The following is a 111,331-nucleotide window of genomic DNA, read 5'->3' as shown; positions in this document are numbered from 1 at the left end:
GATCTGTGGTTGCCAAGGGTTCTGGGCAGGGAAGGATGAATAGGAAGATCATAGAGGATTTTTAGGGCAATGAAAATACTCTTTATGATACTGTACTGATGGATATATGTCATTATATATTTGTTCAGACCCATACAATATGTAACTAAGATAAGCCCTGTAGTTTGTATGAATCTAAAACTGCTGTATAAAAATAAAGGTCAAATTTTAAAAAATGCTGACTAGATTGACAAAAATCATGTCATATTTTAATTTGCATTTCATTTCTAGTAAATGAGGAAAGAACTTTATTTATTTATTTATTTATTTATTTATTTATTTATTTTATTTATTTTTTAAGGTTTATTTTTATTTATTTTGAGAAAGAAAGAGCAAGTGGGGGAGGGGCACAGAGAGAGAGAATCCCAAGCAGGCTCCAAGCTGTCAGAGCAGAGGTGGATACAGGGCTTGAACCCATTAACCATGAGAACATGACCTGAGCTTGAAGTCAAGAGTCAGATGCTTAACCGACTGAGCTACCCAGGCACCATGAAAAAAGAACTTTTAAAACAAATGCATTATTCCTTCTGAATTTTGTTTCTTAATTGCATATTTATATAATTTGCCTTATTTTTTATTGCTTTTTAGTATTTTTTTTTCAGTATCCATATTCAATTCTGTGATCTACTAGGACTTTGAGGCTTGATGAAGACTATAAGCATTCTTTAAATAAAAAATGATTAACTGGCATTCATACCCAATTTGTGAGCTAGTAGCCACTTTACTCTTTTTCTTAAAGACAGCATTTATAAAACATGACCCTGTCCAAGCTGTATCCCATGGTTGTAGTGTTATTGGTAGGGACAAGTCATTATTAGTTATTGAGGAGGTAATGTAAGGTAAGCTTCTGTTTCTATACATGTGGACAGTACTGCCTGGGGAATGATTGCACATTTGTGACCAGAGGAGTAAATATGTGAGAGCCTTGGTTTTTTAAATGTTGTCTGCCTATGCATAGCTGTTTTACTGTCTAAAGAATGCTAGAGATAGAAGATGCAGAGGTTCTATTCAACTTCATACCTCCTCAGCTATTTTGAATGTTATGACTACAGAATAACACATGACATTGTGAGCAGTAGAAAGACTACAATTATTGGCTTACACTCTAAAACACTTTAAAACTTGGTTCTTGTCAATCCATACTTTTAAACAGCTGTTTTAAAATCTTGCTATTTGTTGGTATACCTTTAAACAGCTGTTTGAAAATCTTGGTTATTTTGGGGCCACCTGGGTGGCTCAGTAGGTTAAGCATCTAACTCTTGATTTGGGCTCATGTCATGATCTCACAGTCGTGCTACTGAGCCCCATGCTGTGCTCAGCTCTGACAGCCTGGAGCCTGCTTAGGATTCTCTCTATCCCTCCCTCTTCCCCTCTCTCAAAAGAAATACACATTAAAAAAGAAAAAAAAAAATCTTGGTTATTTTCAAAGAGAAAGAATGAGCACAACTCATGAGAAATGGTGCAGCAGATAGTAGGGTGTCCTGTAACATTTTCCAAATCTGCTTTCTTTTGTAGGATACAACATTTACTGAGAATGCTAATTTCAAACTTTGTGCTAGGGCAGTATTGTCCAATAAAATTGTAATGGGAAACGGAAATGTGAATCTCATATGTAATTTAAAATTTTTTATAGCCAGACTACTATACTATATACACTATAAAATATTTCAATGTTGTATTTTAGCAAATATATAAAACTATTACTATGTCAACATCAAACCATTATAAAAATTAATGAGGTTTTTACCTATTTTTGTACTAGGACCTAAATACCTGCTTTATATTTTAAACTTACAGCACATCTCAGTTCAGAGTAGTGACACATTTCAAGGGCCCAATAAGTATACATGACTGGTGACTGGTGGCTGTTAAATGACGTGCAGAGAGTTCTAGGTTCTCAAACATGACCTATTCCTAACTTCTGATTATGCCAATAGATATGTGGAAGTTGAGAGACAAGAGTAAGGGATTGGGTTTGAATTCTAAATTCTAACAATATACCAAAATCAAAAGGAGTGGTTGGTTAATAGCTAAGAATGTAAAACCCATCATTGGTTACATATGAAATCAATAAATGATTTTTTTGTGTGTGAATAAGACAGAGTGTAATGGTAGATAATAACTGACAAGTTTTTCAGCTTTGCAGGTAAATTCTAAGTTTGAAATAAGAGTTATTCCTATTGATAGTGAAAGAAGCAAGCAGAACTCTTAATCACCCATGGTAGATGTGGGGTCAGAATGGTATGTAGATCTAAGGGAAATTAGTTAGAAGTAAGAAGTCTCAAAAATTAGCCAAAAAATATCCTTAGGAGTTTGGATCGCACCTTCATTTAATTTTCTCCAGTTCCCAGGAGAAACTAGAGACGATTGGTCCACCTTTGAGAGCTTATTAAAAACTAATTCAGATGAGTTAAATGAGTCAGTTATAATATTGCCTGAGGATTCCAGAAGAAAAATAAAATTAAAAAAAATGTTGATTTTTCCTATCTTTTAGTTGTAAACGCCACTCAAAATCACCTAATCTTTGTAAAAATTCTACATATCACAATAAGACTGCCCAGAAAAAAAACAAGTATTTTGTTTGTTTGTTTGTTTGTTTGTTTGTTTGTTTTCCTGGTATATGTTATGTAAGTATTTGTTTATGGCATTTCTTTGTCATCTTATGTTAGTGGTCCTGATTATTGTCCTCAGGTCTATGATCAACAGCAGGAAAAAGTCAAACCTTAAAATAAGGTCTTCCCAAATGTAGAGTTAAGATGTCAAGAATTAACACACATGTATCTTCTCAAGGAGATAATCAGGTAACTTCTCTCTTTGGAAATATGATTTAATGTTTCACGATATAGACAGAGAGTACAATCTTATTTGTACCAAGTAATCTGTGAGTATATTTTATTTAGTGTCCTACTAAATTACCTCTAACAGCCAGATGTTCTGGAAGAACAATTAGATCTAATGAGTGATTCTTCAAAATTTTACCAAGAGAGAACACTGAATTTCTTTTCAGGGCTAAATAAAGCTTCAGTGTAACCAAGTATTTCCTAGCATCACGAGATTTATGCAGTTACTTTTTAAATTAAGAATCTTATACCTAGAGGGGCACCTGGGTGGCTCAGTTGGTTAAGCATTGGACTTCAGCTCAGGTCATGATCTCGCGGTCAATGAGTTCAAACCCCGTGTAGGGCTGTGTGCTGACAGCTCAGAGCTCGGGGCCTACTTTGGATTCTGTGTCTCTCCCTGTTTGCGCTCTCTCTCTCTCTCTCTCTCTCTCAAAAATAACTAAACATCAAAAAAATTTTTAGAAAAGATCTCATACGTAAAGAAGCACAAGAATTATATACCATTCCTTTGACAATGTAGCTTCTTATATCTTTTGAATCTGTTTTAAATTCCATCATAGTAACCACCAATTGTTCAACTCTTTTCCAGAAACTGTAGTAGATGTGTGAGGCTTTTTCTACATACGTGGCTTCTCTGGGCATAAACAAGTCTATTTGACATCTTCTTCAGAAGGTAATGTCTATCTGCAGCATATGAGCATTCTGTAAAAATAAATCTCACTGCAGTTTAATGAAATTGTTATACAATAATGTAAGTTTTCTGAACTATAATATGAAACATTAAAGGGGTTTTCTTTTTCTTCTTCTTTTTATAGTGTACTAGAAATCTTATTTGGCCTGAGAAAATAGGATAACTAATATTTAGTAATCTTTTTAAAGTTAATCTCCTGTTAACATGTAACACCTTTCCTGGCCACTAGGGTCTCGGACTCTTCTCTAGTTACTTCCCTCCATAACACTGCCCAACTTCAAGGACAAATTTCTAGATCATTGTCTGCATCTCACTATCTTTTATAATTGTTTGGTTTCCAAAATCTTAAAACTCTTTATCTGAAACCCTCTACCTTTCCAACCTTCAAATTCCTTCGGTGGCACTGCTACTGAGCGTAGCTGCCATCCCCCACCCCACCCCACCCTTACATCTCCACCTGTCTTCTCCATTCCCTATCTCCAGTGACCTAGAAATTGAGCTCCTTTAATGGGCCATTCTGTAGCAGGCTTTGTTTTCCTGTTTATGTGGCCTGGACACAGTCATCGCTCATTTCAATTGTGCTCACTTAAGACTTTTTATTCGTTTGTTCCTCTTCACCTTTCACCACAGAAAACTTGCCATTGATAACAGGGATTGGTCCAAGAATTTTATGTGTCTCCTTGTCATCTCAGATGCTTAGGACTTCTACAGAAACATCACATAGCTATACTGATCAGATCCTTTAGGGTTATGAGTGTAGAATCTTCTGCCTTAACTGCATTCTCTCTCTCTCTCTCTCTCTCTCTGTTTTGTTTTGTTTAGGTTTTTTTGTTTGTTTGTTTGTTTGGCTTTTTGGATTTTTGGTTTTCCCAAGGCATTTCTTTGGGCAGACCTAGGGACAGGGAAGCTCTGTATCTAAAAGAAGATTTTGGGCCTCTTCATGGTAAAACATGGCTTCTATTGGCCATGCAAGACCCGGTGGGTCAGTGGGAACTTGATCGTAGAGTCATGGAGTTGGTTGGCTGCTGGTAGGCACTTGCTGGCTGCAGTCTCCTCCACCTTTATAATCTGGATCGAGAGGGCCCAGGTGCAATACCAGGTGTCCATGTTTCAGTAGCACTGGGTAACAGCACCTGCAGTGGTCAGGTCCAGTACTCTTGGTACATATTGTGAGTGCCACTGGGGGGTCATGGCACAGACAGGTGCCAAAGTTCTTGACCCACATGGGGTATTTCTGAAACACCTGTCCATAGTAGACAATTTCCCTTGAAGATATATTCATCTTCTTCAGCTGAGACACAAAGTACCAGAAGTGGGACTTGTTGACAGCATGATTATGTACAAAGATGTGCACGTGGTAGAGGAGCAGAGTATGGCATTTGGGGTAGGCAGGCAGTGCTCTATCACCTTGTACTCTCCCAGTGTGCCTGAGGCCTTTGGGGCGCACTTTCCACTCTTACTGTAGCCCACAAAAGGAAGTGTTGGCTGCATACTTATTAATGTCTGATACCTTTTTCTTTCCTGTTGGCTCCAGGTCCCTTTTTTGTTGTGGCTGCCCCAGTGTTACCAAGCTACTATCCTTTAACTTCAACAGATGTCTTGGATTATTTCCTCAGTGAGAAAACAAGTCAACAGTCATGAAATTTCTTTGCTGCCCCTCTTTACCCTCTATCACAGATTCTTCATATTCAGTGATACTAGGATTTATCTCACTTTCTCCTCCAATTTCAGAGAATGAAATACCTTTTCCTTCTTAGGGTTAGTTTTCCAACGATTTTCTTGCTATCTCTCCTTTCTATGTACTTTAAGAACTTACTTCATCAGATTTCCCCTCTCTTTCTTGGATCTGCAAACACTTCTTTCCCACAGAGCCTTTCTTAAAGCAAACTAACTGTTTACTTCTCCCTGTCATACGTAATTTCTCCTGCAACCCTACATTTTCCTCAAGTTAAATTCCCATCTCTGTCTTATTCACATTCATACTTTAAAAATGATTGATTTCCCCATCTGCTGCTCATCAATTTGCCCAGTGTAATCTGTCTTCTATTTTATCCATTTTTCTCAAATACTCTTTGGAGTATTGACTATTGTACTCTCTATTTGATCAATTAAGTTTTTGTTTTTTTGTCTCACTTCATCATGGTCACAAAGTGACATTGTTGGATCTTCGTGTTTTGTCCGAGATAACTTATATTCAACAAGAGGACATTATACCCTTAACTGTGGGTGCCAGGCCAGCTCTAACAACACCCAGGCCTTGCTGTTAGACTCAGCCCATTTGTGGCTATTAAGGGGCTGATATTCTCCTTCTCAACAACGATGATGGTGATGTCAATAATAAATGATAAATGCATTTGGTGTTTATGTTCATTCTGTTTTAAATTATTAATATATATTAAATCCTCCAGTCCTCTCAATACTACTGGATAGGTACCATGATTTTCTCCGTTTTGAAGATGAGAAAATTAAGACCCCAGAAGGGGAAATAACTTGAGCGCAACAAAGCTGGTAATATTTAGAGAAGATAGGTCAGCTATTTCGTACACACCATTGCATAGCTTCCCAGTTGTATTTGTTTCAGGGCTTGGCCTCTTATTTTGCATTAGCTTTCCTTGTGATTGATTCTCACTGGCACAACTCATCGTGTTTTATCTTCCATTCATGCTGAATCTTTCTTGCCTCCTGCCTCAAGACATCTCTGTTGCCACTGACACCCACTTGGTATCTCTAGATGAGCAATGTAGGAAAGGCAGAAGAGTTAAAAGTTTTTAGAGCAAATTTTTAACTAATGTTGTTGAGAGGTGGTGAATATTCTCCCTTTTGTCTTATCCATGGGCGATCCTGAAATGCAACAGTTAGGATGGTCTCTTAGAAGACATTCCAGCAATCAAACCATCAAGTGTGCTTGACTTAAAATTGAATGTTTGCTCTCCGTATATCTATGTCTCACTCAAATTTCTCCTCACTTCTGCTTCCCTGGAATTGTATTCCCTAAGAAACTGGCAGTATATAAACTTTTATGCCAGGTTTCACTTTTTGGAGAACCCAAGCAATCTAAATCCAAACTGTGAAAACTCCACCTAGATGGTCTACAGTCTCTCTTTCCTTATCCAGTAGAGCATAGAGGTTGACAACACTGGCTTCAGAAGGTAAATATCAATTGGAGTTTGGATGTTGCCACAAATAAGCAATGGGACCTTGAGTGATGTATTTAATCTCTCTTGCCCTTTCTTAAAAATTAGAGATAACTACTTACTTTAAATAGCTCTACCTCCCTAACAAGGGTTATGACACATTTAATAGTTTGCTGTGACTAACATACTCTTTGACATGTAACATGTAAGTATTATTTTTATTATCATTATTAATATCTTTCAAAACTGTCTTTCACCTTTGTCCTGATATATATTAATGTTAACACCATCTAACCTACCACCCAAACAAAACAAATTGTAAGGAAAGCATTGACTCTTCCATCTGCTTCTTCCATCTGTTTCAACCTCACAAACTTTCATCATATAATTGCTTCATAAATTAACGTTTGTTTTACCTCTCAAAAACCCTCTCACATCCATTCTATATTAACCTTGCTATCTTCATTTTGACAGGCATTTCCAGAATCTCACCAAAATTTGCAATAATAGTGTACTATGTTAAATGATTTTCCTTGCCTACTCTCCTTAATGCATCACATTTATTCCTTTACTTTCCTTAGTCTTTTAAAACACAGCCCAATTTCATCACTAATAATACTGCATTGTAATTGGTTACTTATTTCTCTGTGGCTCTCAAGGGTTTATCAACCTTGGTACTATTGACATTTGGGGATATATAATTATTCATCACTGGGGGTGTTGTTCTTTGTATTGTAGGCTGTTTCACAGTATCTCTGGTCTCTATCCACTAGATGACAGTAGTGCCCCCTCCCCAGTTATGACAAAAAAAAAAAAAATGTCTCCAGACTTTGTCATATGTCCCCTGAGGAGAAAACCATCCTGGTTTCGACCACTGCTGTAGAAAGTGAGTCATTTACAGACAGGGGTTATATTTTATTGACATAAGTCCCTAACACCAAGCACCAAGTTGGAAAAATGATAAATGTTTAATAAATATTTTATTAAATGAATGAACCAGTTCTCTCTTTCAAGTATTTTTCTTCTTCTTTTTTAAATCTCAGGGACCACCTTTTATCTGTGCTTCTGTAGCTTTTAGCATTTTTCTGTACATATGTCTGTTTCCCCAATTACATTGTATGATTTTCTTACATCCTTAACCCCCACAGAATGAATGGAATATAGTGGGTTCTCAATAAATACATATTCAATTATATTTAGTTAGTAAATTAATATCTATGTTTGTGGATATGTTCATACCACATGATTCTCTCATTGAAGGTCCTATATGATAATAATTGTATGTTCTCACATCATGCACTTTCCCTTTGTGACACTTATACCAGCTATAATTAACTGATCATGTATTTAATTGCTTAGTATCTATCTCTGTAGGGTATTTGAGACAGAAATCGTGGTTACCTCATTTTTCCCCCTCTCCTCTGGCTAACCCAGAACTTTATTCACAGTACATACTCAGGAAATTATAAGTCTTTGTCAAATGAATGAAGGAAATAAATTAATGCTTCTGCTAGATGAAATGGACAATATGTACTTGGAGAATTTGATGCAATATATGTATCATGGTTTATGGATGTATGTGATGAAGCATCTTTGAACCTATATTAGGAAGCTTTAAAAAGCGTCATCTTTGTCAAATTAGTGAAAAAGTAATTTGCCCCTCTAAATCACTTCACAAAAGGGAGAACTTGACGCTGTCATAAGTCAATACAGATGTTTGATATCCCAGACTTGTAATCTCCTCTTGCTCAGCATGTTCATTTTTTTCCGGTCCTAATGAGTAGCTCATGGATCTTAATTGACATATTGACCTTGAAAACTCTAGACAATGATCTCTTGTGCCAGCTTCATTATCTGTGGCTTTATTAGCCAAGGAAATTTGACAATAAAACATGAAACAATCACAATCTACATAAAGACACTATAAATCATACTTCTATCAAGTAAAAATAACCAATATAGTCCCTAACATTGTATCACACAAATACAATTTCGTCTTATATTCCAAATATAAAATAAGTAGTTTTGTTCTGCTATTGTCTGAAACTACTTATTAACCCATATTTTAAAAATCTCAACAATGAATGTTTGATAAGAATTTCACAGAGCAGAATATTGTTTAAAGGCTCTAAATTTAGTGTCTTTTGAGGAATCTTCTTGCATCAGAGGAAACCAGCATGCTATCTTAAAGAACATTAAAACCAAGAGACAAAAAAACCTCTTTTCATACATATTGCTGTGTGTTTTCTTTCCTCACCATGGTCTCCTGTTGTTCCCAGTAGGGATACCAATTTTAGGATATGCAGTAGACAGCTGTACTATAGAAGCTAAAGCTTGAAATTGTTCGGGAGAAGCTAAGTTAGGGCTTTTCATTTGGCAAGAAATTGTAAGCAAAAAATCATAGTAAACAGCCTGCAATAAATGGCCTGTAATGGAAGTACAAATTTTTTGAAAAATTATTGACTTAGAATTTTCTGATGGAAATACTATGCCAAAATAAATTTGAAAGTGATCCTAACCACAAGCAGTCATGTTAGGCACCTGTTGACTCTTCTATATCATGCATAGCTTAATGAAAAAGACCATTGTTTCTCACAAAAGTGTGTAACTGTGTTCCTGATGGGGAGTAAAATTACAAAAGTATGAAATTGTCATTTCAACTTAAAAACTACTGATATTTAGGTGACGTTTTGTTTTAGCTGAGCGCATCTCTATTATACATGTTTAGCTGAGCGCATCTCTATTATACATGGAAAATACACAGGTCTTTCTCCAGGACATAAAATGAGTTATTATGTTGTTATATTAATTGCCTATACAATCATATCCAAATTCCCAAGATAATAATGGTCAGTCCTCTATCTCCCTTTCAAACCTCACTCCCATTTGCCCCTTTGTTCCTGTTCTTGTGACTGTACACAATGTGGAAAGCATCCATAGTGTCTAAACAGGTAGTATTCTGGTTGTATTACTCCCTGTGCTTGGAATGAAGACCCCACTATTTATCCCCGGAATACTTTTCTTTTCAATACTTGCTTTTCAAATCTCAGTTCAAGCCAACACTGCCTGCTCTCTGAAGCCATCATTGAGTCTTCCAGGCAGGCTTTGCTGTTTCTTTCTCCATATACCCAACTGCTTCTATCAACTCTATTTTTCCTTCCACTCTCTTCACTCTGGAACAAATTATCAGAGATATTAGTGCTAAAATCAGTGGACTCAGTAGTGTCACTTGCCTGTGCACTGATCAGACCATATTTAGAAAGTATATTTAATTCTTGGCTATTGTAGAGCAACATTGATGAATCAGAACATGGTCAGAGAAGAAAAGACCTTAAAGCCATTATATCGTGAGCTGCTACTTATGAAGTTATAAATTGGGAATAATAATATCTGATACTGTTGTAAAATTGAACTAAAATAACACATCAAAATTCTGTTAACTTGAAAAGTAAATTTTGAGAAACACGTTCCATGCCCATTTGCCAATTTTACACTCCCTGTATTGGTTGCTCACCATCTTGAGAGAATAGACTCCCCTGTGGGCATTTGTTTCCTCTGTTTACAAATGAACTTGCAATGAAATTACTACTTTTTATTTTTTATTTATGTTTTTATTTTTATCTCCTTGATCGAATGTAAGCTTCTTCATGGCACAAATTAGTGAAATTATTTTCATATCCTTTAATACCAGCACATTAATACTAAACACACTGTACAGTCTTCAAAAGAATATGAAGAAAATCTGAAATGAGTTTCCACCAAAGGAAAACATTGTCGTTTTCTTTAAAATAGCTAATGGGCCATCATGTAGAAGACTGGTAACTTCATCACCTCCAAACGGTAGCACAAGGAAGAGTGTGGGTAGCTAATTGCACATCAGTATTGGGAGAATACTGAAAACTTCTAAAAAAGAAACAAATGATTTGTTATCCCATTATCCAAATAGTCTCTCCTAGTTGAAATATATGAAACCAGTTCATACAAATGATTAGAATATAGAAAGAATTAAAAAGGTATATACTAGAAATAAAAGCCTAACCTTATATTTCTAGAAACCACCCTTTACAGTGTTCTTCAAAAAGGTATTATGCATGTACATATATGCCTATAAGTACATCCGTAAAGTATTTTACACTGAAGGCATTCTCCCTATTCCCATTTATGTGAGTTAGTTGGTGTCTTCCTTTCTCCTTCTCTCTCCTCCCTCTCTTTCTCTTTCTCTGTGTTTGTGTGTGTAACTCCACTTCTTTATTGTCGGTATTATTGAACTTATTAAGAAAAACAGTGTTGTCATGAGCAGTCGTGTACATGGATACTTTGAAATATATCGGGAACTTTCTCTAAAGATTTAATGTTAAAAAGGAAACCAAAGAAATAGACTTTCCTGTGAGGTAACGATGTCTTCATGAGTTAAACTTTTAGAGGCTTTCCTTTTTTAAAATTGTTTAATGTTTATTTATTTTTGAGAGAGAGAGATTGACAGAGTGTCAGCAGGGGAGGGGCAGAGAGAGAGACACACACAGAATATGAAGCAGACTCTAGGTTCCGAGCTCTCAACAAAGAGCCTAACCTGGGGCTCAAATTCATGAACCAGGAGGACAGGACTTGAAAGGAATTCGGATGCTCAACCAATGGGCCACCCAGGTGCCCCCAGAGGCTTTTCTTTAAAATATTACTGCTTTGGAAATGAAGCTAAACTAAAATGGTTCCTAACAGCTGTTCATAATTCTAATATAATAACAAAATTTTGGTTGCTATTCACATCAAATAATGCTTCTCAACATTAGCTGTAAATTATAATCATCTGGAGAAATTTAAAAACAATAACAATGCGCAGGTTCCAGTCCTGATGAATTAAATCAAAATCTGTAGGGATGGGACTCAGGCTGTAGGTTCCTAGGTTCTTCTAATGTGCATCTACTGTTGAGAATTTGTGATGTAAAAGTCAAGTCATTAACATCGTTTATCAATAAGTTTGAAAACAAGAATGGCAGCAATAAAGGTACAAGAACTTTACGGAATTTATTTTCTTCTCTACTAGCAAAATGGGGGGAGCATGATAGTAATGTAAAGAACAGAAACACACTGGAGAGAACCTCAGACACTGCCAGTACAGGACTTTGGTAAATGTTAGTCATTTTCTCTGAGCAGATACTCCTTTTTTTTCAACTCTTTGAATGCTGGTTCCTTATACAGAGGAAGAAAGGGTCCATATCTGTCTGCACTCGTTCCCATTGTTATTCCTGGGTCCAAGGAAGCTGAGATGGGCATCTGAGCTTCTTTAATCAATGGTTCTCTACAAGAAGGTTAGGAATCATCTCTCTGTATCAGAACTGATATGTAGCAACGTCCATCAGAAGAGATGAGTAGGCTTCTGTCAAGGTAGATGCGGCAGGGTAGATAGAATGAAACCTGAAGCTAGGTTAAGTAATTGGGTTCTTGTTCAATAAATTGCTTGTTTGTGCTGTGTAATGAAAGATCTTTGGTGCAGTGGATGTCTGAATCCAAATACTCTTCGGATTTTCTGATGGAAAAAGAGATAAGGGTGAAAGGGATTTAATTTAGAACTATTGAAAACCTTTAAAGAGATTAGAAAAAAATGGCAAATGCACTTTCTTTTTTAAAATCAGGATTCTTTGTTACTTGTCAGCGCTGGTTATTTATTTTTTCAATTGACAATAAAACTTATTCGTTGGTTTTGGTTTTGTTGCTTTTAGTTTTTCTCCCATCAATTTGCCATCATTAAGTGACCTTTAAGATTCAGACTGTGAAGAAGATAATGGAGAAATTGTTTTCTCCCAGCCCATGTACCCTAAACCTGAATTTAGGAAGTATTAACTTTCAGGATTTCATTGGAATGTCACATCAGAATTGTAGGCACTGCATCGGTGCATAGACTAGACCTCATGTCTTGATTCAAGTGATATTTTTTTCCCCCATAAAGTCAGACCTCACTCATGTGCCTAAGCTTCTATTTAAAAAAAAAATTCTTCAAAGAATACACTTTAAAAATATATCTCATTAAAAAATTCATGTGAACAATCAGAGCAGTCTGGATATGTAATAGTGGGTAGAATTTGGTGAAATATATTAATCTCAACAATAAAACCATTCATGCATTGGGCTTTTTAAAGCATTGTCCCAGATAATTTTAATAAGTAATTATTTGAATGTATTTACTTTCTAAGGGATAAAAAAAATGTGTCCAAGAAATGAGAAATAAAATGGTCTCTTTCTTTTCATTCCACTCGTTTAACACTTGAAAAAATAAAAGGCTTTATTTGAGGAAAAATTTAGGGATACACAACTAGAAGAGGAAGGGGATTCACAACTCAGAAGGGAAAAAAAAATGTTGACTGGATAAGATCTGTATTGAAATTCCCTTCAATATATGGTACATTCATAGTGTTTTGATACTTGGGACAAATCCCAGGCATCGCATCCCCTCAGACGCTTTGTTTCACATCTCTGTGTCATACTCTCTAACCCTCCCTTCACTAGGTGATCTACGTATTCATACTTCATCTATTTTTGTTCTTTCCTCAGTTTTCCCTCTCCTTCTTTCTCTTCTCTGGAGGAACATGTATCTAATCTCCAGGATCATATTGGGAGTCAGAATTCTAACAAATAAGTGCTTATTGAAAGTAGCTTCTCTTTAGGGTTGCCTAGCATGCCACATGAAACAGCAGAACTAGGAAGTAAGAACACTGAGTTGAAGCAAAAGTTCAGCTGAAAAATTTGTTAAGTCTTGGCAGCTTCTAAGCCCTGTAGAGATCCATTTTCTTTTAGCAGAGGGTCAAAGGCAGAACAGGTGATCCAGAGCTGCACTGAAGATGGGAGTGTCTCCTGATGAAACATATCACTCTCAGATTCTGGGAGGCTGTCATGTGAGAGGCTGAATTAGAAATACTTTCAAAGAGACAACTGTCTTCTAGAGAGTAACCCTCCTTTTAAAAAAATTCAGGAGTTGGACTTCCCATTTATCTTTAAATGAGGAAGGAGACCTTCTCCATTTTCCCTAACTCTTGACTTCATTTTAGAACTGACAAGTTTAAACAAGATGAGAATCAGATTGCTTCTGCTTATCTCATTCTTTCAGCTCTAGCCGACAGTGTAATTAATGTTGCTGTAGGAAAAACAAAAAGCGTTCTTGAGGAGAACTTTTTCCTCTCTGCTTTTTGCAGGCATCATTCTTGAGAGAGTAGGTTGTCTTTTTGACATACTACTGAGGGAGGTATAACACACAGATGTCCTTGATGATTTTTTGCATGTCTGTTGATTTGTAAGTTAAGCCCAGACTACTTTTGTCTTCTTATCTTTTTATGGTGCACAGAAGTTATTAATTACCATACTGTTAAAAAAAGTAGCATCCAAAACAAAAAATTATACATACATATGCACATAGTTTCTTTTGCTGGCCTTCCCTACAACATATGATTTTCCTTAGCATGTTGGTGTTTTAATCCGTTTCTGGGGAAATTTGCTATAGAAAAGTACTAGAGTTATACTGATAGCTATCGGGTGTCTTTTATAACTAGTTCCCTCAGTTCAAGGTTACATTTTCTTACCTACACTGTCAAAATTGTTTTCAACATCATTCCTACAAATTCCAGTAGACTTCCCATCTTCTCTTGCAAGTCAGGTTTTCTCCTCAGAATCCTTCAATTTCTCTCTCTTAGTTACCAAATCAATTGTGAACGCTTTATTCTGGCACTCGGTTGTCTATAGCTAGACCCATATTTGAGTACCTATCCTGACAGTTTTATGTGCTTCAATTTCTGGTCTCTAATTAAATTATATACATGAGAATACTCAGAACTTACCCATAATATTTAGTCCGCATGGACTGCTTTTATAATCCATCTTTCTACTGTGATTCTACTCACTTATCAAGACCAAGTTTAAATGCCATTTCATCCATAACTTTTTTCTCTTCATTTATACTTTTTTCTCAGCACTCTTGCCCACCATCTACTACCACCATGGGGACATACCATAATTAATGGCTATTTTTTTATGTTTGTTCCTATACTATTGTAAATGCACAATACCTTGTGATATATGTATTCATATGTGTATCTGTCTGCCTTATAAGAACCTCAATATAGGAATATACCTATATCTATACAGTAGCATATAGAAATATACACTACATAACTCTTTGTTGGTATGTGAAATGGTTTACCTACTTGTTATAGAGAATATATACAGTTTTTTCTTACATTTATTTTTTAAAGGACAGACTATATTATTATGAAAAAAATGTGTTAAGAATTCGTGGATCTTTTCTATAGATAAACTTACATTCTGTCAAGAGAAGTCAACGCCTATTTTCAAAGGCAGAAAATTTTCTTTTTTTCTTGGTAGCAATAACGGGAAACACTTTAACCTCCTGTTTTTTAGTCCAAAGTGGAATGGTGTTATTTATCATGCATTGATTTGTTGTCTCTGAACTGACAAAGTAGGTGGTTTGGCTATTTACAGTCAGCGTAAGATGGTATATATGTTCAAGGATGCAGGTGAGTACCATTAGAATAAGTCCTTTGGGACGGCTAGTTATGTAGCAAAAGGAATATATCATACAAGTAATTAAGGATGCAAAAGAAGAATAGTATAGAAAGATATGATGGCTTTAAACATAAGTTGTCTTCTAATGAAGCCGATGTCAATCCAACCATTCTTTAGAGAAATCTATGTAGGATAAAGTTCTAAAATTTTCATTTTGTGATCGTAATTGTATTTTGAAATGATTTCTGTTTATAATGGGAATCAATATTTGATCTAGTGGATCCTCAGTATCATCCTCAGTATGATAGGATTGTTTAAGCATTTGTAAATTGGGAAAACTGAGGAATATAACAGACATGAATCCCTCACTTTCATTTTCAGCTTTTATGAAATAAAACGTATATTTATGCATTATATTTATACTTAATATTATATTCAATGTTTACCGTAAAGTTATTGTAAGTAAATTTTTTTTCCTGTTATAATTAAGGGGATATGTAGTTGTAACTTATGTAGAGTATTCAGTGAAAATACTTAACAAAATGGTCTTAGTGCATATATTCTGCATACAATTAAAAACTTCTGTTTGTATGAAATGAGAATATCCCAGGATTCATATCAGATGGCTGTAAACTACCTACTTAATGTTATGTGATTTTTCCATAAGAAGCTTATTTGGTGTTTCTTTCTTTACAGAAATATCTTTATTTTAATATGTTTTATTATAATAAAATTTATATGCTAACACTTAATAATAATATTCCTAATAAATTACTCACGCCGCCAATGCCACCTCACCACCACCGCCGCTATGACTCTCTAGCGTGTAGTTCTGAACTCTGTTTCTTGGTACAACTGCGAGGTAGGAATTGTTTGTTGGCTTTGAAACCAGGGGCGGATCAAGATGAGTGCTTGACACTTTGGTAATGATGTCATTTAGGAAAAGGCATCGGGTTTCTTTCTTAGTTTCTATTCAATTTGGAAGGCTTAGCTCTATCACTGTCATTTTCTGGTGACATGACTGAGCGTGTTTGCTGAGCCTCAGAGGCTGTGCCACATGAAAGGGTATTGGGGCGGGCGGCCCTCAGTCCTCCACCTTCCTTGTCGGGCGCTGGTTTGCTCTGCTGCCCAGTGACAGTCCTGGATGTGAGCAGTGTCCCCCCTCTGCCTTGTCCTCAAGACTGCTACATCAAGGCCTGCAGAGGGTGGGGACTTGGCCACAGGCCCAGCCCTGGGGACCTTGGCCGTGGGGCCAGTGCTGGGGTTCAGTCAGGGTCTGGCTGGCTTCAGCTGTCCTTATGCGTCCTCATGGCCAGCGCACCTGTGACAGGTGTGTGCTGTCTGTAATTTGGTTGGGGTGATGATATATGGAAATGTCCAATAGCTTGCTTTTAATGTAAGCTGTTCAGCAAGATTTTCCTATCTTACGGAAAGCCTTTTTGCTGATGCTTTTAGAGTAATCGCCGAGAGACCAAGTTTTGAATTCTGTGGCAAAATCCCAGAGAGAGGACGTGAACGTGCTCAGGTCTCTGCTCATCCCTCAGCTTTTACTTAAAAGGGCCTGGCTGTCACTTCTTGTTCCTATTTACACCTGATTTCTCCCAAAGCGGGGGAGTTGGAGATGGAGAGAGGGAGCTGCGGTGTTCTTAGAACGCGCACCTGTTGGGGCAGCTGGGAGGCTCCGTCGGTTAAGCGTCCAATTCTTGGTTTCGGCTTAGGTCATGATCTCATGGTTCACGAGTTCAGGCCCCACGTCAGGCTCTGTGATGACAGCGTGGAGCCTGCTTGGGATTCTGTCTCTCCCCTGCTCACACACACATTCTCTTTCTCAGAATAAAACAACAGAAACAGAAAGCAAGCATGTGTCGTGCTCAAGAGGAAGCTCCAGGTTTGGCAGGCTTCTCACTGTAAGGTCTGAAACTTTCCTCAAAGAGTCGTTAAAAACCATTTGTGAAGCTGAAGAGCCTGGTTTAGTTGCTTGCCACTCAGTTTTAGCCTCTTGACAGGAATCCGGTTTTCGCTGGCATCTTAGTGGTTCAAATTCGACAGATTCTATTTTTTTCCCTTTCAGGCTGATTTCAAACTGATGTGTGATAACGCGATGACCTACAACAGACCAGACACCGTGTACTACAAGTAGACCAAGAAGATCCTTCACGCAGGCTTTAAGATGAGCAAAGTAAGAAACCCGCGGCAGCAGGGAGCCACAGAGACGTGAGTTCCCCTCTGTCTCGATGCCTACACAGAGCCCCACCCCCACTGACTGACATGCTTCCACCAGTCCATCACTGGCAGTGGCGCGGAGCTTCTGCTCTAGGGTACACATCCCAGGCCACCCTCCCCTCCAGGTAAGCTCTCTCTCTCTCTCTCTCTTTGCTCCTGTGCCAGCTGGAACGTCTCCTTTAGGGTTGGTGGAAAGTGCTGGATCTGTTGATCTAAGTGTGGGTGTCTGATGGATTGCAGCCAGCCTGTGATTTGTTTTACGTGGCTGCCTCACTGAGTCCGGACAGGACGTCTTGGCCATCCAGAGTGGCTTCCCAGATCTGTCCCGTGAGCCAGGTTGCATGTGTCACGCATCTAGGACCAGTGCCTTGTACCTGATCGGCCTGTAGGTGAGGTGAGGGCCACTGTGCCCTCTGGCCCGTCCCCCTCTGCCAGCCCCGAGTGCTCCCAGCCAGTCGGCCGCGCCTGTGGTGCTGACTCCCACCTACACCTGCCTCGGTAGTGCCATGGGAGCCCGCTGTTAGGCCAGGCGAGGCTGTGGCTGTCCACATCCAACCCATCGCCATGGCGCCTTGGCTGCGAGGCAGAGGTAAAGGCCTGCTGCTCTGTCCTTTTTGATTCTAGGAGCGGCTGTTAGCTCTGAAGCACAGCATGTCGTTTATGCAGGACATGGATTTTTCTCAGCCGGCAGATCTTCTGGGCAACGAAGACACAGCTTTTGAGGAGCTCGTTCCTGAAGCGGCACCTGTACAAGTTGAAACTGCCAAGAAATCCAAAAGGAAGTAGAGAAGTTATCAGGTATCGGGAAATGCACCTCAGGAATGTGAGTGAGGGTGAGCCTGTGCTGGCGCCCGTGTCTGCGGAGTAGCTCGTGGACCCCCCCCCCCCCCCCCCCGCCACCTGCTGGAAGGAGCCTGGTCCCCAGAGGCTGCGTGTGAGCTCTGGTCTCAGGTGTTTCCAGGCAGCTGGCCGGCAACCTGGACCAGCCGGGCCTTGTCACGCTAACGGACCTAGGGGCACAAGGGCTGGACCGCCCCTGCCAGCCATACGCAGGCTCTGTTCCAGGTGTGACACTGCTGTTCCCATATGTGTGTTGCAGTGATTGTTGGCCCTTCACTCTGAAGAAGTTCCCTCCTATGCAGGACACTTGTTGGTGGCCTGGCTTGGCTGTCCCTGAGCGGGGGACATAGCTGGACTGTGTTAGGCAAGTGACACGCTTTGGGGGGGGGGCTTCATTCTCATCATACCCGGCCCCCCAATTCCTGCAGCCATCCACCCTGGGCCGGGGCGGGGGGGGGGGGGGGAGCTTCTTGCAGGCTTGGGATCTGCAGGCAGAATTTGCTCCCATAGCTCCTTGGATGGAATCTGTCCATATGCTTCTGGAACCTTCCACAGGAGAGACCACATCCCTTGGGTGCTGCACCCAGCGACCCTTGGCTGTTCAAATAAAGCTCTTCTCTTGTGGGGTCTGAGGCCACCTGCCGAAGCCTCGGGATGCCCCTTTTGCCTCATGACCTGTGCTCCCTGCTCACCCTTGTTTCTGGTGTCTCCACGCTCCATGGAGCTTTGCCTCTTTTTCCAACGGTGCCTCGAATGACATTGTGAGTAGTGAGGTTGCCGTCAGGTTGCTCTTAGATCGACTCAGGTGTGCAGCTGAGACACGAGACACCTCCAGCGGCCGTTCGGGTCTCCCTTGCTGTTCGTGGAGGCCTCGCGTATTGCTGCAGTTACAGCCATGAGGACAGGGCCAAGGAGTACTTCGTGCCCCTGCTCCCAGCCCATGGTGACCTTGGGGAGTGGTAGGGACTGACCGTGGTGAGGTGGGAGCAGCACATGCCCCGGTGACGTGTGTGGTGTTCTTGCCTCGCAGCTGCACGTTTGAGCCGGAAGGAAATGCCTGCAGCCTGACTGACAGCACGGCAGAGGAGCACGTGCTGGCCTTGGTGGAGCACGCAGCTGACGAGGCTCGGGACAGGATCAGCCGGCTCTCACAGGGGGCAAGGTAGCGTCAGGGGTGTCTGGGCAGAGCTCGTGTCCCGCAGGCTCTCTTTGGGTCCTGTCACCAGCTCCATCTCTGGGGTGCCTCGCGAGCAGGACCCTCCCAGAAGTGGCGTGTGTTACAGGGTCGCTGCAGGCAGGCTCGCCCCGTAGTGGGGATGTTGCCCACCGGCGGATGGACGTCAGGCCTGCCAGTCATCTGCTCTGCAGCCTCCCTCCTCTCCTGGTTGCTTGTGTCTCTGTACGCCTCTGCAGGACCTACACGAGGCACAGGCAGAGCGTGGAGCCTTCTAGCTGTCCTCCAACCTCAGCTCCCTGTCCAACACCTCCCCCTCCAATAGGGACCAGCACCACCTGGGTAAGGTGGCCCCGGGACTTTGTGGGCTGCTCCCTCTGCAGGGTGCCCCTGCCCCTGGGGCGCTGAGACCGCCCTCCAGTCGGGCAGCTGCACGGGGCTGAAGCGTGTGAGTGGAAGTCACTTGGGGTTAGGAATCGTGGGGAGTGGCCGTGAGACATGGCCGGCCCTGCGTCATGAGGAGCCCCAGCTGGCTACACCCCAGGGACCTTGGAAGGGGCAGAACGAGCCTCAGACACTGAGTTCAACTCGGGGAACGTTTGTTTCTTTCTGCCATTCCCGTTTTTAGTCCTAACACAGAGTGTCAACGAGTGTGTCGATCCTCCGGGGCCCTGAGGGGAGAGCAGGTGGCCTGGGGCCTTCTGTGTTTACTGAGACAGAGCGGGCAGGTGTGTGGGCCCCACAGGGATTTCAGTCCCACCAGGAAGGGAACCAAACGCTTCCTGGCTCCTTGAATTTACTCCCTTACTTCCCCATGCTGCTGTTGTAGTTCCCAGATAGAAGGTCGGGCTCGCGAAATACGTCTTGACGTTGTGGGCTCGGGGGTGCTCGTCCATGGTGGAGGTTTGGCTGAGTAACAAGCGGGCTCTATGGCTGAGTTGTGGTTTCACTAACCGCCATCACTAGGACACGTTTTCGGCCTGGTGTGAACCGCGACGTGTGTGTGGATCCACTGTGTGAACACCTGTCTTTCCCACAATTGCAGGAAGTCCTTCTGGCCTCAGCATCGGGGAGCAGCCAGAGGTGACCCACGACCCATACGAATTTCTTCAGTTTCCAGAACCTGCAGCCTCTGCAAAGAGCTAGCCTTATAGATAGACTTCCGTTAGTTTTTTATTTTTTTATTTGTGTGTACAGAGTTTTTGTCGTGAGACAGAGACTTTCGTTTTGTCCCCTCTGGCGTGCGGGAAGCAGCCCCGGGGAGGTGGGGAGGTGTCTCTGGCATCATGTCAGCCACACGCGGATCCCGTGTTTCTGTGGGTAGCCCCGTGAATCCTGGACAGTGGACAGCACACATACAGGTGTGTGACCGGGTGGGGTTGAGCCGTTGTACTTTGTCTCTTGAGCTTTGAGGGATCTGTAAAGCTCCTCTCTGTGGCTGGCCGGGACATACCATCCTGCCCCAGCTTCCTTCCCGAGCACCCCCTGGGAGGCAAGAGATGCCCACGTTGAGGGTCCTGTGTGCTGTTTGCCCTGCCCGCCCTCCCCGCAGTCCCCACATTTCCGAAGCAGGTCATGGTGGGGCTGCACCCTCCTGGCCTGGGATAGGCTCTGTGCTGGGCGAGGCCTGCCTTCTGCTGGAAGCTGACACTGCCCCCTGACGACAGTGATGTGCTGTGTCCATAGACTTTTTTAATCTGGTTGTGTTTACTGGATGCTTGTTTACATTTGCAAAATGTAGAGGTCTCAATAAAATACAGAGCGATTGCATGTAATTGTTTGCAGCCCCATAGGTGTCCACTTCTTTGTTTGTTTTTTTTAATTTTCTTCAACGTTTATATTTGAGAGAGAGCACAAGAGAGGGAGGGGCCGAGAGAGAGGGAGACACAGAAACGGAAGCAGCTCCAGGCTCCGAGCTGCCAGCTAAGAGCCCGACATGGGGCTGGAACTTACAAACCGTGGGATCATGACCTGAGCCGCAGTCGGACGCTCAACCACCCTGAGCCCCCCAGGCGCCCCTGTAAGTATCCACTTCCAAGTGACTTTTCAGCAAGAACCTTTGTCACAGGAGGTCAGCAGCGTCCGTTCCGGCTGCTCACCCTCTCGCGTTTACTCTGTGTCTGGCCCCGTTCTCCGCCCGCAGTGTGTCTCTCTTACCCACCCTGCACAACTTCCAGGTGGCTTCCTTTTTGAAAACAGAATTGGAAGGGCGCCTGGGCGGCTCTGTCGTCTAAGCGTCCCACTCTTGATCTTGGCTCTGGTCATGATCTCCCAGTTCGTGGGTTCAAGCCCCATGTCGAGCTCTGTGCTGACAGTGCGGAGCCTGCTTGGGAGTCTCTCTTTCCCCCTCTGCTCCTCCCCTACTTGTACGCACGTGCGCACACTTCTTTCTCTCTCAAAATAAATAAACTTCAAAATATTAAAACAAAACAAGATTGGTGCTTCTGTCACCTCACAGGGCAGAGTGAATCCTGGGGGAAGGGGGTATGTGTGACGGAGGCAGTGGACAGCACGACGTCCCCCGGCCCACAAGTGCCACGGGGTGGGCCAGCCCTGCTACCACTGCCTGCTGCACTGGTAGGGCGCCTTGGGAACCTCAGGAGAAGGGGAGCAAAACATTGCATAGCTGAGGCGTCAGGAAGCCGTGGCAGGTGCCAGCAAAGGAGCAAGTCCCCAGGAGGACAGACCCCACGGTCAGGCTGCTCCTTCCTGGGTGTGTCACACACAGCCGTGAAGGGGGGACCTGGGGCTTGGGGCGCCTCCCTGGGCTTGCTGCCCCAGGAAGCTGGCAGGATCCAGGTCAGAACCCACAGGTGCTCTTGGTGGTCAGAATAACTGGGGGCAGGTGGCCTGAGAGGGGGAGTGTCCCTCAGAGCCACAGTGGCCACGTGTCAGCCACGGATGCATGGGAGCACCACAGCACCTCAACCATGCTTTTGACTCTCCAGGAAGGGGCTGTCTGGGCAGACAGTGCCAGGTGATGGGGGTCCAACTTGCTGCCTTTTCTGTGGGAAGCCACACTCCAAACAAGACCAGTGAGATGGAGAGTGTGCACATGTGTGAGTGTTGCACGCTTGTGCAGTCTCGTATGTGCATCTGTGTGCACATGAGTACGTGTGACATGTGAGCATATGTGTGAGCACGCGTGTGCACATGTTTATTCTGGTGCACGGGTGTGCACATGCACATTGTGCTAGTGCATGTGTGAGCACGTGTGTGAGCATGTGTGTGAGTCAATGCCCGTACACGTGTGAGCACATGTGTTGGCGTGTGTGTGTTGGTGCCTGTGTGTATGCACGTGAGTGCCAGCGCCTACCTGTCCCGCACTCCCACCTCACTCCTCCGCCATCCCTGCCCCTAGCCCCAGTGCTGATCCTTTGGGGGTTGGGTGCTTAGGTGTGTGCGCAGCGGGATTGCAGCAGGCCCGTAACAGAGCTTGTGAATGACCTTCCTGTCAGGCAGGTTGAGGATCACACTCGGTGGAGTGCTCTGTGCACCCTAAAACTAGGGGGGAGTCTGTGTTGAGGGAAGGGGACACTGGGCTGCAGTAGAGGGGACAAGAGTGGGTTGCAGAGTGGGGCCCACAGAGTGGGGCCCACAGCACAGAGTAGGGCCCATTAGAACTTTAGGGCATGCAGTTGTGCGTGGGAAAAGTCCTGGTTGTCCCGGGCGGGGGTTACGGCTCTGGTTTTTAGTCTGTTTCTTAGTGTTGTAGCTTCTGAAGTTTTTCTCATGGAGCGAAGATGTCTCTTTTGGAGGCACATTTCTCATAGGTGTGAGTGGCTGAGGTCACCGTGGCTCCAGGTCAGCCAGGAGGCCCGACCACCTGCAGACTCGGGGGACCCCTGGGGTAGTGCCTCCCCTGCCCCACTCCCTGGTGCCTCTTTCAGGGTCTGCCGAGTGGAGGGGTTGAGGCCACAGGCCCCAGAAAAAACCCCAGCGAGGGGCCAGCAGCCTGCACACAGGCGTATCTGGGGAAGCCCGTTCTATGCAGAAGGCCGAGAACTTGCTCGTCTTCATTTACCGAAAAGCACTTTCAAGCGCTGTAAAGACTAAACTTTGCCGCAGCTTGAGCTCTGCCAGTGGGAGTGGTGGCCTCACAGCCAGCACTCACATGCCGTGTCAGACGTGGCGGCTCAAAAGTGAGTGCACTGTGGGAGGCCTGCACTCTGGTGGGTGCCCTGCCCTGAACTTGAACTGTGTTCAGTTACTGGCATCTCCCACCATCCACGGCCTCTGCTGTGCCGATGGCTGGGCTCTTGGGGGTCTGAGACCCTGGTCAAGCAGCCTGTCGTCTGCCCTGGGTCTCTGGTGGCATGTTGGCCTGGCCCAGGGTAGCGCTGTGGACAGTGGTGGCTGGCAGGCCTGGGCACGGGATTCCCTGGGATGTGGTTCCAGGTGGAGGTTAGCACGCAGAGCTGTGCGGGCCCCAGCCCGGGACTGCCCACAGGCGGGTGCTGGTGTGCAGGGCCCATAAGGGGCAGCCGCTCTCCCCTCCCCCGCCCGGCCACCGGCCTCCAGCACCCTCATTCCCTGCGGCCCCTCATCCTGGGCCCCATCTCCTCTCGCCCGCCTGTGGTCAGACAAAGCTGCCAGGATCAGCGTCCCTATCATCCCCAGGGACTCTTTGCTCCTGAAGATCGCTCCGCATGGTGTGTTGGGCCAAAGGGGGTACGTGTTGAGGACGTGGAAGCCCAGGTAGTCAGGCTGGATGTAAGAATGACCCAGACCAGAAGTTGGCCCTGCCCTGGCCACGGGGGCCTTCTCTGCAGGGTGTCCCCAGCTGGCTGTGGGGGCCCCGGGCCTTCTCTACAGGGTGTCTGTAGCTGGACCCGCCCTGCCCCCCATTGGCTGTGGGGGCCCCAGGGTGGGGCCGGCCCTGGCTTTATGAGGCGCCTTGGGCTCCATCATTGCCACGGCAACTGGGCCTTTGTTGTTTCTCAGGCCTGGGCCGAGTGAGACTGTCATCCTCAGTCCTGCCTGGACTGTTAACCAGGAAGGAAGTGGAGCGGGTTCTGTCTCCCAGTGAGGTAGGTGTCTCCTGCTTCTACTGTGACCAGAGAACTCAGAAGCACAACCTGTGCGCATCCCCAAGCAGGACACAGAATGAAATAATGATTCAGGGGCTGTCAGGACCTGTGTCAGGTTTCAGAAGGTCACGTTTGCCAGGCTATGATATCATAAACACGCAGGTGCGCCCAGGACGCCCTGTTCAGAGAGCATGGTGTGACGGTGTCTGTCTGGCAGGGGGCAGGGTCACCGTCCACAGTCACACTGGGCCAGTGCAGCAGCCTCTGCTCGAAGCTTCTGTGAGTCGGCCATGTTTGTGTTGGGGACATGGAGGTGACGACGGCCTTGTGGGAGCATTGCGGCTCCAACACATCTCACACCAAAACCTGGACTAAACCCTTAGGAGTAACGAAAAACGAATGTCAGGAACTGAGCTTGGGCTAAGAGGGGACCCAGGCCCCACCGAGTCTGCCCAAGAGGGAGATCGTTAGGTTCCTTTCCTGCAGGCTGAATCCAGGGGAACAGTCCTGGCATTTGCGGAAGGAGTAGACGGGGGCCTGGCTCAGATCTGGTGGGGGTGGGGGGGTGGTTAGGAGGTCGTCTAGGGAGTGACACCAGCACAGGCTCCAAAGGCAAGAGATGGCCATTGGCGGAGGGGGTGGGGAACGACGTGGCTCCAGGCCGAGGAAATAGCACGAGAAAGGTGAGGAACGAGAAATGAGTCGAGAAATCTTGCGTGCCTATGCTGTGTGTGTGTGTGTGTTTGTGGTGTGTGTCTATGTTGCGTGTGTGTCTTGTGTGTGTGCTGTACGTGTGGTGCATGTGTATGTCTCTGTGGTGTGTGTTCCACATGTATATGCGCTCTATGGTGTATGTGTGTGGTACGTCATGTACGTGGTATGTGAGGTGTGTTGCGTGTGCACGTGTGTTCCGTGTGTGGTGTGTGAGCGTGAGCACGTGGATGGACGTGTCCGCACGGGTGTCTTGTGCACACACGGAGCCCACGTTAACTGTGCCGTCTGGTCTCAGCAGGAGTCAGGAGCCCGTGCGTTTGCTGGTAACTGTGTATTTGTCCTGGTGAGAACTGCTGGAATCTTCTGAGACTGAAAAACCGAACCAGAAGATCCAAGGGGGTGTTGGAGCCGAACACCTGCCCCACCAGGGGGCCCGGGGCGAGGCCCCTGCTACCACCTGCAGCTGTTCTCTCCAGACCCCCCGGCTCACCAGAGCCCACGTGACTACGGAGCCTGTGGGGCCCGACTTTGGTGGCGCCCACCACAGCCACTCCTGGTGACTGGGTAAGTGTGCACCTCCCGCTGCGGCTACTTGGGCCGTGTGCGTGGTTGTGACCTCACACTCATGGTGCTGTGGTCCTGCCCCAGGGACCAAGGCTGCGCTCACCCTCCGTGGAGTGTTGCTCTTGGTGCCACTTTGAGATTGGCTGCAGGGAAGCTTTCGGGGGGCCTCCGAGGAGTGCTACTGCGGTGCCCCCACACGTGCGCACTCGGTCCCATGTTCCTGTGACACTTTGGCTGTCTCTGTTCGGGTTCAAAGTACTTTCAGAACTTGAAAACTCGCTCTGTTTCAAGTTTTACCAAATCCAATGCCAGCTGCAACCTCAGTGTTTCCACATGTCAGTGATACCATTTCTGTCCTGGGAAGCCCCGTAGGATGTGGCCCACCCTTGCCTTCCTCGGGCTCCTGGGCTGACATGCGCCCTCCCGTGCCTTCCCTGTGCCCTCGTGTCCTCTCCGCACCCCCTCGTTCCTTCGACAAGATAAGTGCTGTCTCCACTGCCATCCTCCATGGCACTTCCAATTTCTCCCACGTCCCTGCTTCACCTCCCTGTGCCAAGGTCTGTGGTTACACCCTAGAGTCCAGCTCCCCGTTTTATGGGGTTTGGTTTTCAGAAGCATCCTTCCCATTGGCCGGTACTTCCATCCAAATGTTGTTTTCGTGCGGGAATTGTGTCGTTTGTAACACAGGGTGCCTTTCTGTGCTCCAACCCCCGGGGTGCTGGCCTCGCCGTCCATGTGGGATGGTCTCTGTGGTCCCCCAGGGGTCTCACTGATCAGGTAAGCCCTGCCTGGCCCCACACCCGGAGAAGAGTGGCAGAAATCCGCCCTAATGAGGCAAAGTCCGCAGGACCCTCGGCTCTGCCGGGGGCAGCTGTGATGTGGCTCACCTTCTCCAACGGACTGACACCTGGCCAGAAGTGGCCACGGCTCCCTCCCAGCCCCTCAGCTCGACCTGGGTGTCCCCAGAGTGCCCAGAGACCCCAGAAGCCCCTTGGTCAGCAGGCCTTTGTTCTGGAGCAGGATCGTCCTCAAGGGAAACTTGCAGAAGAGTTCCTGAGGATTTCAGCACACAGAAGTGTCGCGTGGTCATAGGGTCTGCTTTTCCTGCAACCTTTTCCTCGGTGTCCCTGGGGGTGGGGGTGGCCCTCCACCTGTCTTGCAGATGGATCTGTGCAGCTGGTGCCAGAGAGGGGCCCTGCGGGAAGCCAGCAGGAAACCGGCCTCGCCCCGCCACTGGTCCAGAGTGAATGGCTGGTCGTGGCCCCTGCACACCTTCCAGGTGGTGGCCTGGATCATACTGTTCATCTTGGCCTTCACCAACTTCTGTATCTTCGTCCCCTTGCTGCCACCTAACTGGAACTTGATCATGTATGGTGTATCCTTCACTGTGGGAGCAGTGCCTGCTGTCCCAGGGAGGCTCCCCGCGGGCCCTGCCCCAGATCTGGCTCGGGGCCCTGCCATGCCTACCAGCCCCCACACCTGAGTCACCCACGGGTCCGCACCCTGTTCTGCGACCCCACTCCCCCTCTTTACCCCAGACACCCGCCATGGCCACGCTGCCTGAAATCTTACGTTTGTTCTCTGTGTGGCTCACTGGCTTGGGGCTGGGGCTAAAAGCACAGGAGTGTCTGCTGCTTGCCTGCTGTCAGTGCAGGGAGAGCACGCCTGGGGTCCAGGGTCTTTGGGGTGAGGCAGGCAGCCTGGACGACAGGAAAGGGTCGCAGAGGGGTCACAGGGCTGGCTCAGAAACTGAAGGCTGAGTCCCAGGGATTCACATGGCGTTCGTTCTCAGGGTCTGGGGTGCCCCATGCAGGCCCCACTTGTCTGCAGGTCTGCAGTGGGGTGGGTCAGGCTGGCTGGTGGGGGAACCACGCCAGGGGTGCAAGGAAGACACCGATTATAACCGTGTCCCTTCTTGCAACAAGTGAGTCTGGTGGAGGGTGTTGGCCGGGCCTGGAGTGGCCGAGGCCAGAGAGAAAACCTGCCAGCTGCTAGGAGCCACACAGTGGGGACTGTGAACCCCGTGGTGGCCTTGAAAGGAGGTTCCAGACATGTCACCAGAGTAGGCTTCAGGCCAGGTAGGCAGGCATCAGGGACGCACTTGGGGCTGACGGGCAGGCCCCGTGGTGGAGCGTGGCAGGTGCAGCCGAGTGCTCCTCCCCTGGCCAGGCGGGCATCGCCAGCCTAGCCCCCTCCTCACACCTCACTCTGTGAGTGACGGACCTCAGTTCTGCCAGCGCATCCGTGCTCCGGGGGCCACCGCTGGCCAACCCCACCAGTGAGCCTGGGCGTCCCCCATGGCCTGATGTGCAAGCCTGCTGCCCCCTGCCCAGCGCCACGCAGCCCCTGATCTGGCCGGCCTCCCCCTGTGGGGCCCTCAGGGTGTCTGATCCAGCGGCACAGAGCCGGGAATGTGGGTCCTGTGTGTCTGAATGCAGCTGCCCCACTTCTAGGCCTGTGGCCCAGGGTTGGCGACGCTAGGTGGGGCCTCCAAAGCCAACATCCCACGCCCCACATCACCCCGTGTAACTTGTGTCTTTCACACACAAGAGGATGGGCAGAAGTCGGCCAGCCTTGTAGATTTCTCCACTGGTCCCCAAAACCTGCTTTGTCGGGTTTTTTAAATCCAGAATCCAGTCACAATTCACGCTTTGCATGTGGCAAGGGGTCTCCTCTCTCTGTCCCAGCACAAAGGCCTGCAGTGCCCGACCCACGACTTCCTGGTCAGAATGGCACTCTCACTGGGACTCACACCACAGCGAAACATCTCCCAGTTCTGAGAGGGAGCCCTCTCTCGTTCTGGGACCAGAAGCCCTCAGTGTCGGCAGGGGCCAGCTCCGGGGAGGTTCCTGGCCTCCTTGCAGCCTCCAGCTTCCCCTCTATCTGTATCCTAACCTCCGTCCCTGACCGTGGGTTTGTTTGCGTTCTGGGTTCTAATCCGTTGTCTCCCTTCTCCCTTCGCTGTGGCTCAGCCTGTTCTGGGGCCTTCTCGAGCTGCCTCATGTCCTCTGTGCAGGGAGCACTCTGAGAACTCACCTGCTTTTGGGCCCAGAGGGCGCCCTGAGCTCACTTGCACACCCTTTCTCCCAGGAGCCCCTGGCTGGCCCCAAGTCTCAGGTTCTGGCTGGCTTCCTTTCCCCCAGGCTCCGAAGCGCTTGGCCACCGGGGGGGCGCCAGCGTCATTCGGCGCTGCAGGGGCTGCTGCCCCAGGAGGGAAGGCAAGGTCTCGGTTGCACCTCCAGAAGACAAAGCAGAGGAGGCGGACCCCTGGTTCCCTGCTGACCTCAGAGGCCAGCTTCCCCCACCGCCCTGCCCCTGTGAAGGGCCCAGAGGGTCCCTGTGCTGAGGGATTGGCCTCTGATGTGACCCGTCTTAGTCCCAGGGCCTGCGCCATGGCCAGGCAAAACCCCTGGTTAGGTTAGCCTCAGTGACTGCAGGGCTGGTGGCGGGTGGTGGGAGCTCTGGGGGGCGCCTCACCCCTTCCTGCCGCAGAACCTGAAGGACCCAAAAGGAAGGTCAGGAGGGCATGTGTCCTGGGCTGGCGGAGCTGTGTTTACCAAACACAGATTGTCTCTAAGGGATGAGGCCTCGAGGGCAGGGCCTGGCCTTCTGCATCTGGAGACCTCCTACCCTGTCCCTTTTACTTTTGTTATTATCTGCAACCTGAGAGACACCCATAACCAGGGCATCTGAATGTGGGGGCAGAACTTTGGTGTGGTGCCCACCTGCTGACACTTCTCAGCCAAGTGGCTGATGGTGTGAACGGCCAGGCAAAACGCGGTGGCCTTTTGCTCACCCGTGTCACTCCCACGGGTGACCTGTCATGAACCTGTGTTCGTGCTTAAGAGGGCTTGCCTACCACATGGCAGGGGGCTGCCCCTCTGTTCCTGGGGAACACGTCCTGGGAGTGGCCTGGCCACGGCACCTGCAGGGTTGGGACATGTGGGGAAAATCAGGCTCAGGTCAGGGGCCTTGCTGCCTCCAGTTTGAGGCTATAGTGTAGACCACGCTGCCCCTACAATGTCTCCAAGGGCCCCAACGCCTCAGTCCCTCCCCCATACTTTGCCTGCCTATTTCTGATGCGACAGAGGAAGGGGCCTTCCTGTTGCACCTCTTGTCCTGGGCCGGACCCCTCTGCTCAGGACCTGCTCCCGCTGCCCCAGTAACCACACAAACAGTGCTTGCCTCCAGCCAGCGCCTCAGGCTTCAGGGAATAGGTGCAGGGAGATGGCATACCAGCACTGTGTTGGTGTCTCCAGCTGTGATGGCAAAGCCTGACCAGACCCCTGACCACCCGGCCACGGCCCCATACCCTGAATGGGACAGCAGAGCAGGGGAGGCTCAGGCCTTACCCAGCCCTGCAGGGTCCGGTGGCCACAGGAAGGGCCTTGGTGTCACCACAACCCTTATGTGGCACTGAGGGATCTGGTCAGTCTCGTGCCCCCGTGCAGGTCCCCCAGGGCCCGGCTGGTTCTCAGCCACCCTTCCATTCACCCCTGGCCTGGGCACCAGCTTCCTGGGCTGATCCTCGTGGCCCTCAGCTCATTCTCATCTGCCCTCCTCCTGCCCTCCTCCCCCAGCAGGGCTGGGTCCCCATCGCCTCCATGCCTTCATCTGGCAGCCTGAGCCCTGGGTCTGCACGTGGTGCCTAGAGGCTGGAGGGCGAGGGAGGAATGAGCGATTTGGGCCAGAAGCAGCCTCCCACTCAGGCTAGTGCATTGTGGAGGCAGGACCCCGCCTGTCAGCTCCAGGCTGTTCAGAGGCGGAAGCAGAGGCTGCTGGCAGGTCTGAGGAGGACCCCCCCAAAGGGCTTCCCACAGGACTGAGCAGTAGCCCCAACCCCCTGCTCCGAACCCCCACCCCTGTCAAATCCCGGCAGAACCCCGTGCACCCATGGCCTCGCCTCCCAGGCTGGGTCATTTCCCCCTACCACACCCGGGAACCCAACCTGTAAACCCTGAACCCTCCCATTCAGCACTGGTCCTGGGAAGCAGGGCAGGGCTGACAGGGAGGCGGCTTCCACCTCTTCTGTTTGGTTTCTAAGGGGACAGACAGTGTGTTGGTCCCGAAGGGGAAGATGAGGGTGGGAGCCCGGGGACTGGTTTTACCCTGGGTGCCACGGCGGGAGTGGGTGCCAGAGAGCCTGAGGGGCCTAGGGGCGAGGAGAGACAACAAGATGGGACCCAGACAGACCGTGCAGACTGGCCGTGTGAGCCCTCCCTGCTCCCCTCCTTCATTTTTTGATGATACACCGTCTTCTTCCCCCGACGCACGTGCTCTGAGCATCTCTGCTGCCCAAAGAACCCTCACGACTTCGGCACCCAGCGTGGTGGCCGCTGGCCCCTGAAGGCCTTCCCTTGCTGCCTTGGTGAAGCGCGGGGTCCACACCCTCAGGCCGTAAGCAGGCGCCTCCAGGGTCCTGCTTCTAGTTTGAGCGGGCACCTTCGCCGTGTTGACCAGGCCTGCCTGCACGTTCCTTGACACACTCACGCCCAGGTGACTGGTGGGCTTTTCTGTTTCCACTTCGTGGTCCACTTGCTTGGAATTTCCATCGATCCTGCTGAAACCAACGTACGGCTCAAGAAATACTTGAAGCCCATACCCACTTTTGACCCATCAAAACACACGCGTGTCATCGAGAACCAATATTGCCACCTGTGTGAGGTCGCCGTGTAAGTGCCCAGGGTGTGGGAGCAGGCAGCCCCGAGGGCACGGCCCCTGCCGTGTGGACCCATCCCCTCTCCGTGCTGTGCACAGGCAGGTCTCCTGCCCCGGCCTTTCTGTTTTCACGCAGCTGACCGGTGCTGCTTTCCTTGAATGACCAGCAGTGGCCCTGAGACATGCAGGACCCCTCACCCATCTAAGGGCTCAGATGAGTCCCAGCCCCCCCACCGGAACCCCACCTGGGCTAGTCAGAGCCCTGAGGGCTCAGCAGGCAGCCTGGGAGGGAGGCCTGTGGCTCAGGATGGGAGCTGGTGGCACAGTGTGGCAGGCGTGGCTGAGGGAAGATAACCCGCCTGGGGCCTGGTCTTCCCTGCCACCTGTCTCTCCTTTCTGACCCTGTCTTCCTCCCGCACAGGCTGCTCATGTGAATTCTTCCTTCTAGGAGCCAGAAGGCTAAACACTGTGGGGCCTGCAACAAGTGTGTCTCTGACTTTGACCACCATTGCAAATGGCTTAACAACTGTGTAGGGGGCAGGAATTACAGGTGAGGGGCTGGAGGGGGAGGTCCGGGAGGGAGGGGCAGAGTCCTGGGGGAGGGAGAGGGAGACCAAGCAGGGAAGAGGGAAAAGGGCATTGCAGGGGCCGGGGGTGGGGAAGGGAGGAGGGACCTCGAAGTGGGGAGGGGTGAGGTCCCGGTGGAGAGAGAGGAGGTCCTTGGCAGGGGGGAGGGGTGGGGTGCTAGGGAAGGAGAAGGTGAAAGGACTGGGGGAGGGAGGGGGATTGGTCAGGGGAAGGGGTGAGGGGGCCTGGAGAGAGGGGTCCTGCAGGCTGGGGGCCTCATGGGTAAGAGGGTGGGGGCCACAGGCAGTGGGGGGAGTCACGTGCTGTCCCCAGCACAGCGGTCCTTAACGTCTTTCTGTTCTCCTTGTCTGGCTCTGAAATGTGTTGGCCTGGAGCCCCTTCCGAATGTGGAGGCCCAGCCCCATCCAGAGGGGCTCAGGCTGAGCTGACTTGTCCTTGACCTGCTCGCTGGCCTGGACCCGGGCGCTTTCTCCTGGGAGGCCATCAGAGCACAGAGGATGTGGGTCGAGGCTGCACTGGGAGCAGGTGTTCAGTCCTGCACGGGCTTTGCCAGGACCCCATGTGCTAGGGCCCAGGCTGTGAGTGGCCAAGAAAGTCGCAGGGGCTCCCCCAGCTAGTTCAGAGTGGCCTTCGCCGGCTCATGGCGCTGCAAGGGGTTCCACTGCTCACCCACCACTCATAGCAGGTGTGCTCCGTGCAGCCTGGTCATGGAGCGTCATGGTCTGTGCTCTGTGCAGCCCAGTCCAGGAGCGTTGTGGTCTGTGCTCCGGGCAGCCTGGTTTAGGAGGGTTGTGCTCCATGCAGCCTGGTCCAGGAGGGTTATGCTCCGGGCAGCCCGGTCCAGGAGGGTTGTGGTCTGTGCTCTGGGAAGCCTGGTCTAGGAGCGTCGTGGTCTGTGCTCCGGGCAGCCCGGTCCAGGAGCGTCGTGGTCTGTGCTCCGGGCAGCCTGGTTCAGGAGGGCCATGCTCCGTGCAGCCCAGTCAAGAAATGCTCCACTTGTTCAGGCTTCAAAAGCGTTGCTGCTTTGAGCAGAAGGAAATGCAAAGCCGTCATCATTAGAAAAGTCAAATGAGAATTTGACAAATTTCGCCCTCTCCACTACAGAGGAGGAGCCCCAGGCCAGCTGGAGTCGGGTGGGGGGGGCTGCCTCCTCATGGTAGCAGGGCTCTCTTCTCTCCCCCAGATGCTCCTCTTAAGGTCTTGGTGCCACAGGCTGGTCGCCTTGAGGTCTGGTCGGCTGTCTGGGATGGGCGAGGGTGTGTGGCCCTGCCACTGAGGAGGACCAAGCTGACCGGGCCCCACAGGGCACACAGGGTGGAGTTCCGAGGTCCTGACAGTGGCCTCCGGGCACAAAAGGCTGCAGAAGTTCCTGGTGGGGACGGCTGGGCCCCAGGAGCCCTCCTATCCACTGGGCAGTGGCAGCAGCAAGGAGTGTGTGCAGAAGTGAGGGAGGGCACCATGTGCGCGGGGGTCTTGGTGAGGGCATGGCCACCCCTGTCCACGTGGAGTCCCAGACTCCCTCCTGTCCCTTCCACCGTCAGGCAGAGAAAGCAAGAGGAAATGACTACATTTACAAGACGAGTTGGCCAAAACAGTTGGCAAAGTGTGATAAGCTCCTGAGAGGACGTGCCTTCACAGGGGAAGTGCCCGGACTGGGCGCTGAGGCACCACAGACGCAGGAGTCAGAGACGACAGCGACGTTTCTGGCCCCGAACATGCAGTTGGACAGGCTTTGGCCCTCACCCTGCCGGGAGGGCCGCCTCTGGCCTGGTGCCAGCAGCACCGGATGGCCGAGGGCCTTCTGCTGCGGGGTGGGCCCGTCGGCTGGAACAGCTGCACCGCACACCACAGGCTCCCTGGGAACCAGAGCCAGGTGTGGGGCCAGGTTTGTGCCCCCTGCACCTCGGGGACACACAGGACATGTGCCCTCCAGGGCCTTTGACAAGGGGCCACAATGCAGGCTGCCCTCCACATCCACATGACCCTTTGAGGACATTCTCGTTTTAGCTCTCTGCCTAAAGATGTGTTAAAAAAACAAAAACAAACCTCAAGATGTTCTGGAAAAGAATAATGGAGTCAGATAAATTTCAGCTGGATAAAAGACACTGCTGAAGATTGAAAATGCTAAAGAAACAGTTTCCTTAAATATCACCACGGTAGAAAGCCCAAAGGAAGACCTTGCAGCAGAAGATTATTCCAAGAATTGCTGACCAGAATTTAATTTTTTGATGGTTAGATTGTTCTCTGTGTCCTGAGCACAGGCAAGAGGACAGGAGTGATTCTGGTCTAATGCCAAAGCACAAGATGTCACTTGTGCACAGAAGTGTGCACAGGCCCCGGGAGGGTGTGTGGAGATGATGCACTGTGGGCCGCTGGCCGGCCAGGCGCCTGTCCCAGCACCCCTGCTTCCCCGACCTGCTGGGCTTCCATGCTTCTGGATGAAGCACAGCACCCAGGATCCCGTGCAACATGGGGGGCAGGGGTGGTGGTCCTGATCCCGACCCGGCAGAGCCCTGGTGAGCAGTGGCGGCGTGTGGAGGAAGCTGCGGGCAGCCCGACCCGCCTGGAGCCTCCGTGTACCCACCTGGGAGCCAGGCCAGGCCCTTCTCACTGCCGCGTGGGGGTGGGAGGGGGGCACAGAAACTGGAGGTGCCCTCAGGGCATCCCCTGGGGAGCTCGGGTGCCAGGAGACAGGAAGAAGGCTGGGCCTTGGGTTCAGGGTCAGGGGCACCTTGCCCAGCCCTGAGTCTGGCTCTGCCCCCCGCAGGTACTTCTTTTGCTCTTTGGTCTCCGCCTCGGCCAGCCTGCTCTGCCTGATCAGCATCCTGCTGTACATCTTCATCCAGTACTCAGTCAACCCGGAGGTGCTGCGCACTCATCCCCTCTATGAAGGTACGGGGCGGGGGGGCCCTCTCTGGCGTTGCTTTCTCTCGGGTCACTCGTGGTGGTAGCCTCTCCCTCCAGCTGTCTTTCAGGGAAAGCTCTCCTTCTGGGGGACGTCAGTCTGGCCCGCCCCTAGCTGGGTGAGCTGTGGGGCCGGGCAGGAGGGCAGCAGTCCCCCAGGGACCAGAAGGCAGGTTTGGGGCCCCGTGCCCATCACCCAGTAGTTGGTCTTGTCAGGGAGCAGGGTGGGGCGGGAGGGCAGGGCTGCCTGGGGAAGGTGCTGGGTGGTGTGTGGCTGCAGGTGTCTGCTGAGCGGCTCCAGGAACCTGGCCTTGGGAACACATGTGCCTCAAAGGTCTGTCCATCACTGCACAACCCCGGGCCTGTGACCGTGACCTTATTTGGAGAGAGGGTCCTCCCAGATGTGATTAAGGATCCTGAGATGATCATGGGTTACCTGGCAATGTGTGGGATCCTGGATCCAGTGAAAACATCCTTATAAGAGACTGGAGGGACATGGCCACAAGCCAAGGGGTGCCTGGAGCCCCAGAAGCTGGAAGATCCAAGGACAGATCCTCCCCCATGGCCTCGGAGGGAGACGGGCCCTGCAACACCCTGACTTCGGGGCTTCATCTCTGCTGTTGAAACTGCCTGGTCTATGGCCATCAGTCACAGCAGCCCTGGACACTGACACAGGGAGAACCCCAAGCGGAGCACCTCATGTGTCTGTCCTGAGTGTTTGGGGACCTCAGCCCTCAGGGTTCAGAGCAAAGCTTCCTTTCCCGGTCCAGGCCTCTCTCCAGAGCACGTCACGGCCATGCCCTCTTCCTGGAAGGGCACCATGCCCTGTGCACCTTCATCCCAAGGCCTTCAGTGCACCTGGGCTGGATGAGCCCTGGTGGGATGGGCTATCTGACCTGCACCTGCTCCGGAGTGCATCCTGGATATTTCCATGGTAAAAGGGAACAGTGGGAGTCTCAGCGAGACCCGGCCCTGCTCAGCAGAAGAGCCGCCTGCGCTCTGCACACAACCAGCTGGAGGCCTCCGCCTGCCATCCTTCCTGACATTCCCCACACATGGCCTGAGCAGAGGGGCTGGCCGGTGACTGCCGCCTCAGAACAGTCACCGGTGGGCACTGGGGATTCCCTGCGAAGGTCCTCCCGGCCACGGGGCCTCTCATTGCCCCAACACACTCTGAAATGCGGCTCACACATGGTAAGCAGCAGCCTCAGCGCACCCGAGTTCCATAGCACGTGTCCTTACTTCCTTCCAATGTGGGCGTCGGCTGGGCCCTCGCTGCCACGCGCTGGCAGAACAGAGGGCAGCCTGGTCTCCGAAGGTGCTTCTCTCTGGGAACTTGCTCGCTCCAGAACCATCGTGGATGTGCTGCACATGAATGCCTGATGACTGAGGCAATCTCCTGGGTTTGCTGTTCCAGAAGATTCCATGGGGCTGCTTACCCGCCAGTTCCCTGGGGCACTTTGGTCTCATTGGTGGGAATTCATCAAGACATCACCGGCTAAGGGGACAAGCATGTGGCCAGCCACCCCATGGTACATCCAGCCTCATGCACACTGCGCTGCAGCCCCCAAGGCACACAGCGGGCCTGGCAGCCACTTTCCATGCCACGTAAAGGACTGGAATCAGTACCTCCCAGACTCTGTGGTGGGATGAGAGCATTTCAGCTGGATTCCATTTCCATGGGCCTGCCTGCAGATTCCTCAGTGCTTTCCTCACACCGAAGTTTGGAAGTGTCAACAGCCCTTGGGGCCCAGATGACCAAGTCCTGGAAATGTCCCAAGGCGCTGGCTACTGCCTTGCAGTTCCCTGTGAGGGCGGCTGACTGAGAACGGGGAGGGCCTGGCACAGTGGCATGGCCCTTGGGACAGGGTGGGGGTTCAGCCAGGCAGGGGGTCAGGCTCTGCAACCCGGACCCTTAGTTATCCTCTCCCAGCCTCACCTTCCAGACCCGTAAAGTGGGGCTGTGACACCCACCTCAGTCAGGGGGCTGCAAGGGCACCTGGGTGAGGTAGGGCACACACTGGGGTGGGGGAGGGGCTTCCTTGGGCTGCTCACCCTCCCCCACCTCCCAAGGAGGGGCTGGCCATGCCCCAGGTGCCGGATGCATGCATGTCTCCCTTGCCTCCGCAGGTGTCTCCAAGGACACTTGGCTGCTGTTCCTTCCTTTTTTCCCTGTAAAGACGAAGGCCCTGGTGGTCCTGGGCATTGGGGTGTTCGTCCTGCTGCTGTCTGCCCTCAGCTTCCTGCTGCCTGGATACCTGTTCATCTTCCACCTCTTCTTAAGTATGTGTCCTGACCCCCACTCCAGTCTTTGTCCCTTGCGTTCCCACATGGCCCAAGACAAGGTCTGCCGGCCCCTGCTAGAAACGAGCACATCAGACAAATGACAGGAAGAGACACCCCTAGAGGGACAGCAGGGCTCATTCTGCTCTGAGGCCTGCAGAGGACACGAGAGGGACTAGGAGTAAGTTAGATAAGGGAGCAGAACATGCGAGGCAGGAACAGGCACCATTAAAAAAAGAACAGGGGATTTAGAGAAGCACCAAGTCCTAACAATGAAACATAGTGAGCCAGCGACAGGGTATCTGCTGACCCAGCTTGCTGCAGGGACACTGGCCGTTTCCTGGAGTCCACGCGGCACTGCGTGCAGCAGGCCCCACCACGCAGTGGCCCAGGGGAGGGCATGAATTCTCTCTGTGGCTTCTGCAAGGGAGAAGGTGGCAGCGGGGGCCCTATGTGGCTGCCAGAGCGGGTCTGGCACAGGGAGTGTCCTCAGCAGAGCCAGGGCCGGAATCAGCACCCGGAGCCAGAGGTGGGTCAGCCCAGGCCCTTATCCTAAAGCTTCCACTCACTGGCCAATGGGGACAAGGGTGAATTTGGGGACAGTGCCCCAGCTGCAGCATACAGTACAGCCAGCAGGTGGCAAGCTGGGCAGGTCCAGAAGTCCACTGCGGCCACTCAGGACAGACGGATGTGAGACTGGAGAACAGGTCCACGGGACAGATGGCCAATGGGAGATCCAGGCACAGGGACCAGAGGGCCCCAACCCAAGCAACAGGGAGGCTGGTGGTGCCACACTCACTGTGGGGGTAGGGGAGGGAGATGCACACGGAGCTTATGGCTCAAGGTGCTGTTTACAGGGTATTTGGACAGCAAAGCACAGACTTCCAGAAAAAGTTGGGATATTAGCTATTGTTATAATAAACTTACCCTGCTTGAAGTAACAGAGTTATCACCTTGCAGTCTCTGTGGGTCATGGGTTCAGCATAGCTTAGCTGGGTCCACTGGCCCTGCTCGGCCACAAGGCTTCCGCCAGGTGTGAGGAAGGGCTGTGGTCTCATCCGACTGGGACCCACGTTTAGGTTCAACACCAGGGTGTTGGCAGGCCAGTTCCTGGCCTCAGTTCCCCGTGAGTTGTTGGCTGGTGCCTCCTCCCACCAGGACACTCCAGCATGAGGGGGCAGCCGGCCTTTTGTAGCCCAGTCATGGAAGTGATGCCCCTCACCTCTTGTGCAAGGCGCTGGGGCCACCCACTCTCCAAGGGATGGCGTGACACAAACACCCTGAGGTGGGGGGTAGGGGCTGCTGGGGGGCCTGTCAGAAGCTGTGGGCAGCTGGATGCCTCTTTGAAGTTTGGGGGAAGGACATCCTGACACTGCAGCACGAGTGGAGTGCAGCATTGGTGAGGGCAAGACCTCCCAGGAAGATGCACAGATGTCTGGTACCAGCAGCAGGGGTGTGGGGAAAGCCGCCTCCACACAAGCGGGGGACAGAGCATCCCAAAGACCAGGGGCCCCGGGCTGCTGTGTTGATGCCTAGTGTCGCTGGAGGGGACACGGCAGACACTCATTCAGTGCACACCGCACTCTGGCCTCCCTCCCCAGCCACATCTCCTCTCGTTACTGTCAGATGAAGGTGTTTACTCAAAACTCAGGACGAGTGTGAGCTCTGGGGAACACACAGTGTGTACTTGCCACCTGATGGTGATGGCAGCCATCCCTGCAATCCCTGCCAGAGAACTAGTGTTTTCGCGAGCATGTGGCCAGATGCAAATTATGCCCTCACAGAGGTTCTGGGGGAGGTGGGAGAACCAGTAAGAGCCAGGTGTAGTTCATCAGGAAGCCAAAGCAAACACAGACAGATGCCCTTGTACAAACCACCCAGGGAAGGGAACGGGCTCCACGCGGGTGTGGGGGCAGCCCACCTTCCGTCTGCCCTTCCAGCTGCAATTAGGCTTCTGTGGGTGGCCCTTATCCCTTTCCAGAAATAATTAGAAGCCATCTGTCCTCGTGTTTGTTGGTTTTAGGGAGAGGAGTGGGAGGATTGGTGCGTCTGCTGAAGCAGGCACAGAACCCGTTTCGTGGACGGTGCTGTCTGTTGACAGACTCGGGTCTCAGATGTCCTTTCAGTGACCTGGGGTGCTTCTGCCACAGTGCCGGAGCCAGCATCCAGGTCCACACTGGCTTTGTGGGCCTGGAAGGCTGCAGGGTAGCTGTTCCTGGGACAGGGCGCCAGCAGCCTTGGGGCTGTGACGAGCTACTGCTTGCCTCCCACAGGCCAGGTGGGCCCCGGGGTGGCCATGCAGCAGCCCCCCAGCGCCCCAGGTTAGGAGGCAGCTCCCGGCACCCTGGGGGGGAAGCCCTGGAAGACCGGGTTGTGGCCTGTGGGCCACTCTGCCCGCTTGCGTAATTGTAACTGCCTGTTTCCGCCTTTCTCCTCTCTAGTGTTCAAGAAGTTGAGCACATATGAGTATGTGACACAGAACCGCTATCAAAATATTCCAAAAGTTCCAGCAGGGAGGAAAGAGCTGTCCTTCAAAATAAGCATGCCGCAGGTATCGGGTGCCCCTCTGCTTCACCATCTGCGCTATCCAGGCCTGGGGCAGCGCCCAGTGTCACCTTGCAGCTGGAACTTCTCACAGTCCTTTGCTTCTGTGTTGGCACAATTCTCTGATTCCGTGTGTGTGTGTGTGTGCACGTTGTGTGATGCAGTGCAGGTGTATGTGTGTATGTGTATGTGGTGTGTGTGATGCAGTGTGTGTGTGTGCGCGTGTGTTTGGTGTGAGATGCACTGCATGTTTGCACGTGTGAGTGCATGATGTGTATAATGTGATGCACGTGTGTGGTTGTGTGTGCATAGTATGTGATGCAGTGCATGTGTGTGTGTGTGTGTGTGTGTGTTTAGTGTGAGATACGGTGTGTGTGTGTGTGACCGAGTACATGTGTGTGATGCAGTGCATGTGTATGTGTGCATGTGTACATGGTGTGTGTGATGCAGTGTATGTGTGTGTGTGCAGCGCAGTACATGTGTGTTTGGTGTGTGGTGTGCATGTGTGTTATATCATTTGTACGTTCACTGTCCACAGAATCAAGCCAGCAGGGCTGACTCCTTTTAGGCCCATATATTAATGCAGCTGTTTCTCATCAAAATTAAAAACATTTGCTTTTCAAACGAGCACCATTAAGAAAATGAAAACATAAGCCAAAGGCAGAAATATTTGCAAATCATATACTTGTGCCCAGAATATATAAAGAATTCAAAATTTAATTATAAGAAAAATGACCCAGTGTTTTAACTTTTTAAATGCGCAAAAGATTTGAACCAACTGTTCACCAAGGAGGATCCATGGTGGCAGATAAGCACATCGACATCACTTACCATTAAGAAAACACAAAACCACAGTAAGATACCATTACACACCCAGTAGAATGGCTATAATCAAAAGAACCAATAATAAAAAGCGTTGGTGAAGCTGTAGATCGAAAGGCTCCTACGTTACTAGTGCGGATACCAAATTATATCACTTTGATCAGCAGTTTGGTGTTTTCTTAAAAAGTGAAATGTATAGTCAGCGTTGAAGTCAGCAACCCCACTTCCAGTTTCTTAACTATTAGAAGTGAAGACACAGGTATTCTTCATGTGACAGGGGTGCTATCCCCCAGTGAGATCCTTTCCTAGGACCCAGGGACTCTGAGGCACCATTACTCAAAATTAACTAATAACTGACTTGAATCGTGTATAAGACTAAGCCCAGTGTCAACAACTTTTTCACGTTATGAATTTTTATTGCTCACAGCAAGCAGATGACCTGAGTCCGTCTGCACGTAGGTAAGTGTGTAAGCTTACTAGAGTTGTTTTATCTGTCTGACAAATACTATATGCTCTCAATAGTCTTGCTTTAAAAAGTCTTCGTTACTCCAAGGTTATACAAATACCCACATTCTTTGCTAGTGTTTTCACCAGCTTTATTTGCTTTGCATTTTGATTTCCAAGCCGTCCTGAATTTGTGTGTTCACAGAGACAGGGGCTAAGGTGGATTTGCCCAGGACCTGGTGCCCCCGGCTCCCCCAGGAGACCCTCTTCCGGCCGTGCCTCACCCTGAATGTCCAGCAGGGGAACGCCCTTGGCATTCTTTAGTTTTCATAGTTGTTGACAATTCCTCCACGTTTTTAGTTTCCGTATAATTTTTAAAATAGTTTTCATGCAGTTCTGAGAAAGGCAGAGTTCCAAGTGGAGTTACAGGAAACATTCCTTAGAGGCGGGAGCGAGCGGAGCCGCATGGTCTCAGCTCCAAGCCCTGAAACTGCCCCAGAAGTCGGTCTCCCCTGGGGGAGCGGGCCGTAAGTGCCCCAGTTCTGTGGTGCTCTCGGAAGTTCGGCCCTCGCAGAAACGGGTGGGGGGCGACTCCCGTGTTCTGGTGGAGCTGGGCAGGTCGCAGGGCTGGTGCTGGTTCTCGACCGAGGATCGGGAATCCCTCCAAAGAATCCGCTCATTCCTTTTGCATTTGTTTCCTTAGACACCCGGTAGCCATGCTTCTGGGAAAACCCGGGTCGTTTGGAGTTTCACTTGAAGCATTGCCACACTGCGGTCCTTTAGGTACAATCTGAGCACGTGCCCCTCGCCCTGTCCAGCCTGGGGGCCAGCCGCCTCTAGAAGCAACTGAGACTAACCCGTTTTTGGGCAGTCGGTGTGGACACTGCGCAGGAACTGGGGACCTCAAGTCTCTGGCCGCCCCACGCACTGCAGTCACTGCTGGTGCTCCGAGGACTGTCTTCCAAGTTCCGTTTTAGTATTATTTTGTGAGTTATACTCACAATGCTTTGTTTTTATAAAATTGTAATCACATTGTTCAACTCTTTAGAGCCCCTTTTAAAAATTCCATATATTGTGGTGCCACTGGGTGGCTCAGGCGGTTAAGCATGGGACACTTGGTTTCTACTGAGGTCATGATCTCACGGTTTGTGGGGTTGAGCCCCACGTTGGGCTCTGTGCTGGCAGCAGTGAGCCTGCTTGGGATTCTCTCTGCCTCTCTCTCTGCCCCTTCTCCCCAAGGCCTCTCTCTGTCAAAATAAATAAATACACTTAAAAAAATTCCATACATTGTGGACATAGTTAAAAGAAAAAGAAACATAATTTTTATGAATATAAGTTACTTCATCTTTGGGAGGGACCATATTCCTCATTTCTGGAATGTTATTTCTTATTTTCAATCACTATAGTGTTCCCTTCTCCAACTGGAAAGGGAGCTGCTAACCTTTGTATTGAAAGGTCGATTGTGTTGAGAGACAAGCCCTCTCAATGCGCTGGGCCATCTGTCCCAGTGGCCTCTCTTTCCTGCAGAAGTGTCCCTAGTTTGACCTGGACACTCACGTGTAACTTACATGTTAGGCAAAGCCCACTGTCAGAATGTCAGCTCCAAGAGATCAAAGAGTATCTTTAAATCACATGGCACTCTGTCAATCCCCCCAAAAGAAAAATCCACTCAGTAAGTGCCTGTGGAGTTCCATGATGTAAATCACTGGTATATTTTAGGGGAGAACTTAGTGTAGCACTCTCTAGGGTGCTTCTCTCTATTAGTAGGTATCAGACCAATTTATTGGGAGTATTTCCTCTGGACCATTAATCTGCTGCAAAAGTAGGATCACACGTGTGAAGATACTTCTTGCCTAATTCTACAGGTGTTCTGCTCAGCTAATGTCCATCAAGTGGCTTGTATTAATTTTTTATTGCTATCTGGCAAATTCCCACAAATGTAGTGGCTTGAACTAAGACTCGTCTGAAAGCGCTTGTGGGTCATGTGCCTGGCAAGCTCAGCTGGGTCCCTGATTGGTGCCTCCCAAGGCAACAGTCACGGCTCACCAGGTCAGCCCTCCCTTCTGGAGGTTATGGGGAAGAGTCTGCTTCGGGGCAGATAGAGAATGCCAGTGCAGCTGTTGCTTTCCCACTCTTGCTATGTGGCCCTTCCATCTCTAAGTTGGTAATGGTGGGTCTAGTCTCTTCATATTTTAGATCTCTCGGACTTCCTCCTTTTCCTCATTTCTCAGTTTTTAAGGATTCGTGTGATTGCATTGGACCTACTTGGGTAATCACGGACAGTCCTCAGTTTCCTACAGTTGCTGCAAGGAATGAGCACAAAGTGACAATGCCATGGTCTCCAAGGCAGGTCACTTTGTCCATTTGTAACTGAGCCCTGCTGCACACACAGACTCAAGAACGCAGTGGCCCAGCGTGGGGGTGCCGCAGCAGGAAGAAGCACCCCTGTGGCCTCCCACCGGCAAGCAGTCATAGACCTTTATGGATGGTGCTCCTGCGCCGTGTCCTCCGTTGTGCAGCCAACCCGAGGGCACACGGACGGCCTCCCAGGAGCTCCTGGCTCTGAGGCTCTGCAGATGAGCATGTCACGATGGCGGCCAGTGCATGGAGCTTTGCAGCCGTCAGCGGTGCTCTCTGAGCTCACTACACAAAGCAAGGCCCTTCTTTGCTCATGGAAGTCTGTCCTCCCTTTTGCCCCATCCCTGTAGAGAGCAGCGCAAGGAGGCCCCGCCGCAGCTGAGGTGCCCGGGTCTGCGTTCCACCATCACCACGTGTGAGGAGAGCTCCCCGCTGCAGGTGAGAGCCGCTGGGCATGTGAAAGGTCTCAGGCTGCCCCCAGAATGAGGACAGAAAACGCTTGGGATTGCTTGTTTGACTGGTTTGAAGCATTTACTCAGTACCCAGGCATGCTACTCGTATGGGAACAAAGGTGGAGGGAGAAGAGAAGAAAAACTGACAGAAAATATCCTTAACTGTAGGGCTTATAGTGTGTGTGTGTGTGTGTGTGTGTGTGTGTGTGTGTGTGTGTGTAAGGGGGGAGAAAGAGATAAATGCAATGCAATCTGGGTGTGCGAAGACTGAAGTGGCATCCGTGTGCTTTAACGAAGGGTATTGATGTCTGTGTCCTGCTGGCTTTGAAAAGCACCAGAAAATAAAATGATGGATGGATAGTCACATGGTTAAAGAGAAATATTCACAGCAAAATTTTAATGATGATAGAACCTAGAAGTTGAGTGTTTGGGCATTCTTGTACAATCCTTTCCACTTTTCTGGGTGTTTGAAATTGTCCATTCTTAAAAAAGTGTTACGGAATAACTATAGGACACAGACGTGGAGTAAGGGGTGTGTGTGTGTGTGTGTCTGTTTATGTCTGCTCTTCACAGATTGAGACTGAGGCAAGAATGTCCACCTCAAACTTCTGTTTGACATTTTACTAAAGTTCCAGCCAGTGTAATACAGCAAGAAATACAAAGACATATAGATTTGAAAATGAACCTGATTTTATTTGCAGGAAACATGCTTCTAACAAATCTGCAAAAAATATAGTAGAAATAATAAGATAGCTCAGCAAGGTGGTAGAATACAAAATGAATATAATAACCCCCATTATATTTCTGTATACTAACAATGAAAAATCTCAAAATGATATTAAGAAAACCATTCCATCTGTAATAGCATTGAAAATAATAAAATAAAATAAAACAAGCACCAAATGTGTATACTTAAAGCTACAAACTATCGATGAGAGAAACTGAACACAATCCAAATAAACGGAAAGATTTAGAATATTTGTGGACTGGAACGCAAAATATTGTCATGATAGAAAACTCCCCCCAAAATTGATCTACATAATTACCATGAGCCCTATTGAGTTTCCAGCAAGCTTTTTTCTTTAAGGAAATAGCAAGCCAACCCTAAAATAGATACAGAAATCCAAAGGACGTAGAGTGACCAAAAGAATTTAGAAAAAGAAGCAGCAAATTGGAGGACTTACTCAATCTGACTTAAAAATGAACTATCAAGCTACAGTAGTCAGGACAGTGTGAGCGGTGAGGGTGGTGTGCCCAGTGAGGGTAGACATGCAGGTCAAGGGAACAGAATAGAAAGTCCAGAAATAAAACCTGATCAGTGGGTGTTAAACAGAGGTGCCAGGATAATTAAACAGGGAGAGATGAGAGTATCTTTAATAAGCTGTGCCAGAACAATTGGATGACCATATGTAAAAAAAGAGGGCGGGGAAGAGCTTAATAGCTGCTTCTCACCATACACACAAAAATAACTCAAAATCAACCACAGTTCTGAATTTAGGGGCTAACCTATAACACTTTAGGAAGAAAACAGAAGAAAACCTTTGTGATCTTGAGGTAGACAAAGTTTTCTTTAATATGGGCACCAAAACCACTATGAAGAAAGTGGAAAATTTGACTTTTTTATAAAAGAAAGCATTTCCTGTTCAGAATTCACCACTGCAAAAATAAAAATGTAAGTCACAGGTTGGAATAAATATTTGCAAACCCTGTACTTAAATCCAGAATAAATAAACAACTCTCAACACTTAATAGGGAAAAACGGCCCCATTTTTAAAATGGGGAAAAGATTCTAATAAACTTTACCAAATAGGATATATGGGTGGCAGATAATCACCTGACAAGATGTTCAACATCATTCACCACTAGGAAAGTGCAACTAAAGCCACGGTAAGACAGTTGGAACGGCTCCCTGAGAAAGGGTACCGGCACCAGCAGCGGGAGACACAGAGGAACCGGAGGCCCGTAGCTAGGTGTGCAAAGTCGTCGGGGGTTTACAGTGATACCACTGTGGAAAGTAGTTTGACAGTTTCTTAAAATCTTCAATGTATTCTTAACCTCTGATACAGAGACCCCTTCCTGGGAAGGCTCTGAGCCACACGCACCTGAAACTAATGACGGACTTGATTTCCTACGAATAGCCTCAGTACCAACAATTTCTTCTTCTTTTTCCTTTACCCCCACAGGCAGCCACAGGTGACCTGAAATCACCCTCACACAGGTAGGTTGTAAGCTTGTTGGACTTGTTCTCTCTGAATGAAAATGGCTACGCGATCTTAAGTCAAATTGCTTTGGAAAGTGACTCATCTCTGATGGGATATTTTTAAATAATGTGACAACACAGTAGGAAATAGCTCTGTTTAACGTAACAGTACCACGTACAGCTACGCAGGGACCTTTTGCGCTCCACGTGCTTGGGGAAATGCAGTAATTCTCTCCCTGTGGACAACTTGCATCTGAACTAGCACACCAGCGTCAGCGCTCATTTATTCTGTGTGTCAGTCGGAGAACGTGTGGGGAGCGCGTCCCAGCCTCCTTTTTATGACCTCCGATAATACCTAGTTTCCCGTCGCTCCTGAGCCATGCCTGCTCATTCTGAGCCTGCGAGGAGTCACACAGAGGACAGCCCTGCAGGCACACACGCACCCAAAGTGCACCCCTGCAAAGTCACAGAAGCAGAAAGTGGCCCATTATGAAGGTCACAACCCAGGGTAAGCACACATTTTAAAACGTGCACTTGGTCTCCACTTTGAAACTGTACCAGCGTGGAAAGTCACCTCAGAACATGGAGAAATGAGAAATATGCTCACGTTAGGGTGAGGGTCTCGGTCTGCCAGGGCTGCCCTGACAAAGGACCACAAAACAGGTGGCTTAAAAAATAGAAATGTACCGTCTCACTGCTCTGGAGGCTGGAGCCGGACTCACCTCGACATGTCCCCAGTCATAGGACCTGCACTTGGCTTCTCTCCTTGGCTCGAACCTGATGCTGTTTTCCCTTTGTCTCTTCAGTTTTCCCATTTTGCCCCTTTCTGGCAAGAATGATTGAAAATTAACGAACCAGGAGGGCCTGCCTGTCCTCTTGCACGGATGCGGTCGTCAGGCCAAGGGCCTGACTGTCTTCTGGCATGGAAGTGGTCATCCCGCTGAGGGCCTACCTGTCCTCTTGCACGGACGCGGTCGTCGGGCTAGGGCCTGTCCTCTTGCACGGACATGGTGGTCGGGCCGAGGGCTGACCTGTCCTCTTGCATGGACGCGGCCATCGGGCTAAGGGCCTGTCTTCTTGCACGGATGCGGTCATTGGGCTAAGGGCCTGTCCTCTTGTATGGACGTGGTAGTCGGGCCGAAGGCCTGTCTTCTTGCACAGACTCGGTCGTCGGGCCGAGGGCTGGCCTGTCCTCTTGCACGGACGCGGTCGTCGGGCTGACCCTGGTCTCAGGTGATGACACCTTGAGCTGCTAGAGTCGCTGCATCTGAAAACCCCCCTTACAGCAATGTGAGGTCATTGGTGGACACTGTTCAATCCACTTGCACAGTTCAGTTAGCTGAGTGTCCCACGACCTACATCCCCACCATTGCTCTTGGTAATTCCTGAACATCTCTTTCCTTCCAAACCCAGGGTCTCTTCCCAAATCCCCTCCTGATCTGCAGGGGCACCCCTTCTTCCTGACACCCCCTGCTGCTCCTGCAGCTCTCCCTTTAGGTGCTCCTCCCCTGCCCTCCCGGGGTCTCCCACCATGCAGTGGACCTGAGGGGAAAGGGTGGTAAGGAGGCTGTGTGATGCTGTGGCCTGTGGTTTCCGGCAGCCATCAGTATCCCCTCCAGGAAGCAGTGGCCGTCCTTGTTGATGAGTGTCTCCCCTTCCCCCTGCCATCCCACAGAGTGAAGTTCAACCACCTGGTGCTGGATGTGCACTCAGGTCCACCCTCCTCCACCAACACGTTCATGGAGGACTCGTGGGTGATGGTAAGTGAGGCACGGCCGTGCGTGAGTGAGCCTCAAACACAGGGGTGGGGTCCAGTGCTGAGTCTAAGCTCCCCACAAGAGCAAGGGCAGGACAGTATTTGGACCTGCTTGTCTGGCTGGTTTAAGGCATTTATGGTGTCCTCCGGGGACACTGCTTGAACAGGACAGTGGTGGGAGGGGGATAAAGGGAAACAAGGCGGGCAGCACAAACGATCTAAAACACAGGGCATGTGTGTGAGCAGAGAAACATGACGGAAAAATGGGTGCTACTGGAACGGAAGCATCACACGTGTGCTTGGGTGACATGTGTGCACTCCAGCAAGCTGGCGGGATTCTGGCCAGGAAGGGCTCAGTGACCCACTTACTGTCACGGCAGAAGGGTGCCCCTGCTCATCTCCCAGGTCAGCGGGGAGGAGGGACATATCTGGTCCACTGCGTTCATTGCAGAGCCTGGAGTCAGAGCTCCGTGTTGGAGATGCTGGAGGCCGGTCTTCAGTGGGGACTGTGTGTGACTGGCCAAGTCACAGCTTAAACCGTAGCCAACACAATTATGGCATGACCCCTCCCCGCCACTCGCTCCCATCAAGCCTTCCAACAAGTACACACTTTACATGCATGGAGACCAGGCTGATGCTCCATTCCAGGGGTCACAGTGGTGGCTGTGGCAGTGATAGCATCTATTGGCGCCCCATCCCTGCCATCCCTTCTTGGGTGGTGGTGGCCACACAGCTTCTGAGTGACATGAAGGACACATCTCAAGAAGCAAAGATGTGATGACCATGTGGGTGTTGACCATGTATGACCGTGAGGGCCATGTACCCCCGCTGGTTATAACGTGTGTCCAGGCGAACATGTGGAAGCCCTCTCTCTGGTGTGTGGCTCTGGAGCTCGCCTCTAGAATGTGTAGTAGAGCAGTCTCAGGGCCACCTTATTCCCATCCTGTCTCAGGAATCCAAGGAAGCTGTGACCGTTCATTGTCACTCTGCTGGACACTTGTCATCCATCATCACGTTTAATCCCTCTGTGGATTATCTGAGATAGATCATCATCCCACTTTGATGGCTGGGCTCGCCTCTTGGTGTGCGTGGAGCTTTAGGATCCCACCGGCTTAAACCCTCCCCACCCCACACCCCTGAGGATACATTTTCTTCTGTTTTCAAAACTGTATATGCCAGATATGGTCATATGGCTTTCTAGTGCCACAGTAGTAATAGCATGGGGTCTGGAGCTTTTAAACATTTGTATATTCATTCTAAATCTTCCAGTGTTGAAAAATGCATTTCTCACTTAAGAAAGGTAGTTACCTTTCCAGCCAATTTACACAAATTACCAACACTGTCGAATTCTACTGAATTTTTAAAAAATAATGACACACACCCTCCCAGAATATAGAAGAAGGGAGACCTGTTCTGTGAGGCCAGTTCCAACCTGATACCAAAGCCAGACAATGTCATCCCAAAAGAATATCACGAGGCAAAATCCTTCAAGAAAACACAGACAGACACCATTGATTAAGTGTTAGCAAACCGAATCTAGCAGCATACAGGATTAAGTACCATGGCTATGTGAAAATTATTTGACATTATACAAAATACCAACAATAAATGACAATAATATGGCGATGTCAATTCAGAAAGGGAGTTGCCAATAAGAAACTCTTACGTGTGACAAAAAAATATTCTCAACAAATTAGGAATGAAATGAAAAGATCATCATTCTGACCTATGCAATACACCTATTAAATACAACTAACATACTTCCTGGTGAAAGACTGAGTACATCCCTCTTAAAACCGGGATCAAGGCAAGGATGTACTGAAGTTCCAGCTGGTGCAATAAGACAAGAAAAAGGAATAAAGAATAGAAAGTGAAACTGTGTTGATCACAGACAACATGATTCTAAAATACAAACAAAACAAAAAACAAAACTACTAGTAATGAAATAGCTTTGCAAGAGGCAGGTAAAGTGCTCTCCAGTAAGCTCTGGGACATTTATCTTCAGTGTTATCCAGAGCACACCTGAAATCAAATACAGTCCCTACCTGGCGTCAGGAACCTCTGCGTGCCTCCAGCTAGCTCCACAGCAAATTGCCACCACGTGGTCAAAGTAAAAATTTCTCCATTGCCTTGGCTGACCTAGAAAAGTTTTATGTAATTTGCCATTATCTGGAATGGAAACAGTTGTTAAAAAACAAATCTTTTGACTTTGTATTGTTAAAAAAAATAGCAAGTCCAATCATATTTCTGTATTTGGCAAAAATGCCACTGAAAATAATATTAGTTATTTTATTAACAATAGCATTAACAATAATGAATTTAACAAAACTGTAGTAAAGTCTATACATTGAAAGTTATAAGTCGTTGCTGAGAGAAACTGAAGACATTTAAAATAATGGAAAGATATACAACGTTCATGGATATGAACACTCAATATTGTTAAGATAGCATTTCCCCCAAAACTGATCTATGGACATAGTACAATCCCTATTGAATTCCTAGGAGGTTCTGTTTTTTTGTGTGTTGTTGTTGTTGTTGTTTTTTAACCAACAAGCTGATCATAAAATGTACATGGAAATTCAGAGTACCTAGAGTAGCCAGAACAATTTTGAAAAGAGAACAAAATTGGAAGAATTATACAATCTGACTTCAAAATTTACTAAAAAGCTATAGTAATCAGGTTAGTGTAGTCAATGGAATAGAATAAAAATTCTAGAAGTAAGCCTTCACATTTATGGCCAAGGCAATCCTTTGGGGAGAAGTGAAAATTTCAACAAATGGTCCTGGAACAACCAGATATCCATTGTGAAATAAAAATAACACCGTACTGGGAATGCAAGCTGGTGCAGCCACTCGGGAAAATAGTATGGAGCTTCCTCAAAAAGCTAAAAATAGAACTACCCTATGACCCAGCAATTGCACTACTAGGTATTTATCCAGGGGATACAGGTGTGCTGCTTCAAAGGGACACATCCACCCCAATGTTTATAGCAGCACTATCAACAATAGCCAAAGTATGGAAAGAGCCCAAATGTCCATCAATGGATGAATGGATAAAGAAAATGTGGTATATACAATGGAGTATTACTTGGCAATCAAAAAGAATGAAATCTTGCCATTTGCAACTACGTGGATGGAACTGGAGGGTATTATGCTAAGTGAAATAGTCAGTCAGAGAAAGACAAAAATCATAGGACTTCACTTCACTCATATGAGGACTTTAAGACACAAAACAGATGAACACAAAGGAAGGGAAGCAAAAATAATATAAAAACAGGGAGGGGGACAAAACAGAAGAGACTCATAAATATGGAGAACAAACAGAGGGTTATGGAAGGGGTTGTGGGAGGGGGGATGGGCTAAATGGGTAAGAGGCACTAAGGAATCTACTCCTGAAATCATTGTTGCACTATATGCTAATTTGGATGTATATTTTAAAAAAATAAAAAAACTAAAAAAAAAAACAAAAAAAAAACCGTACTTAGGTATTGACTGCCCTGAGACCCAGGTGCTGTCAAGGTCAGACTCTCCTGGGGTGTCTCCCCTCAGCCCTCCGAGTCCTCAGGCGGCCCCTCTTCTGTGCGCCTCAGTCTTGGCAGCTGCCCGCATGCAGACCTGCCACAGAGGTCAGGGCCCGCCGGTGGCCGTGTGTGACACATACCGGTCCTGAGCGGGCCCCTTGGCCAGTGTGGGCACTGGCTGTGGAGTGCGCTCCCTCACAGACCCCTTCCCTGACCCTGGGACCCTGAGAATATTTGCTCCAAATCGGGTAATAAAGAATGTGGGTTTTGTTTAACAATAAGCTCGACATTGACCACTCCATCTTGTTTCCTGTCGTGAACAATCATTTCTTCTCTCACAGGAAATAGACAACAGCCTGACTTTATCTGCCCTCGGGTGAGTCTCTGAGCCTCCTGCAGGTGCTTCCCGTGTCTCAAAGCCTTCACCATGATTCCCGAGGAACACAGTCTTTTGTGGGAAACCTTGGGGTACTGTGATGACGTGATCGAAGACAAACCAGTTTCCCTTGACGTCACAGATGCGGACTGCCCCCCGAAGGGCTCGCCATACTCCGCTCACTGGAGCTTGCGATGAGACCTCTCTAGGTTCTTCACAAGTAACATGTGAGCTAGTGCACAGGTGTAAGCGATGCCCGTCTACTTTCTGTCTGTGAGCATGTGCCGCTTGCAGAGGACACCGCGGTCCATGACCGTGTGCAGCAGTGGCAGGGCTCACCGTGTGCCAGGTGGGTGACCGCACCTCGCAGGCCCCTGGGGAGCACACGGCCTCTGCCCCTCCTGTGCCACAGAGACAGAGAGTAGCCCCTTTCACATCATGGCCCAGCTTCAAGCACACATTTTAGAGAATAAATCAGGTGTAGTGAAACACGGTGACTACCGTCCCCTTGACAAGACGTCATCTTCTCCTGGAGTATGAGTAACAGGAGGCTTCACAGCACCCGTGTCAGCGAGGTCTGTGCTGTCTCCCCTACATTTCCCTGAGCACACGGTGAGCACAGGCTCCCTCTGTTCCTGGAAGGATGGTTCTGGGGAATATTTCGCAGTTGTAAGTGTCTGAATATTGTATCCTGACTTCACAACCTCAGTAACTTTGTACCAAGTGCCCTTTAATGCATTTGAAGTAAAATTAAAAAGGGCAAGTTATTTACTTGAATGTCACCCACCACACACACACACACACACACACACACACACACACACACACACACCTCCTGCTCTGGCCCGCAGGGATTGTTGCAGAAAATGTTTCTTTGGTAACCAAAGAGTTTGGACCCAGTTGAGCAGCTAGCGCTTTAGACACCTTCCGTGGCCTGCTCCTGAGGCCTCACCCGAGTCTTAGTCCTCGAGGCCCACCTACCCAGGGCCTCCCTGGGACGTCGATCACAGGGAAACCTTGTAGGACTTAATGCAGCCTGTGTTCCTGGCGGTCGCTGGCAGACAAACTTATTGGGAGTACTTCTTTCCGGCTGTTTATCTGTCTAGGGTGTATGGTCTGCTGGTTATGTACAAATCAGCCAAACAGTGAATATATGAATAAGGGGGAGGGTCCATCATGCAGGTGAAGCTGCTTCTGTCTGGTTTTAAAGGCATTTCTGTCAGCAGAAATCCACCGGGTGGCTTGTTTTAATTTTCCGCTGGTGGTGGAAGCCTGCAGTGTCCTTCTCGCATGAACCTTCTGCATGTTTATGGCGCGGGACCCCCTCTGGCACTCAGCCTCCAGGCGCTGCCTGCTCCCGAGCCTGCAGATAAGAGGGGGCCCCAGCGGGGAGATGTCCACGGACACCGTGGAGCCTGCAGGGTCCCCACGTGCTAGCCCGCCCAGCGAGGGCCTGCTCTGTAATGTGTTCCTCCTTCCCTGCTCTGCCCTAGCCTACCTGGGAGCAAGGTGTCCTTGTCGCTATCCAGTGACTTCACCCTACACCCCACCTTGGCCGCCGGCACAGAGGACCACCTGCCACTGAAGGTGAGCCTGTGCTCAGATGTAGGGCTTGGGGCTCCCTCGTAAGCTGGGCTCAGCACCATACCTGGATGCTGGTCGCACTGGTGTTCTGCATTTACTGGGTGCCTGGGCCACTACACAAAGAGCACCGACGGTGTGTGTGGAGTAGGAGGAGAAGCGAGAGCAGATCACGCTCCTGACAGGGGCCCGTGTGTGTGAGAAGCGGAGTCCCCAGACAGGTGTCCCTAAAACAAGCCTCGTATGTGTGCTCTGGTGCCACATGCTGGTGATGGCCACGTGGTAGGTGACACAGAGCAGAACGCCCGCTGTGATAGACTCCCAGCAGTCGGTGTTTTCAGGGTGTCCTGTGTAATCCCTTCAACTTTCTGTGTGTTTGGAGTTTTTCATAATAAATGTTGGGGATAAATGTTGGGATAGAGAAGGGGTGTGTATAACTGACGGTCAACACAGAGCGTGTGAGCCACACACGGGGTTGAGTGAGGAAGCCTGCAGATGATACGCTCATGGCCCCAGGACAGGGCGTGTGGGGTGGCCTGTGTGGCCAGGCAGGAGACACAGGTAGACACAGTATGGTGGCAGCCTCACCAGCAGGTGAGTGTAGAACCCAGCAAGGCAGGGCTGTGGAGGACCCGGGTCCCACCGTCCATCCTTCTGTGTGCTCCCTTCCAGAGTGGCTCACGAGGCCACCCAGCCAGTGGGGCCTGAGTTGCTTCTGTAACAGCACGAGGCTCCAGACAATGTGCTGGAAGCCTCGGCTTCGAGCTTGACTGCACTTGAGAGGGCCCCTCAGACCCTGGTGCTCAGCCGCCCATGCACATTCACTGAACTCACGCCGTTCCCCGGGCTGGGGCTTCCTCTCTGCTCATTCTGGAACCCGCGTTTAATCCTGACACCCTGTGTGCCCCACTTCACACCAGGCCCACCCCTCTGCGGGTGACCCCAAGGCCCGTAGCTCTTAGCAGAGTCATTAGAGAAAAATGGGCGCCATAAGACACACTTGGACTTGGAGTCCACTCTGGTGTGCAAGCGTGACTGGTTCCACAGCCCAGAGTAAGTTCTTTAACCTCCTGGAGTGCCTGGGTCTGCACGCTTGCAAGATATGCATGGACTCTGTGTGGGGTCCCGAGTCCTGCTGCCGGTGTCCAGCTGGGACTGGTGCTCAGTAAATGGTAACCCCCGTCCCCCATCACACCTGCTTTGGACCTTGCTGCCCATTAATTATAATCCTCATCTGAGGACACAGACTCATCACTGATCTCTGCATTACCTGCTTCCTAAGTTTACTCAGTATTTTATTTATTTTTGGTAACAGATGAAGCATCACCCCACCCCCCCCCAGAAAAAGGCAGGGTCCTGATGTGGTCAGCTTCTGTGTGGCCCAGCCACATGTGGTCTGCTTCTGTGTATGTGGCTTGGCCACGCTCTTTGTTCTCATGTTTTCCTTTCACTTCAGTGTTTCATATCATACGTATTCCTAAAAAATAGATGCTCACAACACATCGGTTACTCTTTACTTCACAGAAAGGACATAGTGTGTATGTGATGTTTGGAATTTGGGGGAATCACCTCTCGGTCAAAACGGTGGTTCCCTGTCCCGGGTGGCGGAGCTCATTTGCCTTCCTTCTGCGACTGCTTCTTGTAACTCCCCTCTGCTGTGGGCCAGCAGGACGTGTGCCCCCGTGCGGGCCTCTGTGATGAGCAGTAGGCCATCTCTTCTACAAGGCCAGACTCTTCTACAGGGGTGCTCGGTCTGCAGTCCCGCAGAAGCATATGCATATTCAGAGCCCCGTGGGTCCGTGTCGTCCCCAACACCCGGGGCACCTAGTGGTGCGGCTGGCGGCTCATGATCCCTCCCAGCCTTCCCCTCACCACCGATGGTGCTGAATGTGCATTAGCCACGTGAATTTCCTTCTGTGGGAAGTGCTTGCTCTTGTCGTTGGCCCATTTTCCTCCTGGCCTGTTTCTGCTTTTCTTATAGATATATTTGTGTTCTTTATATATGCTTGATACAAACGCCTCATTAGTTGGGTGAATTACAGATAGAGTGTCACAGCAACTCGACTCGATGCTTAGCTGAACTCAACATTTGATGAGTCAGAGTCACACTCACACTTGTGCATATTTTATGATAATGCTTTTTGGTCTCGTTTAATCTTGAACCCAATCTTCTAAAAGACAGTCATCTATACTTTCCACTACCAATTTTCAACATTTGATTTTGAGAGTTGAGTCCTCACTCTGTGGATCATTGGTGTGTTTAGTGTGAGGTAGGGATCCAGCTTCATCCGTTCCAGGTGGGTTTCTGTTGTTCCAGCTGCTTTCGCTAAACATCAAATGGACCTTCTTTCCCCCACTGATTTATTTTTTGTATGTCTCGTATACTTTTTATTCCATACTTCCTCCACTACTGCCTTTCTGTATTTAGTTGAATTTGCATACTGTGCCATTGTGATTCCCATCTTCTTTCCTTTTGCTTATACTTTTTAGTTACCTTCTTACTGGTTACCTTGGGGATTACAATTAATACCTTAAACTTATAAGAGTCTAGTTTGAATAATACTACGTTAATTTCGGTAATATATACTCTGATCCTATACATCTTCCTACCTCTTCCTTTATATTGTTACATCTTTACACATTGTGTGCCCATTAAGAAAGATTTATAATTATTCTGTGAATTGGTCTTTTAAGTCACCTAGAGAAGAAGAGGAGTTACAAACCAAAGTACGACAATCCTGGCTTATGTCTCAACCTGTGTGGTTATCTTTCTGAGCGTACTTTATTTCATCTACTGTCTAGAGCCTCTGTTTTAGCCTAAATATCTCCCTTTAGCATTTCTTGTAGGGGAGGTCTGTTGCTCATGAGTTCTCTCAGCTTTTGTTTATCTAAGAACATCTTAATTTCTTCTTTATTCCCAAAATATGGTTTTGCTGGATTTAGAATTCTTGGTCGGCAGATTGATTTTCCTTCCAGGACTTGAAAGGTGCCCTCTGGACTCCATGGTTTCTGATGAGAAATCAGCTGTTGATCTTACTGAGGCCCCTTGTATGTGATTAACCACTTCTCTCTCAATGCTTTCAGACTCCTCTCTTTGGGTTCTGAGAATCTGGCAATGCTGTGTCTTGGTGTGAACCCTTCTGAGTTTATCTTGCTTGGAGTTTGTTGAGCTTCTTGGATGTGTAGATCCATATCTTCCATCGGATTTGGAAAGCGTGCAGGCTGTGTTTCTTCAGATACTTTTTCTCTCTGCCCCCTCTCTTCTCCTTCTGGGCCTCAGGTCCGCCAGGTGCTCTTCATTTTCCTTTGTTCCATTTTTCTCCCTGGTCCTCAGGTTGGAGAATTTCAATTGTCTTCAGCCTCACCGATCCTTTCTTCTCCTGCTCTGTTGTGAACTCTTCTAGTGAATTTTTAATTTCACACTTTTCGGTGGCAGAATTTGGTTCTTTTTTGTAATTCTATCTCTTTATTGATTTTCTTTTTTGTTCATTCGGTATTTTCATGACTTCCTTTAATTCTTCACCTTGGCTCATTGAGCACATTTAAGATAACTGACCTAATGTCCGTGACTACTAATTCAAATGTCTGGGCTTCTTCCAGGAAATTCTGTCAAATTATTTTTCTCCTTTGAATGTGCCATATTTTCCTGTTTCTCTGGATGTTTTATAATTTTTTGTTGAGAACTGTATATTCTGAGTATTATAATGTGGTTAAGTCTGGACATTAGATTCTCCCACTGCTTGGGATTGTAGATCTTTGCTTGTTGAACTGTCAGTTTGTGACTCTCCCAAGCTACTTTTGCAAAACATGTATTTGTTGTTGCAAAGTTTCTCTCATTATCTCTGTGGTCAGCCAGTGTTTTCCTTCAATGTCTGGCTGCAAATAAGGGGAATAAGTGTCCCATTAGATGCTCCCAAAGACAGCTACTGCTGCCAAGGGGGCCAGGGCAAGCGAGCCCTTGTGCCGGCCCCTCGGGACATGACCAGACCAGACCAACCAAAGGCACAACAGACAAGTTTTGGAGTACAGAGTCCCTACTGCCTGCACAGGAATGAAGGCTGTTGGCCTGTAGCCACAGGACGACCAAGGGTGGGTTTGTCGCTGCTTTGTTGACACCACTCACTCGGGAGAGTTGGACAGCATCCCTTCCCTGGTGCTGTGCACCATGTCTGGTCTGGCTTCAGAGTCTGGAATAGTTGACCCCAAAGGCTCTCTTTAGCACAGTGGTCACATCTGGTCATGCTTCCTGTTCCCTGGCTTTGTCCTCAGGTGAAGGATGCCGATGTGCACTCTGAGAACACGTGTCACCACCTCCCCACAAATCTCTACCCCGCAGGCAGGCCTCCACTGTTCCACTGCCCGGCTCCATTGTGTTTCTGTTTTCATTCTAAACAAACAGTGTGCTTCCCTGGGGCATCATTTCAGTAATACCTTGATCACCTTTGCTTCCAAGCTCCATCACCTCCTTCTGTGGGGTTTTCTTACATGTCCTGCCTCTATCAGGTTGCTGCCCACTCTGTGGCCCTCTGTGGCCGGCGCCCCCACCTCTTACCCGTCAGAGCCCTGCCCCCACCTCAGCTCCCACAACTGCCTCTGCGTTGGGTCTCCTGGGGGCCTGTCCATCTCAACAGCATTGTCCTCACGCCTGGCTTTTCTGCAGTCTGTTCCCGTTTGCTTCCTCTTCTTCAGGGAGCCATTGTTCATGAGGCTCCCCTTTCATTTCCTTCCTATTTAACCTCATTCATGCCTCAGTTTGTATCTTGACTAATTCTCAAGAGCTGGCTCTGGGAGGAGGACAAAGGCATGTACGGGTTTAGAGATCTCCTAGAGACACTGGACTTGCAGAACCTTCCAAGGAAAGTTGTGCACAGCTGCACAGTCCAGTCCCACCGCAGCCCTGTAAGTCAGAAGGAGCACCGTCCCCGGCCATTTGGCAAGAGCCAGGCTCTCCCCTGTCGTCTGTGCAGGGGATTTGAAGTCACCGTCAGCAGGCCCAGTAGCACCAGGGCAAGGGAGAAACCTCCTGCTTTCGAGAGACGGTGTGAAGACATTCGGGGCCCCTGGGTAGCCAGAACTCACCACCAGCAAGCAGATTGTGCAGAGAAGGTGCCAAGCAAGATGAGGCGGCCTGTGTTGTGTCTTCCCCCCATGCCAATGGTCCAAATAGGCTTTGCTGGCCCCCAGGAGACCCTCCTGCTCATCAGGAAAAGCACCACTTGTCTCTGTCCTGATGCGCATGCAGAGGGAAAAGCCACCCCCCCAGCGCAGCCTCATCAGCAGCCCCACATACAAGTGAGTGCTCTGAACTCAAGAGGCGAGATGGCTGCCAGTGTCCCAGAGCCCGTCATGGCTCCATCTCCAAATTGTGCTCTTGCTGCTACATTCTGTCCCCTTTGGCAGTGCGAGAGATGCCATGTCACGTATTTCCTGTTATTTCTCTGCAGGTCTTAAAGGACCAACAGGAAATGAGTTTGCCTGTGGAAGGAGACAGTGCTGAGGGCAAAGGCCCAGCTTCAGGTAAGACATCACACAGTGTGGGAGTTGACATCCACCCAAGTTTGATTCCCTAAAGAGGAAAATGTTTTCTCCAGAAAAACAAGGAGAGGGAGAAATCACCGGTGGGGAGTCAAAGGCTAGGACGCTTGTTGTCTCAGTGGCAAGGAGGACAAGCTTGGGCTCACGTAGTGTCTGCCAATGGTGCCTGGCGTCCCCACGCTAGCCCCACCACCTGCTCTGTGTGCCACAAAGCAGCAGGTGCAAGACGTGGGGCTGAACGCCCCGCTGGCAGAGTGCCGGCAAGGTAGGAGCTGGCCCTGGATGGCGTTGCTGTGGCTGCCGATGTGAGCCATGGACCCTGACGTGCAGGGGTGGCCAGCCTAATGATGGCACCAGAGCGAGGGCCACGGAGAGTTTGACTAGTGACTGGAACTAAAGGCCTGATGTGCTCTGTTAGAGGCTCAGACTCCACCACCCGCACGCTGTCTGCCGAAATGCACGGTGATTTCGTTGTTCACTCGCCTGACCCTTCCAGAGTCCTTCTGAGACGGCCCCACCTCATCTAAGGAAATGTTCACCACTCAGCTTTTAAACAACTACCTACCCTTGGCCACGATGACGCCTCCTGCTGCCACCATCACTTCAGAGCTCACAGTGCAATTCTCCAGTGCTCCTGTTTCTAGAAAAGAGGTGGAGGCTGACCTTTCAACACACCTGTGGCCGCAGGAGTCAGTGGCTCCTGTTTCTAGAAAAGAGGTGGAGGCTGAGAGGGTGAGTTTGATTTCTGCGTGATTCCAGAAAGGGCCAAAGCTGGATTTTAAGAAACATAAAATACAAGCAAGTGGCATAAGTGACAGGGAGCCTGAGCCTCAGGTCTGGGTACATGGCAGGTTGGCTCCTGAGTGGACTGACACCACGGGCACATGCATGTGCACGCTGTCCATGTGGGTGTGGTGCTTGTGGACAGGTAAGAACAAGGGGTCCTCAGCCAGGGACAGAGGCAAAGAAAAAACCCACAGAGAGCCCCGTGGGCACCTGCAGCCTATGTCCCAAGAGTCCCTGCCTCCCTGGTGAGCCGGGTTCTCACGGCCTCACATAAGGGAGAGACAGGCCCAAGCTCAGGGCGCAGCCAGAATGGAAGGCCGATAAGTCATCCTGTAAAATCGGGACTCAAATGGCTACACGTGCATTGTAGTGGTGAGCCCGGAGGAACCCCGTGCTCCGCTCCCACAAGACACAAGAATGAACCTTGGAGCCGAAAGGAGCTGAGAAAATCCCCAAACTCCTCAAGCTGAGGATTAACACCAAGTGATTCTGGACCAGCCGTTTGCAGGTGCCAAGAGGCGCTCCCCTCGCAGGAGCTGGGAAGATACCAGCCGCTCTCATCCCACATGGCCACGCCCTCATGGAGGCCAAGGACACCACCGAAAAAGACACATGTTGGGAGTTGGGCTCAAGGACCAAATGCAAAGTAACTGTGGTTGTTGTTTGGGGAAACAACAGGCAAAGGGGAAAACATCTGAAGAGAACAGAAAACTTGTTTAAATTGCATGTGTATTTGAAGAGAAACCAAATAAAACTTAGAGCTGCAGAAAATACCCCTGACGTGGGGCAGCTGACTGAGGGTTTTGTAGCACACGGGTCACAGTTGGAGTTCGTGAGCTCGAAGCTGGAACTGGAGAAGTTACCTGACACTCAAAGAAGGGACGACAGGCGGAGAGCGTGACCGGAGGTGGGGCTTGGGTCTGTGGTGTGAGCGGGCTCCCCTGCAAGGAGGGCTGCTCAGGGGGCATTGTGCGAGGCAGTGGGGCTGAGGGCCCTGCACTGCAAACCCGCACACACTCGGGTCCAATGAGTCCAGGAACAGCAAATGAGACTGTAGATATGTCGTGAGCAAGCTGGCACACTCCAGAGACAAATAAAATGCGTATTTTTAAATATTTGGCGATAAAAAAGGGGAGTCCTTCCAGGGAATATCGACTAGCTACACTCGTTGTAATGGAAGCTACAGCAGAGTGGAGTCCTGCCTGCAGTACAGGGGGCCATCAGCCCAGGGCTGCCCTCCTGGCTGATGCACGTTTTAAGGTGAAAGTGAAGCAGGCACTTCACACAGAAGTAAGGAATGTTAGGGAGTGAAAAATAGACCATTTTCGTAGCATTTTTAGAAAGCAATGTCCCTAGGAACAGACCTAACAAAAGACATGCCGGACTCATGGAGAAAATGATAAAACTTGCAGAGAGACGTTTTAAGGAGCCTGATGAGTGCGGACAGACACAGTTCACAGAGTGCGTGCCAGGCCTCCCAGAGAGGCCAGTGCAGGATGCCAGCTCGAAACCCTGCGTCTGAGATGTGTGTGGAACTGCAAAGGATCAAGAATGCCAAGAAGCAGAAAAGGAGCAATTTAGGATGTCTGGCTGGGCTGCTTCCACGAAGCTTGTGAATCAAAGAGTGGTGTCTGTGCAGAAATAAGCACAGGGCCTGGTGTGGTGGCTTGCAGGGGCCGCGAGCACATCAGTGGGCACAGGGACACTGTTTCTGGTGTGGGGCGACTGACGAGCAGGGGTGGGTAGATTGTTTCATAAACGCGGAAACATTTGGTGCCGTGTGGGAATAACACTAATGAAACCAGACCCCACCTTGTACCGTTGACACAAATTAATTCCACGTGGACTAAAGACATAATGCGTGAAGGGACAACTATACAAACTGGAAGATAATATTTGGTACTATCTTCTTTTTTTTAATTTATTTATTTATTTTGGGAGAGACGGAGAATAGGGGAGGGGTGGAGAGCCAGGGAAAGAGAGAATCCCAAGCAGGCTTAGCACTGTCAGCACAGAGCCCGATGCGGGGCTCGATCCCAGGAAACCATGAGATTTTGACCTGAACCGAGACCCAGAGTCCGATGCTTCACAGACTGAGCCCCCCCGGGCACTCCTGGTACTGTCCTTATGTCCTCATGGTGACTGAGGGTCCTTAAGCAAGATTTTCTTTAAGGCACTGTCCCTAAAGGAAGATACACAGAAATTAGATCACACCCAGATACAAAGGGAGGCTGTCAAAAATTGGGAAAATATTTGTAACACATAGCTGACAAAAATTGGTGTCCAGGACACAAAGTACTATGACACCAGCAGGAAAAACGTAGACACATGATGACTAGGCACTTCAGGGAACAGGGAACCCAGAAGACCCACAAACAAGTGTGTACCTGCTGCCATCCTCCGGGAAATGTGACTGAAAACCACATGTGGTGGGGTGAGGTCCCTGTCACATGAGCAGGTGTGAGTCTGACATCACTGAGGACTGGCACAGGTGGGCCTGGGACGTGCACGTGGCTGGTGGGCTGGGCCAGTGCTGCACCCACAACTGGTGGACAAGGCTGTCGGCACCGCCAGTCATCCTGGGTGTGGGTGGGGAAATGCCTGCCCGCTGCACCAGGAGCCATGAGCATTGCTGCTGGGTCTGAGGAGATGCCCAGTACGGGGATCCCAGCATGGGGGATAGGTGGAGGAGGGTTCCCGCTGACCCGCTGAGCAGGGCTGTGTGTGCAGACACAGATGTTCTGTGCAGAAGCAGCTGCCCTCCTGGCAAGATGTCAGGACGGACTGCACCAGGAACCTGTCCTTGGCCTTCCTTGCAGAGGGCCGGTCCTGCACCCGGGGCCAAGGACTGGGCGCGCCTTCTGCTCACCGCCCTCAGGTGCTCATGACACTTTCTTTTGCTCTGCAGGAGACGAGGAGCCCACACTGGCCAAATGGGCTGTCCACACACCAATGGCCTTAGAGATCCGGGCTCGGGAGGCAGCCCTGAAGAAACTCAGGCTCCCGCACACACTGCCCTCCAGCAGCCAGAATGTGCCGCACATGGATGTCCCCTTGGAGAGGCAGCAGGTCTACGGCATGCAGCCTGCCACTGTCATCACCACCAGGAAGCCTGCAGATGGGCAGGTGTGCAATGGAGAGGACATCCAGCTTCCAGGACAGATAAAAGAGGAGACTTGGGGCCGGGCATCGCCACCCAGCTAGGAAGCAGAGAGCCCGCTCGATGCTCAGGGAGAGACCAGGGTCAACCTGGATATCTCTGTCAGCACAACTTGTGTCCGCCCTGCCACGGAAGCCCCTGAGTCCAGGGCAGGCGCTCACCCCGACTCCCATGATGCCTGACTGGCCTGAGGCCGGCAGGCGCTCCCGCCGTGTTCATGATGCAGTGCAGCCCTCGACTCTATGCAGGCACCAGTGGCAGCCGATGGCCCGGCTTCTTCCAAGCGGAGTGCTGGGTCCTGCATCCAGAGTCAAGGAAAGAAGGGAGCCTGTGCGCACCCTGACTTGTGCTAAACGGAAAGACTTTGACCACCCCTGCGCCTCACTCCACCTGGAAGCCATACTTGAAAGCCATTCATAATTTTTCAAACACGTCCCCATCGTGCTCCAAGATTCAGGACAGACTTGGTGTGATGTTTTCACTTGTGTTACTTAGGAATGTTGACAACTGTTATGAACCTAAGTAGCCTTTAAGGAAATTCTTCAGAATTTCTTAGAAAGTTATACGAAATAATAAAAAATAATTTCACTGGCAATAAGCTTGAAATCAGTCTTGGTAAACTTTAAATTCTTGGGTTTCAAGTGGCCTTTTCAAAGCCCCTCCTGCCCCCACCCAGCCTGGGGGCCACCTGAGTCCTGGCCAGAGTGAGGCCGAGGGGTGTGATACAGAGGAGGGGATTCTGGCCTTTTTTTTTTTTTTTAAGTTTATTTATTTTGAAAGAGAGAGAGAGAGAAAGACAGCAAGCAAGGGAGGGGCAGAGAGAAGGAGAGAGAGAGAGAATCCCAAGCAGGCCCCATGCCACCAGCACAGGGCCTGATATGGGTCTTGAACTCAGAAACAGTGAGATCATGACCTGAGCCCAAACCAAGAATCAGACGCTTAACCCACTGAACCCCCTAGGCGCCCCAGGGCTTCTGGCTTTATGGTGAACTTTTCACCACAAGATAATTAGTGCTCTCATGAAAATGTAATTTCATTGCATCCTGGATTCATACAAAGTGAGAAAATCCCCACAACACTGGAGAACAAAAGTGAGCTGATAGGTAGGTGGTCCAGGGCCAGGGGCTCCTTTGAAACCAGGCCTTGATCCAGAAGCCAGAAACAGAGCTGGGGGCAAGGATCCGGGATGAATCCAGTCTCAGGCAAAAATAAACTGAGCTAAACTGGCCCAAGTTAAGAAGCTAGATTTTCAGAGCTTGAGATCAGTCCAGATAAGCTCACAACCAAAGATCACAAACCATCACACATGAGAGAGCCAAGAAACAGTAAAAGAGAATTCAGACCCCCAGAAACCTCAAGGACTAGAAATACGGGATATTAAGGAGGATGCACAAGATATTTTAATGTTGGGGCGCGTGGGTGGCTCAGTCGGTTGGGCGACTGACTGCGGCTCTGGTCACGATCTCACGGCTCGTGAGTTCGAGCCCCACATCGGGCTCTGTGCTGACAGCTCGGAGCCTGGAGTCTGCTTCAGATTCTGTGTGTCTGTCTCTGCCCCTCCCCTGCTCACGCTCTCTGTCTCTCAAGAATCAATGTTAAAAAAATTTTTTTTAAACCAAAATATTTTAATGTGAAACAGAATGACAATAAGTAAGCAAGGAGAGGATGTTCTAAATGATCAGGAAGGTACGTAAAAAGACTGAAAAGAATTTTTAGAAATAAAAAATATACTTGTTAAAACTTGGATAAGTTAAACACCAGATTAAACATAGCCAAAGAGAGAGTTCTTGAACTGGAAAGTAATCTGAAGAAGTTGTCGGAATGTGGATGCAGCCGTGAGGGCCACGTGGAGGGAGGGCTGGCAGGTGTGGAGGGCAGGTGGGCCTCAGACGCGTCCACAAAGCCCACGAGAAGGGACTTACTGTAGTGGCCGGGTCTCCCAGGACTCACAAAACACGTGCCAGTGGCGGCTTGTCCAGCCAGCTGCACAGGTGAGGAGATCTACACCTCGACCTCCTGTACGGAAGCATGGGGCACCGGAGACACTCTGACCTTAAGGACAGCCAGAGGAAAGACCACCAACAGAGGAAGAGCAGACAGACAGCAGACATTCTGGCCGTAAGGACAGAGGGAGGAAACAACTTCCACAAAGCGTGACAGAAAAGTCACATACCCAGAAGTGCTACACGTAGGAAAAAGTAAAAACACATTTGTAGATGACAGAGAACTGTGCTTACTATCACCAAACACATAGTGCTGTGACTGGAGAAGGCAGAAGGGAGAGAAGTGCGCGAAGCAAACATGGACAGGAGGCACGGGGAACAGGTGTGACATTCACCCTGACCCTCTCGTGCTTCCTGTCAGCTCACCAGGTTTTCACAGAGTAAAGACACAGATTTGGACGACACAAGTAACGAGCCTGATTCACGGGATGGCTGCGGACCCCAGGCTCACTTGTTGGGAGGTGTGTGTTCTCCCGGGGCTCGTGGACCTTTTCTAGAAACGGAGCTTGGGCTGCCCTGCCTCACCTCAGCACACTTCACCCAGGGACCCTCGGCGTGCCGCCCCCTCTGTTCCTCTGCCCCTTCACACTGTGCCGGTCTTCCGGCTGTTCCTGTCCCTTCCTGCTCACTGCCAGCAGCATTCCCCTTGTGGTCCTTATGGTTGGGGAGCATCCAGCCTCTTGCGTCTGTGGGTTATAGTTTACGTCAAACTTGGAAACATTTGGCCATTATTTTTCTAACACCTTTTCTGCACCCTTGTCCCAAGTATTCTCTCTGCTTTTGGGGGGACCCCAATTAAGCACACAGTAGGCTACCTAAAGCTGTCCCACAGATCACTGACGATCCGGGTTTTCTAATTCTCTTCTTCCTGTTTCACTTTGGGTAGCTTCTGTTGCTACATTTGTTCCGTGCCTAATCTGCCATTGGCCTGTCCAGGGTATTTTCCATGTCACACACTATAGTTTTTCAGTCCTACTAATTCAGTCTGTGGTGCTGCTGTGACTCCCATGTCTCAACTTAAATTTCAGGCCCTGTGGAATGCAGTTAGCTGTGCTAATACCTCGTATCAGTCCTGGGTCAGTCCCAGATGACTGGTCTTGTCACATGGATCTGATTTTCCTGCTGGTTTGCACCCCTGGTACTGCTACATGGAATCATTATGTTCACCTTTTGGGGTGCTGAGTATTCCTGTATTTTTATGAATATTCTTGAAATTTATTCCGAGATACAGTTAAAGACTTTGATCTTTGTGTCTTGGTTGGGGCTAATAGTCCCCCACTAAGTTGTCTCCTTCCCCTGTTGCCTCAGTCGGCACTCCACGGATGCTGAGTCTTGAGCTCGGCCTCCACACTTGCTGCACACGCTGGCCAGACCCAGCTGCATTCTCACGGGCTCCTGCGGGGCTCTGGGTCCATCTTTGAGTTCTGTCACCCTGCATGGCGCTTGGAGGCTACTACCCAGGCACTTGCTGGGGACCCTGCCACTCAGGGGTCCTGTGCTTTGCTGCCTTTGCTCCATGTGAGAGAGCACACCTAACTTCTGTCACTCTGCCTCATCTGGACGCGAAAAACTGTAACAATGGGACAGATGGTACGTGCTGCTGCACAAAGGCCCATTTTCCTCTGCAAAAGCAGAAAATGCAATCATGGAAGCAGAGTCTGCCGGACCTTAAAAGGCTCAGCTGCTGTGTCCCCAGGAGGTGGAGAGGCACTGGGATGAACCCAATCCCGGAACTCTCGAGGGGAGCACTGTGTCAGAGCAGAGGGCATGGCTGCGCTAACCAGGAGGTGCGCACGCGGTCCTGTGCATGGAACGCTGCAGAGGAACTCTGGCTTAGATTAACTGGGGGCAGATCTGGACCGTACTAAGGGACAGATTTTGTTACCATGTGGAGGCTTCCTGGGAGGCTGTGGCACCTCTCTGTCCCACGGCTGCCTTCTGACAGGTTTTCATGCACATGTGGGAGCAGCTCCTTGAAGGGCTTGGATCTCAGTGGTGGCAGATTGTTTCTGTTTTCATCACCCGATAACTTGGTGGTGGACCGCGTCCTCCCAGAGGGGCAGCCAGAGAGCCACCTTGTTCACACGCCTCCTCTGGTGCACACTCCAGGCCCAGTTTTATGATTGCAAGGATAAATTCATAAGCTAAAAAAGCAAGTTTTGGGCTCCCTGGGTGGCTCAGTCAGTTGAGCATCCAACTGTTAATTTTGGCTCAGGTCATGATGTCACAATTCATGAGATCGAGCCCCGTATCGGGCTCTGCACTGACGGTGCGGGGCCTGCTTGGGATTCTCTGTCTCCACCCCCCTCTCTCTCTGCCCCTTCCCACCTCTCTCTCTCAAACTAAATAAATTTGCATTTAAAAATAAAGATGAAAAGGCAAGTTTCTGAAGTAAGCATCACACGCACGGGCTGTGGGCGCCAGCCCTGCCCTATGCCTCTGTGTGTCCTCGTGTCAACTACCCAACCTCTCTGAGTCCCAAGAGTTGCCTGGCAGCAGGACTGCAGTCAGGGCTGTGTGTGCTGAGGACCCCAAGGAGGATCCTGAGCTCTGTTCAATACACTGTTGTTGCCATCTTGGGGGTGCTACTAACTTTTACACAAGGGGCCCCAAGTTTGAATTCTGACCAGGCCCCGTATGTATAGCTGGCCCTGACAGTGATGCTGTCTCCACCCTCCAGAAGCAGGGCGCCAGCCAGCCTGAAATGTGGGGGCAGGACCTCCGCGGGCCGTGACTCTGCCCATCTGGCCCTGAGGGTGTCCCCATCTCCCGAGGCCTTGCCTCTCCTTCCCAGGGAAAATGCTCCTTGAACATTTATGCTCCTGAAACCTGGTGCCCACCTCCGTTGGCAGATTACCCTGTGTCTATGTCAGAGCTCTAACAGGTCTTGCAAAATGGATTCAACGGTCACCTTTGGCTGATACGACAGTGGGAACATAGTGTGCAATGTTTTTCTTTCTTCCTCTTGCATCATTAGTAGTGATGTCCAGGAGAAAGCAGTGCTCAGGCCTGAGTGGGATGCAGCGAAGACGCTGTCCAGCTCCGACCTGAACAAACAGAACCCTGAGTCTCAACGAACAGACCTCTAGACGGTCGCCCATCTTCTACCAGTTTGTAGCAGAAGTAGAAACTAGAGGGTTGAAAGGAGGCATGTGGAACCCAGGACCTCTGTGGGGCTGGGGTGGGGCTGAGCCCCTAGGGCTGCCTGTCCCTGGCTCCCAAAATGTCAGGAAAAGCACGTCCTCCCCACCGTGGCCTAGTGGTCTGCGGCAGAGCCTGCACCATAGCCCCCTCTCTGGTTCGTGAGCTGCCTGTGCAGGCTCTGAGCAGGCTGGAATCTCTGAGGTGAGCCCCAAAGCTGCATCCCACCTGCAGAGTCTGGCACTTGTGATTCATGGGGCTCTGAGAGCAGGGCAGAGTCTGGAGGGGGTGTATGTGTGTGTGTGTGTGGGGGGGGGGGTCTCTCCAGCTGGGAGAGTTAAGGACAGAGCCTGGGTGGGGGCAGGGGTCTGGTGCCAGATGGACCAAGGACAGAGACTGGGTGGGCATGTGGGTGGGGGTTCTGTAGCCAGGAGGGGAGGGCAGAACCTGGGATAGTGGTTCCTTGGCGAGGTCCAAGGGAGCCACAGCAATGAAACTGGAAGAAGGGTCACACCCCGCCCCCCCGACCGGCCTTCTCTTCTGGAGGGTGTCCTGCAGGACAGACAGGGAGACCCTTACCCCAAGCCCCAGCACTGAGCAAGTGGGGCCAGCCTGGAGGGGAAGGGCAGCAGGCCTCAGCCAGAAAAGAGGAGACATTGGAAGATTTCCGGATCTGCGTGCGCAGGTAGGCAGGACGGGCCCACCTCGAGCGCAGGAAGAAAAGGGTCTCCTGGCTGCGCTGGGAATGCAACCGCTGCTTGTCCCTGGGAGGGCGGCCCTGGCTGCACCGGGGCCCAGCATGGCCTGACCGCACCCAGGCGCGGCTGCACGTTCCGGCTGCTCCCAATCTCCGGGACGAGGCCCATTCCCTGCCGGCCCTCCCTGCGCCCCCTGCGTGAGGTCCCAGCCCGCACCCCCGACCCCGACCCCACTCCACATTGGGCCACCTCGTTGGCCCGAGTCTCCGCGGAGAGGCCAGCGCCCCGCCGTCCCCCCGCCCCTCGCCGGAGGCCCGTCCGCTCCCGTGCTGTCTGCCGTGGGGATGCGGGCGAGCCTCCCGAGGTCCCGGAGGGCCAGGTGCGGCCGCCCCTAGCCCACCGCCCCGGGCTCGCCTCCTTTGCGGGGTTCCCACGCCCCTGCGCCGCGCCGGCCTTGTAAGGCAGACCGCGCTGCCACATGCCTCCGTGCACCCCGCGCGTTCCCCGGGCCAGGAGGGGCCGGGAGTGTGGCAGGGCCGGGGACGGGCCAATGAGCGTGCGGGGCGGGCCGGGCCGGGGGCGGGACAATGAGCGCGTGGGGCGTGGCGGGCCAATGAGCGCGCGGTGCGTGGCGGGCCATCGGGGCGCGCGGTGCAGGGCTGGCGAGCCCGGGGCGGCGGGGGTGCGGGAGCTCGCCGAACACCCGGTCGCCCGCGGCCGAGTCGCGGAGGCGCTCGCTGCAGTGGCCGCATCTCCGAGGTAAGCGTCCGCAGAGCTAGGTCCCGGGCGCTGGACGCAGGACCACCCACTCCGCCCGGGCCCGCCCCGCCTGCCACCTGCGCCCTCCACGCCCCCTCCTGGCTGCGGCCCCCTGCGTCCCTGCGCCCCCATCCCAAGCCCTGGGCTGCCTGGCGGTCGGTGCTGCGCGCTGAGGCCCCCGGGGGCTGCGTCGGGGGCGTGGGTCCGGGGGCGCGAGGGGTGGGGGCGACCGCGCCGCAAGGGACAGGTGGTTGGTGCGTGGGCCCCGGATGAGGCGCTGAGGCCTGTCTGGGCGGCAGCGCTTCACGCGACGAAGCCACGCCACGCCCCCCCCCCCCCCCCCTCCGGGCAGCCCCTTTCCCCGCCGCCGCAGCCGCCGCTGCTGCCTCCCCACGTCCCGCTACGGGGACGCCCGGGCCTGAGGTGGTCGCCGCCGGCAAGACCGAAGGGAATTAGGACTTAGAGGGTGTGTAATGAAGCCAGTGCCCTGCAGCCCCAATTCCGGGAGACCCGGGGCCACGCAGAGAGCTCAGAGTGAGCGTGGTCCCTTGACAAAGACCGCGCCGCCCCCTCGGGGTCCTAGGCCCCTCTCTGGTCATATTTGCTTCACCATTATCATGCCAGGTGACAGTGTCTGCCGCTCACTGTGCGACTCCAGCAGCCTCCACGGAGGGTGACACATTCACTTATCGCCTGTGAGCACAGAACCTGGCAGTCAGGATGAAGAGATCCGCTGCCAGTAGGTTTGCTCACACACCTCTGGGGAGCAGTGCCCCACCTGTGCAGCAGGACCAGAGAAACCCTTTATTCTGCGGTTTCAGTTACACAAATGCAGCCTCGAAATGAGCTGGGGAGAAAATCCATTCCTGCCACTCTGCTCATGACTATTTCGACAGGCGTTTGGTGTCTCTGAAGATGAGACACCGTTTAGGGTAAGCTGACAGTGTGGCCATCTATCTGCGTATTTAGTGGTTAATTTACCTGGCATTTTTTGGATACCGGCAGGGTCTCGGCAGGGTCTCGGGGACGCTGGATAAAGGACCCAGCTCCCATGTCCCACTCTGCAGGCCTGTCCTGACTCCCCATGGCCAGCCTCTCAGGGAGGACCCAATGGAGGTGGGGGGGAGGGGGGGGGCGGGGGGAGCTCTGCACAATCCAGGGCAGCCCCGCACTCCTAGGAGGTGATTGGTAAAGGCCAATCTGGATCCTGAGTGCCCTGGGACCACAGAGGCTTGGAGTGATGGGGAGAGAGCTTGGAACAAGCAGGAAATGGGGGTGGGGCAGCGAAACAGCGGCTTGACTGATGCCTTAATTAAGCTGGATTCTGTGACCCTGTCTCTGGTACCAGCCACTCTTCCCATCACATGGTCCAAATCACAGGGCTCCTCGAGGGTTCTGGGGGGAGGGGTGCTGGTGAATTTGTCTGCAAATTGCCTGCGGTAGGAGGGTATGTGCATTCTCCTGGCGGAAGGGTCTGCCGCTTTCCTGATTTCCAGAGGGTTCCGTGAGTCAGAAAGGTTCCATAACTTAAGTGCTACATTAGAAAATCCCTCTCTGTGAGTACAGAAGGATGAAGTGATGGAGATCATGGGAAGTTCTCTTGGCTGTATTCTTATCTCCCTGGTGCTGTTTGGCTCCTCTTCCCGAATCCTTTGAAGTCTCAGTAAATAACTGTTGTAAAAGTGTATACAAGGTTATAAATACTCATGGTGGAAAATGTGTAAATCACAGGAGAATTTAAAGAAAATTAAATCACTCATCACTGCTTGAGGATGCAGAGAAGGCTTTTAGCAGCCAGACGGTCCTCAGGGCCGCCGAGTGCTCCAGACAGGAGAGACTGAGAATGAAAAGCTTCCTCTGGGAGAGGCTGCGCTGCCTGGAAGCCAGGCCTATTTATAGCTGGTGATGTTGCTGGTGAGGCAGGAGGAGCATGTCTGGGGATCTTGGGACCACAAGGCAAGGGCCCTGCTGCACCTTGAAGTGTCAGGTCCTCTCTGGGCTCAGCGTGGCTCCAGCTGGAGGGCGGTGGGGGCGGGGCGGTGTGCCCCTGAGCCCACAGACCCTGGACCTGGCAGACACTTGCCTGTGTGTAAGCAGCAGCCTTACCTCAAGGGGGTGGGGGGATGGAGCGCACCTGCACCTGGGGCTCAGACGTGGTCTCCAGCCTTTCTGGGTGAGGACAGAGCCCTGGTGTCTGCCCTCAGCAGTGCGTCTTCAGGGGGACCCTTTGCAGCAGCGGAGAGTGCGGGGTGCGGGGTTGGCCCTGCTGGGGCCTCGGGTGAGGGTGTGGCCCTGTGTGAGCCCCAGGAGCGGCCTGTGGGGGGGGGGGCTGCTCCTCCCTCCTCCCCACCTCTCATCTGATGTGGGGTGTCAGTCTGCTTCCAAGCTCCTTATTCCCTGGAACTGTGCAATAGCACAGGACGGCCGTCAGCCGGGAGGTGTAATTTAGCATTCAAACACAGGACCTTCTTGGTGAAGAGTCTAAAGTCTTGCATAGAGTGTAAGGCAGTGACAGTTTTCTGCCTTCCCAGCCTTCGCCCCCAGCCCTCGCTTCTCTCAGCAGGGGGACCTGCCAGCCGGTCCTGGGAGGAGCACGTTCACACCGACTTATTCTTGTTTTTAATTAGGTTTGTGGTGAGGAATGATGGATTCTTACCTTTGCTCAAGCCTAGATGTTAAAACCACCTGGAGCCTTTTCCACTCCTCCTGCTGCCTCTGTGGTGGGGCGCACCCATGTGTCCCCAGCGTATGTCCCTGTGTGTCCCCACGTGTCCCTGCATGTCTCCAGCATGTCCCCAGGGTGCCTGTGTCTCTGGTTCTCTTGGCATAAGTGCAGTGCCCCCGCGTGGGCTCCGTGTGACCTCCGGCCCTGAGCCACGTTTCCCCAGATCTCTCCCTGTCACACCTGTGTGACTGCATGTCTGCTGAGCACCTGCCAGGTGGGAAGCCCCACTGCACTGGGGACAATACCCAGCAGCCGGTGCCCCCGGGTCACCTCGTGCAGTCCCCACATGCCCCGCTGTCTCACCTGCACAGGGGGGTGGGGGGGGAGGGGGCGCCAGGTGGGCAGGGTGTGGGGCGTGCAGTGCAGGTGTGGGTCTGGGCCCAGAACCGACGTTAAGTCAGGTTAAGTCAGGTGCTCCTCGAGTGTGCCTGCGGCGCTGCGTCACAAGCTGTCTGTAGAAAGCCCACCCACACCCTCCTTCTCCATCCAGGTGTACGCACTTCGTGCACTCACTGACCCTTGACCCCGCTCCCGTCATTTAATACTGTAGGACAGACTGTCCCCAAACCAGGGCTTTAAGACAGTGACCCCATTTGCTTTTGCTCATGACTCTGCCACCCAGCAGGGCTTGGCACGGACAGTGGTCCCCACCCCCTGACCTCGGCTAGGGGTTTGCTGGCCAGACAGGACCACCCGAGGCTGCCCTGCTTAGTTGAGCCTGGGTTGAGTGGCTGGCACGAGGCTCCCCTGTCTCTGTGTGGGGTCTCTCCAGAACGTTTGCCTGTCCCCTGAGGGAACAGGGGAGCCTGGTTCTTTGTCATTTGGCTGTGTCCCATGGTCCGGCCAGCTGGAAGGGCCCCTGGCTTGAGGGGCAGGAGCTGGTGGGTGGGAGACGCTCTAGGGTGGCCCCCTTCTCGGTGCTTCGGAGGACCAGTTGTGGCAGCCCCTGGGGCCCCTGGCCCTGTGCCCCTCGGCCTTTGACGGCCCCTGGCCTGCTCCCTCAGGACTCGCTGCACCCTTTCCCTGGCAGCAGGTCGCATGTCTGCGGGTGGACGGCCCCCTCGGCCGCGCGGCCCGCTGCGCCCTGGTTCTGATTCCTGCTGCTTGGTCAGTTGTCCCCCGCGTCCTCGGGGTCTGAGGCTCCATTCTCCTGACACCCTGCAGGCCCTGCCCCACTGGGCCTTCCACCCTGGCAGGGGCCCCTGCCTGCTTCTCTGGACTTGCTGCCTTTTTCTCATTGAGTTGTAGGGTCCTTTGCGGGTTCTGGAGACAAGCCCATATTTGTATCTTCTCCTACCCCATGGCTTCCCTTTTCTCTCCATCGGTGATATTTTTTGATGAACAGAAGTTCTTGATTTCAGCCTGGTGCCATCCTAGAATTGTTTCCTTTAAGGGCAGTGATTTTTGAGGCTTGTGCAGTGGATCTTTCTCTATCCCCAGGACGTCAGATACCCTCAGCCCTCACCTTGGTGAGGATTTTGCCTTTCCTACTTCAGTCCTCGGAGCGCCTGAAGGGTGGTGTCGATGCTCCGTCTCCCCTGCGTCTGCCATTTACTGAAAATATGCTCCTCCCTTTTTTCTGCAGGGCCACCTTTTCTGCAGGTCACACACGTGTGCACATGTGTTTGGGCTCTGGCGTCCCTCCCATTGTTGATTCTGTCCCATTAGTGCTGTCTTTGCTTCCAGACCTTTCTCTTGAGTCTCCATGCCCGTGGAGCAAATCTTGTCCTTTTAAAATCACTGTGTATTCACAGCCCTTCTCCCAGCTCAGTGCATCTGGATACTAGACACAAAAGTTGTCGGAGTTTTTATCCAGATTAAGTTAAGGCTGGTTAAATTTAGGGACAGCTGACATCTTTCTGTATGTAGATTCCAACCCATGTTCATAACGTCATCATTTAGGCCTTTCGTTTCCTTCAGTGGCCGAGTTTTCTGTGTTGACTGTGTGTCCTCTGTGAGCGGTGTTCCTAGGAACTTGTATTTCTTCATATTTTAAATGTTGCATTTCTAAATGCTTTTTACTGTGCATCTTTGCTGTTATGCAGAAATGAAATGGCCTTTTGTGTGTTGACCACGTATCCAGAAACACCACTAGACTCACTTATTGATGCTAATAATCGTCCTGGGATCCCTTTGGGTTTGGTGTGTGCACAACCCTAGAAACTGCAGATGAGTTTTTTTCCCTAACAATTTTTATATCTTCATTTCCTTTTCTTGCCTTACTGTACTGACATGGGGAATACAGTACTTGCCCAACTTAAAAACAAACGCTTTCAATATTTCAAGTGTGGCAGCATTTTTCAGTTTTTTTCAAGTGGCCCTTTTTCTCAGATTAAGGAGTTTCCTCTTTTTTTGATTTACTAAGAATTCGCATGATGCATAGATGCTGACTTCTGTCAGATGCTCTCCCTGCGTTTATGACGGTGGCATTAGTATGACAGGATTCTGTTGGTTAATGTTTTGTTTAGGATTGTGAAGGACAGTTTTTGTATCCATGGGCAGCTCCTCAGGTCTGCCTGCGGTGTGGAGTGACTCTGGCTCCCACCGAGGCTGGGACCTGGCTGCCTTGCCCCTGCAGCAGGGCTGTGTAGGACCCGCCCCCACCCCCACACTTGTCATTGGGTTCAGGGCCGCCAGGCAAATCAGACCTCGCCTTGATACCTTCAGCTTGATGACACCTGCAAAGACCCTTTCTCCAAACAAGGTCACATTCACAGTTCTGGGGGTTAGGATGTGGCCGTTCCTTTCTCGGGGCCACCTTTCAGCCCACTCCACTTGCCCTCAGGCTGCCTGCAGGCGCTGACAGAGACCCCTGGCCGTGCACTTGTGGGGCCAGGCGCTGGGTGACTGAGCGGCTAGAAGTTTCCACCTGTGTCCTCATCCAGCCCGTAGGGCACCACCTGCCCGGGGACATCTGTCCGGGAGCCTCAAGTCTCCCTCTGGTTCAGCCCACCAAGACCAGAGTGTAAAGTGTGGGAAACGCGGCACCCGCACCCTCAGGGCTTCAGTGTTTTCTGTGTCATGGCTGGGACTTGTGGGCAGAGCATCTTAGGACAGGTCTTAGAGAACCTGTGGCCCAGACGGTGAGCCACGGGCTAGTGTGGGCCTGGGCAGCCATCTCAGAGCCAGGGGGCCCCAGAGGGCTCAGGTGGGCTGAACCCCCTTCTCCTCTGTCCCTGCTGGTAACCCGGGGCCACCCTCCCATGCCACTCTGCTCTCCTTGGTTCTGAGGCCCTCTTTCGTGATTGGGGGTGTGCCGTGGTGCCCCTCATGCTGTGGTGTCCTCATGCCGAGGGTTCTTGCACAGAAATGAGGTCTCGGTCTGGACCCTGGGCCCCGGCGTCCCATCGGTGGGCCCAGCGACCATCCCAAGCCTTCAGCACCTAGAGCTTTTGCTGGCCTGGGCCCAGGTGTCAAGATCCGGGAGAGGTGGGAGTGAACAGCAGGGACACTGAGCAGGGGCTCAGGGAGAGCCAGAGTGGCTTCCAGAAGCTTCCCTCTGATGCGCCTGCCCCCAGGAGCCCTATCCCCCTACAGGGCCTGTGGTGTCCCTCAGGGGCCCAGAGCCTGGTTCTCAATCCCACTTGCAACACAGTGTGTCCCGTGCAGACTCCACTGCACCCAGAGGGGCTGGCGCTGTGCCTTTAGCGGAAGAGGTTAAGGCAAGAGCCCAGAACAAGATCCTGCCTTTCGTGGGCGGGTACTTCTGGGAGCCGAGGGGCTTGGCGGGGTGAGCAGCCCCCACACAGGCCTGCGCAAATAGGGAATTCTCCCTGCACGCAAATAGGGAATTCTCCAGGGAACGCTATAGGTTCCAAGGCTTCAGGACACTCCAGCCCTGTTATTTAGCAAAGAATATCTGCCTCTTCTGGGTTTGTGGCCGCAGGGTGTCCCCGTGGAGGACACTGGCTCCCCCTGTTTCAGGGGCCTAGACTCACACCGCACCCCAGCAGCACGGGGAGGCCAGTGCAGGACACCTGGGTACCAGCTTGGCAGGACCTGGCTCCTTCAAGGACACCAACATGGAGTTTCAGGAGTCAGGACAGAGCCTGGGAAGTGTGCTGGGGGACTTGGGGTCACACTGGTGGGCTCTCCCCCCTCTCAGAGCGGGGGCCCAGGGGCAGGTGGGCAGGAGGAGGGGCTGGCATTTCTCAGAGAGGGTCTCTGGGAGGCTGCTCACCTCCAGGCCAGAGGTTCCCAGGGAGATGGGGCCAGAGGAGGGGCTCATGCAGCCCCCAGGAAGAATGACAGAAGCCAGCAGCATGTGGAGGACTGGGGGATGGGGGTCTGGGTGAGCTCTGGCTTCCCTGTGGCCTGTCCAGATTCCCAGACACATGTGTCCTGCCGGCCCCCACCTTACCCCACTCTGCACACCATCCCTGGTCTCCGATTCTAGTGTAAGTGCAGCTCTTCCACAGAGCCTGCGCACAGACACCTGGTCCTGCTCACAGACACACCTGGCTCTGTTCACAGACACACCTGGTCATGCTCACAGACACACCTGCTTCTGTTGCAGGAACATCACTAACAGGGAATTCCAGTGTTCCTGGTCAGGAATTCTGTGTGCTGATGTCCATGTGGCAGCTGACGGTGGTCTGTCGGGGTCTGTCCTGTGTCACCTTTTCTGTAAGTTTTGCTTTAGGCAGTCGAGGCTTAAGGAGGTTGTTTAAAAAAATTTCTTGCAGCTCCACACCGGGTCTCGATTGAACGCTATTGTTACCAAGACAAAGCCTTCTGGCACCCTCTCCGCCCCGAGGGGCAGACCTCGGTGGGTCTGAAATACTAATTAATCCAGACTCTGTGTGCTATCCTGCACAATTAGCACCCTGACAGCCCCATGTGGGGAGCCTGGACGACAGCGTCCCCTCAGTTAGGCCTGTGTGCTCGCGTGGGGTGCAGGTGGAGGGCCCGGCCGAGGGGGGCAGAGGGCGGCCTCCTGGCCCATGCATGTGCCTATTTTGGGGTTGCTGTGTGTTCAGAGTGAGGGGCCATGTTTCCTGCAACATGATGCTGGTGTCTGGGTCTCAGGTTAGGAAGAAGCACCTTGGTGGGGCTCCCTGGGACCTGTTGGCCACTGACCGGTTCCATTCTTGCCACACACCCTGTGGCCCCAGCCAGGACGTGGCCACGGCCCGGACATGGTGGGATTTGTCCGAGGCAGGAAGCGGGAATAACAGAGCTAAGCCTTCTCCACAGAACACAGTCCAGATGCTGCCCGCCGCCGGTCCAGCACGATTGTGGGGCAGGGGCATCCACGGGAGGTCTGGTTGAGGTTGGCAGGGCCCCGTGCGTGCGGACACATCCCAGAGACACCAGGGACAGGGGCTCCCCTGTGCTGGGTCTGCCCAGGGCCCACACTCTCCAGGCAGGGGGCAAGTGAGCGTGGGCATTTGGGGTCAGCGGCGGGGTCAGGATGGCCATGTGGCTGAGGCCTTCTCTGTGGGGGCCCTCTCCTGGCCTGAGGCCATGTAGGGCCTCCACGATGGGCAGCCTGGTGTGTCTGGAATTGGGGAGTTGCTGACACTTGGTCCCTTGCTGGGTTGATGTGGATGCTGGGTCTTAGCACACCTTTTGTCCTTTTACGGTGACCTTCCCCAAATGCTCAGAAATGGTTTCAGTGACCTCAGTGGGTCTGTTTCATAGCCCATCCCCTGCCATAGCCACGATGGCAATTAGGGGTGCAGGTTGTGGGTGGGGGTGGTGGCTGGAGCCCCCAGGGACCCCGCCCCTGCCCCTCACAGGGCAAGCCCAGCCCCAGGCACCTGCATGAAGCAAGCACGCTAGGGTGGCTTTTTCCTACTTGGCCGGGAAGAGTCGGGGCCACAGCTGCCCCTTCAGGCAGGTCAGGGCCTCCCCGCGGCCCCTACAGCCCCACAGCATCATGGTTGTGCCCAGGCCCTGATAGGCGGGTGGATCAGCAGCAATGGGGAGCCCTGGGTAGGAGCAGGGCGGCCACTGTCTGCCAGGAAGGTCTGGCTTCAATTGGTCCTCCTTTTTCTGTTGTTTATTTTTTTTAAGAGAGAGGGCAAGAGCAAGCGAACGCAGGGGAGGGTCAGAGAGAGAGGACAGAGGGTCGGTAGCAGGCTCCGAGCTGTCAGCACAGACCCAAAGCCGGGCTTCGGGTACCGTTGAGACCATGACCTGAGCTAAAGTCAGACACTTGATGGACAGAGCCCCCCAGGCGTCCCACCGGCGGTCCTCCTTGGGCACAGCGTGCAGTTGGAGCTGCTGGTCTGGCCTGGGAACTGCCCCAGGTCAGGCATGATGTGAGGGCATCGCCGCTACATCACAGCCACAATGACAGCTCCCCCAGGAGCCCCCCACTCCTGCCAGCCCAAAGGAATTCCCCACAGGCCCCTCCTTCTCACTGAGCCTCATCAGGGCCTTAAGTGGCCCCTTGACACCCCACTTCCTGCCTGCACGGGCATCCTGGCCAGCCAGGCTGCCCTCTGGACAGGTCACCCAGGCCCCTGGCTTTGCTGCGGAGCGGGGCATGGGGGGCCAGTAGCTTCCTCCCACATGAATGCCAAGTTCTCCGTGATGACCCAGCATGCTGCCTGCCACCTCTTGGAGAGGTGTCCCTGGGAGTGCCATCGGTCTTGAATCATGGAGGTGCTGGCACATTTTGGCCTGAAGCCCGGGAGCTTTCCTGCTGTTGGCCCTGGAGGGACATACGCCTGTCTCTGGAGGGCTGCCCGGGCCCCCGCCAGCCCCAGTGTCCCCAGGTGACCTTTGGCAGTGGCAGGGTTTAGCCCCCTGCCCACCCTGAGTTGGGTCTGGAGGCCTGGGGGACACAAGGCTTGGGAAGCAAAGTGAAACCCCAGCTCACGGGGCCTTGTGTGTGATCAGTGACCCCATTACTGCTGGGCGGGCCTGCAGGCAGGGCACTGGCCAGCCAGGCCTGGAGCTGGGAGAGGGGGTTTCAGTGTGGGGACACCCTCCAGTTCTGTGGACTCTGGAGAACAGGCTCACTCTGTGTCCAGAGAGCAGTGTAATGTGATCAGTGTCTCTGGGGAAGAGACGGGCATTGTCATTCTAGAACTCACTGTGCATTGCTCTCAGCAGCAGGGTGCCGGGTCCCCTGGGGAGAACTCCCTGATGGGCAATCACGCTGGGGACACTTGGGGACACCTGGCCCAGCCAGGTGGAGTGGGAGAGTCGGCCTTAGGCTCGTGTCCACCAGCTCTGAATGTGGCCCTCTGATGGGAGCCCCCGTCAGCCTTTCCCCCCACCCCCAGCTCAAGTGACTCCCACTGGTGGCGCCTGGTGCCGCGGTGCCCAGAGAGGGCTGCGTGCTCCGGCGGCCAGTCTCGGGGCTGGCCGTCAGGCCTGGTATCCACATGCCACCCGGGCAGGGCGTGAATAGGAGACAGGAGTGCCTTTGACGGCCCAGGACAAACAAACAGGGCCTTGGCCAGGCAGCAGGGCAGGGATCTCCATGTGGGGCGGCTGCTGTGAGAACCTTGCTGCCGAGGAACGTTTCCCCAGAGGCTGGGTGGGGGGGTCGAGGCCAACTGCTGCGGGGGCAGAGCCCACTGCCCACCACTGGGTCTGAGGAAGCCCTGCACCCACCAGGTCACCAGCCCCTGCTGTGCGGTCGTGGTCGGGACCAGCACCCGAGGACAGAAGGGGCATTTGTGTTCTGAGTGCAGGCCCCGTGGGGGCTCAGGCTTCCCAGCCCCGATCCCCGACTGTGGGCTGTGTCCCGTGTCTTCCGACGGGCACGTCAAGTGCCTCTGAGTCCCTGCGTGTGGTGTCCATCTGTTCACTGCTGAAGGACACCTGACTACATGGTTTACGTGGGACTATGGTGCGTCTGTCCTGTGTCGAGCCCAGACTTGGGGGCTCAGAGCCGTAACTGCCAAACTGCCTCCCCCGGTGGACGCCACGTCGGAGTGCCCAGCTGACCACATCCTCCCGGTGTGGCCATTTCACTGGCTTCAGCCACGCTGGCCGTCCAGTCTGGTAGGACTCGCCATGTGGGGTGGTGCTTTGTGTGCTCTGCGCGGGCCACCCAGGGGTCTTCCTGGACAGTGTCTGGTTCGGGTATTTTGCCCTGTTTTCTATGCGGGATTCTCCCTGTTGTTAAGTTTGAAAAGCTTTCTCTTTCAGGTGTCTGTTTGCCCGTATTTTCTCCCCATCTGTGGCTCATTTTGTATTCCTCAAAACAGCATCTTTTCAAGGGCGTGGTGTTTTAAATTTCGGTGCATTCCAATTCCTTGTCTCTTTTATGGACTTTTTTGGTGTTGTTTCTAAGAAATCTTTGCTTCACCCAAGATCACAAAGTTTTTCTCTTAGGTATTCTTCCAGAAGTTTATAGTTCTAGGTTTTGTGCTGAACTTAGGACGATGGCCCATTTTGAGTGAGTCTCTGTAGGCACTTCGAGGCACAGTGCAGGGCTGGGTCCCCGCTGTACCAGCATCAGCTGTTTAGAGACGGCCCTTTCTCTGCTGGGCTGCCTTTCTTTGCTCTTCCGTGGAAACCCTCGTGTGGGTCTGTCCCTGTGCCTTCGTGGTTATTGTGGCTGTTCTGGGCCATCTGCTCGTGGACATCTGCAGGGCCGTCCCACTCAGGCCTCTGCACCCACAGGGTGTCCCTGAATGGCAGGGAGCCGCCCCCACAGGACCTCTTGTTCTAAAACCCTGACAACTCACTCCATGGATTAGCAGGAGAGATCCAGTCAAAGTGGTAAAAATGGTTTTTTAGTAAAAATTATAAAAAGTGCACAGTTTAGAATCTTCCTGAAATTTTGTGAGTGGCCTGCAGCAAGGAGTGAATAGGGCTGCATCTGCCCCTAGCCACCTTGTGCCCCTTAGGCAGGTGGCTTTCAGGTGGGGGCAGTGGGGGTCCTGGGAGGAGGGACAGGCCCTGGGACCACTTTGCCGGGCGTATTGGTGAGGCCGCCGCCCGACCCCGTCCCTGTATGATGACAGGGACATCGGGCCATGGTGGCCCCAGGCAGGACTTGGCCTCTGTGTGGTTCAGATGGGACGAGCTTCTTGACCTGACTTTTTCCCTCCTTCTCTGAGTGGACGCCACACACGCCCCATTTTAGAACCAGACAGCAGCTTTGTTTTAATGTCCAGTTGTTCATAAAGGATATAGTTCCTTTAAGCTTTTTTCCAAGACAATTTATATTTGCTGCCGTTGCCCATGGCGGCCGACTGTTGGGCAAAAACAGTGCACACCAGGGCGGGGGAGGGGCATATTCTGTATTTTAACGTTAGACTTGATTTCTGCTGTGGGAGAGAGGTGGGGGTTCCCCAAGGCCACTGGGCCCCCACCAGGTTCCTGGGTAGGGATCCCCTGATGTCACTGGTCCCTGGGTGGGGGGAGGGTTACCCCGATGTCACTGGGTGCCCAGACAGGGGCAGGGGTCCCCCGATGTCACCAGGTCCCTGGGAGGTAGTCTCCCGATGTCATCAGGTCCCTGGGCAGGGCCAGGGTTTCCCCAATGTCACCTGGTCCCCGAGCAGGGGGTCTCCTGATGCCACCAGGTCCCTGGGAAGGGGTCCCCTGACATCACCTGGTCCCCGGATGTCAGCAGGTTCTGGGGGCACTACTTGGTGGGGCTGTGAGTTATGGAGGGGAGTGGCCCTGGCCTGGGCCCTGAGCGCTCTCCTCCCTCAGAGGGAAATCCTGCTGGACCATCACATTCGAGCAGTTCAAGGAGGCATTTGAAGAGCTCTCCAAGAAGAGATTCAAAGACAAGAGCAGCGAGGGGGCCGTCCGTGAGGTGCACAGGCTCATTGAGGGCAAGGCCCCCATCATCTCAGGGGTGATGGTGAGCATGGCTAGCAGGGACTCCCTGGAGGGCAGCAGCCCATGGGGTCTGGGGTGGGACAGGGGACGTGTTACTCCCTGGGGGTGTGCCGACCCAGCTGCCGACAGCCTCACGTGCTCACTTGGCCCCTTGCGCTCACACGGGCGCGCCCCATTCTCTCCCTCTACAGAAGGCCATCTCGTCGCCCACTGTGTCCCAGCTCACGGACACGACCAAGTTCACGGGCTCCCACAAGGAACGCTTCGACCCATCAGGCAAGGGCAAAAGCAAGGTGGGCCGTGTGGACCTGGTGGATGAGTCAGGCTACGTACCGGGCTATAAGCACGCGGGCACCTATGACCAGAAGGTACAGGGTGGCAAGTAGCCAGCCCAGGAGCAGCCCTTCCCGCTGGGGCCCGTGCCACCTCACACTTCATTACATTCCCTTGCTCCCTGGGGAAGAACTCAAGGCTGGGGCCCCGGGGGACCGTGGGGGTGGCAGTCAGGCCTCCCCCTGCTTGCGGCCTGGCGTGCTTCTCTCTGACCCCCAAGTGAGGCCCCGAAATCACTGACCATTTCTAACACACCTGCCGCGTCCAGTGCTGGCCGACAACAAATGGCCTTTTTCAGAGCGTCTCCTGGGACCAGACCACACTAACTACCTGGCTTACAGGCGAAAAGTCCATTTTAAAGGGGCCGGTGGGCCACAAGGGGTGAGTGGGACAGACCCTGTCAGAAGCTGGCCCCCTGCTGACCTGCAAACCCCTCCCTGGAACCTTGAGGGCAGCACAAGCTAACGCACTAACCAGCAGCACCAAGAAGACAGAAGTGAGCTGCTAACAGGACATCATGAAGGTGTGGGGAGGTGGGACAGGTGCTTGCATGTGCACACACACTCACACATACCTACATGTGATGTGTGTGCTTGCACACACGCACATGCTCACACACACACACGCACACACGTTGTGGAGCTGGAGGAAGGTGAGCCAGTGGAAGGGGCTCCTCAGTGGACCAGAGGAACACGGTCTGAAGTTGTCAAAATGGAAACCAAGGACAAGACCGTTCACTTTATTGTGTTTTTCTAAGAATAAACTGGAAATGTATTTGTTCCCAGAATGGTTCAGCAAAGACAGAATACCATTTCTGCCCCTTTCTCTCCTGCCATTTGTGTCTCTAGGCCAGGAGACCCTGCTGGCTAAGGCTTCCCATGCAGTCGCTTTGCTGGCATGATGGTGTCTTCTGTCCAGGGCCCCACTCTGCACTCAGGGCCTTCGGGCTGTGGGTCCCTGTGGCTGCTCCCTGTTCACTGGCACGTGGCACAGATCTCAGTGGTTCAGTCTCTGCATGAGTGTTCCCTAACCTCTCCCAACCCCTGCAAATGCAGAAAACCACACAAGAGAGGCAGGCCCACAAAGGGCCCCGAGGCCAGCAGCATTTGTTGGCATTTGGTTTCTCCATGAGGCTGGACAGGGGAGCCAAGCATTGGGACTCTTATCACAGTGGCTTCATGGGGACATGTCCCCTTGCAGAAGTGCCACCAAGCCTGGCAAGTGACTGGAGGGGCCATGTGGTCCTGGCGCTGGTCTTGGGAAAAGCCCATGGGAGCCTCAGGGAAATGCTTCTTGGAGCCCGTCCACCCTGGCCACTGTTCTGTGTCCGTGGCAGCTGGCTGGTTGGGGGCACTCCCTGGCGCACAGCACAGGCTGTTGAAATAAATACCAGCATCGGGGTGGCACACGCACCCGCCTCCCTGTGCCCAAAGGGCATGCGGGTCATCGCTAGAGCTAGGGATGGTCCCTCGTCTGTGTGGTGGGGCTCGGGGCTCGAGCTCCCATCCAGCATGGCCCCTCTGAAGGGATGTGGTCCTCCCCCTCGCCCCCACGGTGGGGCCTCGCCAGCAGCTTCCTTCCGAGGTTCTGAGACTTCCCAGTGCAGGGAAAAATCTGAGATGGTTGCAGGCCTTGAGTCACCTGTGCTCACTGCAGTCTCTAGTTTCTACCTTGGCGATCCTGAGCTGCCCGGCCAGGCCTCTCCACCCCATGGTGGGGGAAGGTGGGGAAACCAAGGACTGAGTGCTGGAGGAGGGACAAGCAAGCAGGACACAGTATCCCCGGCTGGACTGCGGTGAGGATCTGGAGGCAAGGGGAGGACGTGGGAAATGTTGGAAGGCGACTCTGAACATGACAAATGTTTCTCAACAACGAGCAGATCACAAACCAGACCTCCTCCCAGATCCTCTTGGGCACCATGTTGGGGAGCACCGTCTGAGGCGGTGGGGCTCCGCCTCCTGCCATTACCGCCTGGGTCCCCCCTGTCACAGCCATGACACAGCGTGGACACTGGAGTCCAGCAGGACCTTGGCCCCCACAGTGTGCATGCCCCAGTGAGCCGAGGGACGAGGGTCCCCATGCCACAGCCTGTACCAGGAATGCACAACCCCCTTCCACCGGCCCTTCTCAGCCCCTCTCACCCCCAGGAGGCCATCTTCTGTGCCAGAGCGGGGTCTCCAGGCAAAACAGCCTCCCCAGGACAACCCTGGGAGATTGGGGTCTAAGCAAGAGAAACCACACATCTGCCTGCCCACGGGGACCCCTGCTGTCACGCCCTTCCCCAGAGCAGGAGCCCTCTTCTTAGTGGAAGGCACCAGTGCCACAGTCTGGTGGAGCTGAGCTGCTCACTTGTGACCAGTGTTTCCCAATGTGCTCCTGACTGTTCTCACAGCACCTTCCCATGGGGTTTGTGAATGGGTCCCCTTGGCGGTCCACCCCATCCCACAGCAGGGAGGTCCGGTTGGCCCCACAGGGGCTACAGTCTCCCCTGCCTCCCCTGCCCAACCCCAAAGCCTCTTCAGATGGCACCCGTCCCCAGACAAAGCCTGGACGTTCCCTCAAAAGGAGGGGGAGGTGGCAAAGACTCCATCAGGAGTCCTCAGTGCTCTCCATTCCATCAGCTTAAAATAATCTGCTAAACGTGTCCCCGCATGTGTGTGGCCCCCGCACACAGAACATGTGCGCGCGCGCGCACACACACGCACACGCGTGCTCCTCCATCGGCGTCTGAACACTGAGAACACACAGGCAGGGTGTGTGTCTTTGCTGCATGTTATATGCAATGCCAATTATCTTCTACTAACCGTGGTTACCCAGAAATCCAGCGTCTATCTGTGAGCGAGAGACCGCACAGCACGAGGAGACAGGACACGTTCTGCCAGGGAGGGCAGGGCTGACAGCATGCGAGTGTCAGGAGAACTGGAGAAGGGTGCTTAACACTGATCACACCAGAACACTTATTTATTTCTATTTAACGTGATAGGATAGGCAACTAGGTGGCGGTAACAGTCAGCTTTACCAAAGTGAAGTTCAAATCATGTAAGTTTAGGATGTTATCGCAGAAGATATATATTTATACCGGAGTATTTTCACACCTCTAGTGTCCCCAGTCCTACGTTTGCGGCAGATGAAAATCACAGCCGATGCGAGAAGCCGGGGAACAGTGCGCGCAGGCGGCTCGCTGGCACCACTTCCTGTTGGTGTGGCTCTGCGTCTGCGTCCCCGTGCTCAGCGCTCAGGACAGGCCACGGGTGTCCCTCTGGCTGCTCGTGGACAGGGCCTGCGGCAGCGGGCTCATGCCCCCACCCCAGACTGCTTCTGTGAATAGTTTTTTGGCGCCCAGCTGTGCCCGTGTGCTCAGTCGGGCATGACGTATGGCCGGTTTTGCGCTATGTCGCCTGGTGGTGGTAGGAGGGGACACCTAAAATTTTCACCATCTGGCCCTTTACGGGAAAAGCATGTGCTGGCCCTGCCCTGGGGACCCAGCCCAGCTCTCTTCATACACAAGTTGGCGGCTCCCCCGTCTTGCAGTCCACGCCACATGGGACACCCTGTGGTCACCTGTTCCATGCAGGCCAGGTTGAAAATTCAGCTGTACTGTGAAGTTACCAATAGGCTAGAATATCCTTAAAACACTGACCGTGAACAGCTCCCCTCCACTGATTGACTACTGAACACTGTGGAACCTGGTGGTTCAGGGTATGGCCTCTGTCCCTGGGCATGTGGAGTGCATGGCCCCAGGTGGGCTGGGCAGTGGCCACCCTGAGCTTCGAGAGGTTTTTTTCTCTCCCTCTAGACTCTTGAAAACCCAAACCAAGCCAAACAGAAAGGAAACCCGCACAACTTAAAAGAAACTTGAAAGGGATCGTATACTACTAGTTTGTACTAAGTTTTTTTCAGGAAAGGGAAATAAATTTATATATATACATACATATATATATATATATATATATATATATATATATATATATGCAATATATTTTTACACTGTTTTGTTACCATTAGGGAGTCCTGAGTGTATCACTTTATCAGTGTGATAGTGAAGAGTAGAGTTGACGTCTTGGGTGTTCTGACTCAGAAAGGCACGTCTGCTGGCGTCTCAAAGCCGCACTCAACCAGGGATATGTATGGGATCGGGGTGGCCCTCCTCTCCCTCCCCAGAGCATGAGGCACTGTGTCCCCGGTCAGAGCTGCCGTCAAGGCCTGACCTGCAAACCTGTAGTGAAGCAGCTCGTGTCTGTCTGCATACTGCTTCTCCTGTGTTTGCTGTTAACATTGTGTGTCAAATTGGTAAAGTGATAAATAAAGGTGTTGAAATGTGGATCCGTTGTCCTCAAGGTGCACCACCTACACCAGCAGTCGCACACAGGCACTAACATCTAACATGGACGGGCTGTGGGAGGGGCTGTGGGAGGGATGGGAGCCACAGCTCACAGGGTCTCACGTCACCTCCCCACAGGGAGGAAACTTTTGCTTCCTCATTTAGACAGGGTGACTCCTGGCCTGACCCCAGGCCACCTGCCTCGTAGTCCCAGGCTCGTTCCAATCTTGCCCTGGTGCAGCCCCGGGTGGGGGCCCAGACATAGCAATGATGTCCTCGAGTAAGTACCAACATGAAATCCTCTGTGAAATAGTTTTCAAAACTGAAGATAAAGGCATTCATTCTAAGACTACAACAAGGAAAACTGCACCAGCAGACATTAAAAGTAAGTCTAATTGCAGCAAGAACATGACCACAGACAGAATGTCTGCAGGGAAGTGGCTCAAAAAATGGGCAGTAAGTAACCATACAAAAACCCTGTAAATAAATGATTTCTGTGGGAAAAAAATATTTCACTAAAATACTCGAACACTGGGGCGCCTGGGTGGCCCAGTCAGTTAAGTGTCCGACTCTTTATTTCAGCTCAGGTCATGATCCCACAGTTTGTGAGTTCTAGCCCAGAGTGAGCCTCTGTGCTGGGGGTGGAACCTACTTGGTTGGGATTCTCTCTCTCTCTCTCTCTCTCTCTCTCTCTCTCTCTCTCTCTTTCTCTCTGTCGTTCTCTCTCAAAAACAAAACAAAACAAAACAAAACAATACTAAAGCAAAAACCAAAAACCAAAAAACCCTTAAAAACCATCACATGGAAGCCGAAGGGTGCCCAGGGAGGTACATGCTCATGGCTCCTGTACGCTACCGGGGGAGCAGAAGCCCTGATTAGATGAACACCAGCTGTGATAATATGCCAGAAAGAACGCATAGCTTCCAAAACCAGCAGAGGTGAAAATGGCTACAGTATAGAAGGGGACAATCACAGAAGAAACAGAATACAAAACAAGAAGAAACAAAAGCGTATCGATTATGTCAGGCGATATGGCAAAAGAAAAGAGAGAAAAGCGATAAAGTAAAGGTTTTAGAGCCGAATGCATCAGTAATTTCCATTAAAGATGGAAAGGAACAGAAGCTGTGGTGCAGGAGAGGAAGTGAGAGAGAACGCGGCGCCATGGACCAGCATGAACCACGGCCAGGGAGACGGGGTGGCCCCAGCACCGTGGGGAGGACGCAGGTGCGGACCAAGCCTCGCCGGCCCCTCCAGAGCCCCGCAGCTGGCCCTGGTGTTCTGCCTGCTCTGTCGCCGGCCAGGGCCGCCCCGACGTGTCCTTGGCTTGAAAGCGGAAGTGGAGCTTGAGGTCGGGAGCAACCCGTGGCCATCGCTCACCCACGTCCCTTCCCTTCCCCGAATGGCAAGGACTTGCTTGAAGCAACCACCACCCCAACAGGTCTGCCTTAGGGACACAGCTCCAGATGCTGAGGCCATGGAAATGCCATTAAAAGACAGGCCAAAAACTTGGACAATTAGGCAATACAAGCGAATTCGAGATACAGCCCTTATGAGAACTCAGGAAGAAAGGGACAGCCTGCGCCATCCCAGGGCTTAGGCCGAGTAACTACTGGCAAAGTAGAAAAACCCCCAAACCTAGTGGCTGACACAGTGACATTCCTTTCTTATGCACACGGAGTCCAGCAGAGGTCAAGGAGGGCTCTCTGCCCCCAGGAGAGAAACAGGCCCGCTGGTCAGTGGCACCGCCGGCAAGGCTACGGAGGGGATGGTGGCCACCCTGGTGGCCTGGCAGCTCTTCTCTGTCCCACTCAGAATGAACCACATGGCCCCAAACCCGCTGCGGGGGGCTGGCGAATGGAGGGGTGGACGGTGCTCTGTGAGAAGGGGCTAAGGGAACTAAACCCGTGGCCAGAAGTCTCCCACAAAGAGCATTTCAGGCCCGACTGGCTTCCTCAGCAAGTTCCATCACACACGCAGGGAAGAGAGAGTTACAACCTGTCCTGAATTCTCCTAGAAAGCAGAGAAGGGTGCACAGCTGAACTTCTATCACGGGCATGGCGTGGCGGTGCGAACGCTGAGGATAGCGGCACCTTAAGAGAGGACTGTAGGTGGTGTCACCGCGGGGACAGGACTGGTTCCTGCCGCCGTCCCAGCCAACAACCACACCATGTGGTGCCGCATCAGCGGGGTCCTGGGACCAGACTCTAGCTACCGCTTCCTCTTCACGACAGCGGGGGCAGGCACTTATTACCCCTTTCTACAGATGAGGAAATGGAGACCCAGAGAATTCCAATAATTAAATGTCAGACATTAAGTGGGGTACCCAGAATACAAAATCCTAAACAAAATAGTAACCAAATCCAAAAGTATGTTTGCAAAGGAAAACCCATCATTACTAGGCTGTGCTTAACCCAGAAAATTTCGGTTGTTTTACGTTATCAAATTACCGAAATTAACCACATGAACAGAATAAAGGAGAAAAACCACATGGTCATCTTCAATGGCTGCAGAAAAAGTGATAAAATTCACCCATTCACGATAAAAAATGTCTTGGCAAATTAACACTACAAGGAGCTTCTTTAACTTGATAAAGTCTATCTACAGAAACACTATGCATCACACACCCTCTAGAATGAAAACATTAAAACTTTGACAGTAAGTGCTGGAAACATGGACCGACAGAAACTAATACACTTCTAACGGAGCATCAGTGTAACCATTCTAGAAATCATCTGAAATTACCTGCAGCAAAGGCGTTAAGAACATGGTTCAGGAGTTAAGTGAAACATGAACATAATGGGACACAAAGTTAATAAGAAAGAACCAAATGGGATTTTAGAACTAAAAACATACGTAATTTCTGAAATTAAAAATCCATTGTCTACACAGGCCCAACTGCAGAATGGGTGAGGCCTGTGACAAGGCAGCAGAAATGACCCAACGGAGGGCAAGAACAAAAGATGGGAAAAAAGACCCGAAGTCTGGGGACCCGTGGGGATGCTACCAAGTGGTCTGGGTGTAACTGGGGTCCGGGAGGGAGGGTGGGACAGAAGCTGGATCGAATAACCATGTTGAAGAAATGGTGGCAAAACTTTCCCAGATTTGATGAAAATTATAAAGTCACAGGTCTAAGAAGCTCAACAAAACCCAAACAAGAGGAACATAAAGTAATAGCATGGTGAGCATTTCCAACAAGCCTAAAATGGTTGAATGCTAAAATCTTTTCAATAAAAAAAAAAAAAAAAAAAAAAATGGTATGATGAAAGAAATTGCACTCCCCCACAAAAACCATATTTGCTGTGACATGTTTTCCTGCTAAGTTGCAGAGAAACTGATGCCAAAGGACACAGCCAGGACCAGACAGGAGGGAACCAGGGAGACCACCCGGTTCCTGAGGGAAACGCCCGACCCCCGAACACCAGTGGCAGAGCCCGACGACACACACAGGCACCTGTAGGCCTGCCTGCTCTTCTCCATAAATTAAGTAGGCATTGGTTTAAAAAAGTACTTTGTTTTACCTAGAAGCCAAGTATTTAAATAAGATAAGAAGTTTCCAAACTAAAAATCTAGTATTTTGTCTGTGTGCGCTCTAATTTTCAGAAATGCACTGTAATTGTAAGCAAGAGAGCGCCTGGGGAAATACTTCCACTGTGAGGCAGTGATGTCACAAAATGGTATTTTTAATGTTTCCCCAAAATGTGTTACTTTTATTGAATCTTGGAACGTACCTGTCCCACCTGCGCCTAGCTTGCTTCATGAAAGAATTCAGTGAGAAGATCTCAGTCACAATTTATAAAAAGTCACTTTTTAGAATGTTAGTTTATCTTGCCACACAAAATTATTTAATCACACACAGTGCTCTTACATTAGGGAGAAAAATACTGCATTTTATCTCAAGATATTTCATGGAAAATTAATGATGCTGGTCTCAAAAAACATCAATATGTCTTGTCTCAAAACATGTGAAGGGCTTGGATTAATCCTTTTTTTTTTTTTTTTTTTTTGCAATCTCAGGAGCAGGAGCAGCGTGGATTCAGAGGGAGCCACCCTGGTTAGCACCTCCCTGCAAATACTACCCCTACATGTCCTTGTTCGCAGACTTGCCTACTGGCAGATCAATCCCATCTTTTCAGGGTGTTTTAGAAAACTGAGCTGTAGGCCCTGAACACGTTTCAAAACTTCAGCTGATTATGAATGGGAGGCACAGCTCTGCCCCACAATCGTACCAGGTAGAAAAGAGCTTCCGCGGTTTACTAGGTGCGTGGAGGCGACCCAGACGCGGCCTAGCAGCCGCCGCGCGGAAACAGGCCCAGCATCTTCTTGAGCTCCTTGTAGCTCCAGTGCAGCTGCTCCACCTGGGCCTTGTGTTGCGCGCGTGCCTGGCTCAGTTCCTGCAGGAGGTGTTGTTCCTCCTTGGTGCTGACCAGGGAGCTGGAGGAGGGCTCGAGGGAGCGACTCCTGAGGACCGCCTGCCGCCTCCTCTCCAGCAGCATCCTCCCTCACCTGGCCGGGGCCCTCCCCGTCCACACCGTCCCCGCAGCCAACACCCTCCCGTCTCCCACCGGCTCTGGCTCCTGCCATCCACCCCTGGCCTCCAGATGGCGTGAGGCTACGCGTGACCCGAGCCCTCGGCCACCAGGCCACGGCAGGCTCAGCACCCAGACGGACGGGTGAAGGCAACGGATGACGGAGGGGTGCCTCGCTACTCCAGCCACACCTGTTTTCTGAAAAAACCATCATCATCTTCCCAGCTAGCAGAACAATGTTCTCATTCTGGAACAGATCCAAAGACTGACATATTTCTATCTCCCGGTCCAATGTAAAGGGGCTCCCTGAATAATTCTGACAATAGTGACTGCGTAACTGAAGAGTCCTGGTTTTACAGTGTTGACCACGGTTGCCTTTGGAAGGACTTCAGGGAAGAAGCGGCCCTGTACTGCCCACTCGGCCATCTGCGAAGTGCCCTCGCCCTCCAGTCGGCAGCGACCAGGGATAGATGGGAGCGGGGCCGTCTTCCCACAGACGCATGCCCCCGAAGACAGACCTCCTGTGCAGGCACCAGCCATCTGCTCCGGCCAGGCTAAGGCCCAGAGTGGATGAAGTCAGTGTGGACCACCACTGCCCCCCACCTCCACCCACTGCACGGCAGCCCAGTCCACACGGAGCCCACAGTACTGCAGATGGGGGCCCATCGGGTTCTGGGAGCCATCCTGCCTCACCTATCCCCCCCCTACACCCATGACAGCTACCTTTTGCTCCCTTCCGCTGCTCCATCTATGCTCCAGCTCATCTCCCAGGAGCCCCTTCCCCTCTGTACCTCGTGCCTGGGGTAGGCCTGCTGACCCCCCAGCGTCACAGCCTGGCTCCACCTAGGGCCGTGCTGCACTCGAGCCTGGGGGAGGTGTGTGGGACTCAGCCCAAAGTGGGGGAGTAGGAGTGAGTTGGGCTCATGCTCTGCACCTCCACAAAGTACACCTCACACCACCCAGTGGGCGGCATGCCTCCTCCCTGCACCTGCTTCCCAGCACACGATTCTCTGGATAGAAACTGAGGCTCCACCTGGACAGCCCCCACACTGCCTGCTCCCTTCTCACCACCCAGCACACAGCTGGGAGTAAAGGGGGAGGCCCCGCGCGCTAGGAGAACTGACAGGAACCACGCAGGGTGGACCAAGACAGCCCAGAGTCTCTCAGCAGCTCTCACCTGCCCCTCACAGATGCAGCAGCAAGAAGGGACTTGCTTTTCCTGAAGAAAGGGGAGCTCAGGGGAGTTGTAAGTCAACCGGAGACGCGTGACGCGTGTGGCACAGGGCCTGCATGCTGCGAAGCCACCAGGCGACTCCTCTGCGTACCCTGCTGTCACTGGGGCTGGCCCTGCTTCCCCCTGCCCACCCCCGCTGCCCCGGACAGGCACCTGTGGCTCTCCCGCAGCATCTGGGTCAGCTCCCGGACCTTGTCATAGTGCTCCAGATGCTGCTTCAACTCCACGATCTCACCAGAGAGCCTCTTCACACTTGTTTCAAGTCCTGAAAGAGAAAAAAAGTAGCATCAAAAGAGCTTCCCTGTCCCTAGGTCTGCCCAAAAAAATGCCTTGGGAAAACCAAAAACCCCAAAAAGCCAACAAACAAACAAACAAAAAACCTAAACACAACAAAACAAAACAAAAAGAGAGAGAGAGAGAATGCAGTTAAGGCAGAAGATTCTACACTCATAACCCTAATGGACCTGATCAGTATAGCTATGTCATGTTTCTGTAGAAGTCCTAAGCATCTGAGATGACAAGGAGACACATAAAATTCTTGGACCAATCCCTGTTATCAATGGCAAGTTTTCTGTGGTGAAAGGTGAAGAGGAACAAAAGAATAAAAAGTCTTAAGCGAGCACATTTGAAATGAGCGATGACTGTGTCCAGGCCACATAAACAGGAAAACAAAGCCTGCTACAGAATGACCCATTAAAGGAGCTCAATTTCTAGGTCACTGGAGGTAGGGAATGGAGGAGGCAGGTGGAGATGTAAGGGTGGGGTGCGGTGGGGGATGGCAGCTAGGCTCAATGGCCGTGCCACTGAGGTTGGAAAGATAGATGGTTTCAGATAAAGGGTTTTAAGATTTGGAAAACAAACAATTATAAAAGATAGTGAGATGCAGACAATGATCTAGAAATTTGTCCTTGAAGTTGGGCAGTGTTATGGAGGGAAGTAACTAGAGAAGAGTTCCAAGACCCTAGTGGCCAGGAAAGGTGTTACATGTTAACAGGAGATAAACTTTAAAAAGATTACTAAATATTAGTTGTCCTATTTTCTCAGGCCAAATAAGATTTCTAGTATACTATAAAAAGAAGGAAGAAGAAGAAAACCCCTTTAATGTTTCATATTATAGTTCAGAAAACTTACATTATTGTATAACAATTTCATTAAACTGCAGTGAGATTTATTTTTACAGAATGCTCATATGCTACAGATAGACATTACCTTCTGAAGAAGATGTCAAATAGACTTGTTTACACCAGAGAAGCCACATATGTAGAAAAAGCCTCACACATCCACTACAGTATCTAAAAGAGCTGAACAAATTGGTGGTCACTACTGATGGAATTTAAAACAGATTCAAAAGATATAAGAAGCTACATTGTTAAAAGAATGGTATATAATTCTTGTGCTTCTTTATGTATGAGATTCTTTTCTAAAAAAAATTGTTGATGTTTATTTATTTTTGACAGAGAGAGACACATGACGCAAACAGGGGAAGTGCACAGAGAGGGAGACACAGAATCCAAAGTAGGCTCCAGGCTCTGAGCTGTCAGCACACAGCCCTACACAGGGCTTGAACTCATGGACCGCGAGATCATGACCTGAGCTGAAGTCCAATGCTTAACCAACTGAGCCACCCAAGTGCCCCTCTAGGTATAAGATTCTTAATTTAAAAAGTAACTGCATAAATCTCGTGATGCTAGGAAATACTTGGTTACACTGAAGCTTTATTTAGCCCTGAAAAGAAATTCAGTGTTCTCTCTTGGTAAAATTTTGAAGAATCACTCATTAGACCTAATTGTTCTTCCAGAACGTCTGGCTGTTAGAGGTAATTTAGTAGGACAGAAAATAAAATATACTCACAGATTACTTGCTACAAATAAGATTGTACTCTCTGTCTGTATCGTGAAACATTAAATCATATTTCCAAAGAGAGCAGTTACCAGATTATCTCCTTGAGAAAATACATGTGTGTTAATTCTTAACATCTTAACTCTATATTTGGGAAGACCTTATTTTAAGGTTTGACTTTTTCCTGCTGCTGATCATAGACATGAAGACAATAATCAGAACCACTAACATAAGATGACAAAGAAATGCCATAAACAAATACTTACATAACATATACCAGGAAAACAAACAAACAAACAAAAAACTTGTTTTTTCTGGGAAGTCTTACTGTGATATGTAGAATTTTCTTTTACAAAGATTAGGTGATTTTGAGTGGCGTTTACAACTAAAAGATAGGGAAAATCAACATTTTTTTAAATTTTATTTTTCTTCTGGAATCCTCAGGCAATATTATAACTGACTCATTTAACTCATCTGAATTAGTTTTTAATAAGCTCTCAAAGGTGGACCAATTGTCTCTAGTTTCTCCTGGGAACTGGAGAAAATTAAATGAAGGTGCGATCCAAACTCCTAAGGATATTTTTTGGCTAATTTTTGAGACTTCTTACTTCTAACTAATTTCCCTTAGATCTACATACCATTCTGACCCCACATCTACCATGGGTGATTAAGAGTTCTGCTTGCTTCTTTCACTATCAATAGGAATAACTCTTATTTCAAACTTAGAATTTACCTGCAAAGCTGAAAAACTTGTCAGTTATTATCTACCATTACACTCTGTCTTATTCACACACAAAAAAAATCATTTATTGATTTCATATGTAACCAATGATGGGTTTTACATTCTTAGCTATTAACCAACCACTCCTTTTGATTTTGGTATATTGTTAGAATTTAGAATTCAAACCCAATCCCTTACTCTTGTCTCTCAACTTCCACATATCTATTGGCATAATCAGAAGTTAGGAATAGGTCATGTTTGAGAACCTAGAACTCTCTGCATGTCATTTAACAGCCACCAGTCATGTATAGTTATTGAGCTCTTGAAATGTGTCACTACTCTGAACTGAGATGTGCTGTAAGTTTAAAATATAAAGCAGGTATTTAGGTCCTAGTACAAAAAAAGGTAAAATATCTCATTAATTTTTATAATGGTTTGATGTTGACATAGTAATAGTTTTATATATTTGCTAAAATACAACATTGAAATATTTTATAGTGTATATAGTATAGTAGTCTGGCTATAAAAATTTTTAAATTACATATGAGATTCACATTTCCGTTTCCCATTACAATTTTATTGGACAATACTGCCCTAGCACAAAGTTTGAAATTAGCATTCTCAGTAAATGTTGTATCCTACAAAAGAAAGCAGATTTGGAAAATGTTACAGGACACCCTACTATCTGCCCCACCATTTCTCATGAGTTGGGCTCATTCTTTCTCTTTGAAAATAACCAAGATTTTTTTTTTCTTTTTTAATGTGTATTTCTTTTGAGAGAGGGGAAGAGGGAGGGATAGAGAGAATCCTAAGCAGGCTCCAGGCTGTCAGAGCTGGGCATAGCATGGGGCTCAGTCTCACGACTGTGAGATCATGACCTGAGCCCAAACCAAGAGTTAGATGCTTAACCTACTGAGCCACCCAGGTGCCCCCAAAATAACCAAGATTTTAAAACAGCTGTTTAAAGATATACCAACAATTAGCAAGATTTTAAAATAGCTGTTTAAAAGTATGGATTGACAAGAACCAAGTTTTAAAGTGTTTTAGAGTGTAAGCCAATAATTGTAGTCTTTCTACTGCTCACAATGTCATGTGTTATTCTGTAGTCATAACATTCAAAATAGCTGAGGAGGTATGAAGTTGAATAGAACCTCTGCATTTTCTATCTCTAGCATTCTTTAGACAATAAAACAGTTATGCATAGGCAGACAACATTTAAAAAACCAAGGCTCTCACATATTTACTCCTCTGGTCACAAATGTGCAATGATTCCCCAGGCAGCATTTTGCAAGAAATGCAGTAAATGATCCAGCACTCCTCTGGTCATGAGTAATTCATAGGGGAAGAACCAAATACCCAGCTTGTTGGGTTAAGTGATGCCCACAGTGGCTTTTAAAACTTATCTACAGACTTATTCCCATTGCTCTATTTTTTTTAACCATATCTTTGTGGGAGGACAATTACTATGATAGACATAAAATGTGAAACTAGTGAACCATACTGCAAAATGCTCCATAAAGTTTAAGTGCAACATGGAATAATTTCTCCATTTCTCTAAGTATGATGACCAACCTTAGGATTCACGGAAACATCAAATGTCTGTTTTAAATAGGGATTTTTTAAAGCATGGTAATGTTAGCTTTGTAACTATGGATGGCATATTATCATTTAAAAATTTCTCATATCTTCCACTCATTTTCATGTTCTTTAATCATCAATAGTATTCTTTTAAATAATTAAAGAACCCATGTTCATCGTAACAAGTTACAAACAATAAAGTAGAAATATTTTAGGTCTTTTGATTTTACAACTCAGGTTTAAAAAAGACTCTTCAATGTCTAAAACTTTCTAGTTGTCTAGGCTTTGATCTATCACAGATGTCAATGAGGAATTACCACCTCCAAAGCCAATTTCTTACTCCTAGAGCCATGAAGGTTTAAAACATCTTTTTTATGTTTATGTGAGATTAATTTATCTGCAATTTATACCTATTGATACTAATTTACACTGGAACTATGAGAAACAAGTATAATCTCTCTTCTGTGTAAACTGAACTAGTTTTAATAACATTTTTTTAGCCGTTTATATTATCTTTGTAGGAGATCTCACTCACAAATCTTTATATATTATACTTACACAGTCTGGACTATTTCTGTCTGTGCTCTAGTTCCATTCAACCTTTAATTTGACATCCAACACTTAGCTGTCTTACAAGTATCTCAAACCCCATGCACTGAAAATTAAATCTATGATCTCTATGCCCAAATCTGATGAGAGATTATACTCAAAATAGAATCACCCTTAATATCAGCTTCTTCTTCACTTCCTCTATCCCATCAATCACCATGTCTTATCAACTTCATCTCCTAAATATTTCTAAAAACCAATGATTTCTCCCCCTCAACCTCTCCTCTCTGGATTAATTTCTATCGTCTATCACCCAGATAGACATAATGGCTTTCTAAATGGTCTCCCTGCATCGATTCTTGATACCCTTTGTTCATCTCTGAGCAATCAAAGTGTTTACTTAAATATGTAAATAAGATGAAGTAATTCCCTGCTCAAATTTCCGCGTTGTCTTTTCCAATTATTCAGAAAAAGCTCCAAAGACTAAATAGTGGCTGAGCATTTGCTACAAATTCTGGGTTCTGCTTACCATATTCTTGCTTAATTATTTACTCCTCTTAGTTCAGGTAGCAGGAAAAACACTTTTGCCCAAGAAAGCCTTTCCTAACCTTGCTGACCACTGTCTGTTCCCTCATTACAATTTGCTCATCATAGCATGTATTTCAACTTCATGGCATTGAATATTATGATTTCATATTAATTCTGAAAGAAGGAAGAAAACAGTGCATTAAAATGAACCTTTAGAATACTTAAAGAAAATGTTTATGTCTAGAACTAAACTGTACCCACTGGTGTATATTCATATTTAACATGATCCAGGCAAACAAGAACAAGAATTCAAAGATGAATTACACATCCAAACACACAAAAACACACAGACACATTAAACCACTTTAGCTCCAGTCAGCATAGAAAGCCTACACACTTAACCTAAAAAATACTATAATCTGTATGAAGAAAGGGGATACCTATTTTCAAAACTAACATTATATTATAGTCATGAATGAAAGAAAGAACATTATCCTGAAAATAGAGATATATTAATACAATCTTCTCTACATCAGAAACTCTATTAGGCAACATATATCCTTCTGCTTGTAGTGTGGCTACACTACAGATAATGTGATGGGATTGCCTTAAGGGATGTCACAATTTCCCTATAAAGTCATTTTCATGAATAGATGTTTCAGGTAAATAGACATTCAAAAACAAAAAGGAAAGAAAAAAATCACTTTCTCAGTGGGCACTTTCTCAGATGGTCACAATACATTCACTTTACAGAATAATGTGGGAAACCATCAAAATGACCATCTGCTAGGATGCTCTTACAGGGGTACATTCTCTTGCAGCCGAATTTTGGAGCTGACCCAACAGAATCTGACAATGGGAGTGGCGGATGGCTCCTGGAGCCTACATTTTAAGTAGCTTTGTTCTAACCTGTGGATTCATAAGAAATTATGAGAAAGAAAAAAAGAATTGAAACTGGCACTTGCTATATTTACTCTGACACAAGGATTTAAGTTACTTTTCAAAAGCCCTGATATAGGCTTACATACATTATAAATTTTAAAATAAAGTGCACATTCTTGCCTAAATCTGTCCAGTGCATTGCATTTTTCTTGAGGAACAAGAGAAAATGCCATAGAACACTGTCACCAGGAGTTATATAGAGTTCTCACTTGTTGAAATGAACTGTGAGTGGTGGGAAACAGGTTTGATTATTGTACTAATCCACTTCTTTTGATAACAATTCCTCATGGATATTGTAGAAGTTTACTTATTACAAATCCAATACCTCAGAGTCTTCTCTTTCCCTTGTATATTATAAACTAGTTTAACAAAACCTGTAAATATCTGTTACGGACTGAATTGTGTCTCCCCTAAGTTCCTATGTTGAAGCTCTAGCACCCAATGTGACTGTATTTGGAGCTGGGGTCTTCAAGGAGATAATTAAGGCTAGTTGAAGTCGTAAGGGTGGGCCCTAATCCAATAGGTCTAGTGAGTGTCCTTTTAAGAAGAGAACGCTCTGTCTCTCCTTGTCAACAAGAGCAGAGAAGAGGCCATGTGAAGACATAGTGAGAAGGTGGCCCTCTGAAAGTCAGAAGAGGTCACAGGCCAAAAAACCAAATTTGCCATCACCTTGATATTGGATTTGTAGCCTCCAAAACCGTAAGACAATGGATTTCGGTTGATTAAACCAGTCAGTCTATGGTATTTTGTTATAATAGTCCAAGATGACTCATACATCATAGTATCTTTAGAGGATCTCAAGTTCTTTGGTTTGTTTCTTTGGTTTGTTTGTTTTGGGAACAGACCTGTGACCATTTAGACAAACCCATACCTTTGAGCATACCTATGAATATAATTACATAAACTTTTTTGATGTGTCAAAATTACTTTCACCCCCAAAATTTTTTTGTGCCACCTCAATTTCATGTTGAACTAATGTCTTACACATTATCAAAATATAATATCAAATCTGAAGTTCTAGAAAATGTATAGAAACAGAAACTTACCTTACATTACCTCCTCAATAACTAATAATGACTTGTCCCTACCAATAACACTACAATCATGGGATACAGCTTGGATAAGGTCATGTTTTATAAATGCTGTCTTTAACAAAAAGAGTAAGGTGGCTACTAGCTCACAAATTGGGTATGAATGCTAGTTAATCATTTTTTATTTAAAGAATGCTTATAGTCTTCATCAAGCCTCAAAGTCCTAGTAGATCACAGAATTGAATATGGATACTGAAAAAAAATACTAAAAAGCAATAAAAATACGGCAAATTATGTAAACATGCAATTAAGAAAACAAAATTCAGAAGGAATAATACATTTGTTTTAAAAGTTCTTTTTTCATGGTGCCTGGGTAGCTCAGTAGGTTAAGCATCCGACTCGACTTCAAGTTCAGGTCATGATCTCATGGTTAATGGGTTCAAGCCTTGTATCCACCTCTGCTCTGACAGCTTGGAGCCTGCTTGGGATTCTCTCTCTCTGTGCCCCTCCCCCACTTGCTCTTTCTTTCTCAAAATAAATAAAAATAAACTTTAAAAGTAAATGAAATAAATAAATAAATAAATAAATAAACTTCTTTTCTCATTTACCAGAAGTGAAATGCAAATTAAAATATGACATGATTTTTGTCAATCTAGTCAGCATTTTTTAAAATTTGACCTTTATTTTTATACAGCAGTTTTAGATTCATACAAACTACAGGGCTTATCTTAGTTATATATTCTGTGGGTTTCAACAAATACATAATGACATATATCCATCAGTACAGTATCATAAAGAGTATTTTCATTGCCCTAAAAATCCTCTATGATCTTCCTATTCATCCTTACCTGCCCAAAACCCTTGGCAACCACAGATCATTTTATTGCCTACATAATTTTGATTTTTCCACAATGTCATAGAGTTGGAATCACCCAGTACACCCAGATTGGTTTCTTCCACTTAGTAATATGCATGTATGTTTCCTCCATGTCTTTTCATGGCATAATAGGTTTTTTTTGTTTTTTTGGTTTTTTGCAGCACTGAATAATATTATAAGGTTGCTTGCACGTTCTGCTGAGTTAGAGTAAATGTGCTACAAATGTCCATGTACAGGTTTTTGTGTGGGCATAAATCTTTAACATAAACTTTGAAATCCTTTGGATAAATACCAAGGAACATGTTGCTGGAAACTGTGATTCTTTTTTTTTTTTAATTATTTTAAATGTTTATTTATTTTATGAGAGAGACAGAGTGTGATCAGGGAAAGGGCAGCAGAACCTGAAGCAGGCTCCAGACTCAGAGCCCAACTTAAGGCTTGAACCCATGATCTATAAGATCATGACCTAAGCTGAAGTTGGACACCTGACTGATTGAGCCACCCAGGTGCCCCGCTACGATTAGTTTTGTAAGAAAACACCAAACTGGGTTCCACAGTGGCTGCATCATTTTACATTCCTACTAGCAATAAATCAGAGTTCCCCTTGTTCAACATCCTTGCTAGCATTTGGTGTTTTGGATTTTGGCCATTCTAATAGGTGTGTAGTGGCACATTTTCATTTGTAATTCCCTGATGACATATAACGTGAAGCATCCTTTTAGATACTTATGTGCCATCTTTCTATCTTCTTTGGTGAAGTGTCTGTTGAGGTCTTTGGCCCATATTTTAATTAAGTTCTTTGTTTTCTTATTGTTGAGATTTAAGTGTTCTTTGCATATTTTAGAAAACAGTCGTTTATGAGAATGTATTTTTTAATTATTTTCTCCCAATGTTTTACTTATCTTCTCATTCTCTTGACATTATCTTTCACAGACCAAAAGGCTTTAATTTCAATTTTTATCCAGTTTGTCATTTATTTCTTTCATGGATGGTGTCTTTAGTGTTGTATCTACAAAGTCATTACCAGGTAGCATCTTTTAAATATATGTATATATATTATAAATGATCTAATTTGCAAAGACTAATGTATACAGATACTTACAATTTTGTCTTAAAATGGAAAAAAGAACAACATACTTGAATTATGTGGAAATTTTAAATAAATTACAGCATATTCAAAGACTGAAATATCAAGTATGCATCAAACTTATCTTGAGAATATTCTAATATAGGAAATTATCTATAATAAAATTTTAAAATAAAAGTCAAAAACCCTGATATATACTCAATTTAAAAAAACAATGATATTTATAGAAAGGCTATAGTAAATTAAAATATACAAAATGTTTTCTCTGAATAGCAGGATTATGGATGCTTTAAATATTATTTTAACAATTTAATTTTCAAGTTTTCCAATTTTTTTTTAAATTATAAAAATACAAAAAAAAAATCACCCTTTAAAAAACAGATTAGGACAAATCTAATCAGATCAAATGATGAGACAGTTTATATACTGAAGTCTCTGAACAATCCTGATGATACTACTGACATGTAAACTTTAAGTATTCTCCCAACTTTATCAAGTCTATTTTCAGGGAGAAGAAGAAAAATTGACAATTCTAATTATATTAAAGGTTTCATCACTGCAGATCCTTACATTCTCTGAAACTGCTATGCATAACCTGCTTTTTTGTTTCAAAACACTTAAACATATCAATTTTGTTTGTTTCAAATACATTAATATGTAAATACCAGAAGCACAGAACATACAAAATATTTTTCAATATGTACCAAAATTGGGCAAATTTGATTTGAGCTTCTAAGGTCCCAGGTAAAAGACCTATTCATTTGCTTACCAGTTCTTGAGAGTATGTGCAGAGTGTGTGACATTTTCTAATTTTCTCAGCTTTAAAGTCCTGTCCTCACCACTAAATGAGTAGATCTTCAAGAGGTAGTTCTTATGGGGTAGTAACTACTCTCAGCAAGCCCAATCTTAAATCACATCAACACAAAATTACTTTAATTAGAAAGAAAAATAAAACACAAACACTACAGACACATATCCATATATGTACAACTGCAGTTCTCTAGAGATCACCCACTTAAACTTTCCTTAAAGTTCAAATAATATATTCCTAAATTTAAAGTAGATCATATGATACCATAATCTTTGGTTTCATTCATCTCATTATTTACAAGTCAATCTTTTCCAGCAAACAGTTAAATAATTTTTTAAAATTAACTGACAATTCTAATGATATATTCACAGTTGCCTAATAGGCTAAAGAAAAAAAGACTCCAAGGAAAAGCAAATAGAGGCCCATTCAACCTCCTTTTAACAACAGTAAAACTCCAGTACTTTCTCACAGTTGAGTCTCCAAGCATTTATTTCCCTTCCTTTTAATTTTAACCACACAGCCAACGTTGCCTTATCTTCCTTTACATTTGTTGTGAAATCTTCTGCCACTTTTCTTTTCCCTCTCTTGTTGAAGTTGTCAGTCTCTATTTTCCCTTCAGTATTTCACTCAGCCTTAATGAAAATTAACCTCACAGTCAAAATAAAATGGAGCTTAATGGGAGAAAAGAAGAAGGTAATACGTTCGTAAGAAAACTGATGCCATACTTAGGAAAATCAGTGTCAAAAGCTGTGATCATGGTATCACTTAATGATGCAACGTCATTAACGCAGCTGATGTAAAGTGATCCTGAGTATAAGTAATTGTGTCTGAGAGAACACAGGTGTGAGTGTACATAACCACCCACTGGATTCCACTCAGGATCTGGGAAGGTCATATGTGGTCATCACATTCAGGACCTCATACCAAAATAGCAGCACCTTTGATGATAAAAGATAAGGCTGGAGCATGAACAGAAAACCAATTGTCTTCTTTATAATGCAGAAAGCTCACACTGCAAGGCATTTCCATTCTAATAGAAATACACTTCACGCTTTCCACAGATCAAAAGATATTTGAGTCTCTCATATCTGGCATATGAGGATATTTCACTTTATGTTCCAGACAATTCTTCCTCTCTCTCTTCTTCTCCCTTCACTCCCCTTCCCTGTTCTCTCCTCCTTGACCCCAGACCATGTTTCCTTACTAAATCACACCACAAGCAATAGTTTCAACTTTACCTAATCAAATACACATAAACTGATCAAAGTGATTAAATGATGAGGCACCAACCAAAGATTTACAATAGGCTCTATAGAAAATGAAGGATACAACATCTCCAGTAAAGCTTATACTTTCAAAGTGGTAAACTTTCTGTCTATTCACTTTTGGTTCCCTGGATTTTGATAATTTTTTGTAAATCTGAAGTTCAGGAAACCAAAGAAAATCCACGAGAGATCTTTAGGGTACAATGATAATCTGGTGTCGAAGTTTTACCTCTTCCTAAACAATAAAAAAAAAAAAAAAAAAACACAACACCTGAAACTACATATAAAATGTAATTAAAAATCATCCATATTTCTCTAGTAATCCAGTGTTCAGAAACAGTTGATTCTGGAATAAATAGGTTTGTAAATTTTTTAGTGTGATTAATTATGATTTAGTAAGAGTAACTAAGTTTTATTAGTTTGCCTGAATTTATGATCTTTTTCTTTTTTAAAAGCAGTATCTTCGGGGCACATGGTAGCTCAGCTGGCTAAATGTCAAACTCTTGGGTTCAAGTCTGGGTCAAACTCCCGGCTGGGCATGAAGACTGCTTGGGATTCTCTCTCTCTCTCCCTCTGCCCCTCTCCTCTACTCATGCTCTTTCTAAATTTACAAAAAATTAAAAACTGAAAAACAAATAAAAAATAAAAGTGCTCTCTTCACTGACAGTAATTCTATTTGTGGCCATAACATTCAAGATTCTGAATGCTTCTTCAGTCTCCATTTTCGTATTTATTGATTTTTTTTTTGTAGACACATTGTTTTTTTCTTATTTGAGGGAAAGAATGCATGCAGAAGCAGAAAGAAGGGGCGGATGGAGAGAGACAGAATCTTAAGCAGGCTTCACACTCAGCAGGGAGCCTGATGTGGGGTTCCATTCCACGACCCTGGGATCATCACCTGAGCCAGTATCAAGAGTTGGATGTTCAGTCAACTGAGCCATCCACGTGTCCCTCCATTCTCTTATTTATTAAAGAGTCATGGCCATCCATTCTCAAAGGCAAAACTATCCGAGGCTCCTGTATAAAAGTACCCAGGTGATTCTAGATCTATCATTTAGTGGTTAATACATGTTTTTTGGCTATTGACTCCCTTTTGGGGAAATATTCATCTCCTACTCTCAATTCATGTGGTTCCCATGAAACTGATTCCATTCATAGGTACAGGCCTGGCATATGACTCAAACCTGGCCAACAAAAGCCTCACATTTGTCTACCTCAGTGATTGGCTCAAGGATACACACTGACCTCATGAGAACCAACTAAAGCAGGTTTTAGTAAGATTTCCCACAGAGAATTCATCTGCTTTCTTTGCAGTCGTTGGCCTAGTGGTACCCAACTTGCAAACACAAGAAGTCTACCTGACAATGGAGCTTATATGAAAGAGAACCAGGGTCTGGAGAGAACAAATGGATTGAGGGACATTGTTTGATCCTCTGAATTAAGCAGCTAATGAGTTTATATATATTGCTGGAAGTCTCAGTTTCCAGGGATAATGATTCTGACTTTTGTTTAAAGCAATTTGAGTTAAATTTTATGTACCTTGCAACCAAAATAGTCTTAACGGACACACAGCAATGATCACTCTCACTTCATATATTCTGTAGAAATTAAAACTGTACAAACTGTCAATGTAATAATATACAGGTTTAAATTACTTAGCATATATTAAGGAAGGCTTGTTTTTAATCTCTCTGATAGGATTTAATTTCTACAAAGAATATTTTATCTTATAATTAGCCATGTTCTCCCATATGAAAAGGAAAACTGAGAAGCACCTGGGTGGCTGAGTTGGTTAAGTGTCAGACCCTTGGTTTAGACTCCGATCATGATCTCGCAGGTTCATAGGTCTGAGTCCTGCATCAGCTCAGCTCTGACAATGCAGCCCTGCTAAGGATTAGCTCTCCTTCTCTCCCTCTCTCCCTCTCTCGCTCTCCCAAAATAATTAAACTTAAAAAAAAAAAAAAAAAGGAAGACTGAGATAGATAAATTTTTCAAGAGCTTATTTGATCACACTTCTAATGGAATTGCAAGGCAAACCAAGAATAGTTGGAAGCATTCCACCCACAGAAGCTAGGGGCAAGGTTTTTATAGAGGAGAAAAAGAAGCAAAGCAATTATTTGACTGGTTATAGCTTAAGCAGTTGTCTGATTTGGGAAAGCCTAGGTGGCTGTTTGTGACTGGCTGTCCTCAGGGTTCATTTTCTTGAATTCAAATGCACGGACTCTGGCTTAGTGTTTGGTTTGCTTAATGAAGCATTAGAGCCACCCCTGTCTAGTGGCCTCCTCCTTTAAATATTTTCACACCAGCATATATTCTCCACAGGTTTAAGTTTAAATATAATGAGCAGGGACAGAAACAAACCTTGCTGAAGCAAAGCTGTTAGGGATACTTCCTTTTCTTTTAAGTTTATTTATTTATTGAGAGAAAGAGAGAGACAAAGAGCTTGAGTGGGGGAGGGGCAGAGAGAGAGGGAATAGAGAGACCCAAGCAGGCTCTGTGCTGATAGCAGCACACGCTGAGAACAGCACGGAGTCTGACTTGGGGCTTGATCTCATGAACCGCGAGATCATGACCTGAGCCCAAATCAAGCGTTAGATGCTTAAATGACTGAGCCACCCTGGTATACCAATAGGGATGATTCTAACCTGACCTTTTCAACTTAGCTTTAATAGTAACAGAGACAAGGATGGTTCACACTGTACAAATATCTTTCTTATTCAATTATTAGATGGATTTTTTATGAATGAATTTTATCAGAACTGCTAATTGATTAGATAATTGCTCATCGTTTAGCAATAACAGAACTCCATAATATTTTATTTCATTTATGGGGTTATTTACTTAAAGCATAATTATATTTATTGTCATGATAAAAAGATTTCTGTTTTTTTTTTCTTTTTTCTTTGAGAGAGACAGAACACAAGTTGGGGAGACGGGCAGTTGGAGAGAGAAAGAATCTCAGGCAGCCTCCACATTCATCATGGAGCCTGATGCGGGGCTCAGTCCCACCAACCTGGGATCATAAACTGAGCCAGATCAAGAGTGTGACGATCAGTCACCTGAGCCACCCAGGAGCCCCAAAGTGGGTTTCTGATATGATTTCTCAGTACCTTAAGCATTGGAAATCTTCAAACTGGTCTTTCTAACGATTATTTTCAGGCTATCAGGCCAAATTTTCTCTCTATATCACCTACTTTATGCTATATGGTATACTGCTCTGGGTATTACAATCATAATTCAGGCCAGTGTGTGTTGAGATGTCACTTTTATGTATTTGGTCCTAATTATTAATTGCATAAATGCCTGTTTGCATGTATTTGTCAAAAATTGACTTTTAGGGAGAGTAGTATTGGTTTTTACATTTTTCTAATGCTTTCAAACACATTTCTGTCTCAGTTATCATCACCTAGGACGTTTTTCTTCTTAATTAGATTGCTGTGAATGTGCTAAGGTACTATCTCTCCACTTCAAGCCCCCATCTTCTCAGTTCTCTGATTACATGGCAACACGTTCTCTAACTCTTGCTTCAGTTGCTTCAGTTTTATGACATTATCTAAGTCACACCTCTTAACTGAAAGAACCTTTTCACCAGAAAATGCAGATCCAACTAAGAGTCAAAAACCCTCGATATTGAGTTACTTTCTATGAACTACATTAAGCATTTCCTCCACCTCAAAGTCACAAGTATTTTGTTGTTATTTAAATACCATATGATACGTGTTCACCAGAGCCTTGCAGTTAAGATACACTCAATGATTATGTTGAGTCATAAGAAAACCCATTGACTGACAGAGGTAATGGACACCATACATTTTTGCTTCTCAGTCTTTTCAATTGTGGCATTCGACATAAGTCTGTTAGCTGAAATAAGAATTTCTAGGCTGATCAGTAATTCAATAAATTATTAACTTCAGTTGAATACATGTGTCAACACGTAATTAAGAAGGTCATCAACTCAACAAGAATGATGCTACCATCTTCATTGTGTATTAACAACCTCTCAAAGAGTAGCTCTTCAGTCTTCGGGGTTTGCACTGAATTCATGTTTTGAATACAATTCTTAATCCAAGATTAATTCATTTAAACTTTACCTTTGTGTACAACCTATCTACTTCAAGCAGCCTTTAGTGGGACTATTGGAACTCAGGGACTCTATAATGCCAAAGTGTAAGACTAAAGGAGTTTAATATGAGAACATTTATATTTTATCAGAACATGTGAAAAGTCATCTTCTCCATTTGTATTTTGGTCTACCACATTATTTCATGAAACTATTTTCTCCTGAAAATCAATTTGCCACAAAGCTTTATTGTATAACCTGTTATATACAATGCATTAGGTAATAAGAATTTCAAGTTAGAATGGTTACTTCTTTTGAGAAATGTCCATTATTATTTACAAATATTTTAAAATCTCTAACAACATACAATGAGATATGATAATAACTGTATGTGGTCAACTCCCCTAATGGTACAATGGGAAGAATGTAGATACTGATGAAGGCTGAGAAAATGTTTCAAAAAGTAGAATTCGAAATTTTAGGATTGATAAACAGCACTTTTATAAAAGGGTGAAATTAAAGGAAATAAAAAGTGATCACAAGGATGAAGTATCAGCACTACATCATTACAGAGCAGTCAGGAAACTAACCTTAGTTTGTCAATGAGGTGGATGACATAAAACATTAAAATCCAGGGATGTCTGGGCGGCTCAGTCCGTTAAGTGTCTGACTTCAGCTCAGGTCATAATCTCGCGGTTCCTGGGTTCAACCCCACATCAGGCTTTGTACTGACAGATCAGAGCCTGGAGCCTGCTTTGGATTCTGTGTCTCCCTCTTTCACTGCCCCTCCCCCACTCACACTCTGTCCCTCTCCCTCTCAAAAAAATAAACATTAAAAAAAATTAAAATCCAGACAGATATTTTCAAAACATTATTGTGCAGACAGTAGATTCACAAAAATACAAGTATTATCAATTGACAATTATGGGGATTTCTTTAGAAACTCTGAGCTGTTTCTTTAGAAACAACTCAGTTGTTCCTGTCATCACTCCTCTGATTTGTAAACGAAAATAACAATACAGTATTCAGTAGCAATAATTTAGAGAGAAAATAATCAAATAAACTTTGAACTTGAGGTGAGAAGCATAGTTAAATAAGAAGAGAACCCAAAGCAGTTAAACAAAATACATTTTAAAAATTAAAAATCAGATGAAGAGAGACAGGAGAAAAACTAGGATGCAAGAGTTTTATGAAAACAAAGGGAAGAAAGTATGTTTCCTCCCCTGTTTTTTTTTCTTGTATGAGAATGCACACTTAAGGCTTTATCACAACTTGTTATTTTTAGTTCACAGTTCTTAATAGACAAGCTAACCTATAATTACCAAAGAATCACTAGGAGTAGTTCTTCAGATAACAGGACACTGAAAACACATTTCCACTTAACAGGAGGGGATTAGTTGGTAGAATGTGTTAGAAAAGCTGCAAATCGGGGCGCCTGGGTGGCGCAGTCGGTCGAGCGTCCGACTTCAGCCAGGTCACGATCTCGTGGTCCGCGAGTTCGAGCCCCGCGTCAGGCTCTGGGCTGATGGCTCGGAGCCTGGAGCCTGTTTCCGATTCTGTGTCTCCCTCTCTCTCTGCCCCTCCCCCGTTCATGCTCTGTCTCTCTCTGTCCCAAAAATAAATTAAAAAAAAAAAAAAACAAAAACAAAAAAAAACGTTGAAAAAAAAGAAAAGCTGCAAATCTCCTACAACAAATATCAATCCTCTCATTCGGGGGTTGTTTTTCATCACTGACTAAAAAATATAGTCAATCCATTAAACTTTCTTTCAAGTTCTAAAATTGTCCCAGGTGAATTATCAGGGTTTTTTCCCCATCATGTCACTCTGGTGGGCTGATAAAGACCCAAAAACAACATATGGTCAAATGTTTACTGTCAAACAGCAATCTCGTAACGTTAAAAGAAAATGGGTTTTGGATTCAAAACTACATTAAAGAAACACTTTTGTTAGTTTGTTTTTAGTTTATTATGTGCCAAAAACTTGAGGTGGGCACAAGCACCCCCCCTCAAAACAAAACAAAAACCCACAAAACTAAAAAACAGAAAAACAAATGTATTACCATTTAGTGATAAAATTAAACAACAACAACAAAAGAACACACAAATACCAACAACACGATATGATGTGGTAAAACATTCTGAAAAGACAGAAGGGAAAGTGACTTTTTGTAAGGTGAGAAAAAGGCAAGTAGTTAACTAACTTGGATCTTAAAAGAGAAGTTGTTTTCCTTTTGTTGTTATTGATTTTTGTCTTTTTTTTTTTCCGAAAAGAAGTAGAGGAAGGCAAAGGGGAATAAGTGTTAAGGTATGAACCCTATCCATGTTTGAGTAGCATCAAGCTTTCTCTGAGATTGGAATTTAGACACACACACACACACACACACACACACACACACACACACACAGACGGAGGTAGTAAATGATTGGTAAGGCTGTTCTACTTGAAATCATCCCTGTATTAGCCAGGGTTCTCTAGAAAAAGAGAACTAATAGGATGTAGACACACAGATTAGAAAGATAAGGAAGGGAGGGAGATTTACTATAGGAATTGACTCATGCAGTTGCAGAGATCTAAAAGTCCCATAATCTTCCCTCCACAAATTGGTATAATTCAATCCATGTCCAAAGGCCCTTGTACCAGGGGCTCTGATATTTGAACACAGGAAAAGATGAATATCCAAGCTCAAGAGAAAGAGTGAATTTGCCCTTCCTTTGTCTTTTGGTTCTATTCAGGCCCTCAACAGATTGGATGAGGTCTACTCACATTGGTGAGGGCACACGTCTTTATTCAGTCTCCTGAATGAAATGCTAATCTCTTCCACAAATACCCTCACTGACCACCCAGATATAATGTTTTCCCAGCTGTTTGCATTCTATAGCTCAGTTAACACATAAAATCAACCAATACCGTCGCCACTAGCTCCCAGACTTTTCACAAATCTGCAACTATCCCATCACTTAAGTTCCAGTTCAGATAATGTAATTCCATTGTAATCCCTGATGCTGTAATCTAAATCAAAATTGCACCTCGTCTCCAGCCTTATCACATCATCCTGTTTCACTTGCGGCGCGAGGCTGTGGAGTCAGCGGCGTCAGCGGCTGCTCGAGGTGGGGGCGGCGTGAGGCGGCGGCGGCGGCGTTGGCGGCGCCAGGCGGTGTTGGCGGCGGAGGCTTCAGGGAAGTTGCGAGGGCGGGGCGGTGCGAGGGAGCTGCGGGCGTCGGTGGCGTCTGCGGCGGCGCGCGAGGCAAGGGCAGCTCGAGGCGGGAGCGGCACGAGCTGTCGCGGCGACCACGTGAGGCGAGGCGGCGGCGCGAGGCGAAGTTGGCGCCAGGCGGCGGCAAGGCAGCTGCGGAGGCGCGGGGTGATGCAGCGGCGCCAGGCGGCGAGGCGGCCACGCTCCGGCCGGGTCCCCACTGCTCCAGGCGGCGCCATGGATGAGGCCGTGGGCGACCTTAAACAAGCGCCGCCCTGCGTTGCCGAGGCGCCGAATGTCCACTTGGAGGTGCACCAGAGGAGCACAGGTGAGCCTGGGCACCGCACCCAAGCGGAGCCTGACGGCCCTGGGATGAAGGGGCGTGTGTGCCAGTTATCCTCAGAGCTGGCGTTTGTCGGGCTGTTCGGTCACCCTGGCTGCCCACCACCTGACGTCTCAGGACCCCAGGCGAACCCCCGTGGTCCGCAGTTTTCAGAGGGGTCTGGGTGTGGCTTGTGTGGGGCAGACGCCCGGGACGGTGGACCCTCCCGGGCCTGCCTGACGCAGAGGGCGAGGCCGAGGGGGAGGCCGGCTGGGGCAGTGTGGGAGGTGGGGCGGAGGCA

At 49.1% G+C, this 111,331-nt stretch overlaps 2 protein-coding genes and 1 pseudogene across 2 annotated transcripts; 2 read left to right on the top strand and 1 right to left on the bottom strand.

The window, feature by feature from the left end:
• Positions 1-4,485: 4,485 nt before the first annotated feature.
• LOC122212708 lies at positions 4,486-5,061 on the bottom strand (annotated as a pseudogene).
• An 18,376-nt stretch (positions 5,062-23,437) lies between these two features.
• LOC122212707 lies at positions 23,438-63,313 on the top strand. The gene is made up of 17 exons (XM_042926668.1): positions 23,438-23,591; positions 24,033-24,101; positions 25,580-25,757; positions 26,934-27,132; positions 31,254-31,429; positions 31,864-31,965; positions 34,771-34,895; positions 37,038-37,190; positions 39,632-39,741; positions 40,984-41,015; positions 43,709-43,796; positions 45,994-46,028; positions 47,686-47,770; positions 51,629-51,663; positions 53,157-53,250; positions 58,689-58,761; positions 62,474-63,313. The coding sequence occupies exons 1-17, from the start codon at positions 23,438-23,440 to the stop codon at positions 62,767-62,769; spliced, it is 2,004 nt and encodes a 667-aa protein (XP_042782602.1). The 3' UTR covers positions 62,770-63,313.
• A 5,804-nt stretch (positions 63,314-69,117) lies between these two features.
• Positions 69,118-82,933, top strand: LOC122212710 (tubulin polymerization-promoting protein-like). Its single transcript, XM_042926670.1, has 3 exons — positions 69,118-69,326; positions 81,682-81,835; positions 82,005-82,933. Exons 1-3 carry the CDS (start codon positions 69,118-69,120, stop codon positions 82,197-82,199), a joined length of 558 nt encoding a protein of 185 aa, XP_042782604.1. The 3' UTR covers positions 82,200-82,933.
• The last annotated feature ends 28,398 nt before the right edge of the window (positions 82,934-111,331 follow it).

Source organism: Panthera leo, assembly GCF_018350215.1.
Source record: "Panthera leo isolate Ple1 chromosome A2 unlocalized genomic scaffold, P.leo_Ple1_pat1.1 chrA2_random_Un_scaffold_54, whole genome shotgun sequence".
Lineage (NCBI taxonomy): Eukaryota > Metazoa > Chordata > Mammalia > Carnivora > Felidae > Panthera > Panthera leo.
Note: the sequence above shows the minus strand (reverse complement) of the source record. Positions and strands in the feature narration are given on the sequence as shown.

Coding starts and splice junctions, on each gene's coding strand:
- LOC122212707 (XM_042926668.1), top strand. CDS start 23,438: ATGCAGAAGGCCGAGAACTTGCTCGTCTTCATTTACCGAAAAGCACTT. Junction 47,771..51,628: donor TGGAGGACTCGTGGGTGATG/GTAAGTGAGGCA, acceptor CTTCTCTCACAG/GAAATAGACAACAGCCTGAC. Junction 53,251..58,688: donor AGGACCACCTGCCACTGAAG/GTGAGCCTGTGC, acceptor ATTTCTCTGCAG/GTCTTAAAGGACCAACAGGA.
- LOC122212710 (XM_042926670.1), top strand. CDS start 69,118: ATGAGCGTGCGGGGCGGGCCGGGCCGGGGGCGGGACAATGAGCGCGTG. Junction 69,327..81,681: donor GCAGTGGCCGCATCTCCGAG/GTAAGCGTCCGC, acceptor CTCCTCCCTCAG/AGGGAAATCCTGCTGGACCA. Junction 81,836..82,004: donor CCATCATCTCAGGGGTGATG/GTGAGCATGGCT, acceptor CTCCCTCTACAG/AAGGCCATCTCGTCGCCCAC.